This window comes from Bubalus bubalis, chromosome 20 (assembly GCF_019923935.1).
Source record: "Bubalus bubalis isolate 160015118507 breed Murrah chromosome 20, NDDB_SH_1, whole genome shotgun sequence".
Classification (NCBI taxonomy): Eukaryota; Metazoa; Chordata; class Mammalia; order Artiodactyla; family Bovidae; genus Bubalus; species Bubalus bubalis.
In genome coordinates, this window is record NC_059176.1 from 47680817 (window position 1) to 47823409 (window position 142593).

The 142593-nt window shown below is 44.5% G+C and overlaps 4 protein-coding genes and 2 long non-coding RNA genes across 11 annotated transcripts in view; 3 read left to right on the plus strand and 3 right to left on the minus strand.

The window, feature by feature from the left end:
• The window catches only part of LOC123330770, a 4938-nt gene extending 454 nt beyond the window's left edge, over window positions 1–4484 (minus strand). Inside the window, exons 1-2 of the long non-coding RNA XR_006546890.1 lie at window positions 4303–4484; window positions 4048–4132 (exon numbers count right to left, since the gene is read on the minus strand). This is a non-coding gene — a long non-coding RNA (uncharacterized LOC123330770). The remainder of the gene's footprint in view (window positions 1–4047; window positions 4133–4302) is intronic.
• A 26164-nt stretch (window positions 4485–30648) lies between these two features.
• Window positions 30649–63698, plus strand: SEC11A (SEC11 homolog A, signal peptidase complex subunit). Of its 2 annotated transcripts, XM_006058289.3 has the most exons (6): window positions 30660–30903; window positions 45434–45543; window positions 50410–50559; window positions 56887–57006; window positions 62937–62994; window positions 63177–63698. In XM_006058289.3, exons 1-6 carry the CDS (start codon window positions 30853–30855, stop codon window positions 63225–63227), a joined length of 540 nt encoding a protein of 179 aa, XP_006058351.1. In that variant the 5' UTR covers window positions 30660–30852; the 3' UTR covers window positions 63228–63698. The 2 variants fall into 2 exon arrangements, with proteins under 2 accessions (XP_025127574.1, XP_006058351.1); XM_025271789.2 differs by lacking the exon at window positions 50410–50559 and having other exon boundaries at window positions 30649–30903.
• A 9391-nt stretch (window positions 63699–73089) lies between these two features.
• NMB (neuromedin B) lies at window positions 73090–76394 on the plus strand. Its single transcript, XM_006058286.3, has 3 exons — window positions 73090–73308; window positions 73939–74111; window positions 76130–76394. The coding sequence occupies exons 1-3, from the start codon at window positions 73152–73154 to the stop codon at window positions 76163–76165; spliced, it is 366 nt and encodes a 121-aa protein (XP_006058348.1). The 5' UTR covers window positions 73090–73151; the 3' UTR covers window positions 76166–76394.
• Window positions 76395–76542: 148 nt separating this feature from the next.
• Window positions 76543–91918, plus strand: WDR73 (WD repeat domain 73). Its single transcript, XM_006058288.4, has 8 exons — window positions 76543–77459; window positions 78208–78275; window positions 78584–78672; window positions 80637–80725; window positions 81336–81400; window positions 87177–87341; window positions 87655–88014; window positions 89150–91918. Exons 1-8 carry the CDS (start codon window positions 77419–77421, stop codon window positions 89383–89385), a joined length of 1113 nt encoding a protein of 370 aa, XP_006058350.3. The 5' UTR covers window positions 76543–77418; the 3' UTR covers window positions 89386–91918.
• Window positions 91919–91949: 31 nt separating this feature from the next.
• LOC102401088 lies at window positions 91950–99493 on the minus strand. 3 transcript variants are annotated; one of them, XR_006547069.1, is made up of 4 exons: window positions 98320–99493; window positions 95947–96048; window positions 94636–94723; window positions 91950–92270 (listed from the first exon to the last, which is right to left on the minus strand). It is a non-coding gene; the product is annotated as an uncharacterized LOC102401088 (long non-coding RNA). The 3 variants fall into 3 exon arrangements; XR_006547068.1 differs by lacking the exon at window positions 98320–99493 and adding an exon at window positions 97927–98308; XR_003105397.2 differs by lacking the exons at window positions 91950–92270; window positions 98320–99493 and adding exons at window positions 94357–94463; window positions 97927–98308.
• A 3706-nt stretch (window positions 99494–103199) lies between these two features.
• On the minus strand, window positions 103200–116295 carry ZSCAN2 (zinc finger and SCAN domain containing 2). Of its 3 annotated transcripts, XM_044932815.1 has the most exons (4): window positions 115936–116295; window positions 113755–114270; window positions 110117–110162; window positions 105738–105874 (listed from the first exon to the last, which is right to left on the minus strand). In XM_044932815.1, coding segments are annotated over exons 1-4 (753 nt in total). In that variant the 5' UTR covers window positions 116126–116295; the 3' UTR covers window positions 105738–105873. The 3 variants fall into 3 exon arrangements, with proteins under 3 accessions (XP_006058345.3, XP_044788749.1, XP_044788750.1); XM_006058283.3 differs by lacking the exon at window positions 110117–110162 and having other exon boundaries at window positions 103200–105874; window positions 115936–116167; XM_044932814.1 differs by lacking the exon at window positions 110117–110162 and having other exon boundaries at window positions 103200–105874; window positions 113755–114266; window positions 115936–116062.
• Between the last annotated feature and the right edge of the window lie 26298 nt (window positions 116296–142593).

Below are 142593 nucleotides of genomic sequence, written 5' to 3' on the forward strand. Positions count from 1 at the left end.
AAGAATACTGGAGCAGGTTGCCATTTCCTACTCCAGGGGATCTTCCCAACCCATCTCTAAGGGCAGGTAGATCCAAATTCACCAGTTAGGTAGATCACTCCTTCTGGAATAACCAGCACAAATTCTCCCTTATCTCACCTCCTATGGGGAAAAAATGTTTTTAAAGGAATAGGACATACGTATTTTTCCCTGCCCAAACAAATCAATCTGGCCCAATGGTTGGTCAGTTAATAGGAAAAGTATATTAAAGTGACAAATACAAACCTTAACATTTCATTTTCACTTCAAACCTGTAAGGAACACCCACTTGCCAATCTTTCGGTGTGAGGGCAAACCTTTTATTTGAGCAACGGTGGCAGTTAGAATTCTTAAGTTGTCTTTCTTACGTAATTCATATCCATGATGTATTTTCTATGCTTTCCAATTTGGTTTTTTTAAAGTTGACTGAGAGGGACCTCCCTGGCGTCCACTGGTTAGGACTCCACGCTACCACTGCAGGGAGCATGGGTTCATTCCCTGGTTGGGGAACTAAGATCCAGAATGCTGTTCAGCACAGCTGAAATAAAATAGAATAATTTAAAAAATAAAATTGACTGAGGACTTAAAATTTCCTCCAAAGCAATATAAATAGAGGCTCCTTCTTTTAAAAAAATATCCTTTATATTTCTGCTTCCCACGTATGGTTTGCTAGTAATTTTCATGTGGTCTTTAGCTAATATTTCCAAAGCATTCAACTGACATTTCATAGAAACAGCTCCTTCTCTTTCAGGCTTATGTCTTATCAGTTTATGTAATTTTAATTAAATCAGTTATACTCTGGCAAATAGCTGTCATAAGCAGTTTTGGGACCAACCACAACAGACTCTTGTTAGGTATCTAACAAAACTGGTAGGAAGATGTATGTATACATTCCAGATGTAGACTCACTAATCCAAAGCATTCAGCAGGCATGGAAAGTAGTCAATATATTTATTTGGAGGGAATGGAAAGTGTTGATTCCAGCTAGTTCATTAAAACTACCGAATGCTCATTTTACTAGTATAGCCAACTCTGGGCGTGTGTATCTTAACCATCCCCTTGCATCATGTGTACATTTTATAAATGTTTATTGATATTCAGGACAGCTCCTGATATTCAGGACTATACTAGGCCCTGAAGAAGCACAGCTCACTGAAGAAGAAACTGGTACATGAACAGGATGAAGAGGCAGGTAAAGACAGAAGAACATTAAGGGCCAAATCCCTTTACCTTCTCTCTCAGTCCCCTCAAAATCCCTGCCCCTCCATTCCCATTTAGCTAAAAGATAGCTCTAACTATCTTAGGATTGGTACGGCTATGAAAGAAATCCACATAGTAATACACCTACTACACTAGTATATATATAGGGCTTCCTCACTGACTCAGGTGTAAAGAATCCTCCTGAAATGCAGAAGACAGTTTCGATCCCTGGGTCTGGAAGATCCCCTGGAGAAGGGCATGGCAACCCACTCCAGCATTCTTGCCTGGAGCATCCCATGGACAGAGGAGCCTGGCGGGTTATAGTCCAGGGGGTCCCAAAGAGTCGGACACGACTGAAATGACTTAGCATGGTGCATGTATACACACACACCTTATGTATTTTCCATTGCTAATAAGAAGATGCAATTGGCCCATTCAGAGAAAGCTGTAGCAATGGGAATTTGTATAATCCTCTTAAAAAACAATTTGACAATACTTCTGAAGAGCCTTAATAGAGATGTGACTCTCTTTTGACTCATGAGTACCACTCCTAGAAACTTTTCCTTAAGAAAAATTCCTCCCTCTTTTTCACTAAGATGGCACTGAAGGCAAAGAAGGAAATCCTTGCCCCTCCCAAAGCCAAAGCCAAGACCAAGAAAGCAGCGTTGAAAGGCATCCACGACCGCAAAAAAAAAAAAAATTTGGATGTCACCCACCTTGCCACAGCCTAAAACACTGCAGCTCAGGGGGCAGTGCAGACAGGTATCCTCAGAAGAGTGCCCCTAGGGAAAGGAAGCTTGACCACTGTGCCATTATCAAGCTCCCCCTCACCACCAAGTTAGCCATGAAGAAGATAGAAGACAACACATTTGTGTTTATTGTGGATGTCAAGCATCAAATCGAACAGGCTGTGAAGAAGTGGTATGACATTGATGTAGCCAAGATCAACACCTTGATCAGATGTGATGAAGAGAAGACGTATGTTTGCCTGGCTCCTTACTATGATACTTTGGATGTTGCCAACAGTTTGGGATCATCTAAACGGAGAAGGAAATGGCAACCCACTCCAGTATTCCTGCCTGGAGAATCCCAGGGACAGAAGAGCCTGGTGGGCTGCTGTCCATAGGGTCGCACAGAGTCAGACACGACTGAAGCGACTTAGCATGCATGCATGCATTGGAGAAGGAAATGGCAACCCACTCCAGTATTCCTGCCTGGAGAATCCCAGGGACAGAGGAGCCTGATGAGCTGCTGTCTGTGGGGTCGCACAGAGTCAGACATGACTGAAGCAACTTAGCAGCAGCAGCAGCAAACTGAGTCCAGCGGGCTAATTCTAAATATAAAAGTTTTCACTAAAAGAAAGAATCCTCCCCAGGGACGTCCCTGGCAGTCCGGAGGGTAAGACTTTGCCTTCCAATGCAGGGGGTATGGGTTCAATCCCTTGTCAGGGAGTTAAGATCCCACATACCTGCCTGGTGGCCAAAAAACCAAAACATAAAACAAACAATATTGTAACAAATTCAATAAAGATTTTAAAAGTGGTCCACCTTAAAAAAAAAAAAAAGAATCCTCTCCAAAAGTGAACAGCCACGTGCATAATATTTACTGTAACCTTATTTGTGATAGTGAAAGTTTGAAACATATGAATGATTAAGTAATTTATGGCTTGAAATATTGTATAACTTACCACTGAGTAAGCACCCAGTGGGGTAACAGAAAAGTATTAAATGAAAAAAAGATACAGTTTGTTCAACTACACTGAGAACTACCAATTAGATACTTGAAAAGGGTGAACTTTTGGAAATTCCCCAGTGGTTCAGTGGTTAAGACTCTGGGCTTTCACTGCTGGAGCCCTAGTTCAATCTCTGGTTGGATCCTGGTACAGCCAAGGAAGTATAAAAATAATGAAAGGGTGAACTTTGTGAATCATGTTCATTTCTTTTAAAAAGATATAACTCTCCAGTTTTACTTTTGTATCAGCCAAGATCAGCAGGAAACAGATGGCCTGCTCAGGGAGTGTAACTGAAGACAGTTAATGAAGGTACAGTGTACAAAGATGTGGGCAGGGTTGAGGGAAACCAACCAAGGATAATGAAGTACCCCAGGGCAGTTATCTGCCGAGAAGCCATTATCAACCATAGGCCTGAAGAGGCAAAGAGATGGAACCAGTGCCCAGTGAGAGCCACAGCTGAGACAGAGGGCCAATGGGAACTTCTAGGAACACGGTTCTTTCTCTCCATCTCTCTCTCACTTCTGTGGTACCTCCCATTGGCTGAACCCAAGAGGAAGTCTAAGGGCAAATGAGCCCAGATGACATTGTCCTTCAAGGTCAGCCTCTGGAGAAGGACCGAGAGGGGTGGATTTGGAGGCAGCTTATCTAGCAGATAGGTGATCATATAACAAGGTGAGGCTGGTTAAACATATGGCCAAGGACCTTAAGGGAAACCTGGAAAATTAGGGCTTGTAGAGGTAGTTAGAGAACAGCAGGATGGATAGAGGGGGCAAGAAAAATTGTTACCTCAGGCTGAGACAAGGATGAGAGCCAGAGGCAGGAACAGTTTATTGTTTGGTCAAATACTGAGCTAGAGCCCGAGCTCTGGACTCATTAATAGGAGTACGTGCATGCCCAGTAGCTTCAGTGGTGTCCAGCTCTTTGTGACCCCATGGACCATAACCCACCATTCTCCTCTGTCCATGGGATTCTCCAGGCAAGAATACTGGAGTGGATTGCCATGCCCTCCTCCAGGGGCTCTTCCCAACCCCATTAATAGGAGATACAGAACTAAATCAGAGTGGCACATCAGAAATTCTCCACCTGTTGGCTATTACCTTGTATTTCTCCTTCCCAGTGAAACTTCATGCCTTCAACAAATAATTGTTTTAGTACTTAGTATGTGCCAGGAACTGTTAGGCCCTGAGGATTGGAGAATAAACAAAATTAACTTAACATCCTTGCTCTCCTGGAGTTTACATCCTGGTGGCAGGGAGAGACAACAGATAAGTAAATATAAGTCAGGGGTGATAGGTGCCATAAAAAAAAAAAAAATGCAGGAGAGCAGGGAAATAAAATCCTGTCCATTTTACCTCTTTTAAAAAGCCCATGTGTGCACGCGTACCAAGTCGATTCAGTCCTGTCTGCCTGTTTGCGATACTATGGACCATAGCATCAGGCTCTTCTATCCATGGGATTCTCCAGTCAAGAATACTGAAGTGGGTTGCCATGCCCTCCTCCAGGGGATCTTCTGAGCCCAAGGATGGAACCCAGGTCTTCGATCTGGAATCCACATTGCAGGCAGATTCTTTATCTTCTGAACCACCAAGGAACCCCCCCCTCCCCCGCCACACACACACACACATACACACAAAACAAGTCCCTACATGCCCGCAAACTCCAGAGCTCCTGAGTAAATCAGGACTTCGATCTGCACTACGATGAGACTATCCTAATTGACCTTCCAGCCTCCAGCAAACTCCATCTAGTTCTGCACTCTGCTGTGAGGATCTTTCTGATCTTATCAGTGTGCTCTGCTCAGTCATTCAGTTGTGTCCGATCTTTGCAACCCCATGGACTGTAACCAGTCAGGCTCCTCTGTTCATAGGTTTTTTTCAGGCAACAATACAGGAGCCGGTTGCCATTTCCTTCTCCAAGGAACCTTCTTGACCCGGAGATCGAACTCTCATCTCCTGTGTTGGCAGGCAGAATTTTTACCACTGATTCACCTGGGAAAGCCCCGTTCTTGTCAGTGCCTTGCCTTAAAAAAAGTACCCGTCAATGCTCTTATTTGCTTATCATGTTGTATAATGCCTAACCTCTGTCTAATGGATCTTATCTTCTGGATCTATCACTTGCATATACCTCTTTCATTCTCCTTTTCCCTAATTGTCTGTAGTCTATTGACCAAGCTGCACTTTCTCTCATTTCTGTACTATTGTCCCTGCTGCTCTTTCCATTTGGAACATTCACCCAAACTCCCTGCCTCCTCCCAAGGTTGGCAATCTTCTCCTACTTATTCTTCTAAGCCCATTAATTCCCACCTTTTGGTCAAGCTTCCCTGACCTTCCCTGGCATGAGGGAGTGTCTTCTAGTTCCCACCTTTGTGTTATCAGTACATTAGGCACCTCATACCATACAATCCTAGTTCTTGGATCTCAGGTGTACATGATGAGGTTAAATATGATCCATGAGTCAGGGATCCTATATTCTTTTGCTCATGTGTGACCATCTTTTGCTACTTATCCCACTTAAAAACTACAATTGACAACTTACATATACCCTCCCCCCAAATCCAGTGCTTAACCTTTCTTTTTCTTTCAGTTTTATTGAGATATAACTGATATGCAGCACTGTGTAAGTTTAGGTGTAGAGTTGTCTCTCAGGTTGTTGGAAGAGGGTGTTTGTTATGACCAACGTGTTCTCTTGGCAAAACTCTGTTAGCTTTTGCCCTGCTTCATTTTGTACTCGAAAGCCAAACTTGCCTGTTATTCCAGGTATCTCTTTGACTTCCTACTTTTGCATTCCACTCCCCTGTGATGAAAAGAGTATGTTTTTCTGGTGTTAGTTCTAGAAGGTCTTGTAGGTCTTCATAGAACTGTTCAGCTTTAACTTCTTCAGCATCAGTGGTTGGGTCATAGACTTGGATTATTGTGATGTTGAATGTTTACCCTGGAAACAAACTGAGATCATTTTGTCATTTTTGAGATTGCACCCAAGTACTGCATTTTGGACTCTTGTTGACTATGAAGGCTACTCCATTTCTCTAAGGTATTCTTCCCCACAGTAGTAGATATAATGGTCATCTGAATTAAATTCGCCCATTCCCATCCATTTTAGTTCACTGATTCCTAAAATGTTGATGTTAACTCTTGCCATCTCCTGCTTGACACATCCAATTTACCTTGATTCATGGACCTAACATTCCAGGTTCCTATGCAATATTGTTCTTCACAGCATCAGTCTTTACTTTCACCACCACCAGCTGCTGCTGCTGCTAAGTGGCTTCAGTCATGTCTGACTCTGTGCGACCCCAGAGACGGTAGCCCACCAGGCTCCCCCGTCCCTGGGATTCTCCAGGCAAGAACACTGGAGTGGGTTGCCATTTCCTTCTCCAATGCATGAAAGTGAAAAGTGAAAGTGAAGTCGCACAGTCGTGTCCAACTCTTCACGACCCCATGGACTGCAGCCTACCAGGCTCCTCCGTCCATGGGATTTGCCAGGCAAGAATACTGGAGTGGGTTGCCATTGCCTTCTCTGTTCACCACCAGACACATCCACAATTGAACATCATTTCTGCTTTGACCCAGCCTTTTCATTCTCTCTGTAGCTATTTCTCTTCTCTTCCCAAGTAGCATATTGAACATCTACTGATCTGGAGGTCTCATCTTCCAGTGTCATATCTTTTTGCTTTCTCATACTGTTCATGGGATTCTCAAGGCAAGAATACTAGAGTGGTTTGCCAACCCCTTCTCCAGTGAACCACATTTTGTCAGAACTCTCCACCATAACCTATCCATCTTGGGTGGCCCTTCACAGCATGGCTTATAGCTTCACTGAGTTACACAAGGCTATGATCCATGTGATCATTTTGGTTAGCTTTCTGTGATTGTGGTTTTCATTTTGGAGTCTGCGGATTTGTAGTCTTGCTTCTTCTGTCTGCCCTCTGATGGATGAGGATAATAGGCTTGAGCAAACTTCCTGATGGGAGGGACTGACTGTGGGGAAAACTGGGTCTTGCTCTGGTGGGCAGAGCCATGCTCAGTAAATCTTTAAACCAATTTTCTGCTGATGGGTGGGAATGTGCTCCCTCCTTGTTAGTTGTTTGGCCTGAAGCAACCCAGTCCTGGAGTCTACAACCTCTATGGTAGGGCTAATTGTGACCTCCAAAAGAACTTACGCCAACGCACATCTCCCAGGACTGCTGCTGCCAGCGCCCCTGTTCCCATCAGCAGGTGCCGAACCACCCCTCTGCAGGAGACCCTCGAACACTCACAGGCAGGTCTGGCTCCGTCCCCTGTGGGGGTCACTGCTCCTTTCCCCTGGGTTCTGGTATGCACAAAGTTTTGTTTGTGCCCTCCAAGAGTCTGTTTCCCCCAGTCCTCTGGAAATTTCTGTAATCAAATCCCTGTAAGTTTCTGTACATTTAGGTGGACAGCATAATGATTTGAATTCCATACATTATGAAATGATAACCACAATAGATTTGTAAACACCCATCATCTCTTATAGATACCTTATAAAAGAAAAAGGAAAAAAATTGTTTTCCTTGTGCTGAAAATTCTTAAGATTTCTCCCTTAACTTTCATATATAACATACCTCAGTATGTTATATGCTAAATTCTATGACTCATGTTGTACATTGCATTCCTGCCACTGGATGTTGAAAGCTGGTAACTTTTGACCACCTTCACCCCATTCCCCCTCCCCATCCCCCTCCAAGTACCACTTCCTCTGGCAAGCACAAATCTAATCTCTTTTGCTTGGAGTTTGTTTGCTTGTTTTGGGGGAGGCTTTTTGAAGTATAATTGACCTACAACATTATGTTAGTTTCCTGGTGTCTGGTATGGTGATTTGATATTTCCATACATTATAGAATGATCTCCACCACATTGCTTAATCTTGTATTTATCATATTCTTGTTCTTAAAAATAATTAATATAAAAAATAAATATTTCATTATATATATATATGTATATACATCAATGCTTGCTCGTGTACTAAGTCACTTCAGTCATGTCCAACTCTTTTGAGACCCCATGGACCATAACCTGCCAGGCTCCTCTGTCCATAGGATTCTTCAGGCTAGAGTACTGGAGTGGGTTGCCATGCCCTCCTCTAGGGGATATTTCCAACCCAGGGATCAAACCCACCTGTCTTATTTCTCCTGCATTGGCAGGTGAGTTCTTTACCACAAGTGTCATCTGAGAAGTCCTATATATATCTATATATATATATTTTTTACTATACCACACAACGTGCAGGACCTTAGTTCCCTGAGCAGGGACTGACCCCATACCCTCAGCAGTGAAAGCTGCGGAGGCCTAACTACTGGACCACTAGAGAATTCCAAAAAAATTATCTTTAAAAATTGTCCCAGCTTTATAAAAATTTAAAGTTAAAAGTCTTGCTTTTTAAGGGAACCCTCCTCTACTGTTGGTGGGAATGTAAATTGTCCTTTTCTCATTAATTTTCAGGATTTCTTTATATGTTCTTTTAATAATCTTTTGCATTTTTTTATTTGGTTGGAATTCAAACAAACAGAAGAAAAAATTTTTTTAATTTTCAAAAATTTGTATAAAAGACCCTGATGCCGGGAAAGACTGAAGACAAAAGGGGAAGGGGATGGCAGAGGATAAGATGGTTAGATAGCATCACCAACTCAATGGACATGAATTTGAGTAAACTCCATGAGATAGTGAAGGACAGGGGAGCCTGGTGTGCTGCAATGGATGGAGACACAAAGAGTCAGACATGACTTAGCAACTGAACAACAATGAAAGTGTATTTACATACAGACATAAGTATATAATTTTGTGTATGAACATGTGCATATATTCCCAAAACATGTATTATTAACTATAGTTGCTTATTAAAATGATATAATTCCTTACTTAATATCCTGGGATTTCTTTTTTTTTAATTCAACTATAGTTGATTAACAATATTGTGTTAGTTTCAGGTATACAACTTCAGACTCATTCCATTATAGGTTATTACAAGATATCGAATATAGTTCCCTGTGCTATATGGTAAATCCTTCTCATTTATCTATTGTATATATAGCAGCATGTCCTGGGACTTCTTTTTTACTCTTCTTGTTTTATTGCTAAGATCCATCTCAGCTCTGTTGCATGTAGCTGAGTTTATTGTGGCTGCTGTAGACTATTTCGATGTGTGAATATGCTAATATTGCTTTGTTGCAGGCAGCAAACACTCTTGGTGCTCTGTGTTCTTCCCTTTGGCCCACATCTGGTTTTAGCTAAGTATGTGGTAGCCAGTTTCATGGGACCTCCCACTTACTGACAATGCCCACCACAAGTGCTAGGCCTGGGGCCTCTCCGATTTCTGCTCTACCGCCTTCTCAAAAGCCCTAAGAGCCTTCCCAGTCCTCTCCCAGGCAGAGACTGAAAGTAAAGAGCCTTAGCCCTCAACTAATGGGGGAACTGAGCCAAGGGATAAATGCCCAGGCTCCTTTCCTTCGGATGGACAATTCTGGGAGGCATTTTGCATATTTCTCAGCGGTCTCTATGGAATCACACGCCTCACATTGGCTTTTCCTGCTGCTTTGCCTCAGCTCTCTCCCTCTTTTTCACTCCTCTGCCAGAGATCACTTCCCAAATAAATAACCTGCACCCAAGTCCTCATCCCAGTCTCTGCTTTGGGGAACCTCCAACTAACACAGCCACTTTACTGATAAGGAGCATTCAGATTGTTGCAAGTTTTTGCTATTGCCAATGTGCTACTAAGAATATTCATATAAAACCCGCTGATGCACAAGTGCAAGAATTTCTCTTGCATATTTACTTACTTGGCTGTGTTGGGCCTTAGCTGGGGCATGCAGGATCTTCATTGAGTCACGTGGGAGCTTTCCTTTTGGTGCATGGACTCTCTAGTTGTGGTGCGCAGGCTCAGTATTTGTGGTGAGGGCTTAAATGCTCCATGGCATGTGGAATCTTAGCTCCCTAACCAGGAATCAAACCCACGTCACGTCAATTAAGGCAGATTCTTAACCACTGGACCACCAGGGAAGTCGCACAAATTTATACAGGAGTAAAATTGTTGGGTCAAAAGTTAAGTGAACTTTCAGCTTTACAAGATAATCCCAAACTGCTAATCAAAGTGGTTTTTACCAATTTACAGTTTCAACAACATTGTATAGGTGATCTTATTGTTCCAAATCCTCAACACTTGGTTTTGTCAGATTTCTTAATTTTCATCTCTCAGATAGATATCAAATAGAATCTCATTGTGGTCTCAATTTGTACTTCTTGCTGATTAATAAGGTTGAACATGTATTTGTATATTCATATATTCACATTTTTTGGACCATAAATGTTTCATCTTCTGAGAAATTCTTTTCAAATATTTTGTCCCTTTTTCTATTTGGTTGACTGTTCTTTCCTCATTAATTTTACTAATTCTTTTGCAGTTATGTTTATTCTCCTTTGAAACTTAGATGCTCAAAACAAAATTAACTATAATCTTCACTGAATATTACCTTTTTCTTGCTTACAAAATTAATGCATGCTTATTTTTAAAGAAACATATCATACAGATATGTTTAACTTAGAAATTCTTCCTTACTATCAGCTCCACCCCACCTCCAAGAAGGAATAACTCCCATGAATATTTGGGGGAATTTTGTTGTCACATCTCTCACCCAGATTAGATTGATAATTTCTTAAGGGTAAAGCTGTGTTTGTTTTTAAATTATTCTTTATTTTTTTATTATTATTTTTAAATTTTGGCTATGCTAGGTCTTCATTGTGGCCAGTGGTCTTCTCTTGTTGCCCCGCAGAATGCAGGATCTTAGTTCCCTGATCAGGGATCAAACCCATGTCCCCTGCAGTGGAAGGCAGATTCTTAACCACTGGCCTGCCAGGAAAGTCCAAGGACTGTGTTGTATTCATCTTTATATCCTCCTTCCAGGCATAGTGCCTGGTTTAGAGCAGGAACACAATACATTATTGTTGAATGAATTGCTGAAAGCTGGGTTAGAACAGAAATTTTGAAGTTACAAGAAGACTTCAGTTTGGAACAGAGGATTTGTGTAAAAGTGGGAGATAGCACTGCTAAAATGTGTTGGGGTTTGATTACCCAAAGTCTTGGCCGTTGGGCCAGAGTGTTTGATTATCTTAGAGGCAGCCACCCGGGAAGGCATTCAAGAATTTTCAGGTGGAGGGAGGTTATTTGTTTTTTGTTTTTAAACCAGCAACAGAGAATCTAACACTGATAATCCAGTCATCTAATGACGATATACAGGATATAAGGGGGAGGAGGTTGGAGAAAATGAAACTGAAGACAGAAAAATGAATGAATTGGGCTTCCCTGGTGGCTCAGTGGTAAACAATCCACTTGCCAATGCAGGAGACATGGGTTCGATCCCTGATCTGGAAAGATCCCACATGTCTCGGAACAACTAAACCCATGCGCCACAACTACTGAACCTGTGCTCTGGAGCCCGGGAGCCGCAACTACTGAAGCCCACAAGCCCTAGAGCCTGTGCTCCCCAAGAGAAGCCACAGCAATGAGAAGACCATGCACCACAACTAGAGAGTAGCCTGGCTATCCTAGAGAAGAGCCCATGAAGCAACAAAGACCCAGCACGGCCCCCCAATAAATAGATAAATAAAATTATTTTTTAAAAAAAGAAAAATGAGTGAATCAAGAGGTTATTAACTTCTGGGGGAACCTAGATGCTCATGTAAAGCATGAGAACAGTGTCTCAGAAAAATAGACATAAACCCAAACCCATTCACTTTTTAAGTACCCTTTGTTTGTGGGTTGGTTATTCTAAGAGTGAGAGAGTAAGAACCTGAACCATGGGGACAGGATGTGTTCATTCATTCAGACATGTTTATCCATCTCCTACATGCAAGGCACCAGGCTGAGTACTGAGAACAGACACTGTCCAGTTGGGGCGTCGGGGGTACAATACAGCACGGCCGTCAAGAGCATAGACTCTAAGCCCAGCGGTCTGATTGCAAACCCCTGCCAGATGTTTGGAACCTTGGCTAATTTACTGAAGTTATCCACACCTTACAGGTGTTATAGAGGCAGGGCTGCCACCAGCCTCGTGATTAAGATGGGAATCCCACAGCTGTATAAAGCACTTAGAATTCATGGCATGCAGGAAGTCTTGAGCAGAGCCCTAAGGCTGAAACCAGAGTGGAGAACAAGAAGAGGAAGCAGACAGCACGGGTTTGATTTCAAGAACTTTGGTTACAATAAAGGAGGAGAGAGAAGGTTAGAGGGGGAAGTGAGGGCAAGGAAGATTTTTCTTTCTTTCTTTCTTTTTTTTTTTTTTTATGCTGAGAGGGAGGATGTAATGGAGTGGGAGAGGCTGAGGGCATATCACTGATGATCTTGCTCTTTCCCTCTAAGGGTACCCAGATGGTAGGAGGGGTAAAGGTGGAGGGCCCTGCTTTCGATAGGAAGCCGCTTCCGCTTGTGAGCTGGGGGAGTGTGGTGTGGCTGCAGGTGCTGGCTTTGAAGTAACCACAGGCAAGCGAGAAGGAATGTCACCCATGGGGGAGAGGCGAGGGGCTGTGGTGACTGGTGGGAGGTCTGAGGAGAGAGAAAAAATTGTGACACACCATTTAAAGATGGGATGGTCAGAAACTAGAGGAAAGAGACAAGACTGCCAGGTGCTGGGAAATGTGTCAGGATCCTGACCTGTCTGGGTGGATAACTTCTCGTGGTTATGGGAACCACAGGAGGAGGGAAGCACCCAAAGAAGCGGTGGCAGTGGCAGCGGCTAGTCGCTCAGTCATGTCCAACTCTTTGCAACCCCGTGGACGATAGCCAATGGGATTCTCCAGGCAAGAATACTGGAGTGGGTGGCTATTCCCTTCTCCAGAGGCTCTTCCTGACTCAGGGATTGAACCCCAGTCTCCTGTTTTGCAGGCGGATTCTTTACCATCTGAGCCACAAAGAAGCAGTGGTAAGTGCCAAGTGTCACGGTGGTGAAGTTGGGCAGAATGGGGGCGGATGGGGGATTTGCCAATTGACTGGTCATGACTGAAGCAGCGTCTTGAGGGTCACTATAGTGTCAGAGCAGAGAGGAGAGGGACTTCCCTGGTGGTTCAGTGCTTAAGACTTTGCTTTCCAATGCAGAGGGTGCGGGTTGAATCCGTAGTCGAGGAACTAACATCCCACATGTCTTGTGGCCAAAAAATCAAAACATAAAACAGAAGCAGTGTTGTAACATTTAATAAAGACTTAAAAAATAGAACTATATTTGTAAAAAGAAAAAGAAAAGAAAGAAAGGAGAGAAAGAACTACAATGCAGTAGAACACACGCAAGCTGAGACCTCTGACTGTGAAATGAACGGGCAAAGTAAGATATTAACCAGTCCAAGTCTTAACTTAATAAGAAGGTAACTAAATCAGTGATGTGTATTTTTCTTTCTAAAGGTTGGGAAAGCTATTTGTATATAATTATTTAATTAATTTATTTATGATTTACCAGCCACAGCACTTGGCTTATGAGAATCTCAGTTCCCCGACAAGGGATTGAACTCTGGCCCCCTGCAGTGGAAGTGTGGGGTCCTAACCACTGGACCACCAGGGAAGTCTCTAATTATTATTATTTCTTGATAAGGCAAAGGCAACAGTCATACATGCTGGCAGGAATAAGGCTCCCCAAGGTCAGCAGGGTTATGATAAAGGATAATGTGAAAATGTTAGCTGTTCAGTCATGTCCAGTTCTTTTCAACTCCAAGGACTGAAGCCCACTAGGCTCTTCTATCCATGGGATTCTCCATGCAAGAATACTGGAGTGGGTTGCCATCCCCTTCTCTCCACCCAAGGATCAAACCCTGGCCTGCAGGCAGATTCTTGATTGTCTAAGCCACCAAGCATAATGTAGTCAAAAACAACTCCTCTGAGCCAGGTGTTTTCCATTAGACTATGTTATCCCCAATTTATCGAGGAGGAAACTGAGGCTTAGAGTAGTGAAATCACTTGCCGCAAATCACTGCTAATAAGAGGCAGAGTCAAGGTCACATGGCTCTAAAGCACTGTCCAGTGGCTAAGACTCCACACTCCCAATGCAGGGGGCCGGAGTTCAATCCCTGGTCAAGGAACTAGATCCCATATGCTGCAACCACACACACACACACAAAGAACAGAGAGATCCCACAGGCTGCAACAAAAATCCCACTTGCCACAGTGAAGACCTGATGCAGCCAAATAAGCATATTTAAGAATAATAATAAAGCACCAATGCTTGCCTACCCCCATACCACAGACAGAGCTTCCCTGGTAGCTCAGCTGGTAAAGAATCTACCTGCAATGTGGGAGACCTGGATTGGATCCCTGGGTTGGGAAGATTCCCTGGAGGAAGGCATGGCAACCCACTCCAGTATTCTTGCCTGGAGAATCCCATGGACAGATGAGCCTGGGAACCTACAGTTCATGGGGTCGAAAAGAGTCAGACGCAACTAAGCACAGCACAGCACAGCATACTACAGACAAGCAGAAAAGTTGGCACTTCTGGGGAGGAGGATGGTTTGTGTTTCTTTAGAATAACTCTCCTTCCAACTCACATAGGTAAGCCTATGGACTTTTAAAGTTGGCATGACTGCATTTGCAGGAACATGGATGGACCTAGAGAGTGTCATACAGAATGGAGTAAGTCATCCAGAGAAGAAGAAATATCCTGTGACATCCCTTATATGTGGAATCAAAAAGAAATAATAAAAACAAACTTACAAAACAGAAAAAGACAGACTTAGAAAATGAACTTATGTTTGCTGGGGGAAGGCATAGTTAGGGAGCTGGGGATCGACATCTACACACTGCTATATTTAAAATGGATAACCAACAAGTTCCTATGGTACAGCATAGGGAACTCTGCTCAATGTTATGTGGCAACCTGAATGGGAGAGGAGTTTGGGGGAGAATGGATACATGTATATGTGTGGCTGAGTCCCTTCACTGTTCGCCTGAAACTATCACAATACTGTTAATTGGCCATACCCCAGTATAAAATAAAAAGTTTGAAGGACAAAAAACAATACAAAGAAATAAAGTTGGCATGATTGAGATAGTCTCACTTTACATAGAAGAAAATTCAGGTCAGAGAATTGAGCTGACCGCTCTGTAGTAAGAGGATTTCTTGGCGTGGTCAAAAAAGTTACACAGAAGACTTGGGACAATTGAGTGGCCAGTTGATCCATCGAGCCCTCCACCCAAATGGTTGCTTCATGGAAGAATTAACCTTCTCTTAATTTAAGGGAGTAGAGGGGAAAACAGTTTGCACATATTTACAAGTTGTTTCTGACAATGACCAACATGAGGCATTTTATGGTGTATTTTCTCATCTATCGGTGTTTTCTGAGAGATGACTTCAAAATATCTTCCTAAAGAAAGAATAGATCTCAGTACTTCCCCAGGCAGTGGCTAAGACTCTCCCTTCCAATGCAGGGGATGAGGGTTTGATTCCTGGTCTGGGAACTAGATCTCAAATGCCACAACTAAACAAAAACAAAAAAAAAACAGTGATCCTGCATGCCACAACTGAAAGATCCTGGGTGCCACGACTAAGACCCAGCAAAGCCATATAAATAAACAAAAAGAAAAAGAAAAAACAGATTTCATTTCTTTTTGCCAAACAAAAACAAAGTAAACTAAAACCAAGCCTTACGCCAGAGGTAACTATGTAGTTGCATGGTCAGGTCACAGGCTCCAGCCAGGGTGAGGGCTTTGGTGAGCAAACTGGGCGCATAGGCTCCAAGGTCAGGACACAGGGCACAGAACCTGTTGCCACACCAAAGTTGCAGCCCCAGAGGTCACACCAAAGGCAGTGGAGAGAAAATGCCAGGGTTCAAGGGCATTTCATAGACCAGGAAAGGACTGGAAAAGCAGATCTGAGCAGAAAAGAGGTAGCCACCTGACCTAGTTTGAGAATTAACCTCTCCATGCACACAAATGCAATTTTAAATTATCTGGTAGCCATCTTGGGCCTTCCCCGATGGCTCAGCTGATAAAGAGTCAGCCTGCAATGCAGGAGATACAGGACATGCGGGTTCAATCCCTGGGTCTGGAAGATCCCCTGGAGAAGAGCATGGCAACCCACTCCAGTATTCTTGCCTGAAAAATCCACTGGACAAAGGAGCCTGGTGGACTACAATCCAAAGAGCTTCAAAAAGTTGGGCACAACTGAGCCATCTTAAAAAGTGAAAAGAAATAAGTGAAATTAAAATTAATGCATTTTATTTAATTCAATATATTAAAAGTGTTATCATTTCAACTTATAACCAAGAGAACCAACAGCTTACATTTATTTTTTTCATCCTGAGTCTTCCAGATCTAGCACGTATTTTTTACTTGCAGTATATCTCAGTTTAGACTGACCCCGTTTCAGGTGCTCCGTGGACCTTGTATCCTTAGCCCTGGCTTAGAGAAAATCATACTCAGCATTATGACATTGAAGTATTTTGTCTATATATTTTTCTTTTCTTTCTTTCCTTGAAAACATGTTAAATTAGGTAGGGCTGAATTACGAAGGAAGTGGGTGAAAATTCATATTCTGAGACTCTCCAGTTTGAAATTTTAAATGTTTGAGGTTCAGCTTTCCTGGTGGCTTCCCTGGTGGCTCAGACAGTAAAGAATCCGCCTGCAAAGCGGGAGACCTGGGTTCCATCCTTGAGTTGGAAAGATCCCCTGGAGAAGGGAACGGCTACCCACTCCAGTATTCTGGCCTGGAGAATTCCATGGACGGGGAGCCTGGCAGGCTACAGTTCATGGGGTTGCCAAGAGTTGGACACGACAGAGTGACTTACACACATACAGCTCTCTTTCTATCCCCAAGAGATGGCTTTAGTGTTTGTTTGTTGTTTGCTTAGCCCCAAGCTCCACAGAATCCCTTGGGAAGCTAACGAGGCAGGGAATGCATGCAGGCGCCAGCTGCCAGATGTTCATTCCTTCTGTTCACTTGTTCGTTTCTTTCTTTTTGCTCTTAACAACAGTTATTAAACATCAACTATGGGTCGGTTGGGCCCAGGGCTACTTTTACAGGCATATTTTCTAGCTTGTGAAACCTACAACTCTGCAGAAAAGCCAGGCAAACAATTAACATATTAATAAAATGTAGTAAATGTTGTGATAGGGGAAATATGAAGGTCTGAGTGGCTGCTTTCCTCTCTCTCTCAATGGCTCAGTCGTGTCTCTTTTGCACCCCTATGGACTGTAGCCCACCAGGCTCCTCTGTCCATGGGATTCTGCAGGCATGAATGCTGGAGTGGGTTGCCATTTCTGACTGCAAGGGATCTTTACTTGGTAGAATAATTTGAGCCATCTTGGAGAGATAAGAGAAAGCCTTTGGGGTGGAGGAGGGGACAAAGATTGCCTAAAGAACAGCTAGGAAAAGGGAGAAGAGAGGGCTTGAAAACGCTCGAGGCAGAAACAGCAGAGGTAGGGGAGGCCTGGCATCCTTTTGTGGAACTGAAAGAAGCTGGGTACAGCTGAGGCCTCCAGGGTGAGAGGTAAGGCTGGTATGGTGCATTTTTCTCTAGGCAGTCTAGATAGCAGCTGGAAGGAGTTGGAAGGCAGGATGTTGACAAATCTGGAATAGGGCAGGCCCAGCCCAGGAAGTACTCTACCCCAAAAGTATTCCTCCACCCGTTCAATTCAACTTTCCTAGTTACAGACTCACGTGGGTTAACAATCTCTTCTTTAAAAAAGCAAGAATTTCTCCCACAGTGACTATTCTTTTTCCGGATTATATCAGGCCTTGAAACCGTACATTTGATTCAGATAATTGGGCATGATTGAAGTTCAGTGTACCAAAGGACAGATAAAAGGACATATAAAATACGGCAGTGGAACTAATGAAGGCATGTTAATTTTGCCCCGGGGAGGTCTAAGCAGGCTTCACAGAGCAGATGACACTTAAACAAGGTCTGGAAGAAGTAGGAGCTTTTCAGGCCTCCATGTGGAAGTACATCCTAACAATGATAATTATTTATTATCAAACCAGTCAATCTTAAAGGAAATCAACCCTGAATATTCATTGGAAGGACCAATGCTGAAGCTGACTTTAGTTCAGTTCAGTCGCTCAGTGGTGTCTGACTCTTTGCGACCCCATGGACTGCAGCACGCCAGGCCTCCCTGTCCATCACCAACTCCCGGAGCTTACTCAAACTCATGTCCATTGAGTCAGTGATGCCATCCACCCATCTCATCCTCTGTCGTCCCCTTCTCCTCCCGCCTTCAATCTTTCCCAGCATCAGGGTCTTTTCAAATGAGTCAATTCTACGCATTAGGTGGCCAAAGTATTGGAGTTTCAGCTTCAGCATCAGCCCTTCCAATGAAGAGCGGACTCATTGAGTGACTGAACAACAATTTATTTATTTGGCTGCACTGGGTCTTTGTTGCTGCATGTGGGCTTTTCCTAGTTTCGACGAACAGGCTTCTCGTTACAGTGACTTTTTCCTGTTGCAGACTGCAGGCTTAGTAGATGCGGCACACAGGCACCTGGGGAAATCCATTCAGACCAGAGATGGAACTGGTGTCCCCTGCATTGCAAGGTGGACTACCAACTACTGAACCACCAGGGAAACCCCAATAAATATTATTTACTAAGTGTCAGGTACTATTCTGGGGCTTCCCTGGTGGCTCAGATGGTAAAGAATCTTTCTGCAATGCCAGAGACCTGAGTTTGATCCCTGGGTTGGGAAGATCCCCTGGAGAGGGGCATGGCAACACATTCCAGTATTCTTGCCTGGACAGAGGAGCCTTGCGGGCTACAGTCCATCAGGTCACAGATTCAGACACTTTGAGAGAGCAACACTTTCACTGTTCTAGTGATTTACATTCTTAGCTCACTTGACCTTGTTTTGGGGTTGTGCTGGGTCTTTGTTGTTGTGCTTGGACTCTCTGTGGTTGTGTCGAGCCTTCTTCTCACTGTAGCAGCTTCCCCTGTTGCAGAGCACGGGCTCTAGGTGCATGGGCTCAATCATTGCAACCTCATAGGCTTAGTTGCCCCGATGCATGTGAAATCTTTATCTTCATAAAAAAAAAAACACACCTTGATACCACAATCCCTGTTTACAGATAAGGAAACTGAGGCACAAAGAAGTTAAAATAACTTGCCTATAGTCGCGTAGTTTGTAAAAGGTACAGCAGTTTGGTCCAGAACTGACTTCATTAACCGCTCTATGACATCCTGGGGCAGCAAGTGTTCTCATAGGCCTGGATTGTAGGGTGAAGGATTGGCAAGGAATCAGAGATCAGGGAGGCAGTGGCCAAAGCATACTGAGTTTCAGCACTCAAAGTAGCCTTTAGGTTAATGTTTTTTAATGCTTGAGTGCATGTAGGAATGATTGCTAATGATCATTTCTTTGCATGTGGTTACATTAAGCAAACATTATATTCAAATCCAAATTTACACAAACCACATTTCCAGTAGTGATTTATTGCCTCAACAGATTCCCACAGGATCCCTAAGCTACCAAGAGGAGCTAACCCCTGTCATTAGCTACAAGATGCAAAAGCTCTAGAGATAATTCATCAGTGACAACTGAGTGGGTGGAAGCCCCAGTTAGGGGGAGGGGCTATGGTTGGCTGCCCCCCTTACTCTCCTCCCTTCACACACAAGACCTCCACGTTCACAACATGGCAGGACTTCTTTGGTGGTCCAGTGGCTGAGACTCCACGCTGCCAACGCAGGGGACCTGGCTTTGATCCCTGGTCAGGGAACTGGATCCCACATGCTGCAACCAAGAGTTCACATGTCGCAAAGGTCCTCCATGCCACAACTAAGACCGTTTGCAGCCGAATGAATAAATATTTTAAATGTGTGTGTATATGTATATGTACATATATGTGTGCCAAGTAACTTCAGTCATGTCTGACTCTGTGACTCTATGAACTGCAGCCCGCCAAGCTCCTCTGTGGGATTTGTCAGGCAAGATACTGGGGCAGGTTGCCACACCCTCCTGCAGGGGATCTTCCCAACTCAGGGATGGAACCGAAATCTCTTATGTCTATTTCGTTGGCCCAGGGGTTCTTTACCACTAGCACCACCTGGGAAGCACATTTATATATATAATAAAAAATTAAAACCAAACAAACAACAAAAAACCCATGGCTTTCTCCTCTCTAAGAACTAAAAAGCAAACAGCAAGGCCCCTTTCTCCTTTTAGCCAAAGCACAATGGCCAAACAGGAAATTGATGCCCCCCACCCCCCACCACTTGCACACACATACCAGTCCGGAAAGCCGAGCTTCCTTCTCCCAGCTGCCCCTGCAGCTGTCCAGGACTTTTTAAAGAGAGCTCTCTGAAACTCACCCAGGGAGACTTGAGTGACCCTAGTAATACTCTCTACACAGAAGACACCTTTGATTTGGGGGAGTGATACTTCTTTCTGATGTCTCATGTTATACAGAGCTATTTCATTACTATTTTTTTTAAATAGTTACAATTACTTTATTATTATTAATTGTTTATTTCTTTGGCTGCACTAGGTCTTAAATGCAGCATGTGGGATTTAGCTGCCTGGCCAGGGATCGAACCCCAGGGCTCTTGCATTGGAAGCAGGGAGTCTTAGACACTGGACCACCAGGGGAATCCCAGCAGACACTTTGAAACCATAGTTTCTGATGTCTGTAGCCACTGGGTTGGTGGGCAGAAAGTCCCATTTCTTTAGCCTCTGACCTGATCTTGGGGAGGTGGGGTGTATGGGTCCCCCCTCAGCAAACCCAGATAGATCCTTTTGGGAGGTGGCACTGGGGAAGAGCTAGACATCCAGTGTGACCTGGGCACTAGCCTACCCAATATGCCCGGGGCCACTTCCTTTCCTGTCAGGGTCACAGGGAGACCTTCTCCTTCTACCCACCACTTCCTTCACTGGGGGATGGTCAAAGAAAACTGGGTGAGATCATAGCTTTTTTTTTTTTTCTTGAATAGAGTTTTCCAAAATGGCGTCACCTTTGCTTCTGCTGGTAAACACCCTTGATTTGTATAGAAGTGACTTACCGAGGTTCAATTATATAATGACAGGCTTTCTTAGGCCTGAGCATTTGGATATCAGCTGAATCCACTTCCTGTTTTTAATAATTATTAGCATTTATTGCCCACTTAGCATTTGTCATCCATTGTGCAAACAGCATTAGCAACATGTACGATCTTGTGTAATCTTCGAATGATGAAATGATTTTTATTCCCCATTTTACATGCCAGAAAAGTGAGGATAAAAATAGTTAATTAATTGGCCCAAGGTCACACAGCCAGTGAGTGGATTAATTTGTGATTCAAAGTCGAGTGGATCTTGGACTTTCCTGGTGGTCCAGTGGCTAAGACTCTGTGCTCCCAATGCAGGGGGCCTGGGTTGGAGCTCTGGTCAGGGAACTAAACACCACTCGCCGAAACTAAGAGTTCGAATGATCCTGCATGCCGCAACTAAGATCCAGTGCAGCCAAATAAACAAACAAAACCCCCCAAAACCAAGCAAAGAAAAAGTTAAATGGGCCTGACTTATACTCTATGTTTCCTTCAGGCAGGCCAGCAGAATATATGTAAAGAAAAATACCAGACATGCCATTGTGATTGATGGGGTCCAGAAGACTTAGGTGTTTGGAAAGATTGGCAGTCCGGTGGGCAGAGAAAATAGCAAGTCAGAGACCCATATTTGGGAAAGTTCATTCCCGAGGCTTCACATCTTATGTAGTGTGGTATCACCTGTCCTAAATATCTGAATTATTTTCATAAGAGGTACTGTTTCTATCCCAACACTGCAGGGAAGCCTCATTAAGCCTTTCCAGATCCACCCAGTTTACATTAATCTCTCCAGGTCCTCTTCCTTCCTAACGGATTCTTTTCATCCCAATTATTTCTTACTGAGCCTCCCTTTTATTCAAAACTGTAAGCTCCCAAGGAATGAAAATCGGGAGTTAGCCATCTCCCCACACCTAACCCCATTTCTAACCTGTGCTGGACATTATGCTTCCTTTATTACAATACAAAGCTGACCTAGCTGTGGTCCAGCTTCCCTCAAGAATCTCCTTTGACTAAGGCCGTGCCTGAAAGAGTCTTTCTTCTATGAGTTTCAATAGCATGTATAGGCTAGCAGTTATATCTAGCTTGTTTCCTTTCATAATAGATACCTTTTTCTTCTGCTGCTGCAAATGATACTGAAAACCCTTCAAGAACGAGGGCTATATCTTCTAGGTTTTTTTTTTGGCCATGCCATGTGACATGTGGGATCTAGCTCCCTGATCAGGGATGGAATCTGTGCCCCCTGAAGTGGAAGTACAAGAGTATTTGGCTTTTTTTTTTTTTTAGCATTTTTATTTTTTTAACTTTTTATTTTGTATTGGGATATAGCTGATTAACAATGTTGTGATAGTTTCAGGTACACAGAGAAGGGATTCAGCCACTCCATACAGAAGCATGGAGTCTTAACCACTGGACCACCAGGGAAGTTCCCTATATCTTCTGCTTTTTATTTCAATAAATCCACTTTCAGCCTTGAGCACACACTGTGAATCTGAGTGAGGGTAATCCTATCCTTAAAGTCATCCTTGATCCATCTGTCTCTGGAAGGGCTGGGCCTCCATTCATTCATTTGACAATCTTTCTTTTGTGTTTGTTTCACCTAAGAAGTTGGGAGTAAAAAGATAAGCTTTAAAGCTCTTGCCCCCAGGAAACTCAGAGTCTGGTGAGAGCAACAGATACACAATGTGCAACTACACAATACACAAATGATGGTAAGAATGCAAACAGAAGTGCAGTGAAGGCTTCCCAGAGAAGGTGGTAAATGACTTGAATCTGAAAGGCAAGGAGGAATAAAAAGTGCTGGGGTGGGCTTTCCTGGTGGTCTAGTGGTTAAAGAATCTGCTTGCCTGCAGATTCTTGCCTGCAAATCTGCTAGTGCAGGGTTTGATCCCTGTTCTGGGAAGATCCCACATGTCCCCAGAGCAACTAAATCCATGCGCCACAACCACTGAGCCCGGCTCTTGAGCCCATACTCCTCAACAAGAGAAGGCACCGCAATGAGAAGCCCTCTTATGGCAACTAGAGTAACCATGAATCAGCGTAACTAGAGAAGACCCAGCACAGCCAAAAGAAAAAAAAAAACTTAAAAAAAAAAATGTTGGGGTGAGATGGAGGAGGCATCTCTTTTCAGGCAGAGGAGGCAACTTACACAAAAGTGAGAGCATGTGGCATTCAGGGAAGGGAGAGGGAGAAAGGGGCCAGATCACAAAGTGTCTTTTGTAGCATGCTAAGGAATTTGACATATCCTGCGAGTCAGGAGGATCTACTGAAAGATTTTATGTAAGAAAGTAACATCACCAAATTAATGGCTTGGATAAATCACTCTGGCTGCAGTGTGGAGGGTAGATTGGAGTAAGCCAAGACCTGGAGCAAGACTGCAGGTCGGAAGACAGATTAGGGCTTCACTGCAATAATCAGGATAAGTGAAAGTACCATGAACCAAGGTAGTGACAGTGGGAATGAAGAAAGTGGTCAAAGAGAGATATTAATAACGTAGGGGACTTCTCTGGTGGTCCAGGGGCTAAGACTCCAAGCTCCCATTGTAGGGGGCCCTGGTTCTATCCTCAGTCAGGGAGCTAGATCTCACATGCCACAACTAAGACACAGTGAAGCCAAATAAATGAATTTCAGTGCAAAACCCAGGAAAATCAGGATAAGTTGGTTATCCTGGATTCATTCTTTTCTCTCTTGGATCATTCACTCTGATAGAAGTTAGCTGCCATGTTGTAAGCTGCCCTAAAGAGAGGTCCACATGGCAAGCAATTGAAGAAGACCTATGGGAAACAGCCAAGTAGGAACTGAGGCTTCACTCCAATGGCCCAGGAATAACCAAGACCTACCAACAATTACATGAGTGAGCATGGAGCAGACCCTCCCTCGGTTAAGCCTTCAGACGAGACGGCAGCCCCTCTGGATAGTTTGACTGTAACTTTCGGAGGGACTTTGAACCTAAACCACTGGTAGGTGAGGGCGGTCCCAAATTTCTGACCCACAGAAACAGAGATAATGTTTCTTGTTTTAAGTTGCTAGGTTTGGGGGTGATTTGTTATACAGAAATAGATAACTAATTCATCAGATCAATGAAAATGAGGGGAAAAGGGTGTGCTAGGTTTCCAGGACCTGCCACAGTAGGATGGCTTTCTCCAGCAGCCCTAGGCAACTCCAGACAATGTGTTTGTCTACTTTATATGCCATGGATATTATGCAATGTCCAACGGTATCTGTTTCTTTCAACAATATCTTTTGATAAAGGAATTTTGCCAAAATCTTATTTAGTTTTCTTACTGAGCTATTATTAATCATTAACATTGTGACTGACTTTAAAAGCTTTTTGGCAAAAATGTGACCTGTACCTGTTTTGGCTATAAAAAGCATAGCTTCAAAGTATAGCTTTATAGTTTTGATCTTTAGTGAGAAATTTTATCAAAGTTATATTAGACAGTATTATTTTGTGGGTTTTTCTTCCTCTAGAAAAAGGTTTTTTGGTTATCAGATTGGCCATTAAAAAAAAAAGGGACTAAAATCTCACAGACTTAGTTGACACTGTTTTGACCAAATCTCATAAGCTATGGAATGAAACACACGTGATGCACTGGGAACCAGGGGCAAATAGACAACCAGTTTATCTTTTTTAAACATTTTCATTAGAGTATAAAAAAAATGTAAAAATTAGAGTATAGTTAATTTACAATATTGTGTTTGTTTTAGGTGTACAGCAAAGTGAACCCATTATACATATACAACATACAAAAGAGTAGATAATTCTTTTTTAGATTCTTTTCCCATATAAGTCATTAGCGTATTAAGCAGAGTTCCCTGTGCTATACAGTAGGTCCTTATTAGTTATCTATTTTATATATAGTGGTGTGTACATGGCAATCCGCATCTCCCAATTTATCCCTCTTGCTTTCTTTTCCCCGCTTGTAACCATACGTTTGTTTTCTACTGCCAGTTTAATAAAACATACTTCTTAGAGGCTTATCATACGTCTATTAGCACCGTTCTTTTTCAGCTGCTCATCATAATTCATTACACTTGTGGGTTACCCAGTCCCAGTGCAGTCAGATTCACCCAGTATATATATTTGCACTGGATTCCTGGGCAATGTTTCATTTACAACTTTTTTTCTGAGTTTGAACATATTCAGCATTCTGATTTAATTAACTTTAAACTAACTGATTTGAATTAATGAGCATTTTTGTTAGTTGAAAATAAAATGTAATACAGTGAAATTTCAAATTTAACACATAAACTAAACACTTATCATCAAACAATACATTACAGTAACTGCATCCTACCAACTGAACATTAGCTGAGACAAACTATAGAGCAAACACAACCTAAAGAGTGAAATGACTATTGAGATGCAACATGATTTCTGAGAAAATCATAATTAGTCTGACATTTAAAGTTCATAAAGTAGGGTACTTCCCCAGTGGTCCAGTGGCCAAGACTCCATGATCCCCATGCAGGGGGCCCAGGTGTGATCCCTGGTCAGGGAATTAAATTCCACATGCCATGGGACAAATAATCCCCTATATTACAACTACTGAGCCCTCGTACCCTTGAGCCCATGCTCTGAAACTAGAGTAGCCCCTGCTGGCTGCAACTACACAAAGCCTGTGCCCAGCAACGAAGACACAGTGCAACCAAAAATACATTAAGTAAATAAATTAAAAAAAAACACATATGGAGAAAGTTAGGTACTGTTAAGAAGACTGGGGAGAGATGAATGGACAAGAAAAGGTCCTTGCCTTCATGGAGCTTATGTCTATTTTCCTCCACAGGCCTTCCTAATTTTGAGAAATCAGGGGTTCATATTTTGACTCAATAGGTGTGGTTTATCTATGTACAATAGCTGGAGATACCCAACACACACACATATTTTAAATTCAACAAATATTTGTTGGGTGCCCAATGTTTGTCAGGTTGTGCATTCGCCACTGGAAATTTAACAACGAACAAGAAGTCAATGGTTCTTTTTTCTTTTTTGCAACAGCTTTATTGTGATATAATTCATGTACCATACAGCTCACCAATTTGAAGTATACAATTCAGTGAGGAGCTACTCCACATTCAAGGTCAGGAGGGGCGGCCGTGAGGAGATACCCCTCGTTCAAGGTAAGGAACAGTAGCTGCGCTTTGCTGGAGCAGCCATGAAGAGATACCCCATGTCCAAGGTAAGAGAAACCCAAGTAAGACGGTAGGTGCTGCGAGAGAGCAACAGAGGACAGACACTGAAACCATAATCACAGAAAACTAGCCAATCTGATCACACGGACCACAGCCTTGTCTAACTCAATGAAACTAAGCCAAGCCGTGTGGGGCCACCCAAGACGGGCAGGTCATGGTGGAGAGGTCTGACAGAATGTGGTCCACTGGAGAAGGGAATGGCAAACCACTTCAGTATTCTTGCCTTGAGAACCCCATGAACAGTATGAAAAGGCAAAATGATAGGATACTGAAATAGGAACTCCCCAGATCGGTAGGTGCCCAATATGCTACTGGAGATCAGTGGAGAAATAACTCCAGAAAGAATGAAGGGATGGAGCCAAAGCAAAAACAATATTAGTTGTGGATGTGACTGGTGATAGACGCAAGGTCTGATGCTGTAAAGAGCAATATTGCATAGGAACCTGAATGTCAGGTCCATGAATCAAGGCAAATTGGAAGTGGTCAAACAGGAGATGGCAAGAGTGAACGTCGACATTCTAGGAATCAGCGAACTGAAATGGACTGGAATGGGTGAATTTAACTCAGATGACCATTATGTCTACTACTGTGGGCAGGAATCCCTTAGAAGAAATGGAGTAGGCATCATGGTCAACAAAAGAGTCCGAAATGCAGTACTTGGATGCAATCTCAAAAATGACAGAATGATCTCTGTTCATTTCCAAGGCAAACTATTCAATATCACGGTAATCCAAGCCTATGTCCCAACCAGTAACGCTGAAGAAGCTGAAGTTGAATGGTTCTATGAAGACCTACAAGACCTTTTAGAATTAACACAAAAAAGATGTTCTTTTCATTATAGGGGACTGGAATGCAAAAGTAGGAAGTCAAGAAACACCTGGGGTAACAGGCAAATTTGGCCATGGAGTATGGAATGAAGCAGGGCAAAGGCTAATAGAGTTTTGCCAAGAGAACATACTGGTCATAGCAAACACTCTCTTCCAACAACACAAGAGAAGACTCTACAAATGGACATCACCAGATGGTCAACACCAAAATCAGATTGATTATATTCTTTGCAGCCAAAGATGGAGAAGCTCTATATGGTCAGCAAAAACAAGACAAGGAGCTGACTGTGGCTCAGATCATGAACTCTTTATTGCCGAATTCAGACTTAAAATGAAGAAAGTAGGAAAAACCACTAGACCATTCAGGTATGACCTAAATCAAATCCCTTATGATTATACAGTGGAAGTGAGAAATAGATTTAAGGGACTAGATCTGATAGATAGAGTGCCTGATGAACTATGGATGGAAGTTCATGACATTGTACAGGAGACAGGGATCAAGATCATCCCCATGGAAAAGAAATGCCAAAAAAAAAAAAAAAAAAAAAAAAGGCTGTCTGAGGAGGCCTTACAAATAGCTGTGAAAAGAAGAGAAGTGAAAAGCAAAGGAGAAAAAGATAGATATAAGCATCTGAATGCAGAGTTCCAAAGAATAGCAAGGAGAGATAAGAAAGCCTTCCTCAGCAATCAATGCAAAGAAATAGAGGAAAACAACAGAATGGGAAAGACTAGAGATCTCTTCAAGAAAATTAGAGATACCAAGGGAACATTTCATGCAAAGATGGGCTCGATAAAGGACAGAAATGGTATGGACCTAACAGAAGCAGAAGATATTAAGAAGAGGTGGCAAGAATACACACAAGAACTGTACAAAAAAGAGCTTCACAACCAAGATAATCAGGATAGTGTGATCACTCACCTAGAGACAGACATCCTGGAATGTGAAGTCAAGTGGGCCTTAGAAAGCATCACTATGAACAAAGCTAGTGGAGGTGATGGAATTCCAGTTGAACTATTTCAAATCTTGAAAGATGATGCTATGAAAGTGCTGCACTCAATATGCCAGCAAATTTGGAAAACTCAGCAGTGGCCACAGGACTGGAAAAGGTCAGTTTTCATGCCAATGCCAAAGAATGCTCAAACTACCGCACAATGGCACTCATCTCACATGCTAGTAACTGCTAAGTCACTTGAGTCGTGTCCGACTCTGTGCGACCCCGTAGACAGCAGCCCACCAGGCTCCCCTGTCCCTGGGATTCTCCAGGCAAGAATGCTGGAGTGGGTTGCCATTTCCTTCTGCAATGCATGAAAGTGAAAAGTGAAAGTGAAGTCGCTCAGTCATGTCCGACCCTCAGCGACCCCATGGATTGCAGCCTTCCAGGCTCCTCCATCCATGGGATTTTCCAGGCAAGAGTACTGGAGTGGGGTGCCATTGCCTTCTCCACACGCTAGTAAAGCAATGCTCAAAATTCTCTAAGCCAGGCTTCAGCAGTACATGAAGCGTGAACTTCTGGATGTTCAAGCTGGTTTTAGAAAAGGCAGAGGAACTAGAGATCAAATTGCCAACACCCGTAGATCATGGAAAAAGCAAGAGAGTTCCAGAAAAATATCTATTTCTGCTTTATTGACTATGCCAAAGCCTTTGACTGTGTGGATCACAATAAAACTGTGGAAAATTCTTCAAGAGATGGGCATACCAGACCACCTGACCTGCCTCATGAGAAACCTATATGCAGGTCAGGAAGCAACAGTTAGAACTGGACATGGAACAACAGACTGCTTCCAAATAGGTAAAGGAGTATGTCAAGGCTGTATATTGTCACCCTGCTTATTTAACTTATATGCACAGTACGTCATGAGAAACGCTGGGCTGGAAGCACAAGCTGGAATCAAGATTGCCGGGAGAAATATCAATAAGCTCAGATATGCAGATGACACCACCCTTATGGCAGAAAGTGAAGAGGAACTAAAAAGCCTCTTGATGAAAGTGAAAGTGGAGAGTGAAAAAGTTGGCTTAAAGCTCAACATTCAGAAAACTAAGATCATGGCATCTGGTCCCATCACTTCATGGAAAATAGATGGGGAAACAGTGTCAGACATTATTTTTTTGTGCTCCAAAATCAATGCAGATGGTGACTGCAGCCATGAAATTAAAAGATGCTTACTCCTTGGAAGCAAAGTTATGACCAACCTAGATAGCATATTCAAAAGCAGAGACATTACTTTGTCAACAAAGGTCCGTCTAGTCAAGGCTATGGTTTTTCCAGTGGTCATGTATGGATGTGAGAGTTGGACGGTGAAGAAAGCTGAGCGCCTTAGAACTGATGCTTTTGAACTGTGGTGTTGGAGAAGACTCTTGAGAGTCCCTTGGACTGCAAGGAGATCCAACCAGTCCATTCCTAAGAAGATTAGTCCTGGGTGTTCATTGGAAGGTCTGATGCTAAAGCTGAAACTCCAATACTTTGGCCACCTCATGTGAAGAGTTGACTCACTGGAAAAGACCCTGATGGTGGGAGGGATTGGGGGCAGGAGGAGAAGGGGACGACAGAGGATGAGATGGCATCACCAACTCGATGGACATGAGTCTCTGTGAACTCCGAGAGTTGGTGATGGACAGGGAGGCCTGGCGCGCTGTGATTTATGGGGTCGCAAAGAGTGGGACACGACTTAGTGACTGAACTGAACTGAACTCAATTGAGAATTGTATAACTATCACCACAATCAATTTTGGAACATTTTCAACATCTCCCCACCCCCCCCAAAAGAAACCCCATACCCACTAGCATCACCTCCCACTTTACCTAACCCTCCCAGACCTCTGCAGCCACTGCTTTTTGTCTTTATGGATTTGGCTATTCCGGACATTTTACATAAAATTCATGGTCGTTGGTGATTGGCTTCTTTCATTAAGAACCAATGTTTTCAGAATCTAATACTTTTAAAGGTTCATCTATGTCAAAATATTTATGTTTCTAAATAATATTCAATTGTATGGATATACCATATTTTGTTCATCCCTTTATAAGTTGATGAATCCACCCGTCATCCATTAGGTGCTCAGTCGTGTCTGACTCTTTGGGACCCCGTAGACTGTAGCCCGCCAGGGTCCTCTGTCCATGGGATTCTCTAAGCAACACTGGAGTGGGCAGCCATTCTTTTCTCCAGGGGATTTTCCTGACCCAGGCATCAAACCCAGGTCTCCGCATTGCAGGCAGATTCTTTACCATCTGAGCTACCAGGGAAGCCCCAATGGTTTGGCAATCTTCTCCTCTTGTTTTCCTCTCACTTCTGGGTTTGGTTGTTTTCTAATACTATCAGATTTTCTCTGCAACTAAGAGCTTCTTAAACTCCTGAAAGCTTCAGGCAGTGCTCTGAAAGTCACAGCCTCCGCCCTAACCCAGTAGCACTTATGGAAATACCTCAGTCGTCAGTTTCCCGGAGCTCAGGACAAGTCCAGCGCCACACCCAGACTCGCGGCCCGGGCTTGAACTGAGGCGGGCCACTCAGGGGCCTTTTCTGCCCGCGGAGACACGGTTCCCTATTGGCCAGGCGTGCGCTAGGTCCCGCCTTCCGGAGGTTGCAAAGTTGTCTCCTATCTAACCGTGAGCGGCCACCTCAGTGTGGGGCCGCGAGGATGAGCGCGGGAAGTGGGCTTCAGCAGACGAGCTCCAGGAGGTACGAGAGCCTCCTTCAGCGAGGCCAGGCCAGGAGGCTGGTCGGGAGTCCCTTTGTCCCCTCGTAGCGCTGAAGGGGCGGGGCCGCGCCGGTTCCACCCCGGAAGCGGAAGCGCGGGCACCGCGGGGTCCTGTCCAGTGTGCGCTTGGCTCGTGCGCCAGCCGTTCCTTCCGCCGGTCACATCGCGCCCTCTCTTCTTCCCGTGTCCCCTCGCCGGCCCCGCCATGCTGTCTCTAGATTTTTTGGACGATGTGCGGCGGATGAACAAGCGGCAGGTGAGCTTGGCCGCCCACCGTTCCCCTTGTACCTTCCACTGTTGCCCCGCGGACCTCTGGGCCCCAGTGTGAGGGCCTGAGTGGGTCTGACGCCTGGACTCTTCCATCTCTTTGTGGATTCTGTGTCCAGAGATAGCTTTATCCACTCGCTGTTTTAGCCCTTGGCTGAGACTGGGCCTTCTCCGGGCGGAGCGGGAAGCCTGATCGTCACGTTCCATTGCTCATAATGAGACAGGGAAGCAAGTGCAAACCGTAGGGCTCTTTGTAAGTGGGAGTTGGGGTTGCTTAATGTGTTAGACTGGGTAAGGCGGCAAACTTCAATTGCAGTGACTTCCGATGGATTCCGGCAACTGGGTTTAGTAGTGCACTGCTTCTCTGGCTTCTGGGATGCTCGGGGAGACGGTTATAGGCCCCACAAAAGCCATTCTACGTTGAGCCCGTTGTACAGCTGGGCCCCAGCGGTCTGTACTGACTTCCTGGAACCACCTTCGAGGTCAGAGTTGAAACAGTTACTCTGCTTGCCCTCGAGTCCACTTTAGCGTTAAGGTGTACCTCAGAATATTAGTGGTACAGGGATCTTGAAACTTACATTTCCTGATTTTTGTCCTTAAACCTTACTCCATCCTGAACTTAGAGATCATACTCCGGATACTACTGTTGCAATTATTTGTTGTTGTTGTTGTTTAGTCGTTTCTGTCCTGTCCGACTCTTTTGCGACCCCATGGACAGTAGCCCGCCAGGCTCCTCTGTCCATGGGGTTTCCCAGGCAAGAATACTGGAGTGGGTTGCCATTTCCTTCTCCAGGATATCTTCTCGGATCAGAGATGGAACCCGTGTCTCCTGCATTGGCAGGCAGATTCTTTACCACTGAGACACTTGGGAAGCCCTGTAATTATTTAGTCATTGGAAAAAGTTGCTTCTTTTTGTCTTCAAGGTCAGTAGTGTCTGCAGAGCCTAGTTTTGCTTGCCTCGGACCTTTTTACAGTATTTTGCTGTTAAGAAGGATCCTGATGTCACTGTTAAAGGTTTTTCTCTTGGACTTCTATTTTGCAGTTTATAATTACCATTTAGGGAAGAAAATATGCACCCTCCCCTTATTCCCCTTCAGACCTCAGCTAGCTCAGTGTTACCTCCTCTTAGACATATTTCCTGCTTCCTTCAGTCATAATTGATCTTTCCTTTTCAAATTGCATGACGTTTATGACTTTATAACATTTAAAATTCTCACTTGAATAGTGTTTTTTCATCCATATCTGAATTTCTAGGTGCCACAGACATTTCTCTGGAAAAATTCTTATTTGGGGCCTCTATTGTTCCCTGTGCTAGGTTCAGTGAGAAAAATGCAAACATAAGTAAGAGACTCTGACCTTCAAGGAGCATCAATATGTAGAAAATGACTAAGGCAGAACAGTCACTATTTTGAGCTCTTGCTATATGTGGAGTGCATTATATACCTGTGAGGTAGGTCATTTTATGCCCATTATACAGGTGAAGAAAATGAGCAGCCTACCAGAGATTGTTAGGAGGGGATGGGAAGGATTGGATTGCATGGGGATGGGGTGAGGAAAAGTTAGAAATGAAGTTTTACCTGCACATAGTATCTGAGGAAAAAATTGATGGTGATTGTAGGTACTGAGGGGTTTCCCTGGTGGCTCAGCGGTAAAGAATCTGCCTGCAATGCAGGAGACTAGGGTTCAGTCCCTGGGTTGGGAAGATCCCCTGGAGGAGGGCATGCCTACCCACTCCAGCGTTCTTGCTTGGAGAATCCCATGGGCAGAGAAGCCTGATGGGCTACACAGTCCATACAGTCGCAAAGAGTTGATTGAACTCCACTCAAGTGACTGAGTATGCATGCATGCATACGTACTGAGAGCTTACTAGATGAAAAGAGGGAAACTAGAAGTTTCATCAAATGTTTGATTAATTTGAGTTGTAATTATTTTTTAACAGAGGAATACTTTAATATAGTAAACTCCATCCATTTTAAGTGTTATCAGCTGAGGGAATCCCCTGACAGTCCAGTGGTTAGGACTCGGCATTATCACTGCTGATGGCCCGGGATCCACCCCTGGTCTGGAAATAAGATTTCAGAAGCCGCCCGGCAAGGCCAGAAAAAAAAAAATGTATCAGTTGATAAGTTTCTACAGTTATATACATACATTACAGTGAAGATATAGAACATTTCTATCACCCACAAGATCCCTTGTAGTTCATCTCTCTAACACTTGGAAACCACTGATTTGCTTTTTGTCAGTATCAATGGGTTTGTTTTATAGAAGTGGAACCAGAGTATGTATTCTTTTGAGCTTTGAGTTTTAATTGATTTTTAACTTGTGTGTGCTAAATCGCTTCAGTCATGTCCAACTCTCTTCATCCCTATGAACTGTAGCCCTCCAGGCCCCCCTGTTTGTTTACTGTATGTAATTTTTTTTCTGTCTGCTTCACAATTTTCAGAATTACAGTGTTTCACTACCTTCATGGCATCCAATAAGCTGTTGGCCAGATTAATGTCTTCTCTCCTGTCCTCAAACTTCAGTAGATCCTATTGTAAGTTAAAGTCCCACGCCCCTTAGAATGGCATTTGCAATAAGTCCTAGTCATTTTACAGTCTGCTCTTTCTCTCTCTCTCTTGTAAACTGGGGTTTAATTTTCCTGCCTATTTCATTTCACTATGTGTATGAACATGGTTCTATTCAAACTTTGTGTACTTAACTGTCTTGAGAACTCCCCTTGTATTATTTCTGAGTCTTTGTGTACTGCCCTAGACTATTCAGTTCAGTCGCCCAGTCGTGTCTGACTCTTTGCGACCCCATGAATCACAGCACTCCAGGCCTCCCTGTCCATCACCAACTCCGGGAGTCTACCCAAACCCATGTCCATCGAGTCGGTGATGCCATCCAGCCATCTCATCCTCTGTCGTCCCCTTCTCCTCCTGCCTCAAATCCTTCCCAGCAGTAGGGTCTTTTCCAATGAGTCAACTCTTCGCATGAGGTGGCCAAAGTACTGAAGTTTCAGCTTCAGCATCAGACCTTCCAATGAACACCCAGGACTGATCTCCTTTAGGATGGATTGGTTGGATCTCCTTGCACTCCAAGGGACTCTCAAGAGTCTTCTTCAGTACCACAGTTCAAAAGCATCAGTTCTTCGGCTCTCAGCTTTCTTCACTGTCCAACTCTCACATTCATACATGACTACTGGAAAAACCATAGCCTTGACTAGATGGACCTTTGTTGGCAAAGTAATGTCTTTGCTTTTAAATATGCTATCCACGTTGGTCATAACTTTCCTTCCAAGGAGTAAGGATCAACTAGAATATTAGGTGATCTCTAGAGCCCTTTTAACTGTTATGTACTATTTTATTTGTCTTCTCCCCTTTACATTGTGGCTCTTTTACTGTAATATCAGAGCACAGCTTTTCTGTGGCTTTCCTTAATCCACAAGCCTTGATTTGTAGTTTGCCCATTTCTGTGGTGTAAATACTTCCACTATGGCCAATTTCAAGCTACTGACATGACATCACTGAATATTGAATTAGGAAGAAATGTAGTAGGATGCAACTATAATTTCCACCTTACAAATAAAATTTAAAAAATAATCTCAAGAACATAGATAATAGTAAAATGTAATAAAATAATTAGAAACTGATGAATTTAGATTATTTGTTAACTTTGTTTGTAAAGTAATTGTACTCATTTTTATAACACTGTGTTTAACAATCAGCTTGCAAGATTTCTCAGAATTTAGCAAGTTGGTTCCATCACTCCTCTAGTTGTAGGTTAATTTCTTGATGCCCATTGAGATAGCCTTTGTGCGCAGAAAAGCCTGTTTAGAATTCTTGTATTTTTTAAAAAACCTCAATTTATAACGGCTAAAATTTAAAAACTAAGTTCTTAAATCTTTTAGAATCAGTTTTCAAATCTTATCCCATTGAAAGTCTAGCAGCTTTTTTTTTTTGGCACACCACGAGGCCCGTGGGATCTTAGTTTCCCTACCAAGTATTGAACCTGGGCACTTGGCAGTGAAATCACGGGGCCCTGACCACTGGGCTTCCAGGGACTTCCCAGGTCTAGCAAATTTTAAGAATCACTTTTAAGGGCCTTTGAATATTTAGGCTAATTTGTAAACAGACATCTTAAAAACATTACATTTGATTCATAAATTTAAAGATTTTACCTTTTTAAGAAGGTTTGTTGAATAATCAACCTTCTTAAAAAGGAAATTCTTTAAATTTGAATATAATATATAAATAGTAAGCTTTCTGATTAAAAAATAAATCTATAACAATTGTACATTTTGAATTAAAATTGCAAACCTGACCTACTTTAATAGGTCAGATTGTCTTTAAATGTTACAAAAACTTAAGATTCCAAATATGCACAGAGTCCTTAACATAAGAGTATTAACACTACATAATTTCCTTTAAGCATTTCTGTTCTTAATTGTAAATTTTCCTGGAGTGAAAAGATGATTATTTGCTAAATAAGTATGTTATGCCAAATTTTTATATTACTTTTATCTGTAATTCTCTATTTGCTGAGAATTTTTTGTTTTTGTTTTTTGCTGAGAATTCTTAATGACCAGAGGACTTTGGTCAGCCTGATTGGATCCGTGTTTGAACCCTGATGGACTAGTCTGACTGTCACAGAATTTCCTTTTAGTGTCTCCTTAGGTCTTTTCCTTTACTTGATTGAACTTGGCATTTCTTTGGATTTTAATTATCTGTATGTTTTCCTACCAAAATCTGAAGACTTTAAGACTTGGCACAATCCTTTCTTTTGTTGTCTTTCTTTAAAAAAAAAAATATTTTGGCCATGCCCATGAAGCATGTGGGATCTTTGACCAGGAACTGAACCCCTGCCCCCTGCAGTGGAAGGGCAGAGTCTTAACCACAGGACCACCAGGGAAGTCCCTCTTTTTATATCTGTCTTTTAGGATCATTTAACTCTTAATGGCTACTGTAGTGATTTCTGATTGAATTGCAGATATTTTTGGTAACTTTTTCTTTTTAATAAATTGGCCCTCTAGTGAAGCACACAGAAGCCTAGATTCTTCTTAGACTTGGACCTAATATGAGCAAGTGTACTGCAAATAGGACATATATACAACACCGAGGACAGATCCATTACTTTTTTTAATTATTGAAAGCTAATCTGGTCTTGTTTAGGATCGGGAAAATCTTTTTCACTAGCAGGGTATTAAATACAGAGAGTTGTCAACTGGTGAAAGATGCTCGACAGAGAGGACGACAGAGGATGAGATGGCTGGATGGCATCACTGACTCGATGGACATGAGTCTGAGTGAACTCCGGGAGTTGGTGATGGACAGGGAGGCCTGGCGTGCTGCAATTCATGGGGTTGCAAAGAGTCGGACACGACTGAACGACTGAACTGAACTGAAAAGATGCTCAACCACTAAAATGGATAAAAGAGGACTCGTAAGGGGTTCAGAAATAGTGTGTGCGGAAACCAGTAATTATGCCTTCTAGGATAAGGGAGTCAACAAAGAACTAGCAGAATACCTCCCTCCAAGCCCCTTCCTAACCTGAGATAACAGACTTCTTTGGAGAGGGTGTGGCTGCCACAGGGACATGCAGTGACATTTGCTGGAGCAGTGAGCTGGAACTGATCCATAGAAGCGGCCTACTGAGAGGCTGAGAAATTTGCCAGTGTGTGTGGACAGGAGCCATTCTGTGATGGTATCCGAGGTGAGCACTTGCAGACCTCCTGTATTCAGATCTACTGGCTACCTGGTGAAATACAAACACTCCATGGGAAGAGAAGCCCCTCCCACTCTCTGTCATCTTGCAGCGGCCCTGCAGTGCCTTTGTTAAGAAAAACGTAAATCCTTGAGGCAGTGGGAAAAGGTGCCCTTGTTTACAGGGCTCAGCCTAGTAACACAGAAGGATGGATTTGGCACCGAGAGACAATAAATTTATAATGTCTACTCTTCCACTGTTCTCTCAGGCCAGCCACTTAAGATGATGGAGGACACATAAGACCAGTGAAATTCATGACTGTGTACCCATGTGACCGTTGTGCTTTAATTACCTGTAGAATAAGTTTCCTGATCAGAAGCAGTGTTGTATGGAATATCACAATGAGTCATAGGCATTCTGTAAATTCATGGGTGGTGGTTTTGATGGAAATACTGAAGACAAGGAAGACAGATCTGTGGCTGTGGTGGCTTAATTGCTAAGTTGTGTCCAACTCTCTGTGACCCCATGAACTGTAGCCCATGAAGCTCTTTTGTCCATGGGGTTTCCCAAGCAAGAATATTGGAGCGGGTTGCCATTTCCTTCCTCAGGGGATCTTCCTGACCCAGAGATCAAACCCAGGTCTCCTGCACTGCAGGGAGATTCTTTACTGGTGAGCCACTAGGGAAGCCCTCTGTATCGAGTCTATTCTAGAAAGCAGAAAGTGTCAGGAATGGTGGCATTGTTGGTCTTTGCATTTGGCAGTCTAGGCACTCAACATTGGCTAGAACCAAGTTGGTCTTGGTGAGTGAAAGTCCATGTTGCTAACCTTCATCTTGGCTGCTATAGCCACTTGACCATGAGTCCATTGGTTAAGAGACATGGGTGGCTGGGGAAAGAGGCTGACTGACACTGTGATACACTGCACTACACGTTAAATTATGGTTTGAATCTAGAGAATCACTTCAGTAAGAAGAAAGGAGAGGACAGCAAGAGCCAAGCCAGATCATGGAAGGCCCTCTGTACTTAGGGGTTTGGAATTTATCCTATAGGTGGTAAGAGAAGATTTTGAGCAGACAGCTCAATAATTTTATTTTCACTTTATGAACAATAATTATATATTGGTGGATGAATTAGAAAGATGTACTAGAGATAGAACTGTTGGATTGCCTCAGTAGTCTGGATAAGTGGAGATGAGATGTAAAGTAAGGCAGTAGTCATAGAAATAAAGCCAGTGGGTTGGATGTGAGAGATGTTGGGAAGGTAAAATTTAGAGGACTTACATGGATGGTGGGACTAATCACTAAGCTAGAGTATATGGAGGGAGGTAGAGGAAAAGGATTGAGTTCAGCTGTGTAAGGGTTGAATTTAAAGCGTCTATGTAACACCTAGGTGATTTTTAGTAAATAACTAGATATACTTACCAATTGTATAGAATTGATCTGGTCTGGAGAAGAGATTTGGGTGATATATGCTGATATGTGATGATTGAATCTATGAATAAACAAGACTGCAGAGTGGAAAGAGAAAAGGGCAAAGGTTGGACTCCTAGAACACTTTTATTTATTGGGATGTCAGAGAAGAGGTCAGGTTCTGAGGTTGGTGACACAGAAACCAAGGGATCAGGGAGTGAGAAAAAGTTAATCAAGTGCCAAGTGTCTCAGAAAAACAAGGTAGTTAAAATAAGATCATAGACTCCCTCCTCCTGCTTTTTAATGAATAAATAGTTGATGTATTTACATTGTTCTCCCCCACCCTCACAAAAAGTGAAAGTCACTTTTTCCTCTAGTCTTGCCAGCATTGTGTTTTCAGACTTTTAGATTTTTTCCATTCTAATAAATGAAAAGTGGTATATCAGGACAGCTTACTTGTATTTTGCTCATTATGAGTTTGGTTGAGCATATTTTCATGTGATTTTGGAGTTTATATTTCATTTTCCATGAGCTAGCAGTTCATAACACTTTGCCTATTTTCCTTTTGGATCATTGTTATTGATTTCTAGGATCTCTTTATAGGACGATTAGTCTTTTGTTTTATATGTATATAGTAAATATTTTCTCCCAGTTTGTCATTTGTCTTTTGATTTAGCTTATAGTATAATTTGCCATGCATAATTGTTGGGTTTTTTTTTTTTTTGGTTATTTGCTCTTTATATTGTTTTGGGTAGTCAAATTTACCATTTTTTCTTCATGGCTCCTGGATTTCAGGTCAATTTAAAAAATTTCCCTTACTCCAAGGCTTTTGTACCTTTTTTTTTTTTTTTTGGTGTGGACCATTTTTAAAATCTTTATTGAATGTTTTGCAATATTGCTTCTGTTTTATCTTTTGGCCACAAGGCATATGGGATCTTAGCTACCCAAGCAGGGATCGAACCCGCACCCCCTGTGTTGGAAGGTGGCTAACCACTGTGTTAACCCCTTGTATTCACCACTGGACCTCCAGGGACGTCCTGGCCTTTCCCACTTTGTTTTCTTCTGTTACTTTTGTAAATATGTGCCTTTAAAAAAAAACAACACTTTATTGGCATATAATGTATAAAATTCACCCATTTTAAGTGTAGAGTTCATGGGTTTTAGTAAATTTATAGGGCTATGCACCTATCACCACAGTCCATTTTTAGGATATTTTCATTATCCCAAAAGATCCTGTGTGTCCTTTTAGTCAATGCCTATTTCCACTCCCAGCCCCAGACATCCACTAATCTGCTTTGAATCTCTATAATTTACCTTTACTAGATATTTTATTTATTTTTTATTTATTTTTTTTAAATTTTATTTTTAAACTTTACATAATTGTATTAGTTTTGCCAAATATCAAAATGAATCTAGATATTTTATTATTTTATTTAATTTTTTTTATCAACAATTGGCTTTTAGTAAATCGAAGCAGACATTTTATATAAATGGAATCCTGTAAAATTCAACAAAATCCTTTTGTAGCTGGTTGTTTTCATTTCACATAATTTTGTAAAATTGTGGTGAAATACACTTAACAAAATTTTCTATCCTAACCATTTTTACTTTATTTATTTTTTAAATTGAAATGTAGTCGATTAACAATGTTGTGTTAGTTGCAGGTGTATAGCAAAGAGATTCAGTTACACATATATATATATGTCTTCTTTTTCAGAGTCAAATTGGTTTGTTTTTCTTTACTGTTTTTCTGTTTTCTACTTCACTTATTTCTACTCCTAATTTTAGTATTTCTTTTCTGTGAGTTACTTTGGATTTCATTTGAGTTTTCCTAGTGTTTTAAGTTGGAAACTTAATTTGGGAAATCTACAAATATTTGAAAATTAAACAGTGCATTTCTAAATAACTCATGGGTCAAAGGAGAATCACAGGGAAATTGCAAAATATTTTGAACTGAATATAAACCAAAACACAACTTATAATTTGAGACCTTTCTGTTTTTCTTAACATAGGATTTACTGCTATAAAATTCCCTCTACATACTATCAGTGCATCCCACAGATTTTGAAATGTATTTTTATTCTCTTTTGATTTCTTCTACCATGGGTGATTTTAGAAGTATATTATTTGATTTCTAAACATTTGGGGGTATCTTTGTGTTACTGATTTCTATTTTCGTGCCATTGTGATTGGAGAATACTCTTCGCATAATTCAAATTCCTTTCTATTTATTGAGACTTGTTTTGTGGTCTTGAATATGGTCTGTCTTTCTGAACAGTCTGTGTGTACTTAAAAGGAATGTGTATCTGCTGTTGTTGGACAGAAGGTTCTGTAAATATCAGTTAGGTCAAATTTGTTGGTAGTGTTGTTCAAATCTTTTCTATGCTTATTGATTTTTTTTTTTAATCTTCTTGCTGTATCAGTTATTGAGAGGGGATATTGACATTTTGGACTGTAACTGTGAGTTTGTCTATTTCTTCAATTCTTTTCCATTATGTTTTATCACAAGATACTGAATATAGTTCCCTGTGCTGTACATTAGGACCTGGTTATCCATTCTGAATGTAATGGTTTGCATCTACCAAACCCCAAACTTCAGTCCATCCCTCCCTCTCCCTCTGCTTCTTGGGGGAGAGTGTATTCTTTATGTCTGTGAGCCAGTTTGTGTTTTAAATAGGTTCATTTGTGCCATATTTTAGATTCCACATATAAGTGATATCATTTCGTATTTGTTTTTCTCTTTCTGACTTAACTTCACTTGGTATGATAATCTCTAGCTGCATCTTGAAATAGTTTTTTATTACCATGACTTTAGTTTCACTAAACTTTTTCTTTGTGATGTCTGCTGCTGCTACTGCTGCTAAGTCGCTTCAGTTGTGTCCGACTCTGTGCGACCCCATAGACGGCAGCCCACCAGGCTCCCCTGTCCCTGGGATTCTCCAGGCAAGAACGCTGGAGTGGGTCGCCATTTCCTTCTCAAGAGCATGAAAGTGAAAAGTCAAAGTGAAGTCGCTCAGTCGTGTCCGACTCTCGGCGACCCCATGGACTGCAGCCTACCAGGCTCCTCCGTCCATGGGAGTTTCCAGGCGAGAGTACTGGAGTGGGTTGCCATGTCTAATCTGCTGTTATTCCATTTTGTGTGGTCATCAGGCAAGATTGGGTACATGCAAAGTGATATGGCCATAGCCAGCCTGTGTGGTTTTCATTTCGGACGTTTTCTTTTTCATCTCTAGAGGTTTGAGTTGGGTCTTGGACATATTTTCTATCATCCAAGTCTCTAATGTGCTCAGTCTTTCCCCTACCATCTTCTTTGTTTTTAATTCTGGCTGAGCCACACAGCTGATGGGATCTTAGTTCCCCAACCAGGGATTGAACCTGGGCTGCGGCAGTGAAAGCACTGAGTCCTTACCACTGGACCACCAGGGAATTCCCGATTCAAGGCTTTTTAAAAAGGCTTTGTTAGGCAAGTCCACAGCAGCCTTTAGTCCAAGGTTAATTTTTCACCGCAACTAAACAGTAACTTTTGAGTATGCTATCCAAAACATTTCTACTCTGGCCAGTGGAAATAAATTATTCCTGCCCCATATGAGCTTTTAGAATTGTTCTGTTGCTCCTTTTAGATGGTTCTTTAGATGATTTACTTCCCTTAAATGCATGTGCTAATCCTTGCTGATCATCACTCAGCTGAAGACTTGAGAAGAGAGGCTGCATAGATCTTTGTATAGTTCTCATTTCTGTAATGCCTTACAGTCAAAGCTGCCTTCGTCTCCCCAGACTCCCAGTTCTTTGTTTTCAAGTCAGGAGACTTGTAGGCTCTGGCTACATTTCCATTTTGCCCTGTGGCCTGGAAACCATCCAGTCTGTAAGTTGGGGCTTTTGTAGGGATCACCTTGTTTCTCCTTTCATAGTCCTATGCTACCTGGACACAGTCACATGTCCAGTGTCTGAAAACCTTTGTTCATATATTTTATCTAGTGTTTTAATTATTTTAGGCAGCAAGGTAAATTTGATCCCTTTTTCTCCAACTTGGCCTGAATAACATGTTTGTTTGGGTTTTTTTTTAACTTTTTTATTTTGTATTGGGATATAGCTGATTAACAAACAATGTCGTGATAGTTTCAAGTGGATGGCAAAGGAACTCAGCCATAAATATACATGTATCCATGCTCCCCTAAGCTCCCCTCCTATCCAGGCTGCCCCATAACATTAAGTAGAGTAAATAGCATATTCTTGAGATTCATCTATGTTGTGTGTTTCAATAATTCATTCATTTCTATTCCTGAGTAGTTTTCCATCATTTGGAAATAATGTTGTAATTTATTTATTCACCTGTTGATGGACATTTGGGTTGTTTTTTTTTTCCAATTTGAGCTATTATGAATGAAACTACTATACAAGTGTTGCGTGGATATGTTTTCATTTGTCAGATTTTAAAGAAATTTAATGGATTTTTAAAAATGAAAGTCGTCTTATGCCTGTTTAGACAAATCAGGAATTTTTCTTATTGTTACCATTTAAGACCCTCACTGGGACTATCAGTGACTTTACGTATTGGACCATAATAAGTGTCCATTCTGAATACGCTTCAGTTTTTCAGTGCCATAAGTTTTACTTGTAGCTGCTGTCAGTGTATTTGCTTCTAACACCCTAGTTTCTAACTGCTGCTTCTATGAATTAGAAACCAGGGGAATTGTGATTATGAATTAATAAGTCTCTTAAGTTTGAGGTCTCAAAATAAGTAGAATTTAAGACTTAAGCCAACCGCTATTTTGTAGCTCTCAGATACATTTTTGCTTCCATGGTCATGTTTGTCTTCCCTTGAGATTACTAGAAGTCTGACTCCTATGAAAATACTCTATTTGTTGAACTTAAAGTATCTCTTACGAGAATAGGAAATATAATGGTGTGTAACTAATAAGTGCAAGTATATAACTTCCAAATTTGTTGTTTAGTCACTAAGTCGTTTCTGACTCTTTTGCAACCCCATGGACTGTACCCACTAGGCTCCTTTGTCCATGAGATTTCCCAGGCAAGAATACTAGAGTGGGTGGCTATTTCTTTTTCTAAGGGATCTTCCTGATCCAGGACTTGAACCTGCATATCCTGCATTGGCAGGCGGGTTCTTTACCACTGAGCCACCATGGAAGCCCCAACTTCCATTTTAGAACTTGTTAAATTATAAAATTTAAATTTACTATCAGCTTAATTTTGCTGAATTTTCTGTTGTAGGTTTTTTTCAAATTCTTGTTATTTATTACTTACTGTGTATTTTAAATTATGTAGATTATTCTAGTCATGGAACTTTATGGGAAAGTCTCTACACACTACTTCCTAAAAGTGCAAAAGAAAAATAGCACACATAAATCCTTATGCCATAGCTACAAAGAGATATTACATAGAGCTTTGACTGGTTTTTAATAACATTCTTTAACTTTGAACACTGAAGAACGTAATGTTCCAGCCATTTCATAGAAAAAATAATGGGGCTATTCAGTTCTGTGATTGTTACTCTACATACGTCACAATGTCCTGTTAATAGCTTGCAGTGGCCAAATGGTATGAGAAGGTTAGGTAGCTGCCACCTTACTTCTGTCGATACCCAAAATACTTCTTTCTCTACATGCATCTGTACATTCGTTAGCATTCAGATACAGTGGTGAAGAAAGCAGGGGCTTTTGAGTAAAGGTTTTTGTCATGGAAAAGGGGAGCAGAGAGTGAAAAATCCGGTACTTTCAAACTTTTGCTCAGGCAGAATATTTGTTTTCGCAGATAGTGTGCTTGTCTAGGTTTTGACAGTCACACACTGACTCAAGTGTACAAGCAGGCATCTTTTAAGGAACATTGATAGTTATACATAGTGAGAGACTCAACCTCTTTCTCTATTGTTGAGGTTGCTCCTGATGATTGGATACATGTCACAGCAATGATTGTGTAGTGAAAATAGGATTACATGTCTAAGGAAAAAGAGAAGAGTGATGATAGTGACCTCCTTGCAGGGACAGAGAAAATCAGGATTTTTTAAATCTTTCATTTTTCTTTTAGAGAACAGCTACTTTAGGGACTTCTGTCATAGCCTAGTGGTTAAGAATCTGCCCTCAGTGGCAGGGGGCACAGCGTCCATCCCTGGGTGGGGAACTAAGATCCCACATGCTACAGGGTGCAGCCAAAAAAAAACCCAACCAGTTATTTTATTAGCTATCCCACACCTGTTCTGACAATGCTACATCTGTGCCCTTCTGGAAACAGAAAGCTTTTCCTCAGCAAAACAGATTTGAACTGACTGACATGTAGCTATTTTTAGCTTTATTTATTTCAGTATGTTTTTTATGTTTTGCTGCAGAAATATTAATAGGCTTGATTATAGGATATTGCCTGCTCGGGGTGTTATGTACTATATGGTCTGTTCGGGTATTATCTTTTCAAAATCTGGCCAATTCTGAATTATGAAGCCTTTCTGACCCCCAAGGGTTTTAAATAAGGAATCATGAAACTATGTTTTGTAGTTTTTATAGAATCCCACAGCCCTTCCTTCAGTGACTCTGGATTGTGGCCCTTAATAATCTTTTGCCCTAACCAGTAGTGTATATAGATGACTTTCTTAGCATGGGAGGTTTGGAAAATAGAGCCTCTTGCTGAATTCCTGGCTGCCGATCCACGAGCTGACCACAGTCACTTCTTAAAAGCTAGTTTTTCTATCCTTAGCCTCTCTGACTCTACTTCCTTAAATCTGTCTTTGGAATAAAAAGACTATTTTTTGTCTTTTCAAAAAATAATATAAAACAAGTGGTTTGGCTTTGACAAAGTCATTTCCTCTCTGTGAGACTAAGTTTCATCACCTACAAAATGAGGGTTCAGGTTAAACGTCATTGAATAGCCTGTAATTATCAAGGGCTATGTATTGTACAAAAGTAAGTCCTAGAGGAGTTTCAAAGCACAGGTACATTGCTGTTGGCTGGTGTGTGCCGTGAATGTGATGGAATTTAAGCTGAATGGTTGTGAAGCCCAAATGAAATAATTTATGTGAGAAGTTCTGAAAATGATGTTTTCATATGAATGTAATGTGTTTTAGCAAACAAAGCGGAGCAGGATTCTTTGGGTAGGTTGAGGGGCTGTACTGGGATGTGCTGATGGGGTAATTATTACACGGTTTGAAAGGCAGTCTCTGGGACTTCCCTGGGGTTCAGTGGCTAAGCGTCTGCACTCCCAGTGTAGGGGACCTGGGTTCAATCCCTGGTCAGGGAACTAGATCACACATGCCACAACTAAGACCCAGTACAGCCAAAAAAATAAATAAAAATTTAAAAGAAGTGTGCGAACTTCAGGTACCCTAATAGTACTACTTGAAACTTTAAAATTGATACTGCTCTTGGTTGCTTTCCTCTGTTGGGCTAACTATGGATCTGATCTCTTTTCTTGTTCTTACAGCTCTATTATCAAGTCCTAAATTTTGGAATGATTGTCTCCTCGGCACTAATGATCTGGAAGGGGTTAATGGTCATAACTGGAAGTGAAAGTCCAATTGTAGTGGTGCTCAGGTAACAATTAATTTTTCTTTTCAAGACATGGGAGTTGCATGGCATAACTTGGGAGAGAAACTGAGATGTTGAATAACGGATATATCATTCCTTTAGACATTACTGTTTCCCAGAAGAGGGCCTGGAAGAAAATTTGTTTTTCTTTCTCAGTTGTGAGAAATTCTCAATTTTGTCAGGAGCTTTCCATTCAGATCCCAAAGGGCTCGTGACTTTTCCATGAAATGTTTACCGTATGAGCTTTATTTTTGGCACATCTGTTAAGAAAGTGCTTCGGTATAGTTTATTTTCCCGAAATCCTTCTGTCTTCTTATGTTTTTTACTTTAGTCTATCAGGGCTGATGGTGGTTTAGTTGCTCAGTCGTGTCCGACTCTTTGTGACCCCATGGACTGTAGCCTGCCAGGCTCCTCTGTCCATGGGATTTTCCAGGCAAGAATACTGGAGTGAGTTGCCATTTTCTTCTCCAATCAGGGCTGATACTTAGTTGTTAATTTACAAGATCATATATCATCTTCATAAATTAAGACTTCTTCTGCAGCATGTTCTCAGTGTCAGTACAGAAGCCTCACTAATTATTTCCATGTTTCATGCTGACCTTTAAATATCACTTCTAAATAGACTTCAGGAATTTTGAATGTATTAATGCCATCTCTTAAAGTGACAAATAGTACTGATTTTTCCTTCCCTATCCTTGTACTCATATTCTTAATGATTTTAAAAACTTAATTTAGTAACTCATTTTTGGAGAATTAACACTTGGTTATTTAATTGAATCATTATAATTTGGTCTTATTTGAATCTTAATTATGTAAACTGTCTCAAGTATTTTCTGGGGATAATAAAGTATAAATATAAAATAAATTGAATCATTAACATTACCTAGAGTCTAGATAATAGTACATTAGTCTTAACAAGAAGAATTTGACTCTGACTGTCTTACTAGGCTATACTTCCAGCAGTTAAGTGCTTGGAAGCACTGGGTCTCCAGTGTCTTCCTCCTCCCTTGCTAACACTCATACGCGCACCCTCGGTCTGTCTTTATTACTAATCAAATGCAATTGTGATTTTAAAGATCCAGTGAAACGTCTGGATTTTATTATCTTGGAAAGCACTTAATGTATTGTTCTAGGAGTATGGAGACTTGGGTCTTTAGCTCTTTCATTGTCTTTCCTACAACCTTGGGGAAGTCTCTTACAGACTGAATCATAGCTTCCTCATCTAGAAAATGAAGGCTAGACAGAGATGTTCCAGGTCTAAAATTGTGTGGCCCTAAGTTCATGACAGTTTTGAATTCAGTAAGTGTTCAAACGCTAATGGAAGGAGAAGCCACACTAATTGTCGCTGTGGGGAAAAGCTGTAGAGAGAAGGCCCAGGAGGCTTCTGGACATTCCTCTGGGATTATTTCAGATTGAGTTCCATTCAGTGGAGATGCTTAAGGACAGTCTAATTACCTTTAAACTGGAATGATGGAGTGAATAGGGGATTGTACTAAATACCTGCTCCACACTTTGGTGGTCCTGAAAATATCAGCTGGGATTTAAAAGGCATGTTTGGATAAGTTTTTGGTAGCTAGGTTATTCATATATTAAACTTTTCTGATTGTCAACGTGGAGTAAAAAAAAAATGAAAAGAGACCAGGTCAAGAGAGCATCTGGTCAAGACTAGTGGGAGTAGTCATTAGAGAAAAGGTAACTTATGTGATTTTATGAAACTTTAAGGAATATAATTTTTACCTAGATCCAAATGTACCTCCAAGGACTCAGGCCACCTGAAAATCCACTTTTAGGACTTTTGTGAAACTATTGGGAATAAAACAAATACTTATTATTTATTTCATTTACTGAAGTTTCAGCGAACATTCAAAACTGATTTTTTTCCCCCTTTGTGACACTGAAGTCAGTTTTATTTTTATTTATGGATAAATATGTTTATGCTGCATGGCTTTCAGGATCTTGGTTCCCTGACAGAGGATTGAACCTAGGCCCCCTACAGTGGAAGAGTCCAAACCATGGACATCCAGGAATTCCGCAGTTTAATTTATATAAATTATATATGACCTCTTACAAAATTGATTGATGATGTATTATATTTAAAAGTATAGTTTGATCAGATAATAAATAGTAAGAAGTCTACTAATTATTTAATTTTTTAAAAGTTTCTTTAATAATTATTTCCTTAATAATCCTTTTCACTACATGCTTTTTATCTGTTTTGAATTGCCATCTATATCTGGATTCTTAAATCTTTTTTTTTCCTTATCCAACTTTATCCCCTGAATCTACACTCTTGTTTTCATCCTATGCTAACATCTCTACCTAGATGTTGACCAGGCACTTGACACTCCACCAATAAAAGTGAAATTCATCTTCTTTTCCCAGAAACCTGTTCTTCTTCCTCCTAGTTTTGTGACTGTCACGACCGACCATCTGCTCAGTTGCCAGTGTTAAAAACCTAAGAGTCATTCTTGTTCCCCTTCTGTCATAATCCAATTGACCATCAGATTTGTTGTTTTCCCTCCCTCTATTCTGCCCTTTTATAGCTGTCCTCCCTGCTGTTGTTCTATTTCAGGCCCTCATCATTTCCTGGTGGGCTATTGTAGTGACCTTTAAAAAAAAATGCTTTTATAATAAAAATTTTAAAACACTTAATATATTTTCATGATATGAAATTTTGAAAACACAAAAAATCTAGATGAAACTACGTCACCTGTAGTTCTGGGATATAATCACTATTAACATTTTAGTCTCTTTTTCATGTATGTTATTTCTTACATAATTGAGGTAACTCTACATGTATTCTTTTTCAGTCTTTTCCCCTTATCATTTTCCAGTGTGCATGTTTTAATAATACTTAATAATTGCCAAGTATTGAGTTGTAGATAATACCCTGGACAAGTGGTCTCCCAATTTACCTTCTCATCTTTTCCATATATTCATGACTCCAATAAATATTTGAATGTCTTCTGTGAACTCTGTAGCTTCTGAAGTGATTTTTTTTTAAGTGCAAATGTGATCATGATAACTCCTCGCTTAAAGTTCTGGAGTATCTCAGAGGCAATTTAGCACAGTGAGAGTAGACTCCCTTGGTTTAATTCCCTCTTTTATAATTTTTTTTTTTTAACTAATAACTCTAGGCCAGTCTAAGCCTCAGTCTTCTTATCTATAAAGTTAGGATAATTATAGTACCTACATCGTAGAATTGTTCTGAAGATTGTTTGAAATAAAGAAACACCACTTAGAATTAGCACTTTGTATATAAGTGCTCGATAAAGCTGAGTCATTGAACCAGAACAACTCAACTTTTATCTGTTTTATTTATATAATTTTCAAGCAAGGTTTTATTTGAACCAAGGATGTCACTGATTTTTTAAAAAATCAACCAAAATAAAAACTTGAAAATTTCATGTCTAGAATACCTTCTATATTTTCACCAAACACGTGTTTCATCTTTTGTCTGAACACCTTCTGAGAAAGGGAATTGATTGCCCCATGAGGAAGCTTAACAGAAGTTTTAAGAATAAACATTGTGCTGAAAAATCCATATTTGTAGTTAGCCCCCAGATTTGCCCGTGTTTGAATCACCTGGGATCTTTACAGAATATTGGTTTGATGCCTACTTCTCATCCTCAGACATTCTGATTTACGTGGTTTGGGACAAGGCCTGGGCGGGGACTTTTAAGTTTCTCTGGTGATTCTCGTGTGCGACCGGATTTGGGAGCCGCTGCTGTACTGCCTTGTGTATAGAGGACCAGAGTCTTCAGACAGAAGTATTTGAACCTTGTCATTATTCTTGTGTTGAATTTTATTCCTTGTCTATCCATTTTTTCCTTATTAAACTTATGCTATGCTAAGTCGCTTCAGTTGTGTCTGACTCTGCGCGACCCCATAGACGGCAGCCCACCAGGCTCCGCCATCTCTGGGATCCTCCAGGCAAGAACACTGGAGTGGGTTGCCATTTCCTTCTCCAAAGCATGAAAGGGAAAAGTGAAAGTGAAGTCGCTCAGTCGTGTCCGACTCCTAGCGACCCCGTGGACTGCAGCCTACCAGGCTCCTCTGTCCATGGGATTTTCCAGGCAAGAGTGCTGGAGTGGGGTGCAGTTATTGACAATTAGAGCTTGAGTTTCTAAAATACTGATGCACTATTTCATTATAGAAACAAAAGTTTCATCAAGTAGTGCAAATATCTTAGGACCGTTGAAGGACTTGGTATAAGGTAGAACAGGTGAAAGGTAAGAAGACACTCTAAAAGTTTGTAACCACTAAGTACCATGAAATTGAATTTCTTTGCTCGTTTTTGAAATTCTTAGGCAAAAATCTCCGCTTTCGTCCTTGGTTTTCTTTCTTGTTTTTCTTTTTTAAATAAATCAGTTGATAGCACAAGCATTATCTCTGTAGCTGACTGTCCTTGACTTGATGAGCTGTTTTTCTCCTTGTTGGATTGAAACCATAAGGTCATCTTGCTCTGTATCTTTATAAATGGCAGAAGAAGATGATCTGGTTCTCATTTGAATATTTGAATATCTTTAGTGTTTTCAGATGGAGAATAAGGGCAGGGATTATAAAGTTCATTCTTTTATATTCTGTTTTGAAATTTTAAAAGGTTAAGGAATTAGTAACATTGCCCTTTTCAAAATGTAAGTTCTTTTGAATAGTAATGGTTGAAATGGAACTAGTTAACTAAAGGAAACCTTTAGTATAACTAATTAGTATAAAGAAACCTTTTTTGGAGGACAGTACACATGTATGTTGATACATTTGTTAAGGTATTAAGTATATTACAAAGGTGATAACTTTTGTTGAATATCTAACTTTGAAAATAAATTTAATCTCAGACATTCTTTTGTTGTTATATTCTTTTTTCCCTCCCAGTGGCAGCATGGAACCTGCATTTCATAGAGGAGATCTTCTCTTTCTAACAAATCGAGTTGAAGATCCCATACGAGTGGGAGAAATTGTTGTTTTTAGGATAGAAGGAAGAGAGATTCCTATAGTTCACCGAGTCTTGAAGATTCATGAAAAGTATGTGCAAACTATATCTTCTCTATTTTAAAATATGTTTATGTTTTAGTTTTTACAGTATTTAATTTTGATAGCCCAAAGATTTAAGAAAGGGTGGGGAACTCCTAGGTCCTTCTTCCAGTCCATTTTTATGAACTTCTTTTGGTGACATTTGGAAAACTAAATACTAATTCATCTGTTTCCCTGAGGGCTTTTCTGGAGGTTTTTCTTGGATCTCTTCTACTTCCCAACCAGATCAGTGACCCTGTATATCATCCCAGAAAAAAACATCACATAAAGATTGATCCCAAACAAGGATCTTCTTATATAATGGGTGAGGTAGCCCTAATCTTTCAAAAGTAAACCTTTAAGGCAATCTCACAGACATTTTAAGAATAAATTTATCAACTTTTTCAAAATTCCAAAGAAAACTTTTGAAATCTGAAATTATTTATTCTTGTAAATGTAGACTTGGATTTTAGAATTGAAAAGAACATATGTAAGACCTTTAGAATTCACTGGAGGTGGAGGAGGGGTGTAACAATGAGCAAAAGCTGTCACGTCTCAGGTCTCAGTTTCCCTGGCTGTGATAGAAGTTCAGGAAGATGACCTCTGGGTTCTTAGCCTGTGCTCCCTGTGCAACTACATATTCTCACCCCGTCCCTTTCAAATCTATAACATTCCTAGTTAGAAGGGAAGGAAGGAAGGAAATGGAGGAAAAGGGAGTGTCCTGGAGAACATATTAGAGGGAGGTAAAGCAGTGGGAGTGATGTAGGTTCTTGAGTATGAGGAAGCCCTAAATAAATTCTGCCTCATTCTTAAACCCTCTCAAGTAGTTTATATTCGCCACTTAAAATAGAGGGAACCATCCCCTGTTGCTTTTTGAAGATCATTGTAAACATTCTAGCTTAGAAGAGTTCTTTCTTCATTAATGAAATAAAGATCTGACTGTTCTTCTCTTTCTATACCTCAGTATATTGAGAGATTATAATTTTTTGAAAATATTTTATTTATTTGGCTACACTGGGTTTTAGTTGCAGCACGTGGGATCTAGTTCCCTGACCAGGGATGGAACCCAGACCCCCTGCATTGCGAACACGGAGTCTTAGCCCCTGGACCACCAGGGAAGTCCCAAGATTATAATTTTTAAATGGCATTCTATTAGTGACTTGGAAGGAATAACTTAGTTTTTTTTTTTTTTTTTTTTTTTTAAGAATCATGAAGGTTTATTCAGTACAGGTAGTGTTTTCCAAATTCTCAAAGTGTATTTGTGTTTTTTGTTCTCAGCACTGCCTTTTGTGAACATATCAGGACCAACTTTCCCCTAGATTTATCAGAGAAAACCAGACCCTGCTTTGGGTAGAGCAGAAGTTGTACATTTTTATATGTGATCCTTTGAAATGGAGTTTTTTATTTTAAAAAAGTTATCTTAGGTAGGAGGTTCAAGAGGGAGGGGGCATACGTATACCTATGGCTGATTCATGTTGATAAATGGCAGAAACCAACACAATGTTATAAAGCAGTTATCCTCCAATTAAACATAAATAAAATTTTTTAAAAAAGAACTAAGGCCATAAAGCATGTGGAAACCCTTCTTGATTAAGCAACTGAAGACAAAATCCTGAGGAAACAAATTAAAGAGCTTAGAAATACAGAAGTCATAGGAAGATTAGGGATTATCATGGAATCTATAAAGGCTGCGTTAAACATTGTGGAAATTATGTTTCAGAACTAAAGTTGAGAATTAAAAAAAAAAAACAAAAACAGAGATGTGCATGCAGGTAAGGTTGTATGTACTGTCATTTCAATTCAATTCAGTCGCTCAGTCGTGTCTGACTCTGTGACCCAATGGACTGCAGTATGCCAGGCTTCCCTGTCTATCACCAACCCCTGGAGTTTGCTCAAACTCATGTCCATCGAGTCAGTGATGCCATCCAAACATCTCTGTCGACCCCTTCTCTTCCTGCCTTCAATCTTTCCCAGCATCAGGGTCTTTTCTAATGAGTCAGTTCTTTGCATCAGGTGGCCAAAGTATTGGAGTTTCAGCGTCAGCATCAGTCCTTCCAATGAATATTCAGGACTGATTTCCTTTAGGATTGGCTGGTTGGATCTCCTTGCAGTCCAGGGGACTCTCAAGAGTCTTCTTCAACACTATAGTTCAAAAGCATCATTCTTCGGCACTCAGCTTTCTTTGTAGTCCAACTCTCACATCCATACATGACTACTAGGAAAACCATCGCTTTGACTAGTCAGACCTTTGCTGGCAAAGTAATGTCTCTGCTTTTTAATATGCTGTATAGGTTGGTCATAGCTTTTCTTCCAAGGAGTAAGCGTCTTTTAATTTCATGGCTGCAGTCACCATCTGCAGTGATTCTGAAGCCCCCCAAAATAAAGTGTCTCATTGTTTCCACTGTTTCCCATCTGTTTGCCATGAAGTGATGGGGTGGGATGCCATAATCTTAGTTTTCTGAATGTTGAGTTTTAAGGCAACTTTTTCACTCTCCTCTTTCACTTTCATTAAGAGGCTCTTTAGTTCTTCACTTTCTGCCATAAGGGTGGTATCATCTGTGTATCTGAGGTTATTGCTATTTCTCCTAGCAATCTTGATTCCAGCTTGGGCTTCATCCATCCCGGCATTTCACATGATGTACTCTGCATATAAGTTAAATAAGCAAGATGACAATATACAGTCTTAACATACTTCTTTCCCAATTTGGAACCAGTCTGTTGTTCCATGTCCAGTTCTAACTGTTGCTTCTTGACCTGCATACAGATTTCTCAGAAGGCAGGTTAGGTGGTCTGGTATTCCTATCTCTTTAAGAATTTTCCACAATTTGTGACCCACATAGTCAAAGGCTTTGGTGTAGTCGATAAAGCAGAAGTAGATGTTTTCCTGAACTCTCTTGCTTTTTCGATGATCCAATGGATGTTGGCAATTTGATCTTTGCTTCCTCTGACTTTTCTAAATCCATCTTGAACATCTGGAAGTTCATGGTTCACATACTGCTGAAGCCTAGCTTGGAGAATTTTGAGCATTACTTTGCTAGCGTGTGAGATGAGTGCAATTGTGTGGTAGTTTGAACATTCTTTGGCCTTGCCTTTTTTGGGGATTGGAATGAAAGCTGTGGCAATAGGTACTGTGGCAAATAGCAAAAAACATCTTCCTTAATTAACCTTCTCTTTCCCTCACCTGTTTCTTGTGTTCCATTTTCTTCCAAAATGGATGCATTAGGAAAGAGGAGAGAGTGAAGTTGGTTTTTTAATTTAAAAGGTGAAAGTGAGGTCGCTGAATCTTCCCGACCTAGGGATCGAACCTGGGTCTCCCACATTGGAGGCAGACGCTTTAACCTCTGAGCCACAAGGGAAACCTGGTGAAAGGTAGCTATTAAATGTTATCAGTTGACTGAATTCTCTTGGATAGCTCTTTGTATTAGCCTGTGTGCAAATCTTAATACATTTTTCCCACTTATAAACTCTTTATCTTATTTTATAGCCTACTCTAATATGTATTTAGTAAGTTCAGCCTGTAGGTAGTATTATAATTTGATGATATTGAATACTGGCATGTGATAAAGAGTTTAGAAGAATTTGCCATGGGGGTGGCTTAGTCCTTACTCTGCATTTTCATGATGGTCTCTTGGAACTCACTATCCCCACCCTCTACACACCTGTTTTCTTTTACCCTCCAGGATTTTTCAAACATTCTTTTACTTACTGAGTTGTCAGCTACAGGGTTTTTTTCTCTATATATATTTGCATTTTTTCTCATTGGAATCTCATTTTTAATGATACTGTTTGCACTTGAATGTTTTTAGTGTCTGCAACACCTCCAATTTAGTTCTGTCTGCTGATGATTTAGTGTCTAGTGAGCCAGTTTCTGCCTTAGAATCTAAGAAGGTTTTAGTCTATAGGAGCTGAAGCTATTTTTCTTCTTTCTAGTCAAACTGTTAAACTCATTTGAGTTAGTTTTAAGATAGTCTTTGTCAATTGTAAATTTCAATTAATTTTAAGATTACTAGAAGCCACATGGTTGTTTAGTATCATTATTATTATTTAATTTATTTCATTTGTATGTGTATGTGCTTCGTTGCTCAGTCATGTCTGACTCTTTGCGACCCCATGGACCGCAGCCTGCCAAGCTCCTCTGTCCTTGGGGATCCTCCAGGCAAGGATACTAGAGTGGATTGCCATGCCCTCCTCCAAGGGATCTTCCCAACCAAGGAATCGAACCCAGGTCTCCCGCATTGCAGGCGGATTCTTTACCATCTGAGCCACCAGGGAAGCCTGGTTCTTTAGTATTATTAAACTAATAATTGTCTAATCAAATAAGGTGATGTTTATATAGACCCTGGCTTGTACAAGTAATATACGTTTGTTGGAGGAAAAAACCCCATAGATAGCTGCTGTTCACACCTTGGTCTGTCATTTTAGACCCTGCTTACTATTTTTCTTTTTCAATTTTTCTTTTACTATGAGGATTTCTAGCATTCACAAAAGTAGACAAAACAGTATAATGAACTTCCATGTACCAATCACCTAGTTCCAATAAGCTATAATTAGCAGCAGTGAAGGCAATGGCACCCCACTCCAGGACTCTTGCCTGGAAAATTCCATGGATGGAGGAGCCTGGTAGGCTGCAGTCCATGGGGTCGCTGAGGGTTGGACACGACTGAGCGACTTCACTTTCACTTTTCACTTTCATGCATTGGAGAAGGAAATGGCAACCCACTCCAGTGTTCTTGCCTGGAGAATCCCAGGGACTGGGGAGCCTGGTGGGCTGCTGTCTGTGGGGTCGCACAGAGTCAGACATGACTGAAGCAACTTAGCAGCAGTAGCAGCAGCAGTCAGTTTTGTTGCTCAGTCATGTCCGACTCTTAGTGACCCCATGGACTGCAGCACACCAGGCTTCCCTGTCCATCACCAACTCCTGGAGCCTACTCTAACTCATGTGCATCGTGTCAGTGATGCCATCCAAACATCTCATCCTCTGTCATCCCCTTCTCCTGCCTTCAGTCTTTCCCAGCATCAGGGTCTTTTTCAGTGAGTTGGTTCTCTGCATCAGGTGGCCAAAGTATTGGAGTTTCAGCTTTAGCATTAGTCCTTCCAATTAATAGTCAAGACTAATTTCCTTTAGTATGGGCTGGTTGGATCTCCTTGCAGTCCAGGGGACTCTCAGGAGTCTTCTCCAACACTACAGTTCAAAAGCATCAATTCTCCAGTGCTCAGCTTTCTTTGTAGTCCAACTCTCACATCCATACATGACCACTGGAAAAACTATAGCCTTGACTAGATGGACCTTTGTTGGCAAAGTAATATCTCTGCTTTTTAATATGCTTTGTAGGTTGGTCATAGCTTTTCTTCCAAGGAGCAAGTGTCTTTAAATTTCATAGCTGCAGTCACCATCTGCAGTGGATTTTGGAGCCCGTAGAAATAAAGTCTCCCACTGTTTCCATTGTTTTCCCATCTATTTGCCATGAAGTATGGGATTGGATGCCATGATCTTAGTTTTCTGAATGTTGAGTTTTAAGCCAACTTTTTCACTGTCCTCTTTCATTTCCATCAAGAGGCTCTTTAGTTCTTCTTCACTTTCTGCCATAAGGGTGGTGTCATCTGTGTATCTGAGGTTATTGATATTTCTCCCGGCAAGCTTGATTCCAGATAATTAGCATGCTTACACCTAAAAAAATGAACAAATGTTTCTTTGTATTATTAAGTTTCCAATCTTTGTTCACATTTCCAATTGTGTCTTAACTTTTTTCAGCACTTTGTTTGAATCCAGATTTAAAGGACATCCTCAGTTGCATGTGGTTAATACAGCTTTATGTCTTTTATTTAATCTGTAAATTCCTTCTCCAACTTTCTTTGTTTCTTGCGATTTATAAAGAAACTGGGTCATTCTGCAGTTTCTCATTGTCGTCATTTTGCAGATTATATCCTGTAGGATAGTTGAATGTTTTCCTTTGCTGTTGGTATTTCCAGAAAGTTGGTGGTTTGTGTTTATTATAAAAATAAAAATATAAAAAATTATTTTGTGCATGCTATTTTTTAGTATTTTTTCACTTAATAAAATTTGTATGCCCTTCTAATATCATTAAATGTTCTTCTATATCATTATCCTTAATGCTTGTATGGATTTCAACTCCTGTTAGCCTTTTAGCTTGTTTTCAGTTTTTCCCTGTTATAAACAACACAGCTGTGAACATCTTTTGGCTAAATAATTATTTTGATATTGGGAATGAAGATAAAATACCACAGTTCCATAGGAATTTTCAGTTATCATGAGCAAATTTCGTACTTTCAGATGGCATGAAGGTATTTGATGACTTGGGTTTCCCTTACTCTTTTAAGGCAAAATGGACATATCAAGTTTTTAACCAAAGGAGATAATAATGCGGTTGATGACCGAGGCCTCTATAAACAAGGACAACATTGGTTAGAGAAAAAAGATGTCGTGGGAAGAGCAAGGGGGTAAGTATAGAGGGGAGATTTATGACACATTGGCTATCTCGTTTGTATTGGCTGGTCATACACAATTGAATATAATGGTTTGGTCGTGTTTTGGTCAAATCTTGTGTCTTTTGAAAACGTATACTTCTTAAAACACATCTGTAACTTCTACTGCTCCAGAGGGGAGAATGTGGACTGCTGAAAAAGAACAGAATATTAGTGGTGAGGATGAATTAGAGTGACAGTTTTAAAATTCATTTGTTTAATTCATTTGTGAAATGTTTTTGTGCACCTCCCGTGTACTCTGATGTCTATTCTGTGCTAGGCTCTAGGGATCCAGAGTGATACTAATCCTCCTTCTTAAAACTCACGTTTCGTAAGTATTCACTGAGTCAGCAACTCAGAGTGTTCATCTAGATTAATTTCATCACGATAATGTATTCCATACTGTTTTATTTCTAGTTGTGAAATTACTAAGGTCAAATGAAATTTTAAAGTTATATTAAGCCTGTTTATTTCAGATTTTATCAGGAGAACAGATGAGTGGAGGACAGGAATTGTAAGTTATTGGTATGAGGAAGTATGGGATTATTGCTACCTTCATGTTATTAATAGTATTAACAATAACTCACATTTACTAGGGCTTATGTGCCAGAGACTCATCCTAAGCGCTTTTTTGACACGAATTACCTCATTTTAACCTCAGAACAACCCTAATATTTCCATTCTACAGATGAGGAAACAGACATGTGAGGTTGCTTATCTAAGATCACACTGATACTAAAAGTGGCTGGCTGACTCCAGAACCCACTGTTTTAACCATCACCCCCAAATTACTGGTATAACACTTGAGATGGGCAGCACTTGTTCTCACTATTTAGATGTCTACGGTACTCTCCTCCACTGTCAGGACATCTGCTCCTTCTAACCTAGAACAGACGCGTTGGGTTCAGTGGTCCCATGAGCCAACGGTGGAACTGATGAACTGTTGTTCCCGTAAAGAAATAATTTCAAGTTGTTAAGTAAAAGTAACAGTGTAAGAGATGTTCAGTTTGGGGCTAAAGACAATGGGTCAGAAAACGCACCAATATGTTTTGTCATCAGCAGAGCTGGATTTTGTGTACACCTCAAGTTCAAGGGAACTTGATTTCCTAGGATGGAGGCAAACATACTTCTGTAATTCAAATTAGATACATCAGGGCTTCAGAGAAGGCATAGTCCCCACTTCCCTCTGTTCCCAAGGTGCTGGTAATATCAACTTCTTTGAGTCTTTTTGCTTTTCCTTTAATTTCAAATGTACAGATTCTTATAGAAACACAGGGATATAAGAGACATCAAAAAGCAAAGTCCCTAATCTCCTTTTCATTCCCTCCATAAATATTTAATTTTTTGGTTCATGTTCTTTTAATCTTTATGTATAAAGATGCAGATCTTAATATGTAAGTGTGTATACAGACATAAACACATTTTGTGTATGGGGAAAGAATGGTCACGTGGCTTATAACCTCTTTTTCAAGCCCCCAGTATTACTAGTATCTACGGATCAAAAGACTTATTTCCATATCATCAAAGTCGTATGCTACTCCACTGTGTGGAAAGACCACACTTTTATTTAGCCAACCTCCTATTTGTTGGATGCCTTCGATTCTTTTCTGTTTTTAAATTTGTGAGCGATGTTAATGAGGAATATCCCTCTTACAGGTCTCAGTGGCTCTGCCCAGTGCCTTTTTCACAGTTAAGTTTTAGAAGTGGAGTAACCTGGTGAAACATGAGTGTATTTTAAGGCTTTTGGCTGTTTTGCTCTACAGTTTTATTTATACTCCTACTGGTATAACAGAGTGTCCCTTTATCTAGCTCTTGATTCTCAGGTGTTTCATGCTGCTCTGTCTGTTCACTCTGGCCCTGTTTGGGGTGAAAAAAATGCATCATCCTATGAAAAGGTGGAGAAACCAGGCTTTCTTTTTCTCAAGTAGCTTGTCATTCTGAAGAATTTTTCTTTTTTTAATCCGTAACTGTATACAGTGTCATATCTAAAATCCCGACATTGAAAGTTATAGACCTTTTTCTTGCTTTTAATTAAAAAATGTTACAGTCTGGAACTCTCTGAATTAAGTAACCTTCCCTGAAGTGTAAGCACCGGGGACGTGAGCAGCAGGAGCACAGCCTCAAGTGTACAAATTCACTTTCTGTTGATCCTGTCACCACTTAACCCTGACACATAATGGGGCACATCACCTCCTTTTGTGGAAATTGTGTTTATAAAACACTAAACTACATTTCAGAGTCAGACTGTACCCAACCTTGGAACTTTTTTTTTTTCCCCTCAAATAGCTGCACACTGAAGCCTAAGGCACTAAATAAAAACAAGTTTAAAACATTTTTTATTGAACTATAATTCACATATATTGGGATATAAAATTTATCATTTTAAAGTGTACAGTACAGTGGGTCGTCTTATATTCAGAAAGTTGTAAAACCATCACCACTATTTAATTCCAGAACATTTCCACACCCCAAAAAGAAAACTGGGTATTCATTTGCAGTCACTCCTTGTCCCCTTTTCCTTGCAGCCCCTGGCAACCACTCATCTACTTTCTGTCTCTATGGATTGCCTGTTCTGGACATGCTGTATAAACAGAATCTTACAATATATGTTTGTTTGTTTTTAAATATGTTGTCTTTTATGTCTGGCTTCTTTCACCTAGCATAACGTTTTCAAGGTTCATTCATGTTGTAGCATGTAATAAAACAATTTTAGAAAGTGAAACTAATACTGAACCTACTAAGAATGGGGGTGATTCTTTCTAACTTCAGGTAGTTGAAAAACACAAGAGAAGCTGTTAGTTTCAGAAGGGTAGAAAGCAACAGAAAAGGAGAAAGCCTGGCAGAAGATCAGGAAATAGGAAAATATTGACAATGATAAACAGAATAAAAATAAAGGAAGGAATAGAGTAAGTGAGCTCTCTGTTGACTGAAATCAGGTTTATAGAGGAGGCTTTCAAAATGTACTTTTTACTTAACTTGAAACAGATCATTCCGGGATGATGGAAACAGTGATCCTTCTTAAGTCAGCTACTAGGGTCCAGACTTCCCAGGCATAGACCTCTCTTGACATTTGACTGATTATTTTCACCCAAAACATCAGCGCATGGTTCTTCTTTTTCCTTCTGAGGCTCCTTTCATAGCAGCACCTTGGATACCGAGAACTCCGGGGAATATGTATTTACCCATACTCTGCCTTCTAGATGTTAACTTGCTACACTGGCTGGTGTTGAAGTTGGCTTTGTGAGTGCCATTTTTTTTTTTTTAACTTATTTTAAACGTCCGCTTATTATCAACTCTGCTTCAGCAGACTTTATCTGAGTTCAGTAGGAAAAAAGTGCAAATGATTTGAATTTAAGACGACTGATTATAGCAGCCTTGTCTGTCCCTGGAGGGAATCAGTGGTACAGATAACGAAATTTTCATTTGACTTTGGACTGCCTGTCATATTCTGGCAACCTTATATTTTGCTTCTGTTACTTTTGAAGACCAGGTTGCTTCTATTTACTTATGATAAGCAAGGTAAAACCATCTTTAGGGGAAAAAAATATTTCCACCGATAACCTATAAGCAGACTGTGTAATCATTGCTTCTTTGAGCATAGATATCATTGTATGGAGGTGACAGTGAAAGTCTCTAACCGTGAGAATGGCTGCTGATTGCTCATCAGGCCAGAATTAGCAGCCTGATAATTGTTTTCATGGAAGTCATAGATGCTTTTATGACTTTTAATCTTCATTTTACTGAAAGACATTTGCCTTTATATTCTTAAATTAGATGATTTTTCTTCTGAAAAACTGGAAACTGTTGCTGATATGAAATGTTATAAATGAGACAAAAGAAATAGAGTTGTTGCATTAAAAAGAAAAAATGTGTATTAAAAATATAGAAAACCTTTATCTTCCCTCCTAGAGCTTTAGCAAGTCAATTCTGTAGTGACTGTTCAGTTCTTAGATGTCCCAGGAGTCGAAACTAAAGCATGGGCCCTAAAAGAGGAAGTTACTGTCACTACACACCTGTTCCATACATCTCATTGGCTAAAGCTGTGCTTCTTGTACTTAAATATGCAGAAGTGTGATTTGGGCCTGACCTTCCGGAGGTACACTGACTCAGTAAACCTGGGAAGATAGAGCATCATAACAAGCTGTCCAAGTGATTGTCACAACAGAGGTGTAGGTTTTAAGAAACATCAGCTTACAGGAATGGGAGTCTGGGGAGGAGGAGAGATGGGTCTGGATGGTACTGCCAGAAGGGAGAAGGGTAGGATGGGGGTGGGGACAGGAAGCAGGAAGTAAGAGGAGTTCTCAAAAGGAAGTAAAATGCACCCCAGACAAAACTTCTGTTTCTCAAGACTGCCTGAGCTTTGATGGTGGAGGTGTTATATAGGAGGTCATTTCTGTTTGTGCACCTTTGATGTGTGTAACACTTGTGAGTGCCCTGAATAAAAATATCTGAGATACTTTGAAGTAGGCAAAGATCAGCCTCCCTTCTCTAGGACAAGCTCTAGGATGTTATCCTCAGTCCACTCTGGAATCCAACAGGAGCAGAGGAAGAAAAAGAAAGTTGTACATTTCCAACAGCTGTTTCCTCCCACATCTCTCTCCCCTGAATTTTTATGTTGAAGAGTCTTTTGTTTTGAGGGGAGAATCGAAGTCCTGGGAGGAGATGAGATTCCCCAGGTAAAGAGAAAAGACGAGGCCAGGACATCCCAACCTTCAGTCTGGCAGTCTTTGCTGGAAGCCTACTGTGTGCCGTGTATATCATGTTTGGCCTTGAAGATACAGTGGGGAGCAAATTGGCACTGTTTTTGCCCCTGGAGAGCTTAGCATCTAGTAGGGAAGACAGACACTGTCCAGCTAGTTAGGCAACTAATTCTGTAATTAAACTCATGATGAAGATTTCTGAGAAAATATATGAGGTGCTATGAGATTATTTAATACGTGGTTTTTACCTAGTTTGAGGGCATAAACTTTAGCGATGACAGGAAAGCAAGAACTAGTGAAAAATTAAAAAACAGGTGTTGCAGCCAAGAGGTAGGTGGAGGTGGAGGAAGAGATTGGTGTGTTAATGGAACCCAAGGAGAAAGGTTTCATGGGCAGATTTCTGGTCATCAAAAGTCAAATGCTGCAGAGATGAAAAGGAAGACAGGCACTGAGACGGGTCTTCTGCAGACAGTGAAAGTGAAAGTTGCTTCAGTCATGTCCTACTCTTTGCGACCCCATGGACTATCTTTGCGGCCCCATGGACTATACAGTCCATGGAATTCTCCAGGCCAGAATACCGGAGTGAGTAGTCATATTCTTTCCCTTCTCCAGGGGATCTTCCCAACCCAGGGATCGAACCCAGGTCTCCCGCATTGCAGGCAGATTGTTTACCAACTGAGCTACCGGGGGTTTAGACTATTCCAAAAGAAGTTTCAGGATTAAGAGAGCCCAAGCCAGATTACACATGGTTGTAAAAGGAGAGAGTGGTAAAATCTTAAGTACTGTTAATAGAGCTGTTACACTCACTTTGGGGACACTTAACATGAAGTGCCTTGTAAAGCTCTGGCTGCGTTTGCCTTGTCTCCTCAGCTAGACTGACAGCTTTCCCAAGGTGATAACCACAAGCCCAGCCCCTGACACTGAATTAGCATGTGGCATTAGGGCCACCAAACCTCAGATCTGATACTGGTTCTACCATGTACCTTGGGCATGAGCAACTGTTTCCTCATCTATAAAATGGTGATATCGCTAACTTCCCTATCACATGGGCTGTTGAAAGAGTCTAATAGAACAGTATATACAAGTGGACTTTGTCAGCCGAAAATCAGTATTCAATGGAAGATAGAACTGAGAATGTTCCATAAATGATAATAGCTACTTAGAAAGTTCTGTGATGCTCAATCTCTTGTGTGTTTGTTTGTTTAGATTTGTTCCTTATATTGGGATTGTGACGATCCTCATGAATGACTATCCTAAATTTAAGGTAAGATCTGGTACTTTGCATTTCATGAGTTTTGGAAACTGTTAAATGGATTACAGTTAAAAGATGAAAGGCCAGTTAGACGCTTTAGTGATTTATCATGGTCCCAAAGGCCAGTTAATTAACTGAGGCTTTGTGAACTTTTCCAAGCTTCTCTGACTTGTGCTTCTGTGTTTATTTTCTAGTATGCTGTGCTCTTTTTGCTGGGTTTATTTGTGCTGGTCCATCGTGAGTAAGAAGTCTGCCTTGCTGTTCCTGGAAGATGCGGTCCTTTTTGTTACTGAATGTTGGGAATAGCTGCCGATCTGTGGTTGGTGGTATGGAGAGCACGTCAGCGCTTCCTGGTCGTGCTGGTTTGCATTCGTTTATGTTTCCACGCCAGAGTGCGTGTGGGCGGGTGTGTGCGCACCACCACGTGCATTCGAGGGGACTTTCCGTCACAGATTTTCATATGTTGTCACTGTCACACTTCGCATTTTTGTACATCAGTGAATTTTTTATATTAAAAGGTTGAGCCAAAGCCCCCAGTGTTTGTATTTTGAAGCCAAGCTTCACTTCTAAAGTGCCTACAGAATTCTGTAAATGAAAATACAGCTCTGCCCAAGTTTGAAACTGCCATCCCTCCTTCTAATGGGAATGGCATATACTGAGGTGGTCATAGTCTTTAACTTTTCAAAATTTTAAATAAAAAACTTTGCATATCGAAACCCCTTATCCCTGACTTGTGTTTGTCGGGAAAGCGTTTGAAATTTGCTTTCCTGTGCTGGTTCTTAGCGCCCCTTGGGGAGGTAAAGGCTTTGATGGGAACAGTTCTTCAGCCAAGAAGGTTGTCCTAATGCTGACAATTGGTTTTTGTCTGCTTGTTTTTGTTTTTGTGAAGAAGAAGTTGGATCTCTTAGTCATAAAATTGACTCTTCACGAGGGTGTGGCTCAGATGTGTATTAGCCCAGCTGGTTGCTGAGAGGTTCAGTGACTCTCACTTTCCTGTAAACTTGTAACCTTTTCTGCACTTGAGACGTTCTCAGCCCTTTCTACAGGGTGGCAGTGAGTTTTAGCGTCTGGGAGAGGCATGAGGAAGGTGCTAGAGGGCAAGCGTGCTACTTGTTTTCTTTAGACTCTTAATTTGCCTGAATCTGTTCTCCTAAGTGCCTGGCTTTGCTTTTCTCTAATGCAGACTTAATAGAAGGCAAGGTTTAAAGTGATAAAGGCAAAGCCCAGTTGTGTTTTCTTTTTTTTAATACTGAGACAGTAAAGGAAATAGGGAGTATGTGGTAACTGGTGTGTTTTAAGTACAAAAGACTTAAACCTTTCTGTTCTCTCTGTATTAGTGTGAAATCTCAATACTTTGCAAAATAGTGGGGTAAATGAATGCTTTTTGTGATTCTTTCAACTGAGGTGGAAATCAGCCCATACTTTAATTCTAATGGAATGAGAACAGGGACATTAATCTTCTGAAACCCTCCCCTGTAGAGATCAGCCATCCTAAATCCGTTCTCTAGGATTTAGCCTTCAAACTTTGCATACAGACTCTTAAAGATATCAGCAGAGTATGAAACTTGGCAAATTACTGCTAACAGAGCTTCTTTGAACCTGTCTTTGAGGCTTACATAGTATTTCTATTTTCTCATGAGCCAAGGAGAGTGCTGAAATGTCCCCCCACCTCCACGTGTGGTAGAAGATTGCTGCCTACTCCATTTTTCCTTCCTGATAACCTAAAGATGGTAGGGTTAACTGTTGAGCCAGTAGTAAATGGCTGTTTTGTACCAGCCTTTCTGAGACTTCTCTGGGGAGAAGTCGTGTGTTCTGCTGGCAAAGGTCGGGATCTCAAAGTTCTTTGTGATCCTAGCTCGCCAGAGCGTAAACATGCTTGTACTTGTATCCTCCGTGATCCAGGTTCCTCCTCCTTTTACACTTACTGGGAGGGAAGTCTATATTTTCTTCACTTGCTTATTTTCATACCAGTCTTATAAAATTACTGTTTCTCCTCTTTTACTGGATGCCGTAGTTGGAAGCAACAGCTAAATTTCTCTGAAAAGTAATCAGATCCTTTAAAAATATTTTACTCACTCTAGTAGACAAAAAAAAAAAAACATTATTTGTGGAATGAGGTACTGTGTTCCCAGGTTTTATATTTTACTGCTAAAACATAAGACTTAAAACTGGGAGATTTTATTAGTAAATATAATGTGGTTTTTTTGGTCATACCACAAGGAATGTGGGATCCTAGTTCCTTGAACAGGGATCACACCCATGCCCCATGCATTGGAAGTGCAGAGTCTTAACCACTGGTCCGCCAGGGAAATCTCAGTAGATGTATTTTTAAAAGCTCTTCGGAAATGTAAGAAATGCCAGAGGTGCTTGATTCGTTATTTTAAGGGAAGTATAAGCTCTTTGGGATTTCACAGGGCTAGTGGGAAGTTAGGTGGATTTAACCATTGCGAGTGAAGAGAATCAAAGAGGAATTGAGAAAGCTCCAGATGAGAGCGTGATGATGGGCTTATCTGCTGGCTGTGACTCATCCCCTCTCAGTAGTCTTCACGTGCTGACTCCAAGTGCCTGTCCTCAGCTCCAGTCCTGTTTCTGTCTGTTCCCACAGGACTCTTCCAGTCCATCGTCCTGTCTTTAATCCGAAGCTCATGGCAATTCGTGCAAACTTCCCCTTCACATTTCAACTTCTCTTCGAAGGCATATGTGCCTGGGTTTGTCATTTCCTCATCATATTTAGTCATTTAAAAGCCAACATTTACCCGTCTCATCCCATTCTCATTGCCATGCCTTGACTCCAGAAACATAACTCATGACTGTTGCTTGAGTGACTTTACGTCCAGTTTTCCTATAACATGCTGGTCTGTGCCTATTTTAGATAATTTCCACCTGTTAGTTCATTTTCGTACCCCTTTTACCTTTAGGAAGTGTCTCTTTAGACCACAGATGTGTGTTCACCCTCGTATCCCCTGCGTGTCAAGTTCAGACTTTGAACTGTGCTGACACGAAGCAACCTGTGCTGTCCCACCGTGTTTTCACTTATTTCGTACTCTCGTTTCTGCTCATCCGAGTCGCGCTTTTTTCACAACGTAATTACCCTTCTCTGTCCTTCAGTGTTTGCAGCCTTATAGTATTTGTGTATCTTGGTGGCTGTGGACTCAAGTTCCCCCGTCAGACTGTAAGTTCGTCCAGTGCAGGAGCCCCGTTTTATAGACACTGCGCCCTGTTTTCCCAGTAGCATCCGGCAGCATATACCAAGTGTTCAGTATAATCACACATTGGAAGCAGAAGCAGTAACTAAGGGTCGAGTCACTGTTGTGCTGTTATTCTGGATCGGAGCATATGAATCATGAAAGTGATTTGTATTTGCCTGATATTTAGTGAGTACATTATCTTGGTCTTGCCAAATTTAAATCTAAAAACTTTGTCTCCCAACGGTTCCAAACAACATGTTCCCTTTCTAGAATATTTTATGTTAATCCTGTTTTCTTCATTTTGTTTGCGTGTTCTTGGTCTCTTCCTATGTTCTCTTTCTCAGTGGGAGAAGTATGGCTTTTGTCAGTTTTCTTAGGGAGTCACAGGCTTCTCAAAGAACCTAGGCTTGGAATAAAGGCTCTATTATCCCTGACTGTATTTCTTGGTCATTTGCATAAGGATGTTACCAAATGCTAATAACCCCTCAGGTATGGGAGCTCCCCCTGGTTCTGAAGGCACCTTTCTTATGACATTTATCACTCTGTTGAGCTTCAGAAATCCCTGGCTGAATGGATTGCCCACCTTCCTCAGGATGCTCCTCGGTTTGTGTTCAGTTGTGAGGTCGTGTCCTACTCTTTACAACCCCATGGACTGCAGCACGCCAGGCTTCCCTGTCCTTCATAATCTCCCAGAGTTTACTCATACTCAAGTCCATTGAGTCAGTGATGTCATCCAACAATCTCATTATCTCTTATCCCCTTCTCCTTCTGCCTTCAATCTTTCTCAGCATCAGGATCTTTTCCAGTGAGTTGGCCCTTCACATCAGTTGGCCAGAGTATTGGAGTTTCAGCTTCAGCATCAGTCCTTCCAATGAATATTCAAGACTGATTTCCTTTAGGATTGACTGGTTTGATCTCCTTGCAGTCCAGGGGACTCTCAGGAGTCTTCTCCAGCACCACAGTTAGAAAGCATCAGTTTTTCAGCGCTTAGCCTTCTTTATGGTCCAGCTCTCATATCCATACATGACTGCTGGAAAAACCATAGTTTTGACTATACGGACCTTTGTCAGCTCCTCAGGCTGTTTCCTGGCCAGGCATGTCTCTGTCCCTATTCTCTCTTATTATAACCTCAAGTAATACCAGAGAAGTTTCAGAAATAAAACAAAAATTTAACCCTTAACACGTAATTATGGTGACTCTGGATATAGAAAGAATTCTGTGTAACCAAAAAGTGTTAGGAACTAGAATATGCAGAGGTTATCAGAAACATCGAGGACATTGCCTTCTAGTAGTTACTTAGTTAGTAGCATCCCAGGCCCACAGGGTTTTTCTGACCTCAGCTCTTAGCAGACCCCAGGTTCTCATAGCCTTGACATTGGTCTCACTGTATAAACATCCAGTCTTTGTTTATGCTGGGTCGCCCTGCCTGGAGTGCCTGCTCACTTCTCTACTTACTAAAAGCTTTCTCGTTCAGGAGACATTTATTGAGCATCTACTCTGTGCCAGCTTTGGGGTCAGGCCCTGGGGAGATGAGTGAGGCAAGGTCCCTTCTCTGCCAGGAACTCAGTGCCTTAATTGGGGCAATGTGTAAACAGATCTTCCCATATAGGATCGTAAGTGCAACCTTAAGAGATGCACAGGGCGCTCAAAGAGGGGTGTTTCTAATTCGCCAAGCTCTCGGGTATACAGTGCTTCCTTCTTGGTTCTGTCTCCTCAGTACTTTGTGCGCTGTCCTCAGAGTGGTTTGTCTTATGTATGTCCAGCTCTCCAACTAGCTCCTTGAAGGCATGAAAACAACGCCAGCCTGTAATTCATTCTTGTGTATCCCCTAGTCCCTGTCACAGTGTTTTTCACATTTTAGATTTATTTATACCCTCTTTTGTTCCAGAAAGGATCTGGAACAAAGTGGCTCATAAAGATACTTCCAGTACTATGTGATATGATATAAAACAGTTGAAGAATTTGGGATTGAAATAAGCATGAGAGGAGAAAAGGATAAAATGGGAGGTGAGGTTAGTACCTACAAGACATGTCAGAAGAGCCTGCTGTCTGCTGGAGGAGATCCATCGCTTTGGTTCTCAGCTTCTTAGGGACTAATGTGAAGAGGGTAAGAATCTATGGCTCATGGAATGGATATAAAGTGGGAATTTTTTTAAAACGTGTAATGACACTCAGAGATCTAGAAACTTCTGAGACCTCACTGCAAGGACACTGTGTAGCATTATGCAATAATCTCAATATTAATTAGCCTGATAATTTTCATAGAGCTGTTCCTGAGAATGTTCAGATATAGTTTGGCCCCTTCTGCAGAAAGCCACCTCGCAAAAAATCAGCTACCCATCTACTCAGCCAGGAATCTTCCTTCAGTTAGTTTTCCTGTAAAGCAGTTTTCCTTAATCTTTAAAAACTCATGGTCTTTTTTTTTTTTTTTGATCACATCATGTGGCATGCAGGATCTTCCTGATCAGGGATTGAACCCGTACCCCCTGCACTGGAAGTGCATAGTTTTAAACACTAGACCACCAGGGAAGTCTTTATAAACTCATGGTCTTTTTTAAGAAACAAAAATTTCATACCTCTTCTCCATTCTGATAAACCTCTTTTCAGGTCTGTTATATCCAGCCTCTTAATCCTTACCAGTCAAGAACATGTTATCTTGCTTCTTCTTAAGTTTGTATTATAAAAACAGTAGTTACTCATCTCTCATATACAGTTATATTCAATGAAACTTTCAAATTATAGATCCTTGTTCTGTTAATTTTAGGAGTTTCTGGAATACCATCTACTCTCCATCAAGAATCATTTCTATAAAACCCTTACTTTAACTGGCCGGTTTATTTAGGTTGCTAAGCTGGTTCTAACCCAGGTCTTCCGCATTGCAGGCAGATTCTTTACCATTTGAGCCAAATTTGGAACCCTTTCAAGCTGGTTTCCAGCTTTAATTCAAGGAATCTAGTTAAAATAATTTGTACTCAGGACTTTGGGCAGGCAAGTAAGGAAATTTGCTCACATGATGCTTTGATGAGAGTTGTCAGCGTGACAGTTTATTTAAGCAAGAAGAGAGAATGCCATAGAGAACATGTTTCTTGGAATTGGTCAAAAGTTGAGGTAGGTATGCTAGCATCTGTTTATCAAACAAGTCATGATGTAATAGGCATTTTGCGGACTGTTGTGTCAATACCATGGCCTCACCCGCTACCCAGGGAGGCTTTTTCCCCTGTAATGGGCTTCAGATGTAAGGCAGGCTTTGCTTTTCCTAGGATCCAGCTAATAATACTGAGTACTCTGAATTCTCCAGTGTTCGGCCAAGTGCTTTTGAATTTATAACAGAATTTTTTTTTTCTCCTTTAGTCCTCAAAATAAACTCCATTTTACAAAAGAGAGAAACTGGAGGTGAAGAGATTTCCCCAGGATCTCCAGACCTGTGGGTGGCAGAGCCAGAACTTGAATTCTGGTTATGTTAACCAGGCCACAATGTCATAACCCAGTTATTCTACCTTTATAAGCTCTCATGAGATTCATTTATCTGGAATAAACCCCACAATTACAAGGCCCTTGGGTGTTCTTTCATAGAAGCCCTAAGTTGTTCTTCCATGGATTTCCTCAGTAAATCTCCTAGAAATAGTGAGATTCTCAGGTAAACTTCCAAGTATTTAAACCTCTTTGGAGTTAAAAGAGTATTTATTTCAGTTACTGAAATGCCCTCTGAAGTACCTATTACACCCAAATCACCTTATGAACGCGGGGCCTGGGGCTTCTCACTTGGTTAGGGTTGTTGTAACTTCCCTGAGCATCTGTGCCATTTAGCTGAGCAGCAGCTGCTTAGCTTTCTTAGCCATTCTTGGCATCCTCATCACTTTCTCATTAGATGTATCTTCTCTATTTTGTTTTTGAATATTGTCTTAAAAAATTTTTGTATTTTGGCAGTTTCAGTTCCTGAAATAGTTCCTTATTAGTGGTTAATATTTTGATATTCTAGCTAGTTCCTATGTGTTTCCTCTGACTTTGTGAAATTGTATCAAATATCCCTGACACTTTTTCTTCCTCTCTTAAAGATTATGCATTTCTCCTGATTCTACAGCCCCTTGCCCATTCTGAACCTAAAGAGCAGGACCTGAGATGTCCCAAGATGTTTCTCTTTCTCTCCACAACCCATGCATATGGGATCTGTGCTCAGAGATTTGCCAGGAGAATGAGTTTACACCATCTTATTCTGAGCATCTCTGTTTGTCACCCTTCCTTTTTCTCTAGGCTCATTTATATCTCATTTAAATTTCTGCTTTTTATTTTCTCTTTTGTCCTCTACCTTTCACGTGTTTGAAGGCCACACTCAGGTTTTCTCCGTTTGTTTAGCTTCTCTGCAACTAACTTGTTTACTTGAGTTGACGCATCTATAAAATGGACATAGTACTAGCCTTTACTGCATCAAAGTAGTGTTGGTGATCAAAGGAGTGTGCATGTAAGTGCTTTGGAAAACAATAACAAAAAAAGATTTGGCTGTGAAAAGAAGTTATTTGTAATTGATTCTAATTTAATGAAACGTAGCAATCAATAATATATATGTTCTTTATTTTAAGCAATCTTTATTAAAAGCATGATGCAGTTTAAATATTTGGTTGGTGTTGGTTATCAGAGGATTTGCCATGTATCTTTCACCCCTTATTCATCTTTTGGGTGTCCTTTGAATCTTCTCTGCATTGTCTGAAATCTCAGAGGGTCAGAGTGAGCTCTGAAGAGCTTCCCCTGGCAGTTCCATATGATTCACTGTACATGTGATCACTGTCTTCCCCCAGGGAGAGAGGACTTAGGAGCAGGCAGTGTGCAGTTGAGGTCCTCACTTTAAACTCAGCCCAGCACTACTCCCTGAGGGATCTGACGTGAAAGCGCTGTCTTGGGCAAGTCCCCTCTCTGCTGTGCCTAACACTGCACATTCCTGGGACAGTGGTTTATAGCTGGCTGTGGAGCTGCTGCCCTGCTTCTTTCTCCAGGGTCCTTGGAGGCCCCTCTTTTCCTGTGCTCACCTGACACATGAAATAATCCCCAGGGGCATCTGGGCTCAATCTCGCAGGTGTGGTTGGAGCTGTGAACACAGGCTATATCAGAGGTTTGCCTAACTATAAGTGAACCTGTCAGAGCAGAACCAAGGTGCCAGGGCCACCTGCAGAAGAGAGGTGAAACTCTCAGCGCCTGCTCCCTCGCCCCCTTGAGAAATCCACACCAACCTGATCTTTAACAGGATGGTACAGCGGGAGTGGGCGTGGCTCAGAAAGCAGCATCGGTTCCTGAAGACTCTAGGGGCTGGAAGGAGTGCTCTGAACAGACCTGAAGTCTGATTTCAGCGTGACATCTGGGCAAGTTTCCAGTCCGAGCCTGCTTGCAGCCAAAAAATGAGGAGAGAGAAACCTGCCAAATAAGATTCCTTCAAGCATCTAAGTGAGGCAGCACTCAGTACCACCTCCTAACTTCTGTGACCGAGGACCAGAGAAGACAGGATGGGTGTGTGATGCAAGCAGAGGGAGGGGGGTTGAAAAGGGAACGATTATAATGGGAAGGTGATGAGAGCTATATCTGTACACTATGGCTTAAGCAGTGACAAGAATACAGAGAGGTGTAAATGCCAGGGTGGGAGATGAGAAGCAGGGAGAGTGGGAAGAAAGCCTGGGCTGGAAATGGAGTGTCCTTGTCCTGCCTGTCATGCTTTCTGGGAGCTCAGCATGACTATCAGCTTCTTGTACACACTTTCCCTTCTAAGATGGTGATCCACAGAGCCTTGCTGAGCTAGATATGGCAAGAGTATAATAATAGCAGGTACCATTATTGAGCCAGTCTGGGGAGTAGGTTCTCTCACAGCCACACTGTGCAGAGTTTCTGAGAAGAGTCCAGAGCCCAGGAGTGGGTTGGTATCCTGCACCTCTCTCATTAACTGCTTTTGTAGTCTGTCTCTCCAATGAGATGGTCAGCTAAGGTGGAAGCAGATTGTTATCTTTTGTCTCCCCTCCTGTCCTTAGCATGGTGCTCTGACTGTTGGTGTTTGGTGAACATTTAAGCAAAAATAAATGTATTATTCTGGAGCACAGCGTCTTTTCCTGTTCATTAAATGTTGCCACTGACCTAAAAGTTCTTCCCAAGACAAGCATGGAGGGCTCCTTGAGAATGCTAACTTTGAGAGTCCTGTAGGACTGCTGCTTCCTGCGACAAAATAATTGGGCTAAAAAGATGTAATATTATTAAAAATAGGGCATTGGGGTTATTCCCATTTGACAGTTGAAGAAGGTGAGGGTCAAAGAGATCACACAGCTTGTATATGGACTCCAGGTCCAGTGCTCCTTTCACTCCCCTGACTCAAAGATCTGCCTCCTAGCCTACTGAGAAGCCAGGCTCTCACCATTTGAGGTGGGTTGAGGAGGGCTCCCCTTCCATCCTTCTGCACTCCCGTCCAGAGCATGTGCTGTGATTTCTGCTTGACCTGGTGAGTGCTGGCTGGGAGAGAGGGCATAAAGATAGCTGGGTGAGCAGGTCAGATGCTCCAAGAGGGAGGGGCCGACTGGCAAGCTCCTCCGGTGCACTTTGCTGGGCACAGTAACGCCTATTACCCAGGAAGGAGGCGTCCTCACCCCCTTTTCTACCTTGAAGCCGTCCTTCGGCCGAAAGCCGAGTGGCGGGGAGGGCCACGGGAGCCGGCTTTGCCCCCATCCTCGGCTTGAAGCTGGTGGGCTTGGGCCCGGACACCCTGAGGAAGCCATGCCCACGTCGGGGCAGGAGGGCGGGCGTGGGGGCGGTGGAGGGGGACCCCGATCCTGGCCCCAGCAGACTTGAGAGTCCCAGAGGGCGGGGCCGGGGCGGCAGCGAGCGCGCCGGGGGCGGGCTCCTCCGGGCGGGCTCCGCCCCCAGCGGCGCGGGTTTAAAAGGAGGGAAGGCACGCGCCGGGGACTGGAGCCACCGCCGAGTGCACCTGAACCGAGGCGTCGCCCGTGCCCAGCCATGACCCTGCGAGTGGTGGGTGTTCGGCTGCTCGGCGGCCTCCTGCTCTTCGCTCTGCTCGCGGCCGGCGCCGCCCCGCTCGGCTGGGATCTCCCGGAGCCCCGCAGCCGGGCCAGCAAGATCCGAGTGCACCCGCGGGGCAACCTCTGGGCCACCGGTGAGTCTTCGGGGTTCCGGCAAGCGCTCCCCGCCCCTCTCACCTTCCTTCTCTGGCCTCTCCTCAACATGGACACTAGTGTCCAGGCTAGTGGGGACCCTGGAACTCATCTAGTAAGATGGGGGAACTTGAGACCCAGACCCAGTGACTTGGTTTAAATCATTCACTCAGCCGGTTTAAAGCAGAGCTGAGGCTGGATCCTAGAGCTACCTGCCAGCCTGTTCCTCTTCCCTTAGACAAGACTGCACTGAATCTTCCGACCTCTAGTGTGTCTTCTCTCTGCACCTCCACCTTCCAGACACCTCTTGTCCTCACTTCTTTCTCTGCTGTTTCCCGTCCCTCTTCTGAGCAGACCGCACAACTGGCAGAGTTTCTTCCTGGCCCTTGGGGCCTCCCACCGCCCCTTCCAGCTGTACCATCCCGTCCACCCACCTCTACCTGCTCCGGAAAAGCTGAGTGCAGGCTTTGCCACCACTGGGGGTTCTTTGTGGTTTCTGGTGACCAGGAGGAGAAAGGCTGTGTATGTGTCTTCCTGCCAGGAGAACTGAAAAGTGGGAGAGATGGGGACTCGCCTACTGGGATAGCATCCTTGCTCCCTGACTTCCCTGTGCCTTGGCACTTCCTTTCTAGGTCACTTCATGGGCAAGAAAAGCCTGGAGCCCCCAAGCCCATCCCTACTGGGGACAGCTCCCCACACCTCCCTGAGGGACCAGACACCACAGCTGAGTCATCATCTGCTCAGGGTCCTCCTGCAAAAGCAAGCTCTGGGCATGAGCCTCAGTGTCCCCGCACCTCACACCCAGGTGAGCCAGGAGAACTCAGCCAGGGCTCCCCCCTGGATCCTGCATTGGGCTTAGGGTGTGAGTGCCCAGCCAGGGCAGGAGAGGCCCAGGAAAGCCAGGGATTCTAGGCTCTCCCTGTGATCCAGAGCTCAAAGTGGGAGGATTACAAAGAAAGGGAGCTGACCTTCTCAGCAAACCCCAAGGGACAAAAAAAGTAGGGGAAGACGTTCCTCCTCACCCACTGCCCAGTCTAAAGGTGCAGCCTGGGCTTATCCAGCTTCTTCCAGCAGGACCTTCCCACCCCCCCTTTGCCCCACCCCTGCTGTCCACCTTTGCTGTGCCCTGTATGTGCTTATTGGGACCCTGGGGCCTACATAAAGGATGAAAAGAGTGAGTCCACAGCCAGGACCAAGTCTGGACCTTGTTCACTTTGACCAGTGCTCTTCCCAGTTTCTCATCTGCCTCAGTGACCACTGGCAGGGTTTCCCAACCCCAGCATGCCTGGTCTTCTGGGCGGGACAGTCCTACGTTGTGGGGGCTGTTCTGTGCATTGTAGGAAGTTTAGCAGCCTCCCTTGTCTTTATCCACTTGAGTAGCCTCCCTGTCCACCCACAGTTATGACAACCAACAATGCTCCCAGACACTGCCAGAGGTCCCCTGCTGAGGGGTCATGGGAGGGAGCCAAAATTACCCTTGGTTGTAAACCACTGACCTATGGGGTTTGGGCGGGGGGGCTTCCAGCTGGCACTAGTGGTAAAGAACCTGCCTGCCATTGCTGGAGATGTAAGAGATGCAGGTTCGAAGGTCCCCTGGAGGAGGGCATGGCAACCCACTCCAGTGTTCTTGCCTGGAGAATCCCATGGACAGAGGGGTCTGGCGGGGTCCATGGGGTCCCAGAGAGTCAGATACAACTGACGTGATTGAGCACGCACACACATAGGGTTCAAGGCCCCAGAGCAGGAGCCAAGCCAGCCTTCGTCTCCAGCCTGGCAGAGGGGCAGCTCATCCATTCTCTGCTCCTGGCACCTCCCCATCCCACACACCTTGCCTGGTTCTTTGTTGCTCTGTGAAGAAGGCAGTAAGGTATAGTAGAATGTGGACTCAGGTGACAGCATGCTGGGCTCGTAATCCAGCTACTTGGTAGCTGTGGGACCTTAGAAATGTCACTTAGCCTCTCTAAGCCTCATCTTCCTCAACCCTAAAGTGGGAATAATAGTGTCCCTCTTCCCTTAAATGAGACCATTTATGTCACATGCTGAGCGTGATGCCTAATGCATAGAAAACACTTAGTAAACAGAAGCTGTTACCAGTCTGTGAGCTCCCTGGCACCGCCGGTGGCTGACTTAACTGTGTGTTTCCCACTGTGCCTAGCATATAGTGTGTACATTTTGAAAGAAGGGAGGGACATTCCCTAGAGAAAGTTCATCCCCAGCCCCAGTCAACCGTGACCCTCCTGATGCACAGAACCACCACCCTGATACTCCTATGGCAGTCCTGTGGTTGAGACTCTTTGCTTCCCCTGCATGGGACATGACTTTGATCCCTGGCTGGGAAGCTAAGACCTCACATGCCGTGCGGCCCCTAAAGACCTCAGGTGTAAGGGCTAGGTACTCAGGCTGGCTGGGTCTGAAGGAAGACAACGGCCCCTCTGGGTCCACTGATCTTGAAGGCCTGAAACATGAAGACCAACTCGAGAATCTCAGAGGAAGCGGTACCTACCCCTGGGGGGTGGGACTTCAGAAGTGAGGTCTATGGCAGAGCTGGAGGTTGGGGAGTCAGAACACTGTCTGGCCCAGGGTCAGGCCTGGTGCTTGGACTTTATTTCTAGGATCTCCATTGACTGTCGTGACCACTCTGTGAGGTTGAGAAAACCACTGCCCTGACCCCTCCCAGGCCCTTCAGGGAGAAAGGTACTGGGTGGGGTGGGGAGGCTGCCCCTGCCGACCTCTGTGGGTGCCCCTGCACTTAGGAATGGCAGGATGCCCCTATCACTTGTCCCACCCCCGCCCGGGCCAATTCCTCTGTGTGTTCCCCTTCAGCACAGGAGGCTGCTGGTGCAAATGCCGCAGAAGTGATGCTATTAATCAGGAAGACACGACGGCATGGCTGAGATTGTGCCCACCCAGGGAAGGTGCTGTATGGGACCCATCTGGATGTAAATCATGGGCTCACATCTCTGTCACTCCATTACTGTGATTTCTGGTTGGGCTGTCAAGAATATTGCCAGTGCAGATGCAAATGATGTCCCTGCCATATTTCTCGCTTCCCTGTTGAAGTTGTGAATAAAACCCTGCTCTTTACGTAGACTGTCTGGTCCTCTCCTTCTACCTGTGCTGGAGGGGATGGGAGGGAAAGGAGACTGGAAGACCCAGTGTTCACTGAGATGGGGCTGGCCGCAAAGAGCCCAGAACACTCCGTGGCACCAGCCTGGAACTGATTCTGGGCGTCTGCTCATCCACTCATTCGCAACAGGTACTCACTCAGTGCCTGCTGGGATGCCAGGTCCTCTGCCAGCCGCTTTTCTCCTCTCGCCGCTGCCACCTACTGGCAGAGGCAAGTCTCTCCTGTTTCCCACCTGTAAAAGGGAACTGCCTACACGACACGGGAAGGCTTTACTTACCTGATTTTATCTACTCGCCAAGGTTTGAGGGGAGTGCCCAGCGCTTACAAAGGAGAGAGCTGAGCTTGGATCCAGATCCCAGTGTCCCCTCACTCTCTTCTCTGGCCTCGTGGGACTGACTGTTAGCAAATAAACATACAGGACACTCTGTTATAGCCGAATTTCAGATAAACAATGAATAATATTTTTGTATAAAAAGATATCCTAAATATTGCGTGGACATAACTTTTTTTTTTTGGCTACACTATGGCACGCGGGATCTTAGATCCCAGACCAGGGATCAAACCCTTGCACCTACATTAGGAGCACGAAGTCAACCACTGCACGGCCAAGAAGTCCTTGCATGGACATACTTAAAAAACTACTCGCTGTTTTACGTAATATTCGAATTTAACAGGGCGTATTTTATCGGGCCTTTTCCTCTGATCTGCAAATACACGGTCATAAAACCAAAGTGTATTTGCTCCCTAAGGCCCCGTCTGGAACTGACATCCTGGGAATCCCTGACTTGACGTCATTTTTCCAAGAGAGTTTATCCGGAGAACCCCAGACCAAGCCTGGCAAAGGAACGGCAGGTCTGCGCCTGCGTTAGGGCATCTCTGGGCCCGCCCCCCGGTCACAGCAGGCCGCGCCCACTCCTCGCGAGAAGGCCGCGCCAACCCAGGAAGATTCAGAGACGGAAATAGGATACCGGAAGCGACTGTTGCCATGGAGCCCGCGGAGGACTGGCTGGTGGAGTCCTTGCGCTTGTAAATCGTGTGGGCTTGGGACGTGGAATCTGGGCCAGGGAACTGCCCTGGGGTCCGACGGGCGCGGGGCGGAGCATGCGGGGAATCCTGGTGTGGGGCGGGACCTATACGGAGGACTCCGTCTGGGCCTCGGCTCCCGCTTCTGGGAAATGGCACCTTTCTGTGTGTGCAAGTTGTGTAAAGTAGTGGTAGGAGCCGTGCTTGTGGGGGATAATAATAGCATAGTTTTTGTTATATAGTGTTAGTTGCTCAGTTGTGTCCAACTCTGTACGACCCCATGGACCGTAGCCGGCCAGCCTCCTCTGTCCATGGGCTTATCCAGGCAAGAATACTGGAGTGGGTTGGCATTTCCTTCTCCAGGGGATCTTCCCAACCCAGGGATCCAACCCAGGTCTCCTGCCATTGTAGTCAGATTCTTTACCACCTGAGCCACCAGGGAAGCAAGTGACCATTTATTTTGCACCAGCCTCTGAGTTAAACCTTAAAGATTGTCTCGATTCCGCACACCAACCTTGTGAAGTCAGGGTACTCTGGGAGTTCCATTTTACGCATGAGGACGATGCTCAGGGGAATTGTGACTGGCCTGGTTTCAGCCACACATAGGGTAAAATATGTAACAAGATTTTATCCCAGTTCTGCTTGATTCCAAAACTCGGGCCCCCAACCACTGAACCATGCTAACATCTCATCCGGAACAGTCGTAAAAGTGCCATGCATCAATATGTGACATCGTGTCTCTGTCATTCAGGTACCAAGATTTCCATGCATTCGACCTCTCGGGAGCCACTCGAGTGCTTGAATGGATTGGTGACAAAGGTGAGATGCTCTTCATGACCCTGAAGGAGATGGAATCCCACTCCGGAAGCTGGGACTCAAGGAGCTCAGCCTAGAGGGACCCAACCATTTCTGAGAGCTTGAGGACCTCTTAGTCACTCGCAGCAATTTCTTGTTCTATCAGCATTATATTTCTATCTAGCTGTCTTCCAATCCCCCAATACGAGGCTGCATACCAGTGGCAAAGGGGTTTAGTTTTGCTTTGGGAGATATGGCAGAGTGTCTAGACCCAGCCATGATTCACAATCTTTCTAGCAGTTTGTCCCAGCATATTCTGCTTCTTTTTCCAGGAATCCTGGTTGCTGGCTATGAAAGCCTGAAAAAAAATGAGATTCTTCATCTCATACTGCCTCTCAGACTTTCTGTAAAAGAAAACCAGGTAACTTGAAATATATGTGCTGAGTGTATATGTCTGCTTCTACTCATTTATTAAACCTTTATGGAGCTCCTATTATCTACTAAATATTTTCCCGGGTACTAGAGAGAGAGAAGGCGATGGCACAGTACTCTTGCCTGGAAAATCCCATGGATGAAGGAGCCTGGTAGGCTGCAGTCCATGGGGTCGCGAAGAGTCGGACACAACTGAGCGACTTCCCTTTCACTTTTCACTTTCATGCATTGGAGAAGGAAATGGCAACCCACTCCAGTGTTCTTGCCTGGAGAATCCCAGGGACAGGGGAGCCTGGTGGGCTGCCGTCTATGGGGTCGCACAGAGTTGGCCATGACTGAAGTGACTTAGCAAGAGAGAGAGAAACTGTGAGCACTGGGCCTGCCCTATAGTGTAATAAAGACAGACAGATATGCAGAGAGGTAAGTGCTACAGAAAGTCCTGTGATGTACAGAGGGCTCCTAGAGCAAGAAGTCAATTATACTTTATCAAAAATAGATTTAGGGGGAATTCCCTGGTGGTCCAGTTACAAGTCTGCTTCCACTGCAGGGGGCCTGGGTTCAAACCCTCGTGGGGTAACTAAGATCCTGTAGGTGCGAAAAAAAAGAAACAGATTTAGGGAGCTATTAGAGTATGGAGGGTGGTTGAAACCTTAGAATGATTAAGATCAGCTCAGATGAATGTGTAGTGTATAAAGAGTGAGAAGAGATGATGGCTAAAGACAGAACCTCAGGGAGGGCATTTGAAGAATGGATAGAGGAAGATGGACCCACAAGGAATACTAAGAATGAATAGTGTTCAAAGTAGAAGGCATCTCAGAAATGGCCAGCGATCCAGAAGCCAGGAGAAAAGAATGTGTGATGAAAAAAGTTGATGGTTGCCTGATGTCACTATGAAATCATTCAGACTTATCGGCTAGATCAGTTCAGCCTTTGCTGCCCTCGAGTAAATTTCTTCCTAGTGCTCTTGTTCTCCCTCATCTCCACCCCTCAGGAGCCAGGACCACACCAAAATCAAGCCTTGATAAGAGACCTGATTTACCTCTCACCTCACCCCTGAATTTTCCTCTTTTCTCTCTCTTTTTTAAAAAAAATATTTGTTTATTTGGCCACGTTGGGTCTTAGTTGTGGCACTTGGGATCTTTGTTGCCTTACGTGGAAATCTTGTAGCATGTGGGATCTTAGTTCCCCGACTGGGGATCAAACCCATATCCCCTGCATTTCAAGTCAGATTCTTAACCACTGGACCACCAGGCAAGTCCCTCCTCTTTTCTCTTGTGGCCACCTCCTTTTCCCCTGCTTCTGGTTCCTCACATGAAGATAGTCGTCCAGCAGCTAAGAGCATGGACTTTGGCTAGACAGACTTGGGTTCAAATGTGTAACATAACCCTTGTGTGACTTTAGAAACATTGCTTAAGCTCCGTGTACCCTAGCTCTGTCATTTTAGAATAGGGATAATTATAGTGTCCACGTCACAGGGTGGTTCTAAGAATTCAACGTGATAAAGCACTAAATAAGGTGGCTGGCACAGTGAATGCTGGATGATTGACAGTTGTATTTTTACTGCTGGAGGAACCCACCTAACTTCTGGTGGGAGGTGCCAGGAGGAATGGGGCTGTGTTTGTCTGCTGATACATTCCAGTTATTTCTCTGATACACTATTAAACCTCTGTGACTTCCCTAAGCAGGCTTGGAATATAATGCTTTTGCTATGGAGAAAGGTTAGAAGAAAGGCCTTGGGTGTGCAGGAAAGAAAGCCATCTCTGTAGGCAGCTGAGACCAACATTTATTATACAAGTAACAGTGGCCAGAGGCCCTGCTCAAGAAGCATCGTTACCACCTGAGCGGCTTCCAGGGTTTCCTGCCAGGCTGGGATATGGCTCCTCACCTGGAGCTCCTCTGAAACACTCCTTTGGAGAGCAGCCCTCTCTGATCGGCCACCTCTTTGTATTTTAGGGCTTATTCCCTGAAAGAGATTTCAAGGTACAGCATGGAGGATTTTCAGACAGGTCTGTCTGTGATCTGAAGCATGTGCCAGACACCAGGTAAGGTCAGCTCTGTCTGTGACCTGGGTCTTCCATTCCAGATGGAGTGGCTGCAAATGGCAGGGTGATCCTGCCTCTTATCACCACCCCTCCCCCTCCGCCCTCAGCACAGGGGCGCATGGACGGGCTGTGCGCACACACAGATCTGGAATACAGAGACACCAGCGCTCAGTGGGGTCTTGGTCCCTCACAAACCATCTGACTGCTGTAACCCACAGATCAGTAGTGTTGCTCCAGGGCATAAAGCAGAAGGGATGCTGTTAGTTTCTCAGAGAGCCGATGGTGGGTGGTTGGGGCTCACAGCTCGGTTGGCAGAGGCCGAAAGCCCGTGGGTGAGGGTTCTGTGTTCGGGCTTCCTGCTGGGTCCTCTTGGACACATCATGCCAAGCGGCAGCCAGGGCTAAGTCCCACGGCTGTCGCTGGAGGGGATCAAGCCTGCCCCTCATCTGCTAAATGAGGGTGACTGGTCTTGATGACCCTCCTTGCTGTAAGCTCTCCCAATCTGGGGAGTGTGGGATCCCACTCTGAGTGCGCTGGAGAGGGAGAGGCTGGGGGTATGTGGGTGAGCTCCCCACTGTCTGCACTGAGGTTCCCTGTCCATCCTAAATAGGTTGCTGGTGACCAGTGGCCCTCCCGGAAGTTACCTGCAGGTGTGGCAGCTCGCAGAGGACAGTGGTGAGTGACTGAATTGGTGGGGGATGAGGTTGTAGGAAAGCCTGTTTCTCCCACACCCCCAGTCCCTAATCTGAGCCGGTTAAGAAGTAGACTCAGAGCCGACTGGGAATTAAATGGAAAATCTATAGATACTTCCCTGGTGATCTAAGATTCCATGCTTCCACCACAGGGGACACAGGTTCGATCCCTGGTCGAGGAGCTAAGATCCTGCATGCCTTGTGGCCCCCAAAATTTATTTTTAAAATGCAATATCTACTTTAACACAGCAGAGATGAATTAGCAGCCAGAGCAGTGCACACAAGCCCCTCATGGAGCTTCCTGTAGCTTGCTTCAGGAATGGAGCTCGCCAACCCAGTCAGAGGCAGGGCGCCTGGTGAGCGGCGGGCCTCTCCCGCGGGCAGGGGCACCACGAGGGCAGGGAGGTCGCCTCTCTCTCCAGCCATGCTGCTCTCAGGGAAAGGAAACAGTGAGCAAGAGGCCGGGCCGACCTACGGCAGATGGAAAGGCAGATGGAAAGGCGCGGGAAGCATTTGCACTGTTCCTCTGGGAGTGGAGGGGCTCCCTTGGCATATCCGCTCCAGCGGCGGGTTTGCGGTTCCCGTCAGGCAGGCACCAGCCCCTTCCATCCCTCCTTGGGTGGGAGCATTGTGGGCCAGCGTGGACTCGGGCCCAGAGGCATAGGCAGCCTCCCTGGGAACTGCCCCTTGGCTCGTGTGGTCTCTGCCTGCGGTTCCCACACTGCCTCTCTTGGGTGCTTCCCAGAAACCGGCTGTTTGCTCCTCCCCCAGCTCCACTGCTGCAGGAAGGCAGTTCTGGTCCTCATTTGGGTTTTGAGGTCACTGACCCTGTGGGCTTTCCTTTGTCGTTTCTTCCTTGTCAGTTATCTGATGCTGTAGCTTCCAGGTGTCTGAATATACTTACTTATAATTATGATTATTTTTTCATAATGTTATTGAAATTCACCCATTTTAAGTATACAATTCAGTGAATTTTTTTATAGTAAATTTAACAAGTTGTGCAACTACCACTATAAGTCGGTTTTAGAACATTTTTATGTCCTCAGTAAGATCTGTCATGCCAATTACTAGTAATCCCCTTGCCCACACCCTGCTATCTGTCTCTGTGACAGATTTGCCTTTTCTGGATGTTTCGTATCAGTGGACTCATAAAGCATGTGGTCTCTTGTGGCTTCTCTCACTGAGCATAATCATAGTCCTTTTGTGGTCTACCATGTCATACAGTGTTGTAACATGTATCAGCAGTCTGTTCCTTTTTAAGGCTGAACAGTGTTCCTTCGTATGGATGTACCACGTTTGTCTATCTGTTCACCAGTTGCTGGATCTGATTTCTGGCTGTTAGGAATAATGCTGCTAAGATCATTCATGTACAAGTGTGTGGACCACGTTTTCCTATGTCTTGGATAGATATTAGGAATGAAATTGCTGGATCATGTGGTGAATTTATGTTGGGTTTTTCAGGGAACTCCCAGACTCTTCCAGAATGGCTTCATCATGTACATTCCCACCAGCAGTGTATGAGGGTTCCTGTTTCTCCATGTCCTGCACCAACATTTGCTATTATTTGTCTTTTTTTATTAGAGCCATCGTAATGGATGTGAAATTATATATAACGTGGCTTTGTCTGCAGTTTCTTGATAACTAGTAGTGTTGAGCGTCTTTTTAATGTGCTTACTAGCCATTCATGTATCTTCTATGGTAAAATACCTATTCAGATCTCAATGAGGGTGTTTTGTTATCCACTCCCTGCCAACAGGCTAGATAATATGCTGTCACAGGCCCTTTGATATTCTCATTCCATTGTGCATTTTAATAGATACTTGTTCAGATTAATCAACAATCTGTAAGATGTAACAGTAATATTAGTGAGTATATATTATATTCCAGTCACTGTACTGATCACTTTCCATGTGTGAACTCATTAAATTCTCTTGAGTCTGAGAACAAACTGTCCAGAGAGGCTCACTTGTTCCAAGTGAGCTACCTTCATAAAGATGGTAACAGAACCAAGACTTAATTCCAGTCTGATTTCAGAGTCTGCTTATAATCATGCCTGGTAGCAGCTATTAATTGTTGTTGTTCAGTGGCTCAGTCGTGTCTGACCCTTTGTGACCCAACAGACTGTAGCCCACCAGACTCCTCTGTCCATGGGATTCTCCAGGCAAGAATACTGGAGCAGGCTGCCATTTCCTTCTCCAGGGGATCTCTCTGACCCAGGGATCAAAGCCATATTTCCCGCATTGGCAGGTGGATTCTTTACCACTGAGCCACCAGGGAAACCTGCCCATTTTTTTTGGTTGGCTATTTTGTCTTTTTTGAGTTATGAGAGTTCTTTGTACATTCTGGCTACAAGTTGTTTATCAGATGTATGTTTTGCTAATAATTTCTCCTTGTCTTTCATTTTCTTAATAGGGTCCTCTGAAGCATAAAATTTTAAACTTTAATGAGGTCCATTTTATTATTTCTCTTAAGAATGGTGCTTTTGGTGTCATAACTGTCTTACCCATAGATTTCCACATGTTTTTTTTCCCCCAAAAGTTTTATTGCTTTAGATCCAACATTTAAATCTCTTAGAGTTAACTTTGGTGTGTGGTGTGACTGAAGAGTTTAAGCTCATCTCTCTGCCTGTGAATGTCAGGTTTTCCCAGCACCGTGGGTCAAGAAGCCTGACCTTTCTCCACTGATCTGCTTTGGTGCGTTTGTTGAAAATCAGTCGACCGTGAATGTAAGGATTTATTTCTGGACCCTCCATTCTGTTCCCGTGATCACTGTGTCTGTCCTTACACCAGTAACTGATAATTGTTTTTTATGTTTCTCTAAAACCAGGCAGTGCAGGGCAGCGGTGGTTTAAAACTGGAGTGGGGGGCACCTTTGGAGCTGCCTCCTGTCCTGACACTGCCTGGGGTACCGGGTGCCACAGAGAACCTGCAGCCCCAGGCCCCAGGGAGCTCGGCCCAAGGAGACGTGCCCTGACACTCTCATATGCCAGTAGGAAATCAGATAATTATCTTCCCCTGGATATTAGTGCAGAATATTCCATATCTGGGCAAGTCTGGCCAGCTGTTTTTGTAGATACCTAAAAGTGTGTTTTCCAAGGTCCAGGTTTTGACCCACAGCTTTGGTGTCTCAGAAACCTGATTTTGTGGCACACCCAGAGCAAATCTAATCTGTTGGTAGGGCTGGATGTAGTGACCAGACTTGGAGAACCGCTGTATAAACCAGAATGCCCTTTTATTAGTTTATAATGAAAAAACAAGTATCCCCAAAGATGAAGTATTCCAGATCCTTATTCTTTTCCTATAGAAGACCTAACCTAATCTCAGGCTGTGTGGTAAACATAAGCATAGCAAGAAGAACCAGCTCAGAGGCTTCCAAATGGCATGGCTATAAGCTGTCTGTGAAAGTGAACTCGCTCAATCATGTCTGACTTTGCACTCCCCCCATTCATGGGATTTACCAGGCAAGAGTACTGGAGTGGGTTGCCATTTCCTTCTCCAGGGGATCTTCCTGACCCAGGGATCAAACCCAGGTCTCCCACATTGTAGGCAGACGCGTTACTGTCTGAGACAGCAGGGAAGCCCAAGTTCTCCCAGGCAGAGAGTATAGACCTTCCTTGTGGCGGCGTGGCTCCCCAGGCCTAGGTGCTGTCCAGGCCCCTGGAGGTAGGGTCTGTGGCTTCTCCTCTCAGCTCTGGGGCTGAGGAATCTGCTGAGGATATCTTTAGATGAAGACATGTCTAACAGTGTCAGCCACCTATCTCCCGAGGCCTCCACTGAAGTTAGAACCTTCAATCTGAGTGGCTCTTCCCACCCCTCCCCCCAGAGGCTGCCCCGATTTCTGTGCCTTGGCGGCTCAACAGCGCCCTCTCATGGCCACCACTTTCCTTTCACCCCGGTAATAAATTTGCTCAGTATCTCAGGTCTGGAGCCATTCTGACTCCTGAAGGAGGTTGCTTACAGCTGCTGTGACCTGTTCTACTGGTTTAATCTTCAGATACAACCTTCTTGCTTTCTTCTTTTCAAATAATATTTATTTATTTATTTTTGGCTGCATTGGGTCTTAGTTGTGGCATGTGGGATCTGTGTTGCAGTGCCCGGGCTCAGTATTTCGGTGCACGGGTTTAGTTGTCCTGCAGTAAATGAGCTCTTAGTTCCCTGCCCAGGGATTGAACCCACATCCCCTGCATTAGAAGGCAAAGTCTTAACCACTGGACTCCCAGGGAAGTCCCCACTTTCTTTTATTGCCCAGTTCTTGGAGGTGCCTCACAGCTTTGACTTCATAGTAATTTTTCCTTTCAGTTGGTTTGGTGAGGGTGGTGTGCTTTCGTAGAGGAGGTATTTTTCCCCTGAGAGAGGGGAGGAGGAGGAGGAACCTGCATTTCTTTCCTGTTGTAAACTGTGGAGTGACTGTCCAGTCAGCAGCTCCAAAGCTTTTGTCTTCCATTGCATCTTTGAAATCGGTCTTTGATGGCTTTCCCTCAGCTGCCTCCTTCCCTGCCGTTGGGACAGATCCCACCTGAGAACCCCGGGCTCTGAGGAGGTCCTGGGGGATCCCTGCCAGGCTCCCTGGAGTCTGTGGAAGGGGAAGAGGGAGCCATCTAAGTGAGGCCCGGGAGAGTCAGGTGGGCTGGGCTGTTTGAATTTCGGCCTCACTGGTGCCCCTAGAGACACGCTGGGCCTGAGGCTCAGCTGTGGTGTCTGCTTTGAGCCCCACCCCCCGCCCACCCCCCACAGTCCCTGGGGCAGCGCTGTTATGTTCCGCAAGTCTGTACCAAGGCACCGAGAGCCTGTGGCTTGGGGAGCAGAGCTCGGGGCCTCTGCAGGCAGCCGGGCCCAGCCACGCCCTCTGTGACCCGTGTGTGTGTGTGTGTGTGTGCCCGGCCATGCCCTCTGTGACCCATCTGTGTGCGTGTGTGTGCATGTGGGTGTGGGTGTGTGTGTCAACTGTCACAAGGCAACAGCTGTCACGTGCTCGCTTGATCAGCCGTGGTGGTATTTTTTCTCTCATCCATCCCTTCTTCATCTAGAGTGTAAAAATACAGATCTCCATTTTCTTCAGAGAACCTGGAAACCAAACAGTGAGCCCTAGTCTCTAGGAGCAAGAAAATAGAAATGGAAAATGGGTGTCTCCCTTTAAGTAACAATAGCGTGTACAGCACACTGCTTGTTCTGAACTGTTATACATGGAGATGGCAGAGGATGGGAACCTGCCTGCTGTCCAAGCAGGCTGAGGCGAACAAAGCTAAAGTCTGATTTAGTCCGAGGTCAAGTGTGTCGATGTTCAGTGTAAAAAAGACGTGGACTTTTTTGCCCTGTTTACATTTGAAGACATCTGTGTTGTAACCTTCACCTGTTAGGCTTCAGTAAACAGCGTGAAGTCACGGGACATGTCTTTGAAGAAATCATGTTACTTCATGAACTCTTCCTGTTATAAACGACAGTGCCAATGTGTTCTTTTCTCTTCCTTTATTTGTTCTCCACAAAACTATAAAAAGCCAGAACTGCTTGGCGGGTTTGGATGTGGCTGTTGTCATTCATTATCTCCAGTTTGCAAATAGTTCATAAGACAAATCACAGAGAAATGGCAGTGCTCCTGACAGTTCCAGAAATGGAAACACAGCACGGAGTTATTGCGTCTCCACATCTTCCCTCGCCAACAGTGAGCTCCTTTTCTCCCCCGACCTTCTGCCTGGCCCTTACCATGTAATGTTGCAGACCTGCTTCACATTCTGGACTTGAGCCTCTCCCACTTCCCGCCAGATGTCATCAGAGCTGTTAGCACTATTGACGTGCACAAGAGCGAGGAGCCTCTTTGGCCCAGGGTGGCCATTTTCCCATCGGTGGCACCCGGCGTCCTCCACGGCGCGAGGCTCAGCAGCCTGAAGGTGGTGGATCTGCACTCACAGAAGACCACGTACACCTCAGGTACCACAGGCCTTTCCAGCTCCTCCGCCCCCTAGCCCTGCTCAGCCACACTGGAATCCAGATTCAGCCCTGTGTGCCCCGCTGTTGGGGAAGCAAGGTGAACGAGAGACAAGGCCTGGCCGCAGGGGCTCCTGTTCTGGGTGTGGGGAGGTGGTCCTGAGAGCAGCACCCAGCCAGCTGGGTGCATCTGCGAGATGAGGGGCACCAGGGACGTGGCTCGCTCTGCCTGCGGCTGGTGGGGACCTTACCCGTCAGCCGCGCCCACCAGCCCCATCTGATTGCAGCAGCTTTTCTCACAAGCCCCATTCTCCAGGTGTCAGTGACAACGATGTGCTAAGTAGCCTGCAGGTCCTGGACACGGACACCTTCGCCTTCTGCTGCTCCTCAGGCCGCCTGGGGCTGGTTGACACCCGCCAGAAGTGGTCCCCGTCAGAGAACCTCGGCCCCAGCCCTGGGTCCACTGGAAGGCGGTGGTGTGCAGAAGCTGGCGGCCGGGGCCCTGGGCCCAGCATTGCCCGCCTTGGCTCAGATGGGCAGCTCTGTCTTCTCGACCCCCGGGATCTCTGCCAGCCCGTGAGCTCAGTCCAGTGCCCCGTGTCCATGCCCAGCCCTGAGCCAGAGCTGCTGCGAGTGACTTGGGCCCCCGGCCTGGAGGACTGCTTGGCCATTTCAGGTACTGCTGAGAGGACTTTGTCTCTTCGTCTCTCTCCCAGGGGATTCTGAGGTGCTCGGGAGGGAGCCCACAGCCCCTTAATAAATGTGGCCCCAGAAGGTACAGTTCTCACAGAAAAGCTCCTAGTTCTCCAGGTTCGTGAGGGATGGCCCTTCCTCATGCTGGCTACCAAACTTCATACGTGGGTAGCGGGCCTTTCCTGTTCCAGCAGGAATTCGGTTCTGAGGTTGGTCCAGAAGCCTGCAGGTGGTACAGCACCAGAACAGCCATGGGCTGAACCAGGGAGAGGTGACAGGATCTCGGGTGCCTCTCAGGCTACTCACTTTTAGAATTACAGCAAGCCAGCAAGGTCAGCAGACTCTTGGGTCTGTTCTGGCAGCATCTAGCTGAATGAGGGTGTGCACTGAGGTATCTTAAAGCCCACGGAAGCATCCTCTGAGCGGGGAGAGGCTGACAGTAGTTGAGAGAGCAGGAGAGGCTCATTGATAACAATCGGCTCCAGAAAGAGCAGGAGACATGAGCCAGGCTGGGGTAATTCTCTGTAGGCATCTCTGGGATATTTCTCTCTCTCTAGGCATCTCTGTTTCCCCCATCAGGTAGGAGACAAGGCCATCTGCTGGGAGGGACCCACATGTGGAGGGATTAGAATTGGGGGTTAGCAGAAAAGGTTTGAAAAGTCTCTTTACCCTCAGTTTCTTGGGGAAAATAATAGTACCTATTTCATGGGAACTTCCCTGGTGGTCCAGTGGCTAAAATTCCTTGCTCCCAATGTAGGGGGCCTGGGTTCGATCCCTGGTCAGGGAACTGGATCCCACATGCTACAACTAAATACATAAACTTAAAAAAAAAAAAATACTACCTACTTCATATAGTCATGAGGGGTAAAAGAGAATTCAGGGTTAGCCTCGGGCCTGGCACATGATGGACAGACCACACATGCTCATGAGCATGTGCTCTGTGACGCCATCAGCCAGTTGGCGTGGCTGACGTCACGTGTCACGTGCCTTTCGGTTGGTCTTTAAGTACCTCATTAGTGTCGGATTCCTCACCCTCCAGCCTGTTTGGTTCCACAGAGCAAATTATAAAAACAGTTTCAGAGATACAGCGTCAACACTCTTCTCTTGTTTTTCCTCAGGGTTCGATGGGACAGTCCAGGTCTATGACGTCACGTCTTGGGCTGGAGTGGGGCGCCAAGTAGAACCTCTCTTCACTCACAGAGGTCACATCTTCCTAGACGACAGTGGGATGGACCCTGCCCCGCTGGTCACCACCCACACCTGGCACCCCTACAAACCAAGGACTGTGTTATCGGCAGCCAGTGACGCCTCTCTGCACGTGTGGGACTGGGTGGACCCCTGTGCCTCTCGCTGACACCAGCGTCTTTCAGCCCAGGCCCTGGGAAGCTGCTGTGGAGCAAGGAGACGGATTCAGGCGACCGCAGACGGCCCTGCTACCAGCTGAGTGGCTGAGAGCAAGTTAACCAGCCTGTCAGCCCGCCCCAGGTTCTTTATTTGTAAAATGAGGCTGGTAATAACTACCTGGCAGGGCTGTTGGGAAGGTTAGAAGTAACATTTTAAAATAACTGCTAGAAAAAATAAAATAACTGCTAGGCTGCATGGCACAATAAACATTTGGTAACTGCTCTTAGCTCTGGAAGCCCCATTTCTCCCAAATGTAGAATGGCAGTGTTTTACTCTGTCCGTATTCACAATATAGAATCTGAAGAACGGGTTTTGTGAATTCTTTTACAGAACTAAAATGTATTGTGGTGTTGTATTAGTTGCTCAGTTGTGTCTGTCTCTTTGTGACCCCATGGACTGTAGCCTCCAGGCTCCTCTGCCCATGGGATTCTTGAGACAAGAATACTGGAGTGGGGTGCCATTCCGTCCTCCAGAGCATCTTCCCTGACGCAGGGATTTAACCTGGGTTGCCTGCATTGCAGGCAGATTCTTTACTGTCTGAGCCATCAGGGAATAGTGGCAAATAAACATAAAAAATGTCAACCCCAGTAGCAATGAAGGAAATAGCAGTTTAAAAGAAGATTAAAAAAAATATTACAAGGGAACAAAATAACAAAAGACTTTGTATTTCAATATAAATGCCATTCTTTCACCTAATGCGGTCATCAGACCCCTGCATGTATGTTCAGTTCAGTCACTCAGCTATGTCCGACTCTTTGTAACCCCAGGGACTGCAGCACGCCAGCCTTCCCTGTCCATCACCAACTCCCAGAACTACTCATACTCATGTCCATCGAGTCGTGGATGTATGTGGTAAAATCAAGAACTGGGCAGCCAGGATTACAGACCCAGAGAGGGGTGCTGCATTTGTGACTCACACTCGAAAGTTGAGGACCTGGTTTTTCTGAATTGATGAAAAAACCCTTGAGGAAAGTTCTCCACAAAAGAATGTACTGTTTTCTCAAAGTTTTACTCAGTAGTTGAATTTCTGGGACATTCAGGTATATTGATCCTAACCTTTCCTTGATGCAAAACTTTCCTTGTGTGTGTGTATAAAAAGTTAGGTTCTCAGTAATTGTAAAAAGGCTTTCCCCTCCATCAGTGATTTTCAAATCTTAACATGCATCAGAATCACCTGGTTAAGACACAGACTGCTGGGCTCTGTTCCCAGAGTTTCTGATCAGTAGGAGTGTTAGCCAGGCTTCCCAGGTGGTGCTAGTGGTAAAGAACCTGCCTGGCAATGCAAGAGACATGGGTTCGATCCCTGGGTCAGGAAGCTCCCCCAGAGGAGGGCATGGCAACCCACTCTAGTATTCTTGCCTGGAGAATCCCATGGACAGAGGAGCCTGTTGGGCTACACTCCATGGGGTCGCAAAGAATCAGACACGACTGAGCGACTTAGCCCTCTGGCACTCAGGAGTGTTAGCCGGGGTGTAGTCAGAGAAGCAGACCAGTACTTGTGGGAGCTGGGCCCACAGTCTCTGTAAGGCTGCTGTCTTTCCATTTATCCGCTGCTGGAGCCTGGGCCCCACAGGGCAGATGCTGGGGGCCACCATGGGAGATCCCACCCATGACAAAGGTCATGTGGAGAAGACCTGACAGGCAAAGGCAGATCAGGACTCGAGGGATTCCCTGGACCTGCTCGAGCATCTACCCCGAAAACAAAATCTGTCTGTCTACTGTTTATTATATTATGCCTTTTACCAACTCTTCTGACATTAACAGGGGGCTATCCCCAACCACCTTTCTCTGAAGAAAATCAACTTAGGGCTCTAGTTAATAAGTCTCCTGGGCTTGAAAGGAGCATTTTTACTTTAACCCCTCTGTTACTATTTTAGCTTGCTTGACAGGTTTATCCATCCTCTTGCAACTAACACACATGATTGTTCACAACACCCCAAGCATAACCTTCGAGCGATAAAAAAAGCTTTAGTAGAATAATACTACATTGTTGAGCCAATGTTTGCTACTGAGTTTCCTTGTCCTTTACCCAATGTGCGCCTGGGAGTGCATTAGCTAGTATAGTTGGTATGCAAGAAAAACAAGCAGTAGCCTTGGCATTAGCAACATAAGACCCTTGAGTTAGTAAGTTCTTTCTTTGTTGTAACCCACTGCACCTCTGCTCCATAAGAATGTAGCTCTGTTTCCTGAGGGGGACTGCAGATTGGGAAGATAAAGGGAAAGCAGGTTTTCTGGTTGACCAACCTTTATCAAGAAAGAGTTACAAAATGTTAACAGGCCACAGGGCCAGAAGATGCTGTACATAACATAAGACCCTTGTTTATGAAAAGCTATGGAGAAAATGTCCTGGTTTCAATAAAGGTAAAACAGATGTAATGTTGAGCTAACTCTGCATGACTTTGTATCTTTCACTTATGGAAATGTGTAACTCAGGGTATAAAAGCTCCCTTTGAAAATAAAGCTGCAGACCCGGCTTCATCAGAGCTTGGACTCCCTGTGTCATTCTTTCTCTCTTTCTCTCTCTCTCTTTTTTTGAGCTGATTCCTTGGAGCACAGAGGCTCTCTGAGTTCACTTTTTTTGCCCGGGCTTCTAAGACCCAATCGAGGAGGCACTCTGCGTCTCCACTCCGGAGAGAAGGCGCTCTGCATCTTCACTCCATCAAGAGGTTGCCTGCGGCCTCCGTGAACAGAGCAAGTCCTGTGTCAGGGGCTTTATTGGCTTTCTGTGTAAACCAAGGAATATCAGCCTCTTTTTCTCTCCTTTACTTTCTCTCTCTTGCTGACGCTGTCCATCCTGAGGGTATCCCTGGATCCTGCTGGGCAGATCCCTGGACCCTGGTAGGCAGACAAGATGGGGAGGGCAAGGACCAGCTGGAACCTGTCAGTTCTCAATGCGGGTCACCTTCTGGAGAAGCGGGTACAGTCTAGCACTGAGCTAACACACCCCTGGCCCAGGGTTGGGAGAAGCTTAAGGAGGATCTTGGGAAGATGGCGTCGCTGAAGGTAGCTAACCAGCCACGTGCGTGAGTCACACCGCTGCACCTGCCCCATCTCCTGAGCGTGGAGCCAGGATGGCTGCGGCTTCCCTTCTACCCGCCACTTCTCACTCAGAAAAATCTTCAGTGGCCTACTCTACCTGGAAACACAGGAGTGAACTCAGGCATGTAGTTCTGCCCAGACAAGTCACCACATTAAAAAGTCAACTTGGGCTTCCCTGGTGGTCCAGTGGTTAAGAATCCTTCTTTTAATGACACTGGTTCGATCCCTAGTCCAGGAAGATTCCACATGCCACAGGGCAGTGAGTTTGTGCTCTGCAACAAGAGAAGCCACCGCAATGAGAAGCCTGCACACCGCTACTGGAGAGTAGCCTTCATCCAGCAATGAAGACCCAGCATAGCCAAAAAGAAAAAGGAACCTCCAGTTTGAGGGTGGGCTTGATTGAGAATTTGCAGTTCATTTAAGCTCCCAGGTGATGCTCAGGGTGCACATCTGTGGACCCAGCTGAGGAGCACCACCCTCCACGCATGCCCAGCAGTACTTTTGTACAGGACCCAATCCAGTTCAACCACGGGCATCAGGAGAGGAGCCTCAGCAGTGGGAACAGCACAGAAAAGACAGAAGTGGGAGAAGGTGCAGCCCCAGCCTGGGGAGCAAAGGAAGTTGGAAATACAACTGGGAATGTGGGCTGCAGCTGATCCGCAGTGGCCCCATGTGCTGTGCCGAGTTGAGCAGGGAGTCCCCCAAGGGTTCAGGTGGCCGTGGGATGAGCGGGTGAGGGCCTCCTCCAGGCAGGAAGAGCCGGGGCATGTGATCCGATGCTCACACCCAGGGCAGCACATCTTTACGGTTCTTTGTTGTCTTGGGTTCATTTTGGTGTAACCAGTAAATAAGTGGGTCAGATTTTCTCTGCTCAGTGTCACTTCTTAGACTTGGGCAAAATGGATGCCATGAATTAAGCCAGACACAAAAGGAGAGATACAAGATTCCACTTACATGGGGAGCCTAAAACAGACCAATTCGTAGACACAGAAAACAGAATGGTGACCGCCAGGGGTGGGGCACGGGGAGGCGGGAATGGGGACTTACTGTTTAATGGGCAGAATTTCAGATTGGGATGATAAAAGTTTTGGAGTTGGATAGTGGTGATGGTTGCACTTAATGCTTCTGAATTGTACACTTACAAATGGTTAAAGTGGTAAATACTATGTCATGTATATGTGTCCGTGCATGCTAGGTTGCTTCAGTTGTGTCTGACTCTCTTTCAACCTTATGGACTGTAGCCCGCCATGCTTCTCTGTCCATGGGATTCTCCAGGCAAGAATACTGGAGTGGGTTGCCATGCCCTTCTCTAGGGGATCTTCCCGACCCAGAGATCGAACCTGTGTCTCTTAAGTCTCCTGCACTGGCGGGCAGTTTCTTTACCACTAGCGCCAGATGTTAAAGAAATATCATGAGGGCAAGATCTAGATACAGAAAGAAGGAAGTGACTATTACTTTTAAGACAAACTATCAATCTTAGTGTCAAGGAAAACAGTGCCTTTCATACCTCAGCTGTGGCCTGCCTTAAACAAGGAAGGAGGTTTAGGTAATATTTTGCAGGCTGATGACATTTTTAAATACTTATTTTTATTTATTTATTTGGCTATGCCAGATCATAGTTGCAGCATGCTAACTCTTAGTTGTGGCTGGTGGGATCTAGTTCTCTGACCAGGGATTGAACACGGGCTCCTTGCATTAGGAACACAGAGACTTAGCCACTGGACCACCAGGGAAGTCCCTATTCTTCAGTTTTGACAGCACATGGGAATCATCTGAATTGGTCTGGAGACGTGTACCTGTTTTGTGAATTAGTCCACAATAGTTTAACCCTACCTTGTGCCTTTCCTACCAACCAGGCCTAAAATCGGTACCCACGCCTTACCTACTGGGACCAATGATGTCTCACTCATGTCAGGAGCAGTGTCACAGGCTTTGCTGTGGAGTTTTACAAAACCTGCCAACCAAGGTGCTTCTTCCCTTTGGAGGTGCCTGTTGAGGATCCCACACATTCCTGTGCTCAGCTTTAGTTTATATGCCACACCCTCCCAGGGAAAGGAGCTGTACCCTTTTATCCCACTTCCCATACTGTAATCGGGGGGGGGGGTTCACACTCACCCACGAAGGGTCCCTCTCCCTCCCTCCCTCCACTGCTACCGCTTACTGCTCGCTCTTGTGGGAGGCTCTCAGTTCTACTTCAGGGCTACGATTCATTTGGTCTTCTGGTCTGGCTGTGACATCATCACCATGACCTGGAACAGATACATGAATTCTATGCTTGCTTCAGATGGATGTTTAGGGAACCCAGTACTGATCCTGAGGATTCCTTCTGTGAATCCCTGTTCAAGCACTGGAGAAGGTAAAAATTCTGTAGGCACTAAAAATCATCCCAAGACATAAAGAAGCAAAGAGACAGGAGGGCTTCCCTGATGGTCTAGTGGTTAAGAATTCATGTCAATGAAGGGGACACGGGTTTGATCCCTGGTCTGGGAGGATTCCATACGCCACATAGAAACTAAGCACGTGTGCCAAAACTACCAAGCCAGCACTCTAGAGCCCAAGAGCCGCAACTACTGAGCCCCTGTGCTCAGAGCCCATGCTCTACAAAAAAAAGGAAGCCTGCACACAGCAACAAAGACCCAGTGCAAACAAAAATAAATGAATTTTTTTTTAATCTTAAAAAAAAAAAAAAGGCAGAGGGGGAGCTCAGTCTTATGTAGATCACTGCAGAGGCAGTGAGGAGGGTGGGTGTGGAAGACACAGGAGAGATAATATCTGGAACCCAGGCCCACTGCAGTCTGTCCACCCAGCTCTCCTGGGGCTGCTTCTGCTCACTTCTAGGCAAAACTGACAACATAGAGACAATCTGCAGCAAAAAAGCCATTTTGCAACAGGACCCAAAGGTTCAATGAAGTTACTAAAGCCCAGCGAAGCCCTTTGCTTCAGGCTGGCTCCTGCTGAATGAGAGCTATTCTCCAAAGGGAAAATAGCTTGTGCCTGCTCCTCCTGGATCAGAGAGGTGCTCACTCTATTTTAAGCAATTTTCTTATTTAACGGCAGGGACCAACACTCAAGAGTACCCAATATTGTGCATTCTCTGAAGAGTCAGTCTGAAAAATGGAAGGGACTTCCCTGGTGGTCCAGTGCTAAGACGCCATGCTCCCAATGCAGGAAGCCTGGGGTTTGATCCTTGGTTGGGGAACTAGATCCTACATGCCCCAACTAAGAGTCTGCATGCTGCAACTAAGACCCAGCACAGCCAAGTAAATTAATTAATTTAAAAATGTTTAAGGAAAAAGAAGAGTCAGTCTGAAAATGGAAGGGAAGCTGTAGCTACCAGTCCCAGGGAATGAGCAAATTCCACATTGATACCAAGAGAAAAGTTTACACATCATCCATATACTGCTGGCAACCCAAGGTGGCTCTCTCACATTCCTCTACTTGAACTACTCAGAACTAAGTTCCCATATCTCACCTGCAGCTGCTGTCTTCCAGGTTCTCTTTGCAAATCTTCCACCAGGGCCACTGTCTCCTGTCCACTCTGTGGATGCTTCTGTCTAACCCAGATCTGGATCTCCTGGGGAAGGACAGCCAAGAACGGTTCTAGGACTAGTGACTCTAGGAACTGCTCTTTCGCTTATCTCTCTGGTCTCAATCACTGATGACCAAGATTCCAGAGTTGGATGAGGGACTCTCGGAGTCCTGCTGCTTCTCAGTAGCAGAAATGCCAAAAGCACTGGCAGGAGGTCTCTGGTCCAGGGACATTCCCTAGAAGGAAAATTTCCTGCCCCCTGTGGGAATCTTCTTCCAGCTTCATTATTTGAAGTCCTTCTTGTACTTGAGTGTGGATTTGTTTGTCCACAGCTACAGCCATTGTTCAGATCAGAGAGAAACCCTGCAGCTGCGCTCTGAACTTCAAACCTCTTCCTTCACTTCCCTGAAAAGCCACCTTCAGATAGGAATTGAAGTAGAACTTGAAATTCTAGAGCCAGAGACATACATTACAGAGTGAACTCAAGTGAAAACCACAAGTGTCAGGAAGCATTTAACAGGAGGCTTCCTGTGTGCTGTTTTGGATCTGTCAGGAATTCTCTGTTCCTTATTAATTCCTGAATATTCAGGAATTAAGAGGAGAGACAAGCCTCTCCCGGGACTGAGGAATCCAGGCATTTCCTTTGTTAGTTTTTCTATACAGTGATAAGTACCCTCTTCCTTTTTATGAACCATATGGTAAAAGTGGTTATTTACAACTCTCTCTTTCATATGGATGACCTCACGTTTTCTTGATAACTTGTAGGTTTTGACTTTATCTCTGCTGAAAATAGCTATCTTGTAAGACAGTATAAATACCTACACAATGTTGAATAAAACAGCTTTGCTCCATCAGAGCTCTGGTCCCCGTGTCTTTCTCTTTCTTTCTCTCTCTCAGGCTATTTCTTTGGAGTGCAGAGGCCCTCTGAGTTCACTTTCCTGCCCGGGCTTCTAAGACCCTCTCGAGAAGGCGCTCTGTGCCTTCACCCCCCTGAGAGGGCGCCTGAGGCCTCTGTGAACAGAGCAAGGCCTGTGCCAGGGGCTTTATTGGCTTTCTGCGTAAACCAAGGAATATCAGCCTCTTTCTCTCTTTTACTTTCTTATCGTCGACTCCGGACCACCAGGTTCCGGTCCATTAAAGGACCTCAACACACAAGGTTAGCCCAGTAAGACTGAGGTGATGAAAATAGTCTTTCTGTTCCTCCCCACACCCACACCCTGCCTGTGCCATGTCCTGATGCCCTGTGGAGTCTGGCCCTCGGTCACTGGCTTCCCCTCTGGGGAGGCAGCTCCAGAAGTTTGACAGGAGGGGGTCAAAGGCTGGTGATCTGATTGGAAAGTAGGGGAAGAATGTGAAGCTGTTTTGCATAGCAATTTACTTTACACCAAGAAAATGCCAGTTTTCCACACTGAAGAATGAGGATGGGCGGATGGAGAAAATAGGAACGAAAACTTGCCCACCCTCCCAAGCCACTGGTCTTCAAAGTGTTGCCAAGTACGTGCGGCCCGAGAGCCAGACGGGCACCCAAGGTGGCAGCACCTTGGAGAGCAGCGCCTGACTGGAGCCCGCTCTAAGCTTCGGAGGTTCGATGGTTCCCAGCCCTCAGCTGTCCTTCCCACCGGCTGAGTTCTCAGATTGGAGGGGGGTGGGGCGCTCTGGGGATTCCTTAGTTCCGGCATCATAACTCTCCCAAACAAGGAGAACTACCTTGGTTATTAAGGTTACACGGTGTGAGAGCAAGGATAATGTGATCACAGACTCAAAGGATGTTACAGTTGGAAGGAAAGTTGAGATACTCAGGTTTCCACTCCCTCAAAGCTCCTAGTCGTGGCTCAGAGACCCCCCCCCCCCCCAGGACCTTGCCGGAGGACACAAAGTTGGCCAGAGATGGGCAGTCCGGGGACGGCGGAAGGGGTGTCTGACCCGCAAGAGCTTGACTTTCACCGGAAAGCTACTCTGCTCCGCGGGCGACCTTCTCTGGAAGCTCTATGGGGTAAACGCAGGCCCTGCGGACGGAGCTGCCTCGTCGGCTACGGAACTACAGTCGTCCCCGCCGGGCCTGGTGGACAGCGAGAAGGAGGGCGCCGCCAACATGAGGGTCGCATCCTCCCCCGCGGTCCGGACCGAACGGTCGGACCCCGGGTCTTCGCCTGGTCACGCCCAGCCCGTGTGGAGAGCCCAGACCTGAGGTGAGAACCGCTCCCGTCCCCCGAGGCGCTGTGACCACCACCGGGGGCCTGACTCCGCGGCACCTTCTCTGTGGCCACACACAGTCCCTACACGACCCTCCCACCCCGAGAAAGGACCGCAAGATACCACATTCGGACAGCGACTAAACGCCGGAAGCGGAAATGCAAGCTTCTGAAGGACTCGGGCTGGCTGAACTACATTTCCCATAGGCCTCCGCCAGCGTCTGCCGACTGACAGCAGCATTAACCAATAATCTTTCGGAGTGGCTTGGGCGCCGTTTACCGATGCGAATCATCGATGACGGGTGGGACTTTCCTACACGGAGATTCGGGGTTGCCGAGCCACAGCTGTAGTCCACGGAAGTTGGGAGGTTGCAGCCCTACGTCGCTTCTCCCACCGCCGTGGGAATCGGGGGAAGTGGCGGCTTCTCGCCTTACTCCGCCTGGGGGGGGGGGGTTACTGAAACAGAGGGACCTTGGCAAAGCATTTCCCTTACAGCTGAAAGCGGGTGTTTATCCCTATTTAATCCTATTATACAGGTGAATAAACCCTGGCAGCTTGGACCCAGTTCTCAGGATGGCGCTGAGACCCCAATTCAGATGTTTTGCCATTTAAACAAAGTGCTTTTCTGGCTGCCCACTGTAGTAATGCTTCACCACTATCCTCCCCTTTGCCCCCCTCTCCCCATGGTCCTCATTTCCCCAGTGCACAGTCCTGGGTGATTCAAGATGACTATCATTGAGCTTATTCATTTAACAGTCCATTGTGGAGCATATACTTTGGGCCAAGAAAAACAGTTCCTCCTCTTGAGTGCAAACTGGCAGAGGGTGCACTTTCTAAAGTGGAATGGTGAACAACCCAAGGAACTCCAAAGCAGTAAGATTAAGTGCTAAATGGAGTAGCTTTCAAAGTAAATGACTGGAAGGAAGTACTAGAGAGCAGCTGGGAGAGCCCAGGAGGAAAAAAGGTGCACCCTCAGGGAAGAGGGTGGGAAAACTATACTTTATACCTTTGCTATTTCTGGCTGCTCCGCATGGCATGTGGGATCTTAGTTCCCTGACCAGGGATTGAACTGGTGCCCTCTGCATTGGAAGCATAAAGTCTTAACCACTGAGCCACCAGGGAAGTCCCTCTCAGCATATTTTATCTGATTTGGTTCTGACAACAAATTTTGTGTAGTAGGTCTCACTCCCTATTTAACACATGCTGCTGCTACTTCTAAGTCGCTTCAGTCATATCCGACTCTGTGCGACCCCAGAGATGACAGCCCACCAGGCTCCCCCGTCCCTGGGATTCTCCAGGCAAGAACACTGGAGTGGGTTGCCATTTCCTTCTCCAATGCATGAAAGTGAAAAGTGAAAGTGAAGTCGCTCAGTCGTGTCCGACTCTTAGCCACCCCATGGACTGCAGCCTACCAGGCTTCTCCGTCCATGGGATTTTCCAGGCAAGAGTACTGGAGTGGGGTGCCATTGCCTTCTCCAATTGGATCTTGAATTCAGTGGAAGGTGGGTGAAGATATGATTTCCCCCCAAGGAGGGGCAGCCTGTGGTGGGGTATAGGACAAGAGGAGCTCTATCTGTAGAGTCCTAAATCCAGCTGCAAGTCTGGATCATGGAGATTTCTTCTAGCCCCTTGGCTCTTAGGAACAAGAGTTCCAAGAGGGCTAATGTGGAAAACTCAGCCCAGCGCTTTCAGGGTGCACACACACCTAGCTTTCCAACCAGCCCAGCCTAGAAGTTCCACAGAGCTGCCTCAGGGACCAGCACAGAGGGGCAAAGACCCAGCCCAGGAGAGAGCTTTGGTTCCCACCATTCAGTCATCAGAGCATCTCTGCTTTTACCTGTTTTTAAAAAATAATCTTAAAAGTTAATTTAATTTTGGCTGTGCTGGGTCTTTGTGGTGGCACTCCGTACTGTGCAGCACTCTCTAGTTGCTGCACAAGGGCTTCTTGTTTCGGCAGCTGCACATGCAGGCCTCTAGTTGTGGCTTGTGGGCTTAGTTGCCCAAAGGCTGTGGCTCCCTGCTCCCCACTAGGCTCTGAAATCTTCTATATCAAAATCTGAGCATCATCCATGCAATTCTACTTCCACTTCCTCTATGGCCATATGCTATGTTATCAAGAGGGTGAGAGAAAGCAAAGACTTTAATATCTATCCAGAGATTTGAAATAGCTTCACAAGGTCAGGCAACAGGGAGGTTATAATGGCCTTACATTTGAAAAAAAAACCCCAGGTCTGTCTTTGAGAGACTGTGGGAGGGGCCAAGCCCAGCACATGGGGCCCGCCCCTGCCCAACTCTCTGGTTATGAAACAGACCTCCCATCAGGGATAAAGGGTTGAGGAGGGTGACCCCCGGTGATGGGCAAGAAAGGGTCAGTTACAGCAGTGGATCACCTTGACACTGGGGGAGAAGACTGGAACAAGTAGCCAATATGCCGATTTTAATGTTTCCTTGTTCTTTCCATTTGTTCCTTTGGGATTTCTTTTGACTTTAATAATGCAGTGGGGGGATTTCTCTGGTGGTCCAGTGGTTAAGACTCTGTGCTTACAAGGCAGGGGCTCTGGTTCAATCCTTGGTTGGGGAACTAAGATCCCACCTGCCATGTGGTATGGCAAAAAAACACTTAAAAAAAAATGCAGTGGGGTGAATTGACTTCAGGAGTAGAGTGGTTAAGCGACAGGTGCTGGGCAAGTTCGAAGAAGGCAATGGCACCCCACTCCAGTACTCTTGCCTGGAAAATCCCATGGACGGAGGAGCCTGGTGGGCTGCAGTCCATGGGGTCGCTAAGAGTCGGACACGACTGAGCGACTTCACTTTCACTTTCATGCATTGGAGAAGGAAATGGCAACCCACTCCACTGTTCTTGCCTGGAGAATCCCAGGGACGGGGGAGCCTGGTAGGGTTGCATAGAGTCGGACATGACTGAAGCGACTTAGCAGCAGCAGCAGCTGGGCAAGTAACAAACTGAACCTCTCTCCTCTGGGTCTCCAGGTCCTCATCTGTGAAGTGGGGATAACTTACTACCTCACAGGGTGGTTGTCAGGATTCAGTCCTGCATGTAGAGCTGATAAGCATGCTGCCTGTGCAGAGTAGCCTTGCCATAGACTGTGCAACTCTCAGCTATTATGGGTTACTGCAAACCAGAAATGCAACTCACAGGGAAGTAGAAGTCCATGGAAAACAAGAGGAAGTCTCATGATTACCTGCCTCAAATTGTAAAATCTCTAATAAATTGTAAAATCTCTAATAATAAGAGTGAGGGTGTGTGGTTAGTGGCACAAGTGTGCCCAGAGCCAGGTCAGTCCAGCTCTCGACACTCCATGGGCACTTGTATTCCCAAATGGCTAAGAATTCTGTAGGGCCTGGTTCCCGAATGGCTCTAAGAGATTGGAAGGAAGAAGTCTTGGGTGACTCCCAGGTTTCTGGGTTGGGTGAGACCTAGTGGATGGCGGTGCTACTCACGAAAAGGAAATTCACCTGTCACCAGCACCCTGGTCACAGGAGATAGAGGCAGGCAGGTGGGGGCGTGAGTTCTGAACTTGGGAGTCTGAGGCTCTAGGAACACTAGAGGGAAGTCGCAGGAAGGAGCCAGTAGAGAGGGACAGACTAGAAATTGAGGGAGAAAACCGCAGAAGAGCAAGGTCCTGAGCTCTGCAGGGAGGTGGAGGCGAGCGGCAGGTGGACAACCGAAAGTGCATCTCCAGGCTGAGCCCTGAGGCGAGAAGTGGGAAGGTTCAGAGAAGTTGGCTGGTTTCGGGGCGGGACGCTGAGGGAGGCCACACCAGGCAGGCTCAAGGTTCTCAGAGGTGAGCAGAGGCCTGGGGGCTGGCACGGGCCAGAGGGTACAGGGTGGTCGTTGTGGGGCCACACTGAGAGCAAGGCAAATAAACCTTTTGTGGGCTTTTAATTGTCCCACGGCTGTCCTCATGAACTTAGAAACAAATTGGTAATAAAAAACTTGGTCCCTAAACATATGTACCTTGAAGGGGAGATGGTCTGTTACAGAGACACGTCTGGCAGAGGTGGATCTGCCCAGGGGGTGGGGGCTTCTCGATGTTTTTTAGGGGAACAAACTGTGTCCTTCCATCCAACACACCTGCCACACAGACCCCTCTCTGCCTCTGCAGACCCCCTCTAGCTGCAAGCAGGACAGGAAGCCAGGGGCTCTCAACCTTTCTAGAAAACCACCATCGGTCATTTTCCTAACCTGGTTCCTGCCTGATTGATTCTGCAATTCTAGCTAACCTTGTTTGCTTTTTATTCCCAGGATATTTTGTGTTTCTACCAGGTAGGGAGGAATAAAGAAGGAAATTTACTTAGAAAAGTTTAAAAAGCTTAGTATCAATTGTTTTCTTGAGGTGAGACTTGGAAGAGAGCCACCATCTTCTACAACCCAAATTTCAGGGCATCACTGAGGAAACCCTCCTGGTCCCCCTCCCTTACAGGCAGGGCAGACCTTGTCTCTTCCCAGACAGACGGGAATCTCTCCCCCAGGAAAGCGGCATGACGATGCGCAACAGAACTGCTTGTTCACGGCCTCTCCCCAGCACCCAGCACAGCGAGGGTACACACGCCCTCAGTACGTTTTCTCAGTAAGTGAAGGAATGGAGCCAGCGATGGGGATCTCACAGCCTAGTGGTTTGGTGTAACAGCTGCTGCTGCCTAAAGCTTCCTGTGTCTTAGTCGATTCTGGATGGAGATGATACCTCCTGGGGAGGCAATCTGGCACAGGAACCAAAGCTGGGGCTCCAGGCGCCGGTTGACAGGCTAGATGCAGCGATGGCAAAGGGCAAGTGGAGAGGTGTGCACACTGGTCGAACACCTGGGACCAGGTTTGCCTTAAAGCTGTGCTCTTTGAAGCAAGTGACCCTTTTAATCTAAAGGTCTTGGACTACTTCTGGTCTGAGGCAGGAGGTGAGCGGGTGGATGGAATGGGGAAGTGAGACACAGGTTTTCTAACACTCAAGCTTGGGTTTTTAACATATGTGAAAAGACAGACTCGGGAAAAGAATGGGACTCGACTTTATTAGGCGATTTGGAGCAGCCATCCTGTAAAAACCAAGGTGCATTCTGAGTGCAGACCCCACGCATAGGAGAGAAAAACCTGTTTTTACCATCCTCTTCCCTCCTAACAAACCCCTTCACCTGCTATCATCCTGTCTCGACTGTTTCATGGCCGAGAACAAAGCCCTGGGAGCGTCTCAAGATTAAGGGAGACACCTTCTCTTGATTCAAGCCCAGATCTCTTCAGGCGACAGACGATGTGGCCTCAAAATCAACCGTAAAAAGAATGCTCTCTGTACACAAATGCCACCAGATGGAACTCTAGGTCTGCGTACGTAAGACAGAAACGACAAATACACAGGGTGGCGATTACAGGGCCACGGATCTGGCGGGCAAAGATGCAAGGCCACTCTGCAGAGTGCAGGACGATCACCCGGAATGAGACAGAAACACCACGCACCAGGGGGGCAGCTGAGGGCTCCGATGACACCTCACACTCGAAAACTGAAACTCTGCAAGAGTATGTGCGTCCCCCACCCCCAGCCGACCTACCCCAGGACAGTGAGCAGAGACAAAAAGTAAACACGTCGCTTCTCCGTCATGCCTTCCCTGGCAGCCCTGGGCAACCTCCTATCAATGGAAAGGTTCCTGGCTAGACTCCCTCGTGTTTCCATGTTCCTGATACTTTCTAGGAAAGGACTTTACCTTCATGTGGATGACTCAGAACAGGAGAAGCCCTCCGCCTTGACCCGAAATCCAAACCCAGGACCCAGAGGCAGGAAGAGCCAGTTCTGCCAAGGCCCGGGGCCTGGGATGCTCGCAGCTCGGGTGAAGGGACCTCAGCCCCAGTGGCAGCAGGAGGACCAGGTCTGGGGCCTCTCTCTGCAACGAGGGCCCCGCTGGCTTCTGTTGCACACGGAGAACTACCTTCCCTGTTCTATCAAAGGGGAAACGGAGGCACAGAGGTTCAGGAGAGACGGAGCCAACCGAGTCGAGAAATGTCACAGGAAATGGACTGAACTTTCCGAGCTTCCGTTCCCATGCTCGGTTCTCGCCATCTGACTCTGACTCTGATGTGACGGGATCCTAGCAGTGAGAGTGAGCAGGGGTTAAGATCCTGGCAACACGCCTTCAGGAGGAACGGCTCCTCTAAAGACGCATCCCTGCATGAGGGCAGGGTGGCTGGTCCCTTTCCCGGGCCCCCTGTGCCTCATGCTCCCTCCCTCTCTGCCCTTTCAGTAGAGCTTCTCCTTCAGGTGAGTTCGCTGATGGGTGATGAAATTGGAACTGTTGCTGAAGCCCTTGCCGCACTCGGGGCACTTGTAGGGCTTCTCACCCGTGTGGATCCGCTGGTGGATGATAAGCACTGAATTCCAGCTGAAGCCCTTGCCGCACTCGGGACAGCGGTAGGGCTTGTCCCCCAGGTGGGCCCTCTGGTGCATGACCAGGATGGAGCCCCGGCTGAAGCTCTTGCCGCACATGAGGCACTTGTAGGGCTTCTCGCCCGTGTGCGTCCGCTGGTGCACCACCAGCTGGGAGCGCTGGCTGAAGCCCTTCCCGCACTCCCCGCACTTGTAGGGCTTCTCGCCTGTGTGGATCCGCTGGTGCTTCAGGAGGTTGGAGCTCCAGCTGAAGCTCTCCCCGCACGTCCGGCACTCGTAGGGCTTCTCGCCCGTGTGCGTGCCCTGGTGGGCGATAAGGCTGGAGCTCTGGCTGAAGCTTTTGCCGCACTCCCCACACTTGTAGGGCTTCTCCACCAGGTGGGTCCGGCGGTGCGTGGCCAGGTTGGAGCTGCGGCTGAAGCTCTTGCCGCACTCACCGCACTGGTAGGGCTTCTCGCCCGTGTGCGTCCTCCGATGGGTGATGAGGGCCGAGCTCTGGCTGAACCTCTGGCCGCAGTCGGGACACTTGTAGGGCTTCTCGCCCGTGTGGATCCGCTGGTGCCTGATGAGGTTGGAGTTGTAGCTGAAGCTCTCGCCGCACTCCTTGCACTCGTAGGGCTTCTCGCCTGTGTGGATTCCCTGGTGCGTGTTCAGGCTGGACCGGTTGCCGAAGCTCTTGCCGCACTCGGGGCACGAGTAGGGCTTCTCGCCCGTGTGGGTCCGCTGGTGCGCGATGAGGTTGGGGCTCCGGCTGAAGCTCTTGCCGCACTCAGCGCACCGGAAGGGCTTCTCGCCCGTATGGATCCGCTGGTGGGTGATGAGGTTGGCGCTCCGGCTGAAGCTTTTGCCGCAGTCCCGGCACTTGTAGGGCTTCTCCCCGGTGTGTGTGGTCTGGTGCCTGCTGAAGTTGGAGCCGTCGCTGAAGCTCTTGCCGCACTCGTCACATTTGTAGTATTTCTCGCCCGTGTGAGTCCGCTCGTGGGTGATGAGGTGGGACTTTCGGCTGAAGGTTTTCCCGCACTGGGGACACTCGTAGGGCTTCTCGCCCAGGTAGGTGCCCTGGAGGCCGATGAGCTGGCCAGCTTCCCTTCCCGGGGCGGGCACCACCCCGTGGTCCTTCCTGGGGGTGTTTCTCCGGGGCCCCTGGGGGTTGCAGTCTCTCTCCACGTCACTTTCCCAGTCGGACTGCGGGATGGCTTCCCCTTCCGGCACGTCTGAGAACATCTCGTGGGAGTCGACGTCCTCGAATATGTCCTGGTTGGAGCTCTCCCAATTTTCACTCTGGATCTCAAAATCTGAAACAATGAGGAAAAATGTGCAATTTGTACTCAATTTCCTGTAATGATGAGAAAAGAAAACCAAAGGGGAGGGGCTTCCCTGGTGGCTCAGCAGTGAAGAAATCCCCTGCCCATGTGGGAGACATGGGTTCAATGCCGGATCCAGGAAGACCCTACAACTATTGAGCCTGTGCTCCAGAGCCCCGAGGGCTGCAGCTGCGGAAGCTCTCAAGCTCTGGAGCCTGTGCTCTGCAACAAGAGCGGCCACTGCAGTGACAAGCCCACGCACCACCACCAGAGAGTAGCCCCTACTTGCGCAACTAGAGAAAAAGCCTGCACAGCAATGAAGACCCAGCAGAGCCAAAAATAAACACATAAATAAAACATATTACTTAGTAGAAGAATTCTGGAATCAGTTTGAAAGGAAGTCAATGCTCAAAAAGGCAGAGAATTCTTCTAAACATGATCCAATTTTTTGTTTTTTGGTTTTTTTTGGACATGGGACCATTTTTTAAGTCTTTATTGAATGTGTTACAATATTGCTTCTGTTGTATATTTTGGCCTTTTGCCCTTAAGGTATGTGGAATATCTCAGGTCCCAGACCAGGGATCAAACCCACACTGCACTCATTGGAAGGCGAAGTCCTAACCACTGAGCCACCAGGGAAGTCACACTACTCCATTTCTGATGGTCTCACAGGCTACAGAATAGCATCTCGATTTAATGGGTATTTCCCTGGTAATCTGTGAAGCGGAACATCTTTTCTTATGGATATAATTCATTTTTATTCATTTCTAAATTGCCAGGTCATATCTTTTACCTTTTATTCCACTGGGTTGACTTTTTTTATGAATTGTAGATGCTCTTATAGAGCAAGATTTTGACTCTTATCTGCTACACTGCAGGCTTTGTTGCAAATATTTCCTCCCAGTCTCTGAACTGGCTTTGAACTTTCTTCAAAGTATCTTTTTAATATAAAGGACTTTTGTTTGTTTGTTTCCATGAGTCCAATCTAGCTTTGATGACTTGTTTTAAGATTGCAGTCCTACCCCACTGCAAGATTCCAAAAATACTCTCCTATAGGTGATTTAAGATGGTTTACAGTATAGATCTGTAACTCATCTGAATTTATTTCTGTGTAACTTGTGAAGCAGGGCTCTATTTCTATGTAAGTTAGGAAGCAGAGATCCACTTTTAGTTTTTTCAAAAGGGTCAGACCACTGTCCAAATACTATTGAATTGTCAAAGGACCCTTATTGGTTAGTAGACAATTATAATGCATCCTAAACCAATGGTTCTTGCATTTTCCTACCCTGACCCAGGCTCTAGGCTCACATGGAATTCAGAGGGCCACGTGTGTCCCCCTGCCCAGCCAGAGGCCTCTGCTTTCTCTCCCATACTAGAAAGCATATCAGAATAAAGTGTGGAGAAATTTGCTGTCAATATGGGGATAAGTATGCATGTGCTGTAAATGAACAATGAGATCACTGGTCACAGACATCAGTGCTTTAGTGTGTGTTAGGCTCACAATTCTTGAAAGGTCCTTCCCACCTGACTGTGACATACCGCTGGGTCTCAATACCATGGTCAGAGCCACTGGTTTGAAATGCAGAAGTGGGTCTCCAATTCTCATACAGCTGATGCCCCAGTGGGATTATCCCTGTCAGGGTGCTGCCTTGGCGAGCCTGGTGGGAACCCGATAGCACCTAAGTGGCTTGGACCATTGTTCCCCCTGAACTCTGACTGCTTGAAAGACGAAGTGCTGGTAAAAACAGCAAGGAGCTGTTATCAGTTTAAATGAATGACTGCCAAATAGTTTAGTAATAACATTACATCCCAAGAGTTCTGTGTGGTATACATTTCAAATATTTAAGTGAATTAAAAGTGATGTTGTTCTGAACCTGAGAATCGTGGCTTTAAGAAGACATATACCTTTATAACCCTACACTGCTCTCTACTCTTCTTATTGACAAGAGAGTATATGGGCTCCCTGCTGGCTCAGTGTTTTTACATAAAAAGTCCACCAACCAATGCAGGGGACATGGGTTCGATCCCTGGCCAGGGATAATTCCATGTGCTGTGGGGCAACTAAGCTTGTGTACCACAACTACTGAGCCCATGCTCTAGAGCCTGGGAGACACAACTACTGAGCCCACATGCCTAGAGCCCGCGCTCTGCAACAAGAGAAGCCACTGTGATGGGAAGCCCTCGAACCGCAACTAGAGGAAGCCCGCACAGCAACAGGGACCCAGCACAGCCCTAAATAAATAAATAAATAAAATTATAAAAATGTATTTAACAACAGCATAAAAAAAAAAAAACAGCGTAAAAGATGATAATACCCCCCCCCAAAAAAGATGATAATACCCATTGAGTTTGCTAAATATAAACAAAGAATTAATACAGAGCTTCCAAGAGTGAAAACCTAAGAGCAGGTGCTCTCGGGGCTTCCCTGGTGGCCAGTGGCTAAGACTCCGCGCTCCCAATGCAGGGGGCCCGGGTTCAATCCCTGGTCAGGGTACTAGATCCCACATGCCACAACTCAGAGTTTTCATGCAACTAAAGATCCCGTGTGCTGCAACCAAAACTGGGTACAGTCAAATAAATACCTAAATATTAAAAAAAAAAAAAAAAAAAAAAAAAAAGGCATAGGTCCTCTCTTGCTGTACTAAGCTGCCTGGCCTGACTTCCCTTCCAGCCTGAGAATTCTCCCAGGTCTTACCCAGTCTCCCTTTTGAGATTTTGGAATATTGTGCTAACTTTGGGCTTGACCCCATTATGTTTTAAAACACAAGTTTAGCTTGGCTTTCTCAAGGGAAAGGCAGATAAGCCTGGAATGATGAAGCTATCCATCTGCCTCCTTCATTGACCCAGCAGTTGTTTCTCCACACAGGAAAGATTCATTTTTCTCACTCCGACAACGAGTCTCCACTATGTGCAGGGCACTGTACTGCATGCTGTTTTTAAAAAAAATGGAAAAGAAGACAGGTTCCTTGACTTTGGGGATTTTATAGGCTCCTAGAAAAAATAAGATGAGGACCAATACAAACAGAAAACAAGAGACTTCCCTGATGGTTCAGTGGTTGAGACTTCACCCTCCAGTGCAGGGGGTGTGGGTTCCATCCCTGGTCAAGGAACTAAGACCCCACGTGCCTTGTGGCCAAAAATTCAAAACATAAAACAGAAATAATATTGTAACAAGTTCCATAAAGACTTTAAAAATGGTCCACATCAAAAAAAAAAAAATCTGAAAACAATATATGATACAAAGCCAAAAGAGAAGGAGATCTGAATGTTCCAGGGGCGATGACTTCAAGCAGAGGTGACAGAGATGCTCTTAGGTGGCGGATCTAGGGACGGGGAAGAGAGGCCGTAAGTAAGCACCTGCTTTATGGAGCAGGTACGTGTCCCAAGGTGTGTACTCAGAGGATGACCATCACACAGGGATGGAACAAGGCCATTCCAAGTCACGATTCAGCAGCACAGGTGAAAGCTACAAGCACAGGTTACGTTCAAGGAACAGCATGATCTGAATGCAGCGAGGGGTGAGGGGATCAGGGGATGACCAGCCAGGGGCCACCTGGGCCAGGCCACACAGGGCCACGAGTGCGAGCAGAACAAAGAGGTCTTGCTTGATCTGGGGACACTGGGGGACTAGAGAGGATGTGTAAGCAGAAGTGCCCCATCGCTCAGGTAGGACTGCAGCAGCTGCCATGCAGGCGGAAGAGGCTGAAGGCATGTTCCCTCTGGAGGCTCCTGCCAGTCTGGTGAAATAGCAAAAGCCTGAATGAGGGCTGGGAATGGAGTTCACAGCAAACTACTCCAGTATTCTTGCCTGGAGAATTCCATGGACAGAGGTGTCTGGGGGTCGCAGAGTCGAACACAACTAAGCAACTGAATATGCATGCAGAGGGATCAAAAATGTCCTTGGGAAACGCAAAGAGAGATGAACTTTACCTCATAAACTATTAATATAAGGGACTTCCCTGGTGGCCCAGTAATTAAGAATCTGCCTTGCAACACAGAGGACTCAGATTCAAGCCCTGGTTGGGGACCTAGGATCCCACATGCAGGGGGGCAACTAAGCCGGAGAGCCATAACTACTGAGCCCGAGTGCTCTGGAGCCCACGTGCCACAACTAGAACGTCTGCACCGCAAGGAAGATCCCGCGCGCTGCAACTAAGACCCAATGCAGCCAAGTTAATTAATTAGTTAAAAAAAAGAAAACATCCGTTTGTGAGCCAGGTAGCAGGTTCTCACCAGATCTGATGGCACTTGGATCTTGGACTTAAAAGAGTCTCCAGAACTGTGGGAAATAAATTTCAAAACTATTAATACAGGTCCAGTCTCAACTGAAACGACAAGATATTTGATCTGGGAACACCCAGAGGTGCCTGCTAGACAAATATTAAACAACATGGTCTAATCAGGTCTTTAAAATGTACTGGGTAAAACATGTGACCAAAGGTCCCAGGCTGGACAAACAGACTAGAGGTCAAGTGGTCTTATCCTGAGGACATGCTTGACAAGAGATGGAGATTACTGCAGAGGTTCCTCTGAGCAATCACCAGGCAGGTCAGGAACACATGCTGAAGAAATGAAAACCAATGAAGATGACCTCAGAGGCAGAAATCTGACAAGCTGCTCAGTCTGGACATTCTCCATCTGGGACGTCCCATGAAAGATGAAACAAAGCCCCTCCAACAAGCCAGGTGGGGAAGGCGGTCACAGTGGGGGCCAGTCATTGCGTCAGAGATGCCTCGTGAGGCGTGACCCCCCGCTCTGTGACTCCAACTGCACAATAGCCCAGGGCTTCTCCTCAGCCCTTCAGCCCTCTGGCCTCTCTTTAGCCTCTGACTCAAGAGCCTGATATTCATCACAGACTTGTTACATCCGCCAGAAAAGTAAACAAGGTTTTTAAAAAGGATGAGAGGCTTTTGCTTTTTTTAAGCAGGAAGAGTAAAATTAAAAGTTATTTTTCAGGGTCAAAGACCATCTGGGACTTTGCTTCAAATAAAACCTGGGGTAGGGACTTCCCTGGTGGTCCACTGGCTAAGACTCCATGGCTTCCCAATGAAGGGGGCCCAGGTTCTGTCCCTGGTCAGGGAACTAGATCTCTCACGCCCCAAGTAAGAGTCTGTAAGCCACATCTAAGAGCCAGTGCAGCCAAATAAATGAATAAATAAAAAAAAAAAAAAAAAAAAAAAAAACCTCTAAGATCCCCCCAAACACATGTGGAAGCAAACAGACTGGAGTTTGAATCCTGGTTCCACCACGAACCAGCTCTCAAAGAAGAGCTTGACTTTGCTGAATGTCCATGTCCCCTCCTCTGTTACATCATGGTCCCACACACTTCATGGGATTATTAGTGAGATAGAGGTGTAAGGTGCTCAGTGCAGGCCTGGGCTCACAGTGGAACCTCCATGACCACCCTCTTCTCCAAAGTACGGCTTTATTCACACCTCCCAAGTCTCTGGGCATTGTTACAACTCCGCCCCTAAACCATCTTCCCTTCCCAGTCTTCTGAATCCTCTAGACTAGATGCCTCTGAATTAGTCACCTTTGTCTTAAAAAAAGTTTTTTTTGGTCATGTCTCACAGCATGTAGGAAAAGGAAATGGCAACTCACTCCAGTATTCTTGCCTGGAGAATTCCATGGACAGAGGAGCCTGGTGGGTTGCAAAGAGTCAGACACGACTGAGCAACTATCACTCACTCACGGCATGTAAGATCTAGTTCCCTGAGCAAGGATTGAACCTGTGGCCCCTGCATTTAAAGCGAAGAGACTCAAACAATGGACCACCAGGGAAGTCTCTAGTCACCTAGTGACCCTACAGATGAGTCACCTACAGTCCTCATCTGTAGCCCCTCTTTCCAATACCCTACCAAGAACTAGGACTTTGCATCTCATTTGTGATGAAATGATTAAGAACATGAGCCACGTCCTCAGACCCCTGAGCTGGCATTCTTGTTCAGCCTCATACTGGGGGCATGATCTTAATGGAGTCACTTATCTTCCCCAGTGATGATAATCCTGCCAATCTCTCAAGGTGGTGACATCTATGTGAGTTTTGCATACAAGATACTAGGCACACTGCTTGGCTCACAAAGACGATCCATCAGTGCTGGCTGGTGTTACCATGAGTTCTTTCTCACATGTCCCATCTCCTCCCCTTCCCTTGCTGTCCCCACCCCATCACTGCACACCTAGCGTCCAGGTGGCTTCCCAGCTGCTCTCCCACCTCCAGCATAAAACCTGAACCCTGTCGTTGAGCTCAGCTTCCTCCCTTGCCCCTGGGGCCCTGGTTTCAATCTGCTGAGGCCAAAGCCTCACCCACCCTTCCCCCAAACCCTACTTCCCACCACTTCCTAAAAACACACTTTCCACTCCAATCTGCCAGTCTTCCTTACAGCCGGTCACCCGAATGATCCCACGGGGGTCCACTCTCCCAGGCCTCTGCTTAGCACAGCTCCTGGAATGCCACACCCTGCCCCTCCCCCCACACCTTTCCAAACCCCCCACCAGCTCAACCCCTGCTCAAGGATCACATCATTCACAAAGCCTTCACTGACCTTGCCTCTCCTTTCCCCTCCAACCCTTTTCCCTGAACCTCTGCAGTTCTCATCAGCACAAAGGTAGCCGCCGTTTCCCACGGGTCCTGAAACAGTCCTAGGGGTACAAGTGGTGGTTGTTGTTCAGTCTCTAAGTCATGTCTAACTCTTGGGACCCCATGGACTGTAGCCCACCAGGCTCCTCTGTCCATGGGATTTCCTAGGCAAGAACACTGGAGTGGATTGCCACTTCCTTCTTCAGGAGATCTTCCCGACCCAGGGATCATGTCTCCTGCAATGGCAGGCAGATTTTTTTTACCACTGAGCACCCAGGAAGCCCAGGGGCACAGGCAGATCTGCAGTAAACAGTTGGTAATCAAGGCAGCCCAGTTTACAGCTGAAGACCAGAAAGGAGGCAGGGTGGCTGAATGGCATGTGTGGGTCCCACAAGGTAATAATAAAACCAGAGACAAATATATTAAGTTGCAAAAAGCTCCAGTTTGGAATTACTCTTTTAAGAGCCCAAGATGACTTTATACCAGAGACTAAGTCCCTAGTTATTAGCTGGCTTACTCGTTATTTATCATGATTTCACAAAAAATAATCACTTAAAAAAAACAGGATTTGGTTTATCTAATTGCTAGAACTTAAAGTATCTGGATGTGTACTGCACAACCAGGTGCAGGTGCCAAGAGCTGGTTTCCGGGGCCTTCAGTCCCTTTCCTCATTACCTCCATCAGCTTCCCAACCATCCCGACTACAGCACAAACAACAACTGCGCTAACGTGTACCTGTGGCTCCAACGGTAGGCCTGTGCTTCCCTGGTGGCTCAGTGGCAAAGAATCCACCTGCCAATGCAGGAGATATGGGTTTGATCCCTGATCGGGAACATTCCACACGCTACGGAGCAACTAGGCCCATGTGCTACAACTAACAAAGCTCTTGTGCCCTAGAGCCCATGTTCCGCAACAAGAGAAGCCACCGCAATGAGAAGCCCGTGTACCACAACTAGAGAGTAGCCCCCGCTCGCTGCAACTACAGAAAAGCCTGAGCAGCAACGAAGACCCAGCACAGCCAAGTAGAAAAAAAAATAGTCCTCTAAGCCCTAAAAGTTACTCTTATTACTTCAAAGAGTAATTCCTTATGCTGAAATTCTGGAACTGTCACTGCACACAACCAGGGCATCTGGGGTGACAGCGTGCCGATCACCTGCACACAGACTGGCGGGATGGGCTGACGGGGACTCGGTTCCGGGATGCGCCTTTTCCTCCTCTGCAAACACCGCACCCCTCCATCTTGGGCTGGGAGGGAGCTCCCACCCTCTCCCTGTGAGGCTCTCCATCTCACCACTGTCCCGAAGGGTCTGGGTCAAGTCCTCCACCAGGGCCACCGCCTCCTCGCCACTCTCGGGCCGATGCTCCTGCAGCCAGGCCTGAATTTCCCGGGGTAGCACGGTCAGCATTTGCTCCTTGGTGTGCATCTCTGGCCTCAGCCAGCGCCGGCAGAGCTCTCGAAGGCGGCCGAGTGCCCCCTGCGGCCCTCCGGCCACGTCCTCGTGGGGGCTGCCCTTGCCAGCACCCTGGGGAAAGGGCTCGGTCTCAGGGCCATCTTCCTGCAGCACAGCTTCCTGTACCCAGGAGTCGTCCTCCAGGATCACGGTGGCCACCTCCTCCTCCTGGTTGTCTTCCTCCTGAGGGAGGCAGACTACAGGGCTTCGCGGAGCAGTTACTCTCGGCCCCTCTGAGGCCATCATCCACGTCCTTGGGTTGGAATCACTCAGGCTTCTGATCTTGACCTTCGGTCTTCTCCAGGCAGGCTCCCTGAGAAGACGGCACCCTTCTCCAGTTTCAACAAGTGGTCTGGCTAAGAATGAGAGAGAGAACTAGGATCAATAAGTAAAAGGTCCTAAAACAATCTAACTCACAACAGCCCAGGTCAGGCCACCAAGTGATTCTTACATCCGCAAATCAGGAGAAGTTTCCTGTCCCTCTTAAAGGAAAAATGGCTTATTCCTGAAACCATCTCCGTGGCAAGAGAAGAATCACAAGCACAAAATACAGTGTTTTTCTTCCCAAAAGACCAAAGCATGAGTATGAGAAATTCGAAGCCCTCGCAAGAACCCAGGACAGAGCTATCCTGCTCTAAGTCAGTTCAGATTTGCTGCAGAGTCAGTGACCTTGACCTAACATACAACTCAGTCACACAATCTCATGGACTACCTAATAAACAGATAAGAACACCCATCCTACTAATCTGAAAGGAACGTCTTAAGAATTTACAAAGGATCAGATGTCAAGGCACTGTGAGCCTCAGTGAAAGGAAGGAAATATCTCAACTGCATTATTATATTTTAAAACATGATGTTTTAAAATGCTCATATTCTTAGATCCAGCCATGGCCCCTCAGGAATTTATGTTTTAAAATAACCATCTTTGCTAAATTTACTAAATATTTGCAAGGACACACAACCGTTTCTAATTGCAAAAAAAAAAACGGACACCTTAAAATCCAGCAGCAGGAGAATGGTTAATTATGGCACATCCATACAGTAAAATGTACTAAAAACTACACTGATGATGTAATAATGGCTACATTTGCCGGGGCGGGGGGGTGGTGGGGGTGGTGGGATGTTACTGAGAAGGGGCTCAAAGGAGCTGAAAATGTTTTATGTCTTGATTTGGCAATGGTTGCATAAGAGCATACATATGAAGTTTAAGATTTGTGTGCTCTGATGTATGTATTTTTAAATATTTAAAAAATTATGCTGACAATAATTATTAATCATTAATGATTTAAGATAATCCTCATAATAAGAAAACTAATGAATAAAAACAAAACCAGCAAGATAGAAAAACCACAGACACAGTATGACCCCAATTCCTTTTAAAAATGAACACATACACAAGGAAAAAAAAACAAACCTGGATAGAAATTCTACAAAATGTTGAGAGCAGTTATTTAAAACAAAGACTAAAAGGCAATGAAGTATTTTTAAAAATTATCCCTACAGCATAAAGACTCAGAAACACTCCCGGGAAAACTTTTTAAAAAGAAGAAAAAAGAAAAGCCAGTGGAAACACTAAAGCTCTCAAACTGTATTCACCAAATGGCTAGAAGAAACAGTTATAACATAATTCTTAACTTGGGGGGGGGGGGTGCAGGAAAACCGTTCCCGGACAATTTAAGCGTTGTCCCACTTGGGGCCAGACACGCCCCCTCAGAAGCTCAGTTTCCCCATTTTTAAAATGAGCTGCGCGGGATGTCGTCCACTGTGCCTTTCAGTCTAAAAAGCCTGTGCCCCTGGCTGGATGTACAAGGAGCTCGCCGCTAGGGAGAAGAGTTCAGGTCGGCTCCCTGAGCCCGACCTGGCGCCTAAGCTCGGACAGCCGGGGGCCCGCAGGACACGAACACGGCCCCCGACGCCCCTCCCCCAGCAGGGCTGCCCGCCCTGGCTCCAGGCCCGTTATCCCCTGGCCTTGGGCTGCTCCCCCGGCCAGCGCGGCTCCGGCTGTCTGTCTCCGGGCTCACCTCTCCAGAGACCGGATGCCACTTCCCCGGTCGCTCCACGCGCTAAAGCGCCCCCGGGCACGGTCCGGCCCCTCCGGAGTCGCAGCGGCTCAAGCCCGAGGGGCACCGAGAACAATGGACGGGAGAGGCCCGCCCCCCCGCCGCGCTCATTGGCCACCGAGAACGGTCCCTGGAAACTCTGCTTTCCCATTGGCGAATACGGACCCAGCCTGGCGGCGGGAGGGAGGCTGGGCCGAAGGCATTGTGGGAGATGTAGTCCCCACGAGCCGACTGCGACCTCGGGCCAGGGAGCAGAGTTTGGGGATTTGATAACCTGCGCAGTGCGGGAGGAACCCAGGCGGGAAAATCCACCGACTGGCAGTCAGGGCCCCAGACCTGTGACCTGGGACAGATCACTCCACTTCTTTATGTCCTCCAAATAGTGGTCTATAAAAAGGGAAAGTTGGATGGAAGCTCCCTTTCAGCTGTAACTGTGTGGCAGATAATTTTGTTAGGCCCTTCGACAGCCGAAAGCGGCCCCTGAATAGGAAAAGAATCTGCACGGAGAAGTCCCTTCCCGCCCAGCCCGGCGCCCCTCCCACAGCCGGCACCCGGCTCGCACCTGGCTTCTGGAACCCCTTTGTTTACGCACGTGGTGTTCCTGGGTCAGGAGGAGAGATTTGTCCCGCCTCTTCTGCCGCGGACCTCCCATTCTTTCCTCTGTTTCCTCTTGTATGGAACCTGCCTCATCATACCGCCCCCAGCACACCTGCTCCACGTCTCCTCGTTATTAATAGTTATCCCAGCCTTACTTATTATCAGTCTCGGCACTGGGGGGCTGAGAGTGACAGATTGGCCTCTTTTGTGGGGTTTCAGTGGCTGGCACTGTCCACTAAAAAATTAGTCACAACCTGAAAGTAGAGAATCTTTTGTTCAGTTGGGAATGTTCAGGACTCCAAGCCCAGGAGACAATATCTCAGCCCTAAGACATAGCTCCCAGGAGGCGGGAGAGGGAGTCAGGCTATATACAAGTTTGTAAGGAAGGGAGCAGGTAGTCTGCACAACAAAGATTATTGTTCAGTAAGAAAAACCAGATATCAAGTTAAGGAATTTAGTGCTCTTCTGTGTATGGGAAGGTGCAAGAGTTTGGGATTATTGTAGTCATTTCTTTCATAGGCATCTCAGCTATCTGGGGCCAGCATCCTGCATTTTCCCTTAGGGCTCACCAGCTGACATTGGAGGACTGGCTGCAGTCCATGGGGTCAAGAGTTGGACACGACAGAGCAACTCCAGCACAGCACAGTCACTGATGACTGTGACTTCCTTAAGTTCCTCACGTAGGGAGTGGTGCTGCTTTTTGGCATCGCTCAGAAATTCACATCTGGAGAGAGAAAATCGCAGATAGCTATGACACTTGTTGTCCACCGATATGGCAAGAAATATTTCATTTCACAGTGCTCTTAAAGAAATGCCTGTCATATCAATGTATGACAGCAGGTGGATAACTGCCTGGAAATTCAAGGGGGAAATACAAGGCCAGAGAGAAAGACACTCCTAACATTATTGACTAGGTGATATTTGCAGAAACTAACACTGATTTGCTATGTTAGTGAATATTGAACCGTCTCTGATCAATAACGTTTGGGTAACAAAAGTGGTATTAATACGTCTGGTCAATAATTAATGGTCTGTGATAGAACAATGGTATATTTTTGCACAACACAATTATTGGGAGCATGCACAATCAAGTCGGACACAACTGAAGCGACTTAGCAGCAGCAGCACAATCAAATGACCACATTTAATTTTTATTTAAATTTCATTTTCATGAAAATTTAATTTTCATTTCATGAGTGTTTGAGAAATGTTTCATGATTATTGGTAATTTTAATCTCATTTTCTATGAACTGATTTTTCATATCTTCTTCCCATTTTTAAAGTTGAATTTACTTGTAAAAGCTCTTTGGGCTTCCCAAGTGGATCTAGTGGTAAAGAACCCGCCTTTCAATGCAGGAGAGATAAGAGACTCTGATCCCTGCCTGGAAAAAGCTCTTAGCTTATTAAGAAAATGATTCCTTTGTTTGTCACAGAAGTCTCTCTTGTTTTTCTCATTATGCTGTTCGATTTTTGCTGTTTTGTTTTTTATTAGAAATTTGACATGTCTATGCTGTCAAGTTTGTCAGTCTTGTCTTTTTATAGCTTCTGAGTTTTATGTCACTCTTGGAAAGCTGTCTGCACCACTCCAAAGATTATTTGAATTTTTCACTAATTAACCTCTTTAAGTATAAAGATGCAAAGAGAGGTTCAGTTATTGAATGCTCTGTCCCTGGTACGGTAGCATCTCGAGTTATTAGTCCAAAGTGATCACATACAAACAACACCACTCCAGGCTGGCCTGAGAAATCTAAGTGCCTGCAGGCATAATTCCCAGTGACCACCTCTGCAGTGGTCAGAATTCTTAAAAAGCAAGATCTCCAAAATGACTGAACATGATAATTCTGGAGCTGATATTGTATTAACAAAGCTTGTATCTCCACTTTTTCATCTCCACGAGGAATGGAAATTTACAACAAAAGGGAAGATATTTGTTTGGTTGGGGCAGGGGTTTGGAGAGGTAGGATACAGCTGAAACTTCCCAGTAGTCTAAGAGTTCATTTCCCTCTGCTTCTCTCCCAAGACAACCCATGAGGTCAAGAAACTGGCACTGTCTTGTCACAGGAGAATCTAGGACCTAGCCATCTCTGTGCCATGCCTGATTCTCTGAGAAGTTGGTCCTGACCAGTGTCAACTTACCCCACATTTAGATAGAGAGCAAGTCACACTTAAGTCCAGTGTGGGGCATAATGGTCCTGGTACCCACGCCAGTGCCCTAAGACCAGCCTGGACAGTGAGCAAGCCCAGAACAAGTCCAGTCCAGTGAGCAGGGTTGCTTCTCCCAGTGATTCCTTTTCTCCATCCTCCAAACCACAGGGATGACAGAGGCTCAGTTGTACTAGTGAGTGCTCTTGGTTAGAAGCTTCAAAGGCTGACTCTGGCTAACTTAAAAGGGACTTATTGAAAGAATATAAGGGAACTTACAGAGTAAATGGGAACAGAAGTATCAGGCTTGAAAATAGTCAGGAACCAAGAAAAGGGAGTCAAGTCCCCCAAACCACAGCAACAATCTCTTAGGAAAAACAACCCAGGCTGTCCACTCCATGAGCTCTGGTGAGGCTCTAGCCATATCTGTTTGCCTGCCTTCCTTTCAAGGTTCCAAGACCAGGAAAAGAGTATTTGGTTGTTTGAGTCTGAATCACATGGCTGGGACTTCCCTCATGGTCCAGTGGCTAAAATTCTGCTCTCCTAGTACAGGGGGCCCAGGTTCAATCCCTGGTTAGGGAACTAGATATCTCACAAGCTGCAGCTAAGAGTTCGCATACCACAGTTAAAGATCCTGAATGCCACAACTAAGACTTGGCACAGCCAAATTAAAAAATAATAATAATACATAAATAAATCCAATGGCCACTCCAGATATCCACCAGAGGAGAGGTGATTGGCTCTAGATTTCCTTACTAATACACCCCACAAAGGTGAGTTATCCAATCTGGAGACTGAAGGCCTCTAGGACAGGAAGAATGGAGAAGGCAATGGCACCCCACTCCAGTACTCTTGCCTGGAAAATCCATGGACGGAGGAGCCTGGTAGGCTGCAGTCCATGGGGTTGCCAAGAGTCGGACACGACTGAGCGACTTCACTTTCACTTTTCACTTTCATGCATTGGAGAAGGAAATGGCAACCTACTCCAGCGTTCTTGCCTGGAGAATCCCAGGGACGGGGGAGCCTGGTGGGCTGCTGTCTATGGGGTCGCACAGAGTCGGACACGACTGAAGCGACTTAGCAGCAGCAGCAGCAGCAGGACAGGAAGAAACTACACATGTCACTACTTGTCTTTAGATGTTGAGCAGGAAGGAACCTCACCCCGAGCAATGTTCAGCCTAAGGCCTAGGGAGAGCTCCCAGCTCATCTCAAGTGGATGGAGGTGATAGAGGTGGGGATGGGCAGATCCTGTTTTCTATAACACCTAGTGACAATCAGAGCCAGTGACACCTGAGCAGGTGAGGTCCAAACATTGAGGCAAAGGGTCCTGTGGGCCTTGAGGGTCCAGGAAGTAACTCCTCCTCCTCAAGACTCCCAGCATTGCTTACTCCAACCTACTTCCTTGATGACAGAGTGAGAAGGGAGACTGCTCTGGTTATGCAGAAGGCGTGTCACCTTTCTGCTAGCTATGCCACAGAATCCTGCCAGATATGCCTGGGAAAAGATAATTTAAACATTTTGTGATGTGAACCATTTTTTAGAATCTTTATTGAATTTGTTACAGTATTGCCTCTGTTTTAAGTTTTTTTGGCCTCAAGGCATGAGGGATCTAAGATCCCTGACCAGGGATCGAACCCATATTCCCTGCATTGGAAGGTGAAGTCGTAACTCTTGGACCACCAAGGAAGTCCCAGGAAAAGATAATTTAAAGGGAAGGTGTTGTAGGATGCTGCAATACTGGCCTAAAGAGAAGGAAAGGCCGAAAGAGGCGATCAATGAAGGAAGGCCCAGACAGGAAGAGAAACTAGCAAATGGAATCAGGGAAACATTTATTTTATAGACAGAAGGCTGAAATTCAGTTCAAGGAGGTGTCACTGAAAAATTGTGAAATTAAGTATCACTTGACACATACTCATGTAAAAAGAGCTAGAGCAGGATTTAAAAAAAAATTTTTAGAGTGAAATTTTTTTTTTATCCTCCAAGACCAGTATCTTTTCCTGTTTTTTTTTTATGAATGGTTTGCATTTAGTGTGGCAGGAGGCCCTTTGCTTTGGACCTAGAGTTGCCGCTCCGGGAATGTTGGCTTTTCTCTTTTTCAGTTGTTCTGTGCCGGCCTGGGCTTCTCTAGCCCCTTAGTGCCAAGGAGAAAAATGGATTTACAGCCTCTGGCCAGTTCCCATGCCCTGTGCTGAACTGCTCTATTCAAGGACATTTCTGGGAAGACACAAGGGTGCTCTGGGCTGGACTGAAAGACTCGGGAGGCGGCCTGGGTGTGGGGTGATGCTTGCCAAGACACAGAGCCACGAGTGGTGCTGGAGGTGGCTTGAGGGGTGTTTTAGAGGAGATCTGGCTCCAGAATCCTCAGTGTCCACCAAGCTTTTACAGGTAAAGACTAATTACCAAAATAGGATGAAAAAAAGGGAAAAAATTAAATACATACACTTTCATGCATAGGGAAACACACCCAGACACCCCACACACTACACACACTAGTGTATCCCTAGCCTGCTTAGTTCATAAGAAGAAAATTTTCACCAGAATAGTTAGTTGACCATTGAAAAAAGAAAAAAAGAATTTTGTGGGGAGACAGTTAGTAAAAGCTTCCAAGACACTTGGCAGGCAAAAGAAACGTCAGAGCCTGACTGGCTTGTCAGAGCCTGGGTGCCCCTAAGATTTGTTGTTGTTTATAGTTATAAGTAGTGTCCAACTCTTTTACAACCCCACAGACTGTGGCCCACCAGGCTCCTCTGTCCTTGGGGATTCTCCTGGCAAGAATACTGGAGTGGGTATCAGCTCCCTTCTCCAGGGGATCTTCTCCACCCAGGGATTGAACCCATGTCTCCTGCGTTTCAGGCAGATTCTTTACCATCTGAGCCACAAGCGGAATCCTTGCCCCTGAGATACTCCTTTACAAAATTATTGAAGCCACTGACTATATTATTTACTGAGTCACATGGCCTGGGAGGTAGAGACTTCCGAAAGAAATGGTTTGGTGCCATAAACTTTCTGATAATGGGCTTTTACTATTGCGTGTTTGATATGCTTTAAACATACACACACACATATGCAAGCAACTTGAATTTTTCTAAATTTTAAAACTAAGGCACTCAAAAATCAGGAAGAAAAATAAATTTGAAAACACAAAAACATCTACAAACCATAATAGTCCATAAATGAATTCAGAAAGAAATGACAAAATGGGGGAGGTATTTGTAACAAACCGAGGGTTAATTTCTGATGTACTATGAATTTATACAGATGCGTATGAAAAGAACCAAGAACTCAATAGGAAAACGGATAAAAGATAAGGATAAGCATAAGCAGCTCACAGAGAGAGACAGGGGCAGTGGGGCGGGAAGTGAGTGCTCAATCCCACTTTTAAAAAATTTATAATAATTATAAAAATTATAATTGTTATAAAATAATAAATTATAATAATTATAAAAATTTATAATAATTTAAAAACGCAAATCAAAACAATATAGATGCCATTTTTTCGCGTATTACTTGCTGTTGTTCAGTCGCTCAGTTGTGTCCGACTCTTTTCAACCCCATGGACTGCAGCACACCTGGCTACCCTGTCCTTCACCATCTCCTGGAGCTTGCTCAAACTCCTGTCCATTGAGTCAGTGATGCCATCCAACCATCTCATTCTCTGCATCATCCCCTTCTCCTCCTGCTTTCAACCTTTGGCAATTTAAACAATTTCTTTTTTCTTGTGATAACTTTTTTCTTTTTTTTTTTTTTGCCATATCTTGAAGCATCCTAGTAACCCAACCAGGGATCAGACTTGTGCCCCCTGTGTTGGAAACACAGTCTTAACCGCTGGCCCTCCAGGGAAGTTTCAGCAAAAAAATTTTAAGTGTGATAATACACAGTATGTTGACAATGAGGAAGATAATCCACCCTCCTACTGTTGATGGTAGTACAAATTAGTGCAGTCATTTTTAGAAGGAGAACCAGCAATTCTGTTGCTAGGAGTATATCGTATAAATATAATAATAAAAATATGTCAAGATAGGTATAAGAATGTTTATTACTGAAGTATTTATAGCAAAAAATGAAATAATTTAAATGTTTATAGATAGAGGCCTCCCCTGGAGGAGGGCATGGCAACCCACTCCAGTATTCTTGCCTGGAGAAGTCCATAGATAGAGGAGCCTGATGGGCTACGGTCCACAGGGTTGCAGAGTCAGATACGATTGAAGCGACTCAGCAGGGCACACACAGACAGAGGCCTAGATAGATAGTGTTTGGAGTATCTTTCCTTGGAATTCTGTTGCTTTTCTAAAAATGAGGTTGATCTCTATATGCTAATGTAGAAAGACCTCCAGGTGGGGTAAGATGCTGTGCACATAGTATGATACATTTTGCGAAAAAAAAAAAAAAAAAAATGTAAAGAAACATCCCACACATTTTGCTTGTTGCATACACAAGGAGGCGTGAAGAGTGATAAACTCTATCAAGAGGTACTAGAAAACAGGAGGGAGACTTTTTTCTTTTAATTCCATAGTTTCCTAAAATATATGACACTTTACCATGTGTGTACATTTATTTATTTTTTCAATAATAATAATGTTGAGGCATTTTCTGTTATTTCCTCTTAAAACTTTTTGTATTAAAATAGATGTACTGGGACTTCTCTGGTGGTCCAGTGGTTAAGACTCCACCTTCTAATGCAGGGGGTGCAGGTTCAATCCCTGGGGAGGAAACTAAGATCCCACATGCCACATGGCCAAAAGATATAAAAAATAAAAGAGTGTTGATGAGGATGTGGAGCAAAATAGTACAGTTACTTTGGACGATAGTTGGGTAGTTTCTTATAAAACTAAACATATTTGCTTTACAATGCTGTTAGTTTCTGCTGCTGCTGCTAAGTTGCTTCAGTCGTGTCCGACTCTGTGTGACCCCATAGACGGCAGCCCACCAGGCTCCCCCATCCCTGGGATTCTCAAGGCAAGAACACTGGAGTGGGTTGCCATTTCCTTCTCCAATGCATGAAAGTGAAAAGTGAAAGTGAAGTCGCTCAGTCGTGTCCGACTCTCAGTGACCCCATGGACTGCAGCCTACCAGGCTCCTCCGTCCATGGGATTTTCCAGGCAAGAGTACTGGAGTGGGGTGCCATTGCCTTCTCCATGTTAGTTTCTGCAGTACAACAAAGTGAATCAGTTATGTATACATGTATCCAGTCTTTTTTAGATTTCCTTCCCATTCAGGTCACCACAAAGCACTGAGTAGAGTTCCCAGTGCTGTACAGCAGGTTCTCATTAGTTATCTATTTTATACATAGTAGTGCTGCTGCTGCTGCTAAGTCGCTTCAGTCGTGTCCAACTTTGTGCGACCCCATAGACAGCAGTCCATCAGGCTCCACCGTCCCTGGGATTCTCCGGGCAAGAGTACTGGAGTGGGGTGCCATTGCCTTCTCCGATACATAGTAGTGTATACATGCCAACCCCAGTCTCCCACTTCACCCCACCCCCTTTGGTAACTGTAAGGTTTTTGTCTACATCTGTGACTCTGTTTCTGCTTTGCAAATGAATTCATCTGAACCATTTTTCTAGATTCCACATATAAGCAATATTATACGGTACTTGTTTCTCACTTTCTGACTTACTTCACTCTGTATGACAACCTCTATGTCCATCCACTGGACCTTCCTTCTAATTTTGCTATGAACCTGAAACTGTTCAAAGGAATTCCCTGGCAGTCCAGTAGTTAGGACTCTGGGCTTTCACTTCCGAGGTCTTGGGTTCAATCTCTGGTTGGGAAACTATGACCCCACATGCTGCACGACAATGCAAAAAGAAAACACAAAAACAAGACGAACGAAAAACTGTTCTAAAAAATTGTCTTCAAAAATAAAAATAACTAAAAATTTAAAAATCACAGTAGTATACCATGTACACCATCTATGAGAAAAATAAATATTTCTGTCAGAACAAAACAGCAAACTAATATATACTTATTGTTGAAATTTTGGAACATACAGAAAACTTTAAAAAGATAATAAAAAATGTGTATAATCTCAACCCAAATATAAGCTGTTACCATTTTAGTGGATTTTATTTCATTCTTTTTTTTCTATGCATATGAATGTGGACAATCTGGATGTCTTTAAACATTTTCCAAAGCAAATGAAGCTAAAACTAACTCTAGCCTCGAAACTCTAATATTTTGGCTACTTGATGCGAAGAGCTGACTCATTGGAAAAGCCCCTGATGCTGGGAAAGATTGCAGGCAGGATGAGAAGGGGACAATAGATGATGAGATGGTTGGATGGCATCACCGACTCAAAGGACATGAATCTGAGCAAACTCTGGGAGACAGTGAAGGACAAGGAAACCTGGCCTGCTTCAGTCCATGGGGTCAACAAAGTCAGACATGATTTAGCAACTGAACAACAAGAAGCCTTTAACCTCTAAATTAGCCAATTACCTCCTTGTTGGAGCACCCCCTTCTTCTGGACTGCTCAGAGCCCTGGGATTTACATAACCCACAAAGAAGTCCTGTGGACACTGACACGGGTGGGAGAAAAGCCCAGACCTCCCAAACCCTGGACAGTGGCTGTTCCTGCAGTTTCTTGTTATCACCAGAAGGTGTCACTGTTTGACGCTCCTGCGCATTGCCTGTTAGGTGATTCCACTCCCTCAGCACCAGGAGTCTTTTACCAGCTCCCAAGGCTCCATTTTTAGTTCTCAATCCTTTCAGCCCCCTCCCCCCGAGTCTCAGCGTATTAATTAGCTTTTAATTTTATTAATAACGTTTTTACTGTTCACAAGTTTTGTCAGTTTAGAGCTTTTTAAGATTAAAAATATTTTTAACTGAGATAAAATTTATATACACGATGAAGTGCACAGATCTTAAGTACACATATCAAAGAATTTCAACAAATATATTTTGCTGTGATGTACACATTTAAAATTTTTATTTACTTAGATTTGTTGATCTTCTCCTCCATGATCACTGTTAGGAAAAAGTGAAAGACTGAAATGAACCAAAAAAAAAAAAGTTACTGGCTGCCTTACCTAAGGTACTCTTCCATATTATCTCTGCTTTTTATTGTCTTTGGTCTATTTTACAATTCTGTAAGTTGTAGAAAACCTTTATTAATAAAAATTATTCTTGTCCATAGAAATTAAAATAAGTTGTGTTTGGTAGAAAGCAATTGTTGATTGCCCTGTGGATAGATATATGCTTGCATCTATTTATAAATTAATTTTAGCATTCCCTTTCTGCCTGTGTGTTCGTGTGTGTTCTTTGAATTCGCTTGTGAATTAGTTGTAACATCTTATTGGTTCCCTGGTTAATTAATGAGTTAAATTAAAATCCTTGACATGTGTTCATTTTTAATCTGTGTGACAGTCATGATTATGTCCTCTTCAAAAAATTATCTTTATTGACATATGTATACTACCATGTGTAAAGCAGATAGCTGGCGGAAAGCTGCTGTATAGCAGGGAGCTCAGCCTGGGGCTCGGTGATGACCCAGAAGAGTGGGATGGTGGGGGGGGAGGTGAGAGATATATGTACATATAGCTGATTCACTTTGTTGTACAGCAAAGAGTAACACAGCAGTGTAAAGCAATTATATTCCAATAAAAATTATCTTTAAACATCATTCATATTCAAAGCATGAGTTAATAAGTTACAGTCTGGATTCATTATGGAACCAGCTTATTTTCAAGGTCAAACTGAGTTTATTTAAAAAGGCTAGGCCAAGACCTAACAGTTCTTTAACTACGAATCATCAAGAAAAGCTAGAATTCCTTCTTATGCTTAGAAGACATTAAGAAATATATTCATGACGAATTCTCCAGGCAAGAATACTGGAATGGATAGCCATTCCCTTCTTCAGGGGATCTTTCTGACCCAGGGATCGAACTCAGGTCTCCTGCATTGCAGGCAGATTCTTTACCATCTGAGCCTCCAGGGACGCCCAGAAAACATAAAGAAATACATTTGTGTACATTTCTAAATTTTCAGTAAAATAGGGTGGAGTCCGTACATTGTAGTGTTTCTGTATTTGTTTCGTTTTTTTGGTTTTCACTCCAGCGTCTTGTTAAGGTCTTAAAACTCCAGTGAACTTCTGAGGAGTTCCTGGAGGGCAAGCGCTATTTTCATTCAAGTCTAGTAATAAGTTGACTCAAAACATTTGTGAAATTAAGCAATTTCCCTAATGACGTGAAAGTTTTTATACAAACGTAAGGGTAAGTAAAGAACCTGCTTGCAGATGCAGGAAACATGAGACGTGGGTTCGATCGCTGGGTTGGGAAGATCCCCTGGAGGAGGGCGTGATAACTCATTCCAGTATTTTTGCCTGGAGAATCCCATGCACAGAGGAGCCTGGTGGGCTACAGTCCACAGGGTCGCAGAGATTGACATGACTAAAATGATTTAATACACACAGAAGGGAATTGTACAGGCCTCAAGGAGAAATAAGACAGAAGACGCCCCCTCAGCCACCAACCCAGGCAGGCAACCCAGAACACTGAGGCCCTGATGTTTATGTCCTTCCCTTGTCTCCCCATCTCTTTCCCGCTCTGCAGGCCAGTCACGTGGCAGAATCCAGGACCACAGGAGGAAAAAGAGTGACAGATGGAACTGGGGTGGGAGGACAAGCCTCTCTAGCTAGGCAGTGTGGCGGCCACTTCTGCCAGACCTGGAGCTACACAAGTACAGGATAGGAAACCCCCCGGATGTGGGTGGATGAGAAAGTCAAAAAACAGGAATTCCAGGGCATTAGCAAGAACATGATTAAAAAGCCTACCACAGGGTCTAGATTGAGTAGGAGGCTGAAAAGGAACAACAAGCAAGGAAGCGAAAGAGGCAGTGGTGAGGATAAAGGGCAGATTTGGTTATCATAAGGGGGAGGGAGAGATGGAATAAGGAGAGAGGGGCTGAGGTCCTGAAGTGGAAGCAGTTTGCGACATGGCCAGGCCTTCAGAGGTTGATTAGATGGGGGTGGAAGGCACTGGAGCAGAGGAGGTGAAGGGACCATGAACATAGGTCATGGACATGGGATCAGTGTTGCTTCTGAAGTCACTGAGGGCAAGGGCCAGACACAGGAATGAGAGGAGCTGGGGAGCCAGGTCCCAAAGCCATCAATCAGAAAAGGTTACAGCATGGCCAGGAACAGAGGTTCCCAGCTAAGCTGTGGCACCCATGGGTGGTGTGGTCATTTTGAGGCAGGAGAGAGATGGGCCCCAGATTGAGTAGCTGGAATTTTTCCTCTGGACAGATGTCCCAAAATAGCAGGAGCGAGAGAGGAGCTGAGTCCTGCCCAGATAAGAGATAAAAGACCACATATTCCTCATTCTTAAGGGTATCTTCCTGACTACATGTGTGCAGAAAGGCTCCTTGAAGGCCAAAAAGGGAGGGGGCACCACCCCATAGTATGTGTCTCTCTTTGCTAGAACCCATCTTGGCTAAGAGATGCAGGTACGCACAGGGGAGGATGCTGAGATGTACCAAATACGGACTCAGAACCAGGCAAAGCAAGACGACTGGCCAAAGGAAACACAGAATTGCTCCATGTAAGTGATTCAAACTACCACAAGGGCATGACTCTCTTGAGTTCGTTTATGTGCCTATTGGGTGAACTCCACGAATTGGTGATGGACAGGGAGGCCTGGCGTGCTGCAATTCATGGAGTCGCAAAGAGTCAGACACGACTGAGTGACTGAACTGAACTGAACTGATACACACCTATTCTTTTTCCTTTTAATAAACACTCGACTTGTTTCACTCATTTCCATCTCGAGGCGGAAGTTCATTGCTTGACAGCTGGCAGAACAGGGCCTTGTCAATGGCCACTGCTCCCTGGTGGTCTAGTGGCTAGGATTCAGCACTCTCGCCGCCTTGCCCTGACTTCAATCTCTGGCTGGAAACCTGAATCCTGCTTCACGCTGCTGCAGGCTGAGGCCACCCGAGATCAGTTTCTTTTTAAAGCTTCTTGTTTTTAATTTTATTTATTTTTGACTGCTCTGGGGCTTCATTGCTGTGCGGACTTTCCTAGTTGTGGTGAGCAAAGGCTAGCTATTCTCTAGTTGTGGTGCACGGGCTTCTCATTGTTGCGGAACGTGGGCTCTAGGGTGTGTGGGGTTCAATAGTTGCAGCACGTGGGCTCAATAGTTGTGGCACACAGGCTTAATTGCTCCAAGGCATATGGAATCTTCCCAGACCAGGGATCAAACCCATGTCCCCTGCCTTCCCAGACCAGGGATCGAACCCGTGTCCCCTGCATGGGCAGGTGGATTCTTAACCATTGTACTACCTGGGAAGTCCTGCCCAAGACCAATTTGGGAGGGATGTTGGGGCAGCATGGTCAGCATCAGGAGCTGTGTTTCAGCTGCATCACGCCACCCTCCTTGGAACAGCTGCAATGCCGAATCTACATGGCAGTGCTCGGCAGGGCAGAGATTGGCAGGTGAAACTGGGGAGGCCGTGTGGTTGTTCTGCTGGTATGTCACTACTGCTGGAGTTTGGGGGTGGTCAGTAAACAACTCCCCTCTTGCCCTCCCCTGAGTTTAGCATTAATTGAGAGATGGATTCAGGTGGAATTCATTCAGATAGATTACTCTCATTCAGCAAATATTTACTGAGTTTTATTTATATGTGTCAGACTCAGTGGACTTGAACTTGGGAAGACTCCAGGAGATGGTGAAGAACAGGTAAGCCTGGTGTACTGCAGTCCATGGGGTTGCAAAGAGTCAGACATGACTGAGTGACTGAACAACACCAATGAAGGATGTGCCAATGACTGAGCAACGGATAAAACTTCAAAATCCCTACCCTCACTGAGCTAACATTCTGGTTGAAAGATATGGAAATAAATTAAAAAAAATTTTTTTAAATAAGTAAAGCACATCATGTGTGTGTGTGTTCAGTTGCTCAGTCATGTCCAACTCTTTGTGATGCCATGGACTGTAGCCCATCAGGTTCCTCTGTCCATGGGATTTCCCAGGCAAGAATAATGGAGTGGGTTGCCATTTCCTTCTCCATGGGATCTTCTGTACTCAGGGACTGAGCCCGAGTCTCTTGCATCTTCTGCATTGGCACATGGTAGGTAAGAATAAACGAAAGCAGAGAAAACACATGGAGAGTGCTGGAGGTATAATTGTGAACAAGATGGTCACAAAAAGCCTTGCTGGTAAGATGAGAAATGAGAAAGACTGGAAGAATAAAAGCAACTATGCTTTGCTAATAGCTCAGGGAAGAGCATTCTAGGCAGAAGACTGTAAGTGTGAGGGCCCTGGGGCAGGATGGGAAGGCCTATTCTAAGACTCTAAGCTAATCATCCAGTATGGTTGGCTGGAGAATCCCATGGACAGAGAAACATGGCAGGATACAGTCCGTGGGGTCACAAAGAGTCAGACACAATGAGCGACTAACACTTTTACTTTCTTTTGGGAGCATCCCTGGTGGCTCAGACAGTAAAGAATCTGCCTGCAATGCAGGAGATCCAGGTTTGATCCCTGGGTTGAGAAGATCCCCTGGAGAAGGGAATGGCTACCCATTCCAGTATTCTTGCCTGGAGAATTCCATGGACAGAGGAGCCTGGAGGGCTACAGTCTATGGAGTTGAAAAGAGTCAGACACAACTGAGCGACTTTGACTTCATTTCACTACAAGCTAATCTTGCTGATTCTGTTTCCCTTCCCAGTGACTGGTTTAAGGGGTGAACAGTGAGCCCGTTCTGACCTGTGAGATGAGAAAGATAATCTGCATGAGAGCTCCTGGGAAGGGTTTCCATCCTCTGAAGAGATGGCCCCATTGTTTCTGTGGATTTTTCCAGGCTGGTGTGGTGTCTGCCAACTGCTGCAGTCATGCCATGGCAAGAGTAGGAGGCAGCCTTAGAGGGCAGGGCCGAGAAACAGAAACAACCTAGGCTTTGCATGACGTCAGGAAGCCACTGACAGGGCTCAGCCTAGAGTTTCCTAAAGACCCATGCAATATAAATGGAATTTAGAAAGATGGTAACGACAACCCTATATGCAAGACAGCCAAAGAGACACCAGCTGGAAGAATTCAGGAACGGTCAAGAGGAAAGAGGCGACACCAGTTTATATGTCCTACCAATCTCCCAGAATCCTGTTTGCTGGAATCCATGTTGGCTGAGCAAAGCGTGTGCCACCGTGACGGACCCTGAGTCAGCATGATTGTCCAGAGACAACCTGGAAACTAACCCCACCACCATAAAACCCGAGACTGTGAGTCCCGTGACAGAACCGTCCTCCTGGGTTCCCTTACCTGCTGCTCTCCACCCAGTGCCCCTTCCCCATAAAGTCTCTTGCTTTGTCAGCATATGTGTCTCCTTGGACAATTCATTGCTGAGTATTGGACAAGAGCCCACTCTCAGGCCCTGGAAGGAGTCCCCCTTCCTGCAACATAAGAAAATTATATGAGAATCCAGCCATTATATTCTTCAAGTAAAACCTTTTGAATTGGTCACTAAACATATGAAAAAGTATGCAAATTCCCCAATAATCCAAATATACACATTAAAATCTGATATCATTGTATGACCATCACTTTGGGAAAAATTTTTTAGGAGTTGCTAATACCCAGTCTGATGAAGAGCCAGAAAAACAAGCACTTTCATAGACTTTTGGCAGAAGTATAAATGGAGAGAGCCTCTGGAATACGATTTAGCAGTATCTATCAGTATTTTAAATAGGCAGGCCCTTTCAAACAGTTTTGGACTTCTAAGTATCATAGAAAAATATTCATGCGTATAGAGACATGTACAAACTGGATATAATATAAAAAAACTGAAACTCACCTAAATATTGTTTAATAATGGAGTGATTCAGTTGATTATGATAGAGGCATATTGTTTAATTCTAAATACCATTGACTTGTCATTATTTATAGTATTACAAAAAGAGAACATAGGCCCAAAATAGAGTTGATACTGTGTGATATCCCTTTTATGTGGAATCTAAAAAGAAATGATACAAATAAACTTACTTACAAAACAGAAGTAGATTCACAGACTTGGAGAAGGAACTTCTGGTTGTCTGATTGGAAGGGAGAGATGGGGGAAGGGATAGTTCGGGAGTCTGGGATGCACATGTACACACTGCTCTGTTTAAAAAGGATAACCCAACAAGGTCCTACTGTACAGCACAGGGAAATCTGTTCAATGTTATGTAGCAGCCTGGATGGGAGGGGAGTTCAGGGGAGAATCAGTTTAGTTCAATTGCTCAGTCATGTCCGAGTCTTTGTGACCCCTGGACTGCAGCACGCCATGCTTCCCTGTCCATCACCAACTCCTAGAGTCTACTCAAATTCATGTCCATCGCGTTGGTGATGCCATCCAACCATCTCATCCTCTGTCATACCCTTCTCCTCCTGCCTTCCATCTTTCCCAGCATTAGGGTCTTTTCCAATGAGTCAGTTCTTCACATCAGATGGCCAAAGTACTGGAGTTTCAGCTTCAGCATCAGTCCTTCCAATGAATATTCAGGACTGATTTCCTTTAGGATGGACTGGTTGGATCTCCTTGCAGTCCAAGGGACTCTCAAGAGTCTTCTCCAATACCACAGTTCAGAAGCATCAATTCTTCAGCGCTCAGCTTTCTTTCGGAGAAGGCAATGGCACCCCACTCCAGTGCTCTTGCCTGGAAAATCCCATGGACAGAGGAGCCTGATAGGCTGCAGTCCATGGGGTCACTAAGAGTCGGACACGACTGAGCGACTTCACTTTCACTTTTCACTTTCATGCATTGGAGAAGGAAATGGCAACCCACTCCAGTGTTCTTGCCTGGAGAAACCCAGGGATGGGGGAGCCTGGTGGGCTGCCGTCTATGGGGTCGCACAGAGTTGGACACGACTGAAGCGACTTAGCAGCAGCAGCAGCAGCTTTCTTTATGGTCTTTAGGGGAGAAGAGATCCACGTAGACGCATGATTGAGTCACTCTGCTGTGCACCTGAAACTGTCACAACATTGTTAGTCGGCTCTACTCCAAAATAAAAAGTTAAAAAAAATTCTGAATCCTCAGATATGTAATGCTAATAATTAACAATTAAATAAAAAAAGAACATAGGCCCAAAATGAAGTTACTTTTTCTAAGCCCATGTCACCAAGCCAAAACTTAGTACCCAACCTAATTGCAATTTCAATCTCCTGCAGGAATGTCATCTTAACCAGTCTTTTTTTAAAAAAATATTTTATTTATTTATTTGGCTGCGCTTGGTCTTTGTTGCTGCGCAGGCTTTTCTCTAGGTTGTGGCAAGCAGGGGCTAGTCTCTGGTTGTGGTGCGCCGACTTCTCTTGCTGTGGAACATGGACTCTAGGGCACTCCGGACTCAGCAGTTGCAGCACGTGGGCTCAACGGCTCCGAGGCATGTGGGGGTCTCCCTGGACCAGGGAGTGAACCCGTGTTTCCTGCATTGCAGGCAGATCATTTGCCATCTGAGCCACCAAGGAAGCCCTTGACCAGTCAGTCTTAAGAATTTGATGAATTCTTGGAATTTCTTGGTCAACAGCAGTGTGGTTATCTGCTTAGGAGATTCCTCTGATCCCCTAAAGGTCATCCACTTTTTTCCTGGTCACTGCCCCTTTTGTCTATAACAACCTTGCTCTTTCTGCAGCTCTCTGGAGCTCCTTTCTGGTTTCTAGATGGAATGCCACTTGATTCATTCATCGTTGAATAAAGTCAGTTTGATTTTTAAATTCACTCATTTGAATTTTGTTTCTTAACAACATCATCATGTTCTATAAAGCCACTGAAAACCCTGAATTAGCAAATACAGGACCATTGCTCTTACCAGAAATAGGTTAGGTTCCTTGGGGCCTCTAACCACATTTTCATCAATCCATCAATTATATATATATGGCCTTCTAGGTGGCGCTAATGGTAAAGAACCTATCTGCCAATGCAGGAGACGTAAGAGACGCAGGTTCAATTCCCTGGGTCAGAAAGATTCCCTGGAGGAGGGCATGGAAACCCATCCAGTATTCTTGCCTGGAGAATCCCATGGACAAAGAAGCCTGGTGGGTTATGGTCCACAGGGTCACAAAGAGTCAGACATGATTGAAGGGACTTAGCATGTATGTATGCATCAACATATAACCTTGTTTTGTGTGTGTTTCTATTTAAAGTCACCTTATTTAATATATATTTCTTACAAATAATTGAATGCATGGTCTTTCAATGATTTAAAAGCAAGACTTTGGAGGCCATTTGTGTTGTGTGGGTTCATTTGCCAACATCCGTGTAAAACAAGTTAATTTCATCAGCATTGTAAACTTACTCTTCCATATAACCCTTTTCCTGTATAACATTTAGCAGGTTTTTAATAAAAAATTCTACCATAGCCTCCTGATCTGCAGAGCCAGGCTTGCCTGAAAATTTAATATTTTTCATGCCCTTACTGCCTTTAGAAATATTTGAGCCAGCCAGCACTTGCTGAGAAGATTTAATATTTTCCTGAGTCAATGTGACTATAAATTTCTTTATCTTTCAAACCTCACAACAGTGCTGTCAACTGAGCTATTTTATTGCTCGTCATCTCATGAATCTATAAATTTAGTCCTCTTTTCTGTAACTTCATCACACACTATAAATGTTACTTTAGCACTTTTTGGAGCAGCCTCATATACAGGTCAGCTAAGTTTCTCTTCCTTGTTGTAGGTGTAAGGTATTGTTGCTTCATTAGCATGGAACTCACAACCAAGAACACTGTGACTCATGCCTGAAGGAAGCTTACCTAACACACACATTTTCTCCATAAGACACGTTCCAGCCTTCTGGATCCTAGAAACACCACACAGCACTTCAACACTGCGTTTGGGAGTCATTTAAAAAATGAAATCAGGAGACTGTCTCAAAATGGCAGAGTAGAAGGACATGCAGTCATCTCCTGCAAGAGCACCAAAATCGCAACTAGCTACTGAACAACCATTGACAGGAGGACGCCAGAACCCACCAAAAAAAAAATACTCCACATCCAAAGACAAAGAAGCCCCAGTGAGATGGTAGGAGGGGTGCAATCACGATAAAATCAAATCCCATACCTCCCAGGTGGGTGACCCACAAAACCGGAGAACAATAATGCCAAAGAGGTTCTCCCACTGTTGTGAAGGTTCTGAGCCTGATGTCAGGCTTCCCAACCCGGGGATCTGGTGAAGGGAAATCAACAACAAAAAGCACAAAAATACAACAACAAAAAAAGTGGATTAAATGAAACACACAAAGGATATTCGTTTGCAGTATGAGAGCTGAAGCTGGAGGCAGAGCATGGTCTTGTTCAACCTCAGCTGGAACACACCCGTCAAATGACTCAAATTTTTTGCAGCTCTGCACATGTCTGCAAATGACCCTAGAAGTGCGATGAGCATTGATGTTGGAGTTACAACTAATTTTCAAGAGTAGGTAAATTTTCAAATATGGAATCCATGGACAACGAGAATGGATTGTACCTAGTAAGAACAGTAAGATCAGACTTCCCTGGTAGCTCAGTGAATAAGAATCCACCTACCAATGCAGGGGATAGGGGTTTGATCCCTGGTCCAGGAAGATTCCACGTGCCATGGAACAGCTAAGCCCATGTTTCATAACTGCTGAGCCTGTACTCTTGAGCCTAGGAACCACAAGAGAAGCTACCACAATGAGAAGCCCACACACCGCAACAGAGAGTGAAGCTAGAGAAAAGCCCAAGCACAGCAAGAAGACCCAGCTCAGCCCAAAATAATACATACTTTTTTTTTTTTTAAAAAAAAGGATAAGCTATGTCAGTATGTATTTGCATAGCAGGATGCCCCTGGGATGTTTTTAAGCGAAAAAAGAGAGTTACAGAACAATATGTACAGAGGTTAAAAAAAAAAAGTGACTGCTTATACGGGCCATGCAGGTAACATAAACGGTGGAGTGAACTAAGGGAGGACATCTGGGAAGAGCAGGGACTAGAAAGAGGAGCGCTCACCCCACCCGCAGCGGGCAGCCCACTGCTCAGCAATAGTCAATTGTTTTCAGGCAGAAGTAGGCACCCAGTGATGACTTATCTTCCAGGTTTTTAAGATTTTCATGAACTATCCCAATTTAAAATGTTGATGACTATTTCCAGTTTTCTTTTTTTTTTAATTTATATTATTTATTTATCTGGCTGCACTGGGTTTAATTTGCAGCTTGTGGGATCTAGTTCCCTGACCAGGTATCAAATCCAGACCCCCTGCACTGGAAGTGCAGAGTCTTAGCCAATCAACCACCAGGGAATTCCTCTATTTCAAATTAAAAAAAAAATTCTTTGTGAGTCAAACAAAACCCATTATAGGTTATATTTGGCCTACAAGACTGTGTTCCCCAGTGTGTGATACTATGTATGAGAAAAGTACACATATAAATAGGAGAAAAAAGGTCTCACATTCACTAGACCATTGACAACTGTTACCTTGGAGTAGAGAAAAAAAATAGCATTGTTGAAGGCATGGAGTAGGTATTCAGTTTTTCTATATTGTTTGAGACCTTGGCCACGGAAGTACAGTAATGTATTATCTACTTTAAAAGGAAGAAAAGGGTCCTGTGAATTAAAGGCCAAGGAGTAATCCATGGTCACTGAGATTGTTCTCTGTGTTCTCTGCCTTAGACTGCAAACATTATATTTCTAACTTGCTTTTTTGGGGGCCATGCTGTGTGGCATGTGGGATCTTAGTTCCCAAACCAGGGATCAAACCTGCACCCCCTGCACTGTCTTAATAGTCCGTGGATCACCAGGGAGTTCCCTCTGACTTGCTTTTTCAGTTATCATTGTTTTACTTATTTAGGGAATGTTTGTTTTCAAGGAATGGAAACCCACTCAAAATAGCTCTAGAACGGGACTTCCCTGGTGGCCCAGTGGTTAGTACTCTGTGCTTCTAATGCAGGGAGGTAGCAGCAAGGCAAGTGCAGGACTTGTAGGGGCACAGAATCTGAGTCTGGTACAGATGACAACACCACCATGTTTTACTCACTCTGAAATGCACACATATTACCTTTTAGTATCACTGAAATCAGGATGTATCTTAGAGTTGACAACATATCAGAGTGTAACTGGCAGTTTTATTCCCTTTCTCAGTAGTACATAAGTGGCAGGTTAGATGAAATATGTTAATTTCTTTAGGTTGATGTATATCAATACGTCCCTTGGTACCTTGGGCTCAGAAATGTTCTCACAGAAGAGGCGCTCCCACCTCCTATGGGAAATACCTGTAACAAGGAAAAGGGATTAGCGAATTCATAAATCAGGGAGGTCAAATCTCCACTATCAATAATAAACTTTCCTTATGGTTAATATGGGGCTTTCCCAATGGCTCAGCTGGTAAAGAACCCGCCTGTTAATGCATGAGCCACAGGAGATGCAGGTTCAATCCCTGGGTGGGGAAGACTTCCTGGAGGAGGGCATGGCAACCCACTCCAGCATTCTTGCCTGGAGAATCCCATGGACAGAGGAGCCTGGTGGGCTACAGTCCATGGGGTCGCAAAAAGTCTGACACAGCTGAAGTCAGTTAGCATGCATTCATGCGTGGTTAATATGACCATTCATTGCTTATGCAAGAGTACTGGAGTGGATTGCCATTTCCTTCTCCAGAGGACCTTCCCAACCCAGGGATTGAACCCGGGTCTTTTGCATTGTAGGCAGACGCTTTACTGTCTGAGCCACCAGGAAGTCCTTTCATTGCTTATAGGTATCAGTAACTGCAAATGTTTGTTAAGGTCAAGTGCAAGGTGTGAAACAGAAGTTCTTTCATGTGTCCATGATGAGTAATAGCTTTAATGAAGGCAAAACTCCATGCTAAAGATTAATAAATACCTCATCAGCTTTGATGAAAGAATTGTCACAGCATGATTCGACTCTCTCTTTTTTTTAAGTGTGTATGAGAGTGTTTAACCAGTATGTTTCAGGTGCGTGTTTATATTAATATCCTAAATTGTGATGCTCTAAAATGTAGTCTTGATTTCTAAATCCTCACTACTCAAAGTGAAGTCCTTGAACCAGCAATATGGGACAACACTTGGGAGTCTGCCAGAAATGCAGAACCTCAGGCCCTACTGAATCTGAATACGTATTTAAAACACAAGCTCCAGGACTTCCCTGGCGGGCCAGTGGCTAAGACTCCACGCTTCCAATGCAGGGGGCCTGGGTTAGATCTTGGTCAGGGAACTAGATACCACATGTCACAAATAAGACCTGATGCAGCCAAATAAATAAATATTTTTAAAAAAATAAAATGTAAGCTTCAACATCAACTGCTGAGTGGATAAACAAAATGTGGTGTATCTGTGGTATGCGTGTGCGTGTGTGTGTGTGTGTGTGTGTGTGTTAGTCGCTCAGTCTTGTCTGACTCTTTGACACCCCATGGACTATAGCCTGCCAGGCTCCTCTGCCCATGGAATTCTCCAGGCAAGAATACTGGAGTGGATTGCTATTCCCTTCTCCAGGGGATCTTTCCAACCCAGGGATCCAACCTGGGTCTCCCGCATTGCAGGTAGATTGTTTACTGTCTGAGCCACCAGGGAAGCCCTGGTACAACCATACTGTGGATTATTATTCAGCCATAGAAAGAAATGAAGCTTTGATATATGTTACAACATGGATAAGCCTTGAAAATATTATGTTAAGTGAAAGAAGCCAGGCAAAAAAGGCCACATATTGTATGATTCCCTTCATATGAAATGTCCAGGATAGGCAAATCCATAAGAGAGAAAATAGATTAGAGTTTGCATGGGGAATGGAAGAAGGGAGGCATTGGAAGTCCCTGCTAATGAGTAAGGGGTTTTTTGGGGGATGATGGAAATATTTTCGAATTAGGTGGTGGTGATGGTTGCCCAACATTGCGAATATACTAAACCCCACTGGGTTGTACACTTAAATTTTTGGAATGTTACATTACATAAATTTTTATCTCCAAAAAGTTTTAAAAGTGAAGCCACATCACCTGCAACCTTTAAAAAAAATCATGTGTTGCTTCCTTTTGTTCCCACAGGATAGGAAAATAAAATGCTGCTTAAATCATTGTGTTAAAAAGAAATGCCATCTGATATTTATTGTTCCCCAAGTAGTACAGCTTAAAAATCTTTGGGATTTATTTTATATCATCCATGTAAGTGAATGTAAAGTAAAAATTCCCCTATAAATAGAGTGCTGTTGTTAATGTCCTTGGAGGAAAAACAATCAAAATAATAAGAGGTGTTTAAAAGTAAAATTTTAAAAAGCTATCTCCCCAGATGATTCATATGTATGTTCAAGTTTGAGAGCATTGCTCTAAATCCCGTCTCCTAGACTACAAGACCTTAGAGTCCTTCCACACCCTCACCCAGGAAATTCTTCCCTTTTTTCCATAATCCTCAGATATGGTACTATTTCTCTTGTTTTGCACATCCCACATCCTCCTCCTCACCCTGGCCTGTCTGCAACGGCCTTGATTCAGAGAGCTGCTCCACCAGGAAGCATCACAATCACCCATGGATTAAGAGAGGACCCGCACAGTGATAAAGAATCCACCTGCCAACGCAAGAGACACACAGGAGAGGGTTTGATCCCTGCATCAGGAAGATCCCCTGAAGGAGGGCATGGCAACGCACTTCAGTACTCTTGCCCAAAAAACGCCCATGGACAGAGGAGCTTAGCAAGCTGCAGTCCATGGGGTTCCAAGGAGCCGAACATGACTGAGTGACTGAGCACGTACGCACGCACACACACACACACACACACACATCCTTGCTCCAGGGCTGGGTTGCATTGCTTCACCTGTGCCCTGAAGAGAACTGCCAGTGGCCAAGATCAAGGTCAGCCTCTGTGGAACACAGTTCTCTCCTTTTCTTGGCCTACTGTAATGCAAGAAGAAATAAAGCAGACACCACACTATTCCTTAAATTGTCTTCCTCGCTTCTTCTCCTCCCCAGGCAACTGTGAGTCAAAAATCTCCTCCTTTGAATAAAAAAAGAAAAGACACCTGATGCCCACACACTTAAGAGAAAAATGTAGTAAGGAAAGAAAGGAAGGAGCCTCCTATTCTCCCCTGAGATATCCAAACTCTAGCTTCTGCCCAACCAAAATTTCCTATCACACACACACACACACACACACACACACACTGATAGGCAGTAAGATATCAACAATGGTTTTTTCATGGGTGATAGGATTTCTCTCTTCTTTTTATTGAGCTACATTTCTAGTGTTTCAAATCGTTTTTCATATTACTTACATACTCATACAAATAAATAAAAGTCCTTTGTTAGAGGAAATAAGAAACTCCCCATGGTGATGGAATATATGATTTCAACATGCATTTTTAAATAGAGAGTTTCTGTCTTGCAGAAGTTAGCCTCTGAGGGTCACAAAGCCCTTCTCAGAAGGTTCACAGTGCACAGAAAAGTCTTTTTATAAGGGTTGTTGGGTTACCAGAGACAGGAAATGAAGTTGGTTCCCAGATCTTGGCAGGGGGGTGTGGTGGGGAGGCCCTCTAGAAATCTCGGGCTTCCCTTCAAATGAGGACATGCTGAACTCCATCTTCAGTAAAGAGGGGGTTCTTAAGAGAACTACCCCATTACTATATATACCAGTTGGTGATAATCCCTGGTTATCACCTGATTCTTTTTATCACGTAGACCTAGGCATTAAATGCTTTCTTTTGAATTTCTACCAAGGAGCTGAATTGGTTAATTATCCTAGAAGTGATTCGGCTTAAAAGGGTTTAACTTTTTTTTTTTACTACTTTTTATTATTAAAAAGGATGAAAGTTGCTCATTTCGTTTCTAATTTTATTATCTTTTATATGAGTTATCTGAACCTTTTTCACTTAGTTTAAATGGCTCATTCTAAAACATGGCATTAAAAAGTTAATGTATTCATTGAGGAATATTTAAGATACAGATGAGCAAATGTTTATGTGTTTATACATGTGTGTTTGTGTGTCTACACATGCTTGGATATTTTTTAAAATAGAAATGGTGCATTAGTGGGGAATTTTTAAATTTCGAGTGCCTAGGGACCTTCCCTGGTGGTCCAGTGGTTAAGACTCTCTATTTCCTATGCAGGGAGTGAGAGTTCCACATGTGGTGTGGCCAAAGCAAAATTTCTTTAAAATAATGATTAAAGAAAGAGTCAGGGTCAGGTGGGGGGGAGGCTCATGAGGGAGGGGATGCACATATACTCATAACCAATTCCTGTTGTTATACAGCAGAACCAACACAACATTGTAAAACAGTTATTCTCCAATTAAAAATTTAAAATAAGAATAAAAACCATCAGAGAAGACCAAACGAAAAAAAAAATTTGAGTGCCTGAACTTCAAACTAGCTTAGTCAAGAAAGGACTATTTACTGACTCATAAAAGAAACCTTCAGGGTTATTTCTGGCCTCAGTAACCAAAAACTCAAATATTCTCAGGGCTGCCTCTGGGCTTCTGCTCTTGGCTTTCCTCTCTCCGCATTCACCCCCTTCTCTCAGAATGCAGTTGGGTTGGTGAGAGGCGCCACTGCCCTGCAAACTCACATCTTCTCATTTTCAATTCCAAAGAGGGAAAGGTCTTTCCCTTTTGGTTTTAACTTAAAAAGTCCCAGGGAAGATCCCTCATAGGCTCAGCTTGGGTTACTCGCATGTTCCCTGACAAATTGTCATGTGAAAAGTGACCCAGTACTGTGATTGCCTCAGGGCTGGTCAAGTGCCACCTCTAATCCAAACCCAGAGACAGAGGTGGCCTAATAAGGTGGCAGTTCCCATCTGAACCACTAGGTGCTGTTTTCTAAAGAGAGATTGGGACTCGGGTGGTAAAGAAACCACCTGCAATGCAGGAGACCCCGTTTCTATCCCTGGGTCGGGGAGATCCCCTGGAGAAGTGATAGGCAACCCACTCCAGTATCCTTGTCTGGAGAATCCTATGGACAGAGGAGCCTGGCGGGCTACAGTCCATGGGGTCGCCAAGAGTCGGACACAACTGAGTGACTTTCACTCCCTTGTGGTTCAGTGGCTAAGACTCTGAGCTCCTAATTCAGGGACTGCAGGTCTGATCTCTGATCTGGGAACTAGATCCCACATGTCACGACTAAAAGGGTCCCACGTGCTGTAACTAATACCCAGTGCAGCCAAATAAATAAATTTTTAAAAAAGAAAGAAAGAAAGACCAGGTGCCATTGCCCATGGAAGGATAGCGTGCTGGTAGACAAATGACAAATGCTACATACAAACGGGATTATATTTTAATAACTGTGTTGTCACTCATAAAAAAAATCAATGATAATAGCATTTAATGACAGAATAGTATTCTATTCTATTCTGGAATGTAAACATGACGATGGAAGTGACCATGAGGACAAGAGCCACGCACTAAATTTGGCAGAGCAGGAAGACAGAAGATGTCAGGATCCTTTTTTTTTTTTTTTTAAGTGTTTGGCCTCACCGTGCGGCACATGGGATCTCAGTTCCCCAAATAGGGATCAAACCTGTGCCCCCTACATTGGAAGTGTGGAGTCCCAACCACTGGACCACCAGGGAAGTCCATGCCTGGGTCCTTGATGTCATCCTAGACTTCCTGCACCAGCCCTATACTTCTTGATACATGAGAAAAATAACCCCTGATTTGGCTAAACCACAGTGGTCAGGTTCCTCTTACCCATGGCCAAGTGCAGTTCCTTATAAACGGATTTCCAGGCAGCCACTAAAAGTAGGCTAGGGAATTTATCATGAGTGAGGAGGAGGGAATGATGATAAGAACCCCAGAGAGGTTGAAAGGGAAGCTGAAACATGGAAAGTACAGCCTATTTATTTTTTGAACCATTAAAGGAAACTGACTCATAGAGCATCCACGAGGCAGTTACAATAGGTGGAAATGGCAGCCATAGGTGAATTGAGCAGAAAGAGGACTAGAGGTAGCACTGAAGGCTTCTCTGATGCTATGAAGC

Excerpts from the sequence above, each read along its gene's own strand:
- SEC11A (XM_006058289.3), top strand. The coding sequence starts at position 30,853 with ATGCTGTCTCTAGATTTTTTGGACGATGTGCGGCGGATGAACAAGCGG. Across the intron at positions 45,544-50,409 it reads CCAATTGTAGTGGTGCTCAG|TGGCAGCATGGAACCTGCAT; the intron begins GTAACAATTAAT and ends TTTCCCTCCCAG. Across the intron at positions 50,560-56,886 it reads GTCTTGAAGATTCATGAAAA|GCAAAATGGACATATCAAGT; the intron begins GTATGTGCAAAC and ends TACTCTTTTAAG.
- NMB (XM_006058286.3), top strand. The coding sequence starts at position 73,152 with ATGACCCTGCGAGTGGTGGGTGTTCGGCTGCTCGGCGGCCTCCTGCTC. Across the intron at positions 73,309-73,938 it reads GGGCAACCTCTGGGCCACCG|GTCACTTCATGGGCAAGAAA; the intron begins GTGAGTCTTCGG and ends CTTCCTTTCTAG. Across the intron at positions 74,112-76,129 it reads TCCCCGCACCTCACACCCAG|CACAGGAGGCTGCTGGTGCA; the intron begins GTGAGCCAGGAG and ends GTTCCCCTTCAG.
- WDR73 (XM_006058288.4), top strand. The coding sequence starts at position 77,419 with ATGGAGCCCGCGGAGGACTGGCTGGTGGAGTCCTTGCGCTT. Across the intron at positions 78,276-78,583 it reads TGAATGGATTGGTGACAAAG|GAATCCTGGTTGCTGGCTAT; the intron begins GTGAGATGCTCT and ends TTCTTTTTCCAG. Across the intron at positions 78,673-80,636 it reads TTTCTGTAAAAGAAAACCAG|GGCTTATTCCCTGAAAGAGA; the intron begins GTAACTTGAAAT and ends TTTGTATTTTAG.
- ZSCAN2 (XM_006058283.3), bottom strand. The coding sequence starts at position 116,125 with ATGGGAAAGCAGAGTTTCCAGGGACCGTTCTCGGTGGCCAATGAGCGC. Across the intron at positions 114,271-115,935 it reads GGCATCCGGTCTCTGGAGAG|CCAGACCACTTGTTGAAACT; the intron begins GTGAGCCCGGAG and ends TCTCATTCTTAG. Across the intron at positions 105,875-113,754 it reads CCAGACCCTTCGGGACAGTG|ATTTTGAGATCCAGAGTGAA; the intron begins GTGAGATGGAGA and ends TCATTGTTTCAG.